Source organism: Salvelinus fontinalis, chromosome 19 (assembly GCF_029448725.1).
Source record: "Salvelinus fontinalis isolate EN_2023a chromosome 19, ASM2944872v1, whole genome shotgun sequence".
In the NCBI taxonomy this organism is placed as follows: domain Eukaryota; kingdom Metazoa; phylum Chordata; class Actinopteri; order Salmoniformes; family Salmonidae; genus Salvelinus; species Salvelinus fontinalis.
The window spans coordinates 24,017,324-24,126,893 of record NC_074683.1 but is presented as its reverse complement, the minus strand read 5'-3'; the positions used below and the strand labels follow the sequence as shown (position 1 = coordinate 24,126,893).

General features: G+C 42.3%; 4 protein-coding genes and 1 pseudogene across 4 annotated transcripts; 3 read left to right on the top strand and 2 right to left on the bottom strand.

Moving 5' to 3' along the window:
* The first annotated feature begins 11,464 nt into the window (after positions 1–11,464).
* Positions 11,465–14,079, top strand: LOC129816528 (GDP-Man:Man(3)GlcNAc(2)-PP-Dol alpha-1,2-mannosyltransferase-like; annotated as a pseudogene).
* Positions 14,080–14,131: 52 nt separating this feature from the next.
* LOC129816527 (serine/threonine-protein kinase Nek5-like) lies at positions 14,132–26,682 on the bottom strand. The gene is made up of 21 exons (XM_055871098.1): positions 26,577–26,682; positions 26,011–26,149; positions 25,774–25,870; positions 25,578–25,675; positions 25,172–25,255; positions 24,984–25,054; positions 24,699–24,785; positions 23,591–23,645; positions 23,299–23,499; positions 22,624–22,717; positions 18,108–18,232; positions 17,697–17,947; positions 17,500–17,578; positions 17,239–17,355; positions 17,066–17,146; positions 16,762–16,869; positions 16,479–16,643; positions 16,061–16,259; positions 15,347–15,475; positions 14,994–15,126; positions 14,132–14,891 (listed from the first exon to the last, which is right to left on the bottom strand). The coding sequence occupies exons 2-21, from the start codon at positions 26,137–26,139 to the stop codon at positions 14,645–14,647; spliced, it is 2,550 nt and encodes an 849-aa protein (XP_055727073.1). The 5' UTR covers positions 26,140–26,149; positions 26,577–26,682; the 3' UTR covers positions 14,132–14,644.
* Positions 26,683–30,495: 3,813 nt separating this feature from the next.
* On the bottom strand, positions 30,496–63,914 carry LOC129816525 (integral membrane protein 2B-like). Its single transcript, XM_055871096.1, has 6 exons — positions 63,613–63,914; positions 32,960–33,091; positions 32,512–32,724; positions 32,274–32,384; positions 31,895–32,045; positions 30,496–31,445 (listed from the first exon to the last, which is right to left on the bottom strand). The coding sequence occupies exons 1-6, from the start codon at positions 63,691–63,693 to the stop codon at positions 31,357–31,359; spliced, it is 777 nt and encodes a 258-aa protein (XP_055727071.1). The 5' UTR covers positions 63,694–63,914; the 3' UTR covers positions 30,496–31,356.
* Positions 63,915–64,028: 114 nt separating this feature from the next.
* Positions 64,029–67,625, top strand: LOC129816526 (mediator of RNA polymerase II transcription subunit 4-like). The gene is made up of 7 exons (XM_055871097.1): positions 64,029–64,133; positions 64,511–64,577; positions 64,820–64,990; positions 65,132–65,189; positions 65,297–65,383; positions 65,623–65,754; positions 65,917–67,625. Exons 1-7 carry the CDS (start codon positions 64,063–64,065, stop codon positions 66,087–66,089), a joined length of 759 nt encoding a protein of 252 aa, XP_055727072.1. The 5' UTR covers positions 64,029–64,062; the 3' UTR covers positions 66,090–67,625.
* A 166-nt stretch (positions 67,626–67,791) lies between these two features.
* LOC129816524 (succinate--CoA ligase [ADP-forming] subunit beta, mitochondrial-like) lies at positions 67,792–89,279 on the top strand. The gene is made up of 11 exons (XM_055871095.1): positions 67,792–67,929; positions 70,743–70,929; positions 74,639–74,738; positions 74,823–74,985; positions 75,749–75,877; positions 77,337–77,475; positions 82,293–82,454; positions 82,562–82,704; positions 83,610–83,730; positions 87,481–87,569; positions 88,219–89,279. Exons 1-11 carry the CDS (start codon positions 67,846–67,848, stop codon positions 88,291–88,293), a joined length of 1,392 nt encoding a protein of 463 aa, XP_055727070.1. The 5' UTR covers positions 67,792–67,845; the 3' UTR covers positions 88,294–89,279.
* Positions 89,280–109,570: the final 20,291 nt, after the last annotated feature.

Below are 109,570 nucleotides of genomic sequence, written 5' to 3'. Positions count from 1 at the left end.
TTTCCTGTCTCTCTGTGCCAGTTTGTCTTGTATGTTTTCCAAGTCAACCAGCGGTTTTCTCATTCTCCTGCTTTTTGCTATTCTCCTTTTTCTAGTCCTCCCGGTTTTGACCCTTCCCTGTTTTTGGACTCTGTACCCGCCTGCCTGACCTTTCTGCCTGCCTTGACCATGAGCCTGTCTGCCACTCTGTACCTCCTGGACTCTGATCTGGTTTTGACCTTTTGCCTGTCCACGACCATTCTCTTGTCTACTCCTTTTGGATTAATAAACATTGTAAGACTCCAACCATCTGCCTCCTGTGTCTGCATCTGGGTCTCGCCTTGTGTCATGATACTTACATCTGCAAGCATGTAAGTCTGAACATCAGACAGGATGGAATTGTCTCCCTCAATTTGTGCAATGGCTACTGCTATAGGTTTCAGGAATTTCAGGCTGCTTACCACTCTCTCCCAAAATACATCATCCAGGAGGATCCTCTTGGATCCCCTCAGGAGACTGAAAAGATTTGGCATGGGCCCCCAGATCCTCAAAAGGTTCTACAGCTGCACCATCGAGAGCATCCTGAACCGGTTGCATCACCGCCTGGTATGGCAACTGCTCGGCATATGATTGTAAGGTGCTACAGAGGGTAGTGCGAACGGCCAAGTACATCACTGGGGCCAACCTTCCTGCCATCCAGGACCTATATAATAGGCAGTGTCAGAGGAAAGGCCATAAAATTGTCAGAGACTCCAGTCACCCAAGTTATAGACTGTTTTCTCTGCTACCGCATGGCAAGCGGTACCAGAGCGCCAAGTCTTGGACCAAAAGGCTCCTCAACAGCTTCTACCCCCAAGCCATTAGACTGCTGAAAAATTCTGAAAAATCACTACCGGACAATTTACATTGACTCCCCCCACCTACATGTACAGATTACCTCAACAAGCCTGTACCCCTGCACACTGACCCGGTACCGGTGTCCCCTGTATATAGCCTCGTTATTGTTATTCTTATTGTGTTACTTTTTATTATAGCCTACTTGGTAAATATTTTCTTCTTGAACTGCACTGTTGGTTAAGGGCTTGTAAGTATTTCATGGTAAAGTCTACACTTGTTGTATTCGGCGCATGTGGCAAAAAAAAGTTTGATTTGATGGGGCTGTCCATATCGGCAGACTGTGATATGGCCATTTCTTGGAGAGACTCCTTCCCCTCCAGGAGACTGTCAAACATGATGACAACACCAGCCCAACAGGTGTTGCTGGGCAAGTTCAATGTGGTGCTCTTATTCTTCTCACTTTGCTTGGTGAGGTAGATTGCTGCTATACCTTGATGACTCTTCACATACCTAACCATTTCCTTGGCTCTCTTGTAGAGTGTATCCATTGTTTTCAGTGCCATGATGTCCTTGAGGAGCAGATTCAATGCATGAGCAGCACAGCCAATTGGTGTGATGTGAGGGTAGGACTCCTCCACTTTAGACCAAGCAGCCTTCATGTTCGCAGCATTGTCTGTCAGCAGTGCAAATACCTTCTGTTGTCCAAGGTTATTGATATCTGCCTTCAGCTCATCTGAAATATAGAGACCAGTGTGTCTGTTGTCCCTCGTGTCTGTGCTCTTGTAGAATACTGGTTGAGGGGTGGAGATGATGTAGTTAATTATTCCTTGGCCAAGAACATACAACCACCCATCAGAGATGATTGCAATACAGTCTGCTTTCTCTATGATTTGCTTAACCTTCACTTGAGCTCTGTTGAACTTCGCATCTAGACAATGAGTAGATAATGCATGTCTGGTTGGAGGGATGTATGCTGGGGGAAGAACATTCAGAAATCTCTTCCAATACACATTGCCTGTGAGCATCAGAGGTGAACCAGTTGCATACATACCTTGAGCAAGACATTCATCAGCATTTCTCTGACTACATTCCTCCATTGAGTCAAAAAACTTCTGATTCCAGGAGGACCATGAGCTGTTGCTATTGTTGCTATCGATAAGGTGTCTGATTCATCATTTTCACCTCGAATAGAAATAGAGGGACTTTTGTCAGAGGTTGCTTGCTGTGAGTCCTGAGGGAACTTTAGGCACTTGGCCAAGATGATTCTGCATCTTTGTTGCATTCTTCACATATGATTTGTCACAGTATTTGCAAATGTACACAGCTTTTCCTTCTACATTAGCTGCAGTGAAATGTTTCCACACATCAGATAGTGCCCGTGGCATTTTCCTGTAAAGATGAGAAAAAAATGAGTAAAAGAAACCCAAATACAATTCCATGTACAGATAAATAGATTAAAGTTAGATTAAACAACTCCTTTGTAAGATACATGTTTTAAAATGAAACATGTATGGAAACTGTCACAGTGTCTGTTTCATTTTTGAGTGTGCTCCCTTAGGTTGTTGCTGGAGGGCACCCTTACTTTGTTTCTAGTGTCCAGGTTACCCTGATTGTTATTATTCGTTTCACCTGTGGTTGATTGCCCCCTCGGTTCACCTGTTGCCTGGCTATTTATGTTCTTCTGTGGGCAGGGATCTTTGCTTAGGTCTCATGTTTAAATTAGTGTGCTCTTGCTTTGTTTTTTCTGTGAGGACCTTAGTAAATATTCTGGATTTACCCTTACTTCTGCCTGCTGTGTCTCTCTGCGCCTGGGTCTGAGTTCGTACTAGCATTATTGTCACAGTAGACCTAAGCCACAATGGATCCAGCAGAGATTTGTCCGTCATCCGAGGGACACTGAGCTCCACCATTTACGGTCAGCTCTCACCCACCATGGAACTGTGATTGGTCGTCATGAGGCGCGGCTGAAGACATTGTCGGAGGATTTAAGAACTCTTGTGTCCGCTCTGCAGACAGGACAGACGGGAGCAACGGCTACTACACCTGTGATGGTTCCTAACCCTCCACTCCCTACCAGCTCATCGTCTTCCTCCCCTCGGGAGCCTCATCTCTCGGCACCGGAGTGACTGGCCCTCTGGAAAAGTTCTGGAATGGAGTCCTGTTCCCCCGACTGGGGATGACAAGCCTGATCTTTACTGCGTACCTCGGGATTACTGGGATCTGGGTCAGGTCTTCAGCAAACAAAGGGCCAGCGAACTACCTTCTCACAGGTCCTACAATTGTGCCATTGACCTCCTGCCCTGCACCATTCCTCTGAGAGGAGAGATGTATTCTCTCTCAGGTCCAGAGACTGCAGCCATGAAAAGCTTTTCTCAATAGGGGGGGCGCCATTTCGACTTTGTAAAAAAACGTTCCCAAATTAAACTGCCTCGTACTCAATTCTTGCTCGTACAATATGCATATTATTATTACTATTGGATAGAAAACACTCTAGTTTCTAAAACAGTTTATATCAGTATATTGCGATTTTCGGTATTTTATTTGTGCTGCGTTATGATGAGTTGGACACGTCTTCGCCACATGGCTAATGTTTGCTGCTAATTCCAAAGTTGAAGACGACAATCTACAACCGAGCAACGATTATTCTGGACAAAGGACAACTTGCACAAGATTCTGATGGAAGCTCATCAAATAGTAAGAACTATTTATGATGTTAATTCGTTGTTCTGTTGAAAAATGTTAAACTATTATTCCGCCATTAATTTCGGTGAGTCTCGCTTTAACGCACGCTGTATGTTGTAGTAACGTTAATTTAAAAAATCTAACACCGCGGTTGCATTAGGAACTAATGTATCTTTCATTTGCTGTCCAACCTGTATTTTTTAGTCAAGTTTATGATTAGTTATTGATTAGATTAGCTCCCAAGATTTCTCCCGACATTTTGTTTGCATTTTGGCTACTATTCATATTGTATAACCACGATTTGTGCCGCTAAATGTGCACATTTTCGAACAAACCATATATGTATTGTATAATTTGATGTTATAGGACTGTCATCTGAAGAAGTTTGAGAAGGTTAGTGAATAATTTTATATATTTTGCTGGTTTATTCGTTATCGCTACTTTTGGCTTGAATCAATGCTGTTGTGTGGTTGGCTATTGTAGTAAGCTAATATAATGCTATATTGTGTTTTCGCTGTAAAACACTTAAAAAATCTGAAATATTGGCTGGATTCACAAGATCTTTGTCTTTCATTTGCTGTACACTGTGTATTTTTCATAAATGTTTTATGATGAGTATTTAGGTAATTCACGTTGGTCTCTGTAGTTATTCTAGCTCATTTGGTGAGATTTTGTGATGGTGGCTGCAATGTAAAACTATGATTTATTCCTGAAATATGCACATTTTTCGAACAAAGCATATGCTATACAATAAATATGTTATCAGACTGTCATCTGATGACGTTGTTTCTTGGTTAGTGACTATTTATATCTTTATTTGGTCGAATTTGTGATAGCTACCTATGCAGTAAAAATATGTTGGGAAAAAAAAGTTGAGACTTTTGCTATGGTGGTTAGCTAATAGAAATACGTATTGTGTCTTCCCTGTAAAACATTTTAAAAATCAGAAAGGATGGCTGGATTCACAAGATGTGTATCTTTTATCTGGTGTCTTGGACTTGTGATTTCATGATATTTAGATGCTAGCATTTACTTGTGGCGCTATGCTAGGCTATGCTAGTCAGCTTTTTTACTGATGAGGGTGCTCCCGGATCCGGGATGAGTACCAAGTAAAAGTTAAGGAGGCGCTGGCGGCTGATTTTTATTCAGCTATCCACTTCACCTGCAGGAGCGGGTTTTTTCTTTGTTGGGAAGAAGGATGGGGGATTACGTCCCTGTATCGATTACTGGGGTTTAAATAACATTACCATCAAGAACCGTTACCCTCTTCCTCTTATGTTGTCAGCTTTTGAGAGACTCCAGGGAGCTACGGCTTTCTCAAAATTGTACGCATTCCGTAAATCCAATCTGGTGAGCATCAGACAGGGAGATGAGTGGAAGACAGCGTTCAACACCCCTAATGGACATTATTAGTACCGGATCATGCCGTTTGGACTTACGTACTAATGCTTCCGCCATTTTCCAGGCCCTGGTTAATGATGTGCTGCGCGACTTCTTCGTGTTTGTGTACCTGGATGACATCCTCATCTACTCCAGGTCCATGGTTGAACATGTCCAACATGTTCACCAGGTCCTTCAAAGACTCCTCTCTCATCACTTGTTCATGAAGGCCGAGAAGTGAGTTTCACGTTCTTCAAATATCCTTCCTAGGATACATCGTGTCTCAAGGCTGTGTAAGGATGGACTCCCAAAAGGTAGAAGCGGTGGTCAACTGGCTGCAGCCAAACACAGTCAAGCAAGTCCAGTGTTTTTGGGGTTTTGCTAATTTCTCCCAGAGATTTGTGAGTGACTTTTTAGTTCTGTGGCTGCGCAATGGTTCCATCATCCCCAGGTCGCTCATCCTCGCGCCGGTGTCCTGAGGTATAGAGACTGTAGTGAGGGAGGTGCATGGTAGGGAGGCAGTTCCAGACAGCTGTCAAGCTAACAGACTTTTTGCCCCTATTGGGGCATGGTCCAAGGTACTTCAGTGGGCTCACTCGTCGTGTCTCATCTCTCATCAGGGAGGGCGGCGAATGCTAGAGGTTGAGGAGGAGGTTTTGGTGGACCTCGGCGGAGGCGGACACTGTATCCTTCACTATCTATTCTTTAATATCTATTGCATCTTTGCCACTCTGTCACTACTCATCCATATATTTTATACTTATGTATTCTTATCCCATTCCTTTACTAGATTGTGTGTATTTAGGTTTTGTTGTGGAATTGTTATATATTACCTGTTAGATACTGCTGCACTGTCGGATCTAGAAGCATAAGCATTTTGCTACTCTCGCAATAACATCTGCTAACCATGTGTATGTGACCAATAAAATCTGATTGGATTATATTGTAATGACCTGACTAGATCATAAAGGAACAATTGTCCAGACAGAAGATTGAGTTTACGAATTTATGGTTTATTAACCCAACATCACACAGGCTACTGTTTGGCCGTAGCCCACGCCAAATAAATGAAGGATACCCTATAAAACAACCATGACCTTCTCTTGTGAAGGCCAGACGTAAGAGCGAGAACAATGGCTAATCCTGGTCTTAACTTCCAATGCTCCATCCCCCTGCCCAACCCCCCTTCACGCTACTCCGCCAACCACCAGGATGCCCGGCATCAGAACATTCCAGGCATTCCCGTGATTGGCAGACAGCAGGTTGATTGGCGTGTCGGACCTGCGAACACTGGGTACTGGTAAGTACAACACAACCAACTAATAGCCTAACACCTAACACAGCTGTCTGTGCGGCATATACAATCGTATGTTCATTGAAAACAATGGCATCCGGTTTGCCTTCTACCGACGCCGTCTAACGCTTACCACATAAACGCAGCATTAGGCTTGCCAGTTTTGCTCCCTCAGTTGATTAATTAGCTACTTAAAACAGATTACAGGCCGTTTAACCAGTAAATGAAGCTTAGGTTATATTGGGCAGACACACTTGATGCTGATGGGACTGGATAGGTAGCCTATAAAGACTTTGGTGATGGCTCTAACTTACCTAGCTAGCTAACTCTAGGACTTGTATAGTATTCCCATCATACTGCTACCATTGGCTCCCATTTACAGCTTCATGAAATATTTGTAGATTGGTTTGTCAGGCATTTATGCTACTCTAAATGTCTACAGTTAACTTAGCTACTTTACTTTTTGCCAGGAATTAAAAATGTTCAACGTGGAGTCGCTATGCCATCAGAACATGCAAGGCTTCTTCGGTGGCCTTTTCCCCCTAAAAAGATTCCCCCCATTGTGAAACCACTTCCTCCACCTATATTTTCAGGTAAGTTAAGTACCTTACCCTCATTGAGCATGTCTCATTGCATTTGATAACTGCAGAAATGAACTGCGGGAAGCATACAATTCGTATCCTTCTTAATCTAGGCCTATGTTTGCAACTGTTAAAAGTGTCATGGAATCTTGTGAACTCATTTGTATTTTTTTCTCTCCAAGTACAATCATAGACTCATTGCCATCAACAGAGAGAAAGGCTCTGAAGAACAGTGCCACAGAGGGGATGGAGTCGAGCTGCCATGTGCTTCCTCTTTGGGACTATGACCCTGCAGCCTTCAGAGTGGCCCCCACTCCCCTGACCTCAGTCCAAATGATGCTGATGCCTAAAATAATCGAGGGCTTCTCCTGTTAACCCCCATGTGTAACGGATGTGAAATGGCTAGCTAGTTAGCGGTGGTGCGCGCTAATAGCGTTTCAATCGGTTACGTCACTCGCTTTGAGACCTTGAAGTAGTGGTTCCCCTTGCTCTGCAAGGGCCGCGGCTTTTGTGGAGGGATGGGTAACGATGCTTCGTGGGTGTCAGTTGTTGATGTGTGCAGAGGGTCCCTGGTTCGAGCCCGGGTATGGGCGAGGGGACGGACGTAAAGTTATACTGTTACATTGATGCTGTTGACCCGGATCACTGGTTGCTGCGGAAAAGGAGGAGGTCAAAAGGGGGGTGAGTGTAACGGATGTGAAATGGCTAGCTAGTTAGCGGTGGTGCGCGCTAATAGCTTTTCAATCGGTTACGTCACTCGCTTTGAGACCTTGAAGTAGTGGTTCCCCTTGCTCTGCAAGGGCCGCGGCTTTTGTGGAGCGATGGGTAACGATGCTTCGTGGGTGACTGTTGTTGATGTGTGCAGAGGGTCCCTGGTTCGCGCCCGGGTCGGGGCGAGGGGACGGACTAAAGTTATACTGTTACACATGCACCCTCCCTAAAATCCCCCTCCACAACCGCCTCAAGACAGACCCCAGATACATCCCTTCTCCCCCTACCTTTAGCTTCAATGATTTCCTGCGGGACCCTAATGGCGGCAGTGGGCACCAGTTGCTGGAGGGCCTGAAGAAAGTGGCCCTGTCTCACTGCAACTACAGGAAGTTGGTTGGGTTCTTCCTAATGTAACTGCACCAAGGGCAGCGGGCTGAAGTGTCCAAGTCCACTGAGAAAGTGCTAGAGGCAAAGACCAGAATCCCACAGATGCAGATCATATGTGAAACACACTGTATATAATATGTTAAAAGATGACCTGCCATTGTAGTAGGCTAGAGTCCAGATTGTATTATTAAGTGAGTACTGTATGACAAGGCTGCTTGTTTTTGTAAGTTACAGTGGTGTACTGTTTCTTCATGCGTATTGTGTGTGTCTTAGTATTTGTTGTGTTATCTGATTAAAACTGACAGCATTGATCCGTATGGAGGTGCAGGCTCAGATGTGTCGGTGGAGCTGTCAGGGAGACGAGACCTGCAGGTCTGAGCAGAGGTCTGTGGAGATCTGGGTACCACCAGGGGAAAGACAATATGTTCAGAAGCAGGAAAACGTATACCCCCAGGCAAGAACATGTTTGCCTTCTCACTTACTATACCATAACCAACACTACATAAACAACCCTCTTAAAACACACTTTTTTAGTGGTGCCTTTCCTTATGGTGCTTTTTAGTTTTTCATGTTTGTTGTATTGTAAATATTTCCGTTTTTATTTTCCTGTGTAGCACATTACATTGCATTCCTTGTCTGAAAGGTGCTGTATAAATAAAGCTTGATTTGATGAGATGTTTGTACCAAGCCAAGCTCAGAATTTCTTGTAGAAAATGAATCCACTTTTCATTTGAGCAGGAATGGAGGTAATCCTGAACTCTGAAGCCCAAGCACTTCCGGGACTTTCGGCAGACCCACTCCCTTTTCAGGCACTCTGGAGAGGCCATCAGCCCATCTGAGCTGGCCATACTCGACTGTCTGAAAGAGGGGGGCAAGGCATTCACCCTGAATGTGCTGTGTGTTGTTGACTGTATGTTTTTGTGGGTGTGTGTCCTTTGGCAATTATTTATATATTATTATTTATACCTTATGCCTTTGTTGCCTTTGAGGCTTTGCAGCATAGATGAGAGAGTGACAGAAACACAAACATCCTTTGTTCGACCGACCTAACATTAAAAGGAAATAAAACGACTATCACTCAAATATAGCATAACAGGAAATAGAAGAGGAATATGTGAGCTAGAGCTTCTCTTTCTCTCTGAACCTTGACGGAGGGATTCACAGTGTGTTTCTCGGGCCCACATCATCGCCCTGCTTCCTGATCTAGCTCCTCTGGACCAGAACCTGCTGTATCTTAACCTGTCCTTTAATGACCTCACTATCTTCCCAGTGGAAGTGAGATGCCTTGTGAACTGAGACAAACCACAAGCATGTCATACCGAATTACGGGGGCTTATTTTAGAGCCTATTTATCTGAAAAGGGTCTTCTGAAAGCATGTCGCAAAATGGTACTGCAATTCCATGGCAAGACAACTTCCATGTCTCTGGGAAGTATGTATATAGCCAAATATGTATTTCCCCCACTCTCTTTAAACAGGTGTATGAGTTCACACAGTTGGAGGTGCTGAAGATGAGAGACTGCCCCATAGAGGAGATTTATACCGGCATCCACAGACTCACCAGGCTCAAGACCTTTATCATGTCCTTCTGCAAGAACACCTCCCTGCCATCTAAGTAAGAGCCACAATGGGGCGCTACAGTGTTGGGAACCTGTTATACACAGTGTTATAAACCTAACCTGCTGTCAGAAGTCTGTCAGTGTCCCAGATCTGAGTCCTGTGCTGTTTGTCCTACCTACAGACTATACCGGCTGCCCTCTCTGCAGTTTATAGATGTCTCCTACAACCTTCTCTCATCCCTAACCAATGGCATCAGAAAACTCAGGTACAGTCCAGCGAAGGCAGTAAGGTTGCAAAGACCATAATATAGAGCTTTTCCCAAGATATTACATTGTGTGGGGGTAACTCACCCATTTCAACACCTTTGTATAGTACCCACCTTGTGTTATTATTGTACCAGAACACCTCTGGCTGCAGGACTCTGGAGCACCTGAATGTGTAGGGGGAACCAGTTGCCTGGTCTGCCCTGTGGTTCCCTGCGCCTCTCCCTCACACAGCTCAGGATGTCCAACAACTACATGCACCCCTACTTCTGGAAGAGCTGCACCCGGAACTCCCTCCAAGAGCCGCAACACTCGGCCACTATGGCCCTTTCTCTCACAGACCCCTGCCTGCGCTATGCCAGCTTGCCCACTGAGGCACAGCTAGCCCTCAGCAGGTACACACAGCCCTGGTCAGATACAACTGATCAAGTACATTATAATAGCTAAAGGCCATGCTTTAAAGAGGTTAAAGGGGTGACTTGTGTCGTAGTGTGTGTGTGCGTGTGTGTGTGTGTTGCCAGGGTGAGTGTATGTGACTGCTGTAGGGGTTCTATGTACAGACCTGGACTCAAGGTGATCTGGCCGTGCTACAACATATTTGGACTACACAGGGTGCCCTTCATCTTATTTGCCTGCACCCCATCCTGCTACTGGAACTTCAAGAACTAGACCAAGAGTCTCTCGAGTCTTCTGTATGGAGAAAAGACACAACTCACAATAGTGAACAACTAACATGACTATGAAGGAACCAATACTGAGGCTACTGTATCTTGGCCTGAATAGCCAAAGACCTCTATCACTCATCTAAGTCATCAGCACTAATCTTGTGCTAAATTTGAACATTCTCAGTACTGGTGTCATTCTCTTTATGTAGCCTTGAGTAGTTGTCTGAGTAGTTGTCTGAATAACATGTATCTTGCACAGCAAGTGTATGTGAACAGTCACACTATTATGGCACTTTTAATGTCTTTAAAATGTCCATTGACCTCAAATTAAAAACAAAGTCTCTAAATTCTAGTTTAGTATTTTTAAAATTGATTTCTTCTGAATACTAGTTAGTTGTGTTCAACTGCATATTTTCAGTGGTGTAAAGTACTTAAATAACAATACTTGAAAATACTACTTTAGTAGTTTTCTGTACTTTACTTTACTATTTATATTTTTGACATCTTTTACTTCACTACATTCCTAAAGAAAATTATATACTTTTTACTCCATAGATTTTCCTTGACACCCAAAAGCCCTTGTTACATTTTGAATGCTTAGCGGGACTGGAAAATGGTCCAATTCACACACTCAAGAGAACATCCCTGTTCATCCTCTTATCTGGCGGACTCACTAAACACAAATGCTTCATTTGTAAATTATGTCTTGAGTGTTGGAGTGTGCCCCATGCTATCCGTGAATAAAAAAACAAGAAAATTGTGCCATCTGGTTTCCTTAATATAAGGAATTTGATTTACACTTGTACTTTTACTTTTGATACTTAGGTATATTTTAGCAATTACATTTACTTTGATACTAAGTATATTTAAAACCAAATACTTTTAGACTTTTACTCAAGTAGTATATTATTGGGTGACTTTCACTTTTACTTTAGTAATTTTCTAATAATAAGGTATCTTTACTTTTACTCAAGAATGACAATTGGGTACTTTTTCCACCAATGCATATTTTAGCCATCAAACAGCGTGTAGCTTTGATTCTGACATCCTATGTAAACGACTAAATATGGACCAATCACATACACGCACCTCAAAAGACAGCGCTACAAATACTTCCGGTGTCAAAGTTTGTGTTGTCAAGATGGCTGGCCATGATCATCATCTGTCTCTGTGCTCATGCGACTTCATCAGGTAATAATCATTAAATAAATTATGTTGCTTTGTTTCGAACACCTGTTGTAGTAAATGCAGATCGTAGTTATCTTAACCTTACAGTTATTGCCAACAGAAACTGGCTATATGAAGAAAGAACAAGTGACAATCATAGCTAGCTAGTAGCCATATCTATGACTAAGAAAATACATTTTAAAATCGGAGTTCATTGTATCGACATAACATTGTTAAATTCATAGTTAGTTAGCTACTGAGAACCAGTCAGTCAGCCACCATGGTGTTCTCGCTAGTAGTATATTTCTTCCTGTCTTTTAACAGATTAGTATGGGCCATGGTGCTGCCATGCGTGTGTCTGAACTTGGTGCTGACGCTGCTTGTTTCTACTGGCCATGGGTTTCCGAATGTGGCTGCAGAGGAGTCGGAAAACACGCCTGGCTCAGGACAGCTCCCCAACGGTGGCCTTTTTCCACCCCTACTGCAATGCAGAAGGGGGCGGGGAGCGTGTGCCCTCAGAACACTTCAGGATAGGCAGGTTTACACTGTCTGGGCCTATTTTTAGATTTCAATGCATTCATAGTGCTCATAAGCTTCATAACCTGTGTTTTCCATTACTTCATCTCCTGATATGTTGAGTTGTCTCTTCTGTGTCTTCCCTCCTGTAGATACCCAAACATCTCTGTTGTGTACACCGGTGACCAAGGTGTCACGGGGCAATAGATTCTGGAGGGTGTCACGACAATGATTCAACATCAGGCTGTCTCGTCCAGTGACTTTCATATTCCTGAAGAACCGTCTCTTGCTTGAGGCTAGCTCCTACCCCCACTTCACCCTGCTGGGAACACAATGTGCCTGGGCTGGGAAGCCCTCACATCCTTTATACCAGACCTATTATTTGGACTTCATGGGCTATGCCTTCACTCTGCCTATCTTCCGCTACCTGGGAGGATGCAGGGTGGGCAGCTATGTGCACTTCCCCACCGTCAGTACTCACAATAACCTGCCATGGGACTGCGGTTGAAAATTAGCCGGCTGGCTAAAACCGGCACTTTTACTGAAACGTTGATTAATGTGCACTGTCCCTGTAAAAAAAAAAGATACAAAAAAAAAAAAAAAAACTCAACATGCTTTCTGTGGTGAGTGGAACCCCAGGTCAGTACTGTTTATTTTAATTACATAAAGCATATTGATATTGTGATACTGAAGATAATGTGCTCTTTAATAGTGTGTCTTTGTTATAGGCCTGGTTATCAAATTGATTTTCCTCTGCAGTATTTGTAATCGTCCACTCCCTTCTACAATCCCTACAGGTTCAACAATGCAGACTACATCTCTACTAACCCTGTACTTAGTACGGTTAAGGTGATGTACTACTGTGCCTTCGCTCTGATCTACGGCCTAGCTGGCTCCTGCAGCGATGTCGTCATGATCAACTCAACCTGGACACTGGGCCACATCCCGGCTCTGTGGCGCATCTCCAGCCGCACCGGCATGGTCTACCTGCCCTGTGACGTCCGTTTCTTCATTGACATGCCATTGGAGGATGAGGTGAAAGGGGAGGTTATCAGAGACAGGAAGTGCCATTCGATAGTGTCCGTGGGTCAGTTCTGTCCAGAAAAAGACTACCGGCTACAGATAAGGCCATTTCAGAAGCTTCTGGAGAGGAAAGGGGCGGGCGGGAGTCTCAGACTGGTGTTGATTGGTTGCTGCCATAACCAGGAGGATGAGGATAGTGTTGATGCTAAGGGGTTGTGCCAGGAGCTGTGTGTGACTGACAGGGTGGAGTTTAAACTCAACGCTTCCTTTGAGGAGCTAAAGAGGGAGCTGATGGATGGCACCATTGGCGTGCACACTATGTGGAACGAGCATTTTGGCTTAGGTATTAATCTTATCTCTACCATCTTATCTTTTAGACAAGTATTGTAAATGCCAAACTCGTGATCCCTGTCCCTATTCTGCCTCTCTTCTGTCTCAGGTGTCGTAGAATATATGGCTGCAGGGACTCCTGGTTCACAAGTCCGGCTACCCCAAGCTGGACATCGTGGTTCCCTACGAGGGTGGATAGACTGGCTTCCTGGCCGACAGCGAGGACAGCTACGCCACTGCCATGGAGACCATCCTGACCCTGTCGTTGGCGGCACGATTAAGATCCGGCGGAACTCCCGGCGGTCTGTACGTGGTTTCTCAAACCATGAGTTTGACTCTAGCTTCCTGTCTTCCATGGAACCTCTGATGGGAACACAGCAGCGAAGAAGGAAGACCAATCACTCCCACCTCAGACTGAAGCCCCTCCCCTCTGCAGCACTCACAGGCCTGATTGGCCGAGAATGTTGTCTCGCTGATGGTCTATCGGAGCTTTGCTGGCTTTATTAATATGAATAAATAAGAATGCTTATCTTACCTGCTCTGTCTTGATAGTTACAGTGATGTGGTGGACATTCTATTTATACATTTACACTCAAAAAGCATTTGATCCTGAATAGAGGTTTCTGTACTGGTTTCACCTGCGAAGAATGATTAAATATCATTGTGCTATTTTATTCCCCCCCCCCCCCGCCTTCTCTGTACGGGACCATGGCTCAGAAAGTTACTGATTTAATGTGCACAAAATGTACAAACAATGTTTTCTTTTGGAAAAGTACATGTATTGTTCATGTCTGAATAAAAAAATTCAACCTTGTTGTACTTTATTTGGATTTAGTCTTTAGAAGTTGCTCCATGTAACAACAATACTGAAACATTTTCAACACCCAAATACTTGTAACCTGTGGCAAGAATAGGTAGCGCCAAACTTTCACCTGCAGTTTAGAAAAATGTAAGACAGGTCTACTAGGTTCAAGTTTGGGCCAAGTGATACCTATTCTTGCCACAGGTTTGCAGTGAAGGCTGCAGCGGCGCAAAACCATGTATTTGATACAATCTACTCAAGCCACTACCATGAGGCTGTCCTCCCCAATTAAGGTGCCACCAACCTCCTGTGATGTCTATAGCCAAGAAAAAAATATGCACGTTTTGTTGCTGAAAATTTATAAAGACAGCTTACTCAAACTTGCTGTTTTTGTAGAAAGGAATCCATTAACAAGGTCCTTGTCATCGTTTCACTTAAATCTAAATAATATGAAAACTAATTTTCTGGCTATTGCTTCTTATTAGCCTCACAGTCCTCGTCTGAAACCTGGGTATCCCTTGGTTGCTCTGCCAAAGTCTCACACCCTGCAGCTTGAGTCTGAGAGAGTTTACCCTCTATGAAGGTATCACATGGTGTATTTGCTGGAGATCTACAGTTTCCTGACTGTAACTCTATTTCCCCCACTACTCCATTATAAAAAGGTTCATCATTGACTCTGCCACCTCTCAGCTCATCTTCAGACTCCTCAAAGTTCCTGAGGAAGGAGAGATTGTAAAATGTAGGAAGAATGAAATGTCATAAAGGTTGTCCTAGTAACACAAGCACATTGTCAGCATCAGACCAGTGTCACACTCACGTGTCGTCATCATCCGACCTGGGCTCTAGACGCTCCTCGTCCATCTCCACATCTGAGTCTTTATTCTCCTCCGCTTTTTCCTTTGTTTCAGCTTCCTCCTGCTCCTTGGCGCGGTCTTTCTCAGTCAATGGTTCTAAGAGGAAAGGAGAAAGGTGTCTAATTGCTGTGCTCTTGTATTTGAGAATCCTAGACCTGGGGAGAATCTCAATTGCATACTCCTCGCATCCTCTCCTTCTCAAAACCCAAAGCCAGAGGTCCTGTCCATGTGACTTTCGAGAGGACGCGATGAGTATACAATCGAGATTCTCCCTATCAATCTAAAACCCTGGGGTCAATTCTAAGAGGAGTCTGACCTGGCATTACGGAGTCCAGGGTGGAGGTTAGCTCAGCCTGGCCCAAAGCATGGAGCAGGGTGTTGGGGGGACCCTCACCCCACTGTCTCCTCTCCCCTATTGCCTTCCCCTCGAGATCTGCAGCGTCACCTGGGGGAAGGAAGAGAGTACAGTACTGACCCTGCTGAACACTGACACCAAGAGTAATTGTTTTTTTAAAACTCCTGCGTCCTCTCTTGAGGAGAGGCGGCAAGGAGAGGGAAAGTGGACAAAAATGCACTTGTATGAAGTTAGACTCTGCTTCTCCAATCACGTCATCAGGCAAATTCCATATACAGGGTGAAATTCCAAAATAAATGTGTACATTCGTAAAACTATTTAAGTTAGTTGTTCAAGACATTTTATAGATTAAAGGATAAGTAGCGTATAGTTTTTAAATGTTTAAGTTTTCCTCCTGCAAGAAAACAACAGCTGATTTAAAGGGGGTGTGGCGGATTAAAAAACACATCCGCACTTGCCGCTGGGAGGATACTCTTGTGGATCCTTTGGCGAAGTAGGTAATTGAGGAGGGTAGCGTACTAATCGGTTCGCCTACTAACGAATTGACACTCTCCTTGACCACTTATTGGTTTCTGGGACACGAAGGAGAGAGGACAGAGGAGGTATTGGTCCTGGCCGCTTCAAAACGCGAGGAGTATGCAATTCAGATTCTTCCATTGTGTCCTTTCCACTCACCCAGTTCAGGCACAGCCATGGTGGTACACACTGATGACACGTCCATCTCAGCCAGGGCATCCAGTAGGGTCTGTGGTGCTGCCTGGCGCCACCCCTTCCTCACCTCAGACCTGGGGGTGCCTTCATCCTGCCCTGCCCCCAATCCTGCCCCAGACCAATCCCTGTGCCTCAGGTCCTCCCCTGCCTGGAAGCTCAGGGTCTGGTTCAGTGGGTCACAGACACACACACCGGGTAAACACAGACACACAGACAGACACAGACACACACACACCGGGTAAACGGTGAGATGCTTGAGAGCCCCACCATTGTCCTAAGTGAAGTCACACACCACGTTGAAATGAACATACTCACTCAGGCAACATGGTAACATGTCATCTTTTACCTCTTTCTCGTCTTCCTTTTTGTCCTCTATTCTCACCTCATCCCTCTTCTCCTCTTTTTCTTTGTCTTCATCCTCTTGAATCCTTTCGTCATTTAACTTGATCTCAAACATGATAGCTTTCTTGTCTTTGTGCTTCTTCTGTAGCTCTCTCCTCTCCAGTCTGTTCTCCTGCCTGATCTGTCTCAGGGCTCCTTCAATGTCCTAAATGTTGCAGATAGAAATTTAAGATACAGGCCTGAAATTATTATTTATTGTGAGAGACTTCTGTTTAACACAATCCATTTCTATGTGAATGTTCGCAATAAGCCCCTGGTCTTACCTGGTCAGGTTGGGGTCTGTCTCTGTCCTGGTCTCCACTATGTGTTGGTGGCTCTATGTGTCTGGGCTTCTCTACCAGGTATGTGCCTGGTTTCACTTGTGGCTGAGGCTGAAAAGATATGTCTGTTCTGTTAATATCAATGTCATTATATAGACTTCAATTCTGGGAAAATCTGTGTTTGGTACAGTGAGAATGGTATTAGAAAGGTGCAGTGGTGTTATGCAGATAGCACGTGGTTGTGATAAAGAATGGTAGGGCATAAGGAATGACAGAGAAACCTTTGTCAATATGTTGTTGTGTTTACCTCAGCATCAGCTCTCATTCTGATATCTCTCATCTCATTATAATATTGCTGTCTGATGTGCTGCAACTTCCGTAGATACTCCTATACATATAGACATGAACATGAATGTTTGACAAATAAACAATAAATCACGTATTCACTTTTCTGCACCTTCTCCTGCCGTTCCGTCTTACCTGCTGCCCATCCTGCCTCCTGTCGTGAGGTGTGGGTGGATGTGCAGGTCGCCCTGCCCCCTGGTCCTGCTCAGGCTGTCTGTAATGCTCAGTGTCTGCTGTGGAGGGCCGCAGGCCCTGGGGGTGAAAAAGGGAAGGGCCAGGGTTCATATTTACAGATATTACAGTTACAATACATCAGCAGCATATCCAGTTTTTCTAGTATTTAACAGAAGCCAGTAAACAGCTGTCTGTTTCAGCATAATACAGCCTGAGACCCACCAGCTGTTTCTCTGCCCTCAGCTTGTACTGGTTGGCCTCCTGTCTCCTCTGGCGGTATTCATCATGAGCAGCAGCCACCCTGAAGGCCGAACACACACAAATTAACAAACGCCTGCAAACCCTGTATCTCGCAAGGACCAGGTTTGAAGAACACTTCATTATTCTATAATTATGGTTATGCTTGACTGAACACTCACAATTGATAAGGTTCTGGGTGATTCTCTCTGTCATCATAGCGCTCCACAGGTCTCTCCTGAACCACCGGAGGATGACAGGAGGGAAGAGGAGGACGAGGAGGTAGAGGAGAGTATCTCCTCTGGATGGCGTCCAGCTGGGCATAGTGGTGGTCGTAAGGGTTGACTTCAGCCTGACCGTCCCACCTGGGGTTCTGTTGACCGTATTGTCTGGCCACTGGAACCCTAATCTGTGCTGCTCGTAGATGAAACGGCTGATGAACAAAACATAAACCCAAAAGATAAGATGGAACAAGATAAAATGGAATTTCAGTGGTACAGTTCTAGGAACATGCTTTCATGTTGTAGCTGTTATACAATAGTAAGCTACTGTAGGAGTAACTGATATAGTTGGTCGTTAGACAGGTGAGTTACTTTGTGCTGTGGCATGACTCTGGTAGGGGGTTTCCAATCTGGTTTGGGGGGCGGTTTCTTCACCGAGGGCCCAGGCTTCGACCGAGGAGGAGGCCTCTCTGAGACTCTGGCTTTGGGGATTATTTCTGGACCCAACAGAGGATGAATTAAAAAGGAGATACATACAGTATGCAGCTAACAGATAGGAGTTAAATCATTGTGATGAAATATCACAAGCTACAGGACTGTTTTGCTATCACAGACTGGAATGTGTTCCGGGATTCCCCCGATGTCATTGAGTACACCACATCAGTCACTGGCTTCATCAATAAGTGCATCGATGACGTCGTCCCCACAGTGACCGTACGTACATCCGTACATACATACCCCAACCAGAAGCCATGGATTACAGGCAATATCCGAACTGAGCTAAAGGGTAGAGCTGCCGCTTTCAAGGAGCGGGACTCTAACCCGGAAGCCTATAAGAAATCCTGCTATGCCCTCTGACGACCCATTAAGCAGGCAAAGCATCAATACAGGACTAAGATTGAATCGTACTACACTGGCTCCGATTCTCGTCGGATGTGGTAGGGCTTGCTAAACCATTACAGACTACAAAGAGAAGCACAGCTGCGGGCTTCCCAGTGACACGATCCTACCAGAAGAGTTAAATTACTTTTATGCTCGCTTCAAGGCAAGTAACACCGTGTGATCACTCTCTCTGTAGCCAATGTGAGGAAGACCTTTAAACAGGTCAACATCATCCACAAGGCCGCAGGGCCAGACAGATTACCAGGATGTGTACTCCCAGCATGCGCTGACTAACTGGCAAGTGCCTTCACTAACATTTTCAACCTGTCCCTGACTGAGTCTGTAATACCAACATGTTTCAAGCAGACCACCATAGTCCCTGTGCTCAAGACCACTAAGGCAACCTGCCTAAATGAATACCGACAGGTAGCACTCAAGTCTGTAGCCATGAAGTGCTTTAAAAGGCTGGTCATGGCTAACATCAACACCATTATCCCAGAAACCCTAGACCCACTCCAATTTGCATACCGCCCCAACAGATCCACAGATGATGCAATCCGTATTGCACTCAACACTGCCCTTCCCCACCTGAACAAAAGCAACACCTATGTGAGATAGCTATTCATTGACTACAGATCAGCGTTCAACACCATAGTGCCCTCAAAGCTCATCACTAAGCTAAGGACCCTGGGACTAAACATCTCCCTCTGCAACTGGATCCTAGACTTCCTGACGGGCCGCCCCCAGGTGGTAAGGGTAGGTAACAACACATCCACCACACTGATACTCAACACGGGGGCCCCTCAGGGGTGCATGGTCAGTCCCCTCCTGTACTCCCTGTTCACTTGTGACTGCATGGCCAGGCATGACTCCAACACCATCATCAAGTTTGCCGATGACACAACAGTGGTAGGCCTGATCACCGACAATGATGAAACAGCCTATAGGGAGGAGGTCAGAGACCTGGCCGTGTGGTGCCAGGACAACAACATCTCCCTCAACGTAATCAAGACAAAGGAGATGATTGTGGACTACAGGAAAAGGAGGACAAAGCACGCTCCCATTCTCATCGACAAGGCTGTATTGGAGCAGGATGAGAGATTCAAGTTCCTTGGTGTCCACATCACCAACAAACTATCATGGTCCAAACACACTAAAACAGTCATGAAGAGGGCACGACAAAACCTATTTCCCCTCAGCAGACTGAGAAGATTCGGCATGGGTCCTCAGTTTCTCAAAAGTTTCTACAGCTGCACCATCGAGAGCATCCTGACTGGTTGCATCACTGCCTGGTATGACAACTGCTCGGCCTCCGACCGCAAAGCACTACAGAGGGAAGTACATACGGCCCAGTACATCTCTGGTGCCAAGCTTCCTGACATCCAGGACCTCTATACCAGGCGGTGTCTGAGGAAGGCCCATAAAAATGGTCAAAGACTCCAACCACCCTCCAACCACCCGTCATAGACTGTTCTCTCTGCTACCGCACGGCAAGTGGTACCGGAGCGCCAAATCTAGATCAAAAAGGCTTCTAAACAGCTTCTACCCCCAAGCCATAAGACTCCTGAACAGCTAATCAAAGGGCTACCCAAACCCCTTTTTTTACGCTGCTGCTACTCTCTGGTTATTATCTATGCATATTCACTTTACCTACATGTACATATTACCTCAATTACCTCGACCATCCGGTGCCCCCGCACATTAACTCTGTACCGGTATCCCCTGTATATACAGTTGAAGTCGGAAGTTTACATACACCTTAGCCAAATACATTTAAACTCAGTTTTTCACAATTCCTGACATTTAATCCTAGTAAAGATTCCCTGTCTTAGATCAGTTAGGATCACCACTTTATTTTAAGAATGTGAAATGCCAGAATAATAGTAGAGAAAATGATTTATTTCAGCTTTTATTTCTTTCATCACATTCCCAGTTGGTCAGAAGTTTACATACACTCAATAGTATTTGGTAGCATTGCCTTTAAATTGTTTAACTTGGGTCAAACATTTTGGGTAGCCTTCCACAAACTTAGCACAATAAGTTATGTGAATTTTGGCCCATTCCTCCTGACAGAGCTGGTGTAACTGAGTCAGGTTTGTAGGCCTCCTTGCTTGCACACACTTTTTCAGTTCAGGGCTTTGTGATGGCCACTCCAATACCTTGACTTTGTTGTACTTAAGCCATTTTGCCACAACTTTGGAAGTATCCTTGGGGTCATTGTCCATTTGGAAGACCCATTTGCGACCAAGCTTTAACTTCCTGACTGAGGTCTTGAGATGTTGCTTCAAAATATCCACATAATTGTCCTCCCTCATGCCGCCATCTATTTTGTGAAGTGCACCAGTCCCTCCTGCAGCAAAGCACCCCCACAAAATGATGCTGCCACCCTCGTGCTTCATGGTTGGGATGGTGTTTTTCGGCTTTCAAGCCTCCCCCTTTTTCCTCCAAACATAACGATGGTCATTATGGCCAAACAGTACTATTTTTGTTTCATCAGACCAAAAAAGTACAATCTTTGTACCCATGTGCAGTTGCAAACCGTAGTCTGGCTTTTTTTATGGCGGTTTTGGAGCAGGGGCTTCTTCCATGCTGAGTGGTCTTTCAGGTTATGTTGATATAGGACTTGTTTTACTGTGGATATCGATAATTTTGTACCTGTTTTCTCCAGCATCTTCACAAGGTCCTTTCCTGTTGTTCTGGGATTGATTTGCACTTTTCGCACCAAAGTGCGTTCATCTCTAGGAGACAGAACGCGTCTTCTTCCTAAGCGGTATGACGGTTGCGTGGTCCCATGGTGTTTATACTTGCGTACTATTGTTTGTACAGATGAGCATGGTACCTTCAGGCATTTGGAGAAAGAAATTCTGAGGTCTTGGCTGATTTCTTTTGATTTTCCCATGATGTCAAGCAAAGAGGCACTGAGTTTGAAGGTAGGCCTTGAAATACATCCACAGGTAGACCTCCAATTGACTCAAATGATGTCAATTAGCCTATCAGAAGCTTCTAAAGCCATGACATAATTTTCTGGAATTTTCCAAGCTGTTTAAAGGCACAGTCAACTTAGTGTATGTAAACTTCTGATTCACTGGAATTGTGATACAGTGAATTATATGTGAAATAATCTGTCTGTAAACAATTGTTGTAAAAATGACTTGTGTCGTGCACAAAGTAGATGTCCTAACCGACTTGCCAAAATTATATTTTGTTAACAAGAAATGTGTGGGGTGGTTGAAAAACATAGTTTTAATGACTCCAACCTAAGTGTATGTAAACTTCCGACTTCAACTGTAGGCTCGCTATTATTATTTTACTGCTTCTGTTTGATTACTTGTTACTTTTGTTTTTTATTTTCTATTTTTTACTTAACACTTACTTTCTTAAAATCTTCTTAAAGCATTGTTGGTTAAGGGCTATTCAGTAAGCATTTCACTGTAAGGTGTTGTATTCGGCGCATGTGACAAATAAAATTTGATTTGATTTGACATCATTGTGATGTTGAGTTGGCATACCCAGACAAGCCAATGTTGCTATAAGGGTACCATAACAATACAGGTGCCAGAATTGACGTCAGCACTGGCATGCTTCCTAATAGAATGACAACATCTATTGCCATTCACCAGATGATTGTACTCTGAGAATGAGAGACACGGCTGACGTCAGTTACATTTCACGCCCAGGAATCTTTGAACTGTGCTCACAGTTCAGTTCTGTGCAACTGGTTTTGAGGCCAAGAGTTTTAGTGAATGTATTCTGATGACGATGAACAGATATTGGAGAGAATGCTATGACCCTAACCACCAGGTGGTGTAACTGACAACATTTCATCACAGCTACTGTGAAGCCAAGCCTATGAGCCAAGCCTATTTAAGTAGGAAACTTTGTTGTTGGGTAATGTGTGGCTGAAACCATTCTGAGAAAAGCTAATGATTATGTTAAGGGTATGTTTGGACTCAGACAGAAATACAGCAATACAATCTTTTCGCTTATGTCCCTTAAGCGTGTGTACCGGTGATCTGTACTGGTGCGGCCCGCACTCTAGGCAGTGGGCCTGCAGCTCTCTTTCTGTGCAGCACTGTGTGGCTGAATTCCTCCTCAATGACCTAGAAACACCCAGAACAGAGTAAGGAAACAGCACAGGACATCCTGAAGTTAACACAATAATACAATAACACACACACACTGTACATGTTTGTTTTACTATCCTTGTGGGGACCAAACAATTGATTCCCATTCAAAATCCTATTTTCCCTAGTCCTTAACCTAACCTTAACCCCAAACCCTTAACTCCTAACCCTAATTGTAACCTTAACCATAAACCTAACCCCTAAGGCTAAAATATGTTTTCTTGAGGGGACTGGCATAATGTTCCTTGTTTTATTATCCTTGTGAGGACTTCTGGTCCCCACAAGGATAGTAAAACCAAAAACATACACACACAAACATGCAAGCTAATAATATCTGTTCTTGACAAGAAGTCACAAGACTTCTACAAAGTGTGAGTAGTTAGGACACTTGGGTTGTGCAAGTTTTGTTTAACCGTTTCAACCCAAAAAGATTTCAATGTTAATTTCTATAAACAGAAAGTCACCCCTTTGTTTATAATTATCTAAGCCTAAGGGGGAACGTATAGAAAGGTTACCGGCCGAGCCTCCAGTCCCTTTCTTGGTACCCTAGTAGTTACCTGGGGGTCCAGGTGTTTGCTGATGTGTTTCTCCAGGAAAGGCCGTTTGAGGACAGAGTTGACGGAGGGCCGGTCTCGCGGGCTGACCTTGAACAGCTGAGTGACCAGCAGGCGCAGGTCGTAGGAGTAGCGGGTGGAGACTGGGTTATAGCGCCCCCTACAGATCTTCACTACCAGCTGCCTCAGGCTGTTGCCCTCAAACTGCAGGTGGAGAGAAATACTATTGAGATAGTGTGGCTTTGAATTGCATGTGCATATGTGTGTGCATTCGTGTGTTTGTAGCAGTGCTTACTGGATGTCTGAGGGTGCAGAGCTCATACAGGACACAGCCCAGAGACCATATATCCCTGAGGAACAGAGAGAACCAGTCAAAGATTGTTGTTGAATATAAGAGCAATCATTATAAAATGCACAAGGATACTTTGCAACTGTGGTAATGGTGTATGGCAGTTACTGATATATATGATGAGCTAATAGAGGGGAAATGACACATAAATGACAGTGAAACTCAGGGAGCGCCCTCTCTATCCCAGCTAGTGTCAAAACAGCCCAGTTCTAGAAAGCAGAACAATAGCTGCCTAGACAAAGTGTGTATGTGTATGTGCGCCTATTAATGGAGGGAGGACACCCATTTCAGACTAGCCAGAATGAGAGTATGATGGAAAATATTGTGGCGTTGTTGCAGCCACATGGCTGATTGATCAGGCAGCTAGCTAATGCTCTACAGTCCTGTCTGCTTGCTTCACTGTTTACACAAACACACAAGTTCCAACACGAAATACGTTATGTCACACAATGTTTTGATTGTTGAGATGGAGCAAGGTGTTTGCAACACAACAGTTATGTTCATATACTGAATAAATGTGTTAACTTCTCCCCACAGTCAGTCAGTGTCTCATCAGGTAACATATCACCATATTAGACACCGCCGACATATGTTATTGGTAGAAAGTAACACAGGGTCTATTTTTGGGTTGTCTAAACTCATAACAGCATAACAGGAAATCTTGTGGGTGTGCTAGGTAGAGTTACAGTAGCTCATTTCACCAAAACACAACACTGACATTTTGGCTTTTACTTTTGCAGGCCAAGACACTGGATGAATCAACGTTGTTTCCACATCATTTCAACCCAAAAAAGCTATGTGATGACAAACTAACTGGATTTCATATTTTTTTCACCCAATTTTTTACCTAAATCCAACAGCATGGTGATTTTTTGTTGTTGATTTCATGTTGAATTCATGTTAGTTGACAACTCCAACAAATGTAAATCAAAACTAGACGTTGAACTGACGTCTGTGTCCAGTGGGAGGCTGTGTGTGAATAAGAGAGAAAGACATCGATAGATAGAGTGAGAGAGAGAGTATTAAAAAGAAGGGAGGATAATATGGTACATACGTTTTGTTATTGTACGGTCTGTTGTCACAGATCTCAGGAGACAGGTAATATGGCGTCCCAACACAGGTCCTGGCAAGCTCCATGGTACTAGCCAATCACATTCATCAGAACATAAATATACATGAGTGGTAATACACAATGTAACAGTATGGTTGGGGCAATGTGGAATGTTAATAACATGGTTGGAACATGTCCTAGCTCTCTGTAATCAGCAGCTGTTATGGAGAAAATACCAGTAGTCTCTTTCCTGGCTGTGAGTCTTCTGCCACTATCATAGAAACTCACTTGTTTAACATTCTTGCAATGCCAAAGTCTCCCAGCTTGGCTTTCATCCCCTTCTTGGTAAGGAATATATTCTAAAGGAAAGCAATACAAAAACAAAACAATGATCAGAGTAGATCAAGTTGTTATAAGTGGTACCTGTGCTTTGATATCTATGTGGCTTTTGTCTGACTATGACAGCTGTTTAATACCTGTGCTTTGATGTCTCTGTGCAAAACCTTCCTGTCATGGATGTGCTTCAGTCCCAAACAGATCTGTACAAACCAATCCACTATCTGAGTGGGAACAAAATAGTTTACATGAGTCTTTCCTTGAACCCTGTGTGTGTGTGTGTGTGTGTGTGTGTGTGTGTGTGTGTGTGTGTGTGTGTGTGTGTGTGTGTGTGTGTGTGTGTGTGTGTGTGTGTGTGTGTGTCTCAGTGGAGTACAGCTCATAATAATGTCTGAAATGGTGCTAATGGAATGGCATCCAACACATGGAAACCATGTGTTTGATGTATTTGATACAATTCCACTCATTCCGCTCCAGCCATTATCATGAGCCAGTCCTCCCCAATTAAGGTGCCACCAACCTCCTGTGGTGTGTGTGTGTCTGTACCTGCTCCTCAGTAAACATAACCCCTCTTTGCATACTGATCTTCTTCATCAGATCTCCTCCATCACAGTACTCCATCACTATGTAAAGTTTAGTGCTCTCTGTTTCAGACAGGATAAACTGATCAACATCACACACAAGCAAGCACAAACGCATGTATGCACACACACACACACAGACATATTGACTGAATACAAACCCTGAAATGATTTGAAAAAGGTGACGATATTTGGATGCTTCATCTTTGCAAGCAGAAATACTTCCTTTTTGGATGCTTCCTTTTCCATAGGTGACATCTATGAATGACATTGCAACAAAAAAGGGGATGGAAATTCTCATAACAAATGTCTTGCCTACTGGTTAAAACAATGCAGTCGGTTGTGTAGAGGCTTGGTTATGATTTGATGAGCATCACAGATAAGTCTATGGTTGGTACCTTTCTGAGGTTGATCTCTTTGACCACGCACTGGCTCTCACCACCCCAGTCTCTGTCCCTGTTCAGGGCCAAGAAGGCCTTCCCAAATGCCCCCTCTCCAATTTGATGGACCACCTCATACTGGTTCATAACACCACACCTGAGGAAACAGTGGGAGAAACTTAGGGGTTTTGAAAACACACAGCTATCGTCACACATTTACAAATCATCCTTGTGTGTTCTCAGAAAATGAGACCTCTAAGTGCATGAACTTGTATAATGCAATTTCACACACACGAGAATGGTTTGGATTTCATATGCTTAATTCACCACGACACATTTATTTATAGCAAGACGTGATGGCGGGTGATAGCACTATTCCTTGTCATTGGTTGGGGATAGGATGGATCAGATGATACCCACAAAATCAGCTGCCAAAACGCCAGGGCAGCACGAGCCCGTTACCATGGCGATAGATACACAGAGCCGATGTGCTAGCTTGTCTGCTAGCTAGTTTACCAACCTTCTTTGGTGTAATATTGGGCTTTACTTTACATTAAAAACAAACAAACAAAAGTGGTACTTACCAAGACGACACGTTCCCTTTCAAATGTACATTTGTGGGAACACTATGTGGTGATGTGTGTTTTTCAACAGAGTTAAATCTAACCGGAAAAGTATGTTGACACTGATGGCAGGATGCACAAAAAAGCAAAGTACTCTGGGACTTGTAGGCAATGTCTTCAATGCAATTGTCTACCTGGAGCCAAATACGGGGAGTGTCATATTTCAAGGGCTAATTATTAGAGAGAGAGATTTTATGGCAATGTTTGTTACACTTCTTTCAATGGAATATTCTGGCAATGCTGAATCAAATGTTTAGCACTGAGCAAAATAACCAACACCGAAAGCACACTTCATTGAGATGGATTAGGTAACAGGAGCCATCTAAACTAGTGGTGTCAAGAGCCTGAAATGTATCATACATATATCCTCAGTCCATTCAGTTATTATTACACTTTTAATGAGGGACAAATGTGTTCCAATGAAATGGTCGACACCACATTATAAATATCAATACATACCATGATGACATGGTTATGCATCAATGATTGATGGAATGTATATTAATAATGCAATTCTATCTTTAATTTATCTTTGACTGGTAATCTGATATGGGTTTGTGGCAAGTGCAAAGACAAGTCACTTTTTAAAACTTGGTATGGCAGCTGAATTTTTTGGCTTATTCAAGGCCCATGGATCATATGGCTGTTACAAGATTAGCCTATTTCACACCCAAAGTTGAAATGCAAGGGAGTGTGTTTGTGCTCCAGACCAGTCAGTGGATAAGGTGCAGCTGGACCAACTAATGCCAATGTAAGTTATACCCTATAGCCCAGGCCTGCCAGCAGAAACACAGGACACCAGCTAGCCATAAGGCCTCTACTGTATGTGGGATCAGTGACTCTTTACGAGGCATCAGACTCATACCACTCCATGTAATCCCCTGCATTACCAGCATCTCTGTGGTCTGTCAACAGAGCTGAGCTCTCCCACAGGGTCAGTGGATGGCCAGCCCTCTGTGTGCAAATACGCTTCACAGATTCCTCCTCTAACTGGGAGCAATGTTCCCACGATGCAAACATGGAAACACGTACAGCCCGAAATACACACATGCACATCACTTTAGATTCTAACCTGTACTGTATCTTTTCTTAACAAAAATGAAGTCATACTGATATGTCTCTTAGATATTTTGAACTTCAATCTATTTGATGCGATCCTTATGAATACATATGAATACACAAGCCACAAGACTTGACCAGGCTTCCTGTCCCTAACCTGTGTCAGTGCAGTGACCCACATATATAAGAGCTATTCAATCATTCATCCTTTCTGGTGTGAAGTGACAGCAACCATTCAAGAACATCAGGCAACAGAATTCAAAGAGCATATCCCATGATTCAGTGACTCAGCACAGGCCTCATAAATTTATGACAGGAAGTCTTCCTACTCTGGGCTGACAGCCTTATTGATCGCTGGCATCTCCCTCCTCACAGAGGGAACTAGCTTACGACAGGAGTCTAACGACTGCTATATCGGTCTCTTCTTGTCGCCTGTCCACGTGTTCCCCTGCCATCTGTGTGTGTGTGTGTGTTTAGAACAGGGTGACAGAGAAAGCAGGATGTTCTTGAGATGGGAGTGTAAGTCACAGAATTTTGATAATTCTGAGAAATTAAAAAAGATTGTCCCAACATGGACTAACTAAAATTAGAGAAAGTAAGGATTGGTTATTCAAAACAATATCAAAAAGGTGCTCACAAAAGCATATGTACTCTACATGCTGTAGAAAAATCCATAGGACCCTCATCACCTTGAGTACGTCGGTGTGAAGGTGAACACGCAGAACCCATCTGGCATCTCTCCCATGACACCCTTCTGCAAGGTCCAACTCATTAGGATCTTAATCAGAGATATTTCCACTATGATCATATAACAGGGCTTATAGTTATAATACACGTCAATTGATAGCTATCAGAGATGAGACATACTGCTATGGGAGCAAACGTAAGCAAATGCAACCACACAAAATAAACAGCATACAGTGAACAGGATCCAATGACAACAGAGGCGAAGCCAGCATGACTACATTCAAACAAGTGGCAAATGTGTTCACATGAATAGGGCTTACATAAGGACAGGAATGGATGAGGTTGCCAAATGTAAAATAATGAACATGTGTATTAAAAGGAAAGCATCTATACTTTTACAGTGCATTCGGAAAGTATTCAGTCGTCTTGATTTTTCAACAGTGTTATGTTACAGCCTTATTCTAAAATGGATTAAATAGTTTTTTTTCTCCCCCTCATCAATCTACACACAACACCCCATAACAACAAAGCAAAAACAGGTTTTTAGAAATGTTTGCAAATTTATACAAAAATATTGAAACTGAAATAATACATTTACATTAGTATTCAGACCCTTTGTTGAAGCACCTTTGGCAGCGATTACAGCATCAAATCTTCTAGGTTATGAAGCTACAAGCTTGGCACACCTGTATTTGGGGAGTTTCTCCCATTCTTCTTTGCAGATCCTCTCAAGCTCTGTCAGGTTGGATGGGGAGCATCGCTTTACAGCTATTTTCAGGTCTCTCCAGAGATGTTCGATCGGGTTCAAGTCTGGCCTCTGGCTGGGCCACTCAAGGACATTCAGAAGTTTGTCCTGAAGCCACTCCTGCGTTGTCTTGGCTGGGATGGTGCCAGGTTTCCTCCAGACGTGACGCTTGGCATTCAGGCCAAAGAGTTCAATCTTGGTTTCATCAGACCAGATAATCCTGTTTCTTATGGTCAGAGTCCTTTAGGTGCCTTTTGGCAAACTCCAAGCGGGCTGTCACATGCCTTTTATTGAGTGGCTTCCGTCTACCATTCTACCACAGAGGCCTGATTGGTGGAGTGCTGCAGAGATGGTTTAGATGCGCTATTGTAAAGTGGCTGTTCCACTGGATGTCATAAGGTGAATGCACCAATTTGTAAGTCGCTCTGGATAAGAGCGTCTGCTAAATGACTTAAATGTAAATGTAATGGTTGTCCTTCTGGAAGGTTCTCCCATCACCACAGAGGAACTCTGGAGCTCTGTCAGAGTGACCATCAGGTTCTTGGTCAAACTTGGTTCTCCCCCGATTGCTCGGTTTGGTCGGGTGGCCAGCTCTAGGAAGTCTTCGTGGTTCCAATCTTCTTCCACTCAAGAATGATGGAGGCCAATGTGTTCTTGGGGACTGTCAATGCTGCTTAATTGTTTTGGTACCCTTCCTACAATCCTGTCTCGGAGCTCTACGGACAATTCCTTCGACCTCCTGGCTTGGTTTTTGCTCTGACATGCACTGTCAAATGTGGAACCATGTGTAGACAGGTGTGTGCTTTCCAAATGATGTCTAATAAATAGAATTTACCACAGGTGGACTCCAATTAAGTTGTAGAAATATCAAGGAGGATCAATGGAAACAGAATGCACCTGAGCTCAATTTCAAGTCTCATAGACAGTGGTGGAAAAAGTATCCAATTGTCATAAAAGTGAAGATACCTTAATAGAAAATGACTCAAGTAAAAGTCATCCAGTAAAATTCTACTTGAGTAAGTCTAAAAGTATTTGGTTTAAAATATACATACGCCACTCGGGGGTGGGGGGGTGCTCCCGAGTGGTGCAAGGCACTGCATCTCAGTGCTAGAGGCATCACTACAGACCCTGGTTCAATTCCAGGCTGTATCACAACCGGCCGTGATTGGGAGTCCCATAGGACGGCGCACAATTGGCCCAGCGTCGTCCGGGTTAGGGTTTGGCCAGGGTAGGCCGTCATTGTAAATAAGAATTTGTGCTTAACGGACTTGCCTAGTTAAATAAAGGTTAAATTAAAAACTCCATGTAATCCCCTGTATGACCAGCATCTATGTGTAGTCTGTCAGAGTAAAATGTGGCATTAAGGAACACACTGGCCACACTACAATATCCGTATTACTGGTTTAAGATTTATTGTGGTGTTGGTCATATCTTTACAGAGGTTATATACAAATTAGTACGAGTGATAAAAAAAAAAAAAAAAAGTACATTTGGAGAAAGAAACATTCACTAAAAACAATTGTGAAAAAAAGATAGCGTGTATGTTTTACTTTGCTGTATAAGAATGAATGCATTCCTGATTAGAATTATTTTGATAATTGTCTTGGTTTTGATTTATTCTTAAAGCTAGATGAAAGAAAACATGTATCCACACTCGTATCTTATGTTTTACAGTTAAGAAATCATATTTGCAGTATATTAAGTTACAGCAGACAATTAAAATATAAAATCTAGAAAACTCCTTGGAATAGTCCCTTCTAAAACCAGTTTCAGTGGTACAAAAGTATCAATTTGCCATGCCTTTGAACATTTTCATTTCTGTACTAAAAAATACAATTAGATTCTGTTTCATTAAGTCTATACCATACATGTTCTGCATCAATTCAACCCTTAAATCACAATTTTAGATTATTCAAGTAATCTAAACATTTGACAAGCTAGCAGTCCCGCCCTCGAAAAGATCCTCCCTAAAACAGAACCCTACGGTCTTTTGTTGAAGAATAGCATCCGTGCATAATAATAAAAAAAATACACGCTGCTACCCTTTTTTACATGTTTTAAGCAGAGACGAATTGCCCCTTTTCACATTACAATTCTCACGCACACAAAACTACCTGAAGTAAAATAACAAATGGAAACATTTAAAACAGAAAAAACTACAATTACAAATCTCCAACTGTGCTCCCAGTAAAATAAAGCGAGGTTGTATAGAGACGATGTGCCACTTTTCCCACGGCCACAACGACATCACTAGGGCTCACAGATCAAGGTCTCCACCACAAACTTGTTCTCAAAGTGACGGATCTTGTGGCAGTTGAGAGCTTCGCGCTTCTGCATACCTGTAATGTGGGGGATGGAGAGAATAAAATGCTGATCTACACCTGATAAAAACCCTTATGAGCTGCCACAATATGGTGGTTGGTTGTTCATACAGGCTCATACAAGACTTGGGAAAACATCATTTTGGAAAGGTATGAATCAGATATGTCGCAATGCCCATGTGGTAGTTTTGTAAGACGTGTGTGTGTGTGCGCTTGTGCGAACGCATGCACATCTGTGTGAGAGGTGTGTTAGGTATATGAGGTCTAACTGTGTGCTTAGAGACCAGTCAGTCAATATCTCATGCAAAAGATGGCTGACTGTAGAAGCCATTTTCTTTTGGGCATGTTAGCATAATTCTTCACTTGTCCAAACAACTATGTAGCGCGTGTGTGTGATCTGTGATGTATATGCATGCGTGTTGTATATGTGCATGTGTGTGTATTTATACGGGTCTGTGTGTACTGACCCAGGATTTTGTCTCTGCGCTCCAGCTTGTAGGTGTCTTTGCCCTGGCAGAGGTTGTTAATGAAGTATCCCAGTTGTTCCACATCCTCCAGGCGCTCAGTCACCACCATCTCCTCATGGACCAGGTAGGACTGGGGCAGGTAGGTACCAGCCTGGGGGAGGGGGGAGAAAGAGGGGTACAACATTGAATAACATATCCTATCAGAATGAGCTAGAGCTACTGGGTGGTTAATTTCAAAACATTTATTAAAACCACCAAAACGGTCTTATTTCATTTTAAAAATAGTATAGAATTACATTGGGTGTCCAGACAAGTGGGTAAGAAATCGAATGTATTATTATCATTATTGGAACATAATTCATAAAGCAGTTCCTGTTACCTTGATGTTGACCAACAGCTCCAGGAAGTCCTTGGGAGGCATAACGATGGAGGTGTTGAGGGGGATGACATAGCATTTGTTCAGGAATAGGTCCAGGTAGGCAGTCAGTCTCTATGGAAGGGAGCCAACAGAACAAACTCAATCAGAGAACATCCTCATGGAACTGTGGTTATCCCTACATAAACATCACAGGGGTTAGCAATAAACAGCAGGGTTGAAGTTGATTCAATTTCCTTACCCTTTGGAAGTCGTGGACGATGTCGGCGGGGTCACTGTCGTCAAACTCAGGCACGGGTACATTGATGAGAGCCACCTCCTGGTCCTCCAGTACACGGATGTTCTCCTGGATCATTTTGAATCTAGAGGGCAGGTCCACCTCCACATCCTCCTCCTCCAGGATCATCATGTCTTCTTCACGGTACTTCACCCCGCACACAAACACCTGGCCCTCCTGGTGGACGGGAGGACACACAGCACTTGGTGGAAAACGTTTATATTTATACTTTTTACTGCATGGAGCTCTACCTTTCCAGCATCATGTCTCTTGTCAATTACACATTTGAACTATAATGTTGTATACAAATACAATAAGTTCTTAAAAGTGTCAATTCGATTAGAATCAAGCCAGCTACAGTGTATTCAGTAAGCCATAGATCGACGCTGGGGTCTGAGTAATCCAGTCTCACCTCCAGGATGTAGTACCTGTACAGGTAGGCCCCTCCCACCACCACGCCAGACAGCATGAGGGCCAGGCCCAGGCACATGCACCAGCACCAGGCCTTGGACTGCTGGCGCACCGGTAGAGCCACCTCTGGATCCTGGAGAAACACAGAGAGAAGAGGGAGGATGTGAGAAAGATATTGTTTTGAAATGTGACAAAGAATGCATTTTAATTCTTCATTGTCAAGTGCACAGTTCACCAGATGTTTCCAAGTCATTCAATCCTCATCTCTATCTTTACTCGTCGCCTCATTCACTTGAAACACTTCTCACCTTCTCTACACTCTACTTTCCCTGCCCTTTCTCTCCAATCACCATGCATTTCTCTAACTTTCCTTGTCCCTCTCACCCCCCACTTCCCTCACTTGCTTCCAGGCAGTGTAGGAGGGATGGGCACAGGCAGCCAAACTAGTTATGAGAGTTTTGGCAACACTCCTGTTTCAAAACAACAAAAAGGAGGTAGGGCTCAATGTTGATTAAGGGAGCAGCACATTGGGAGAAGGGGGGGAGCTGAGTCCAAACAAAGGCTGTGTTTGAGTAAGGGATGAAGAGGGCTCCAGAATCCACCCGAGGCACAGAACAGAGTGAGTCATTATGCAAATCAGAGAAACAAATAAGCACCATGAGGGAGAGAGAGGAGAAAGAGAGAGCAGAAGAAGAACATAGAAAGAAAAGAGGGTGGGGAGTAGACCATTTATATTCCCAATAGCTTGACGTGAATGATGTCATATGATTAGTCAATTTGTAATATCACAGCCTGCTTGATCCTTGGACCTTGGTGTAATAAAGCTTGTCTTATGATCCTTTTGAATTAATAAATTCAGTCTGAAGTTCATTCCTTTGATTGTTATTAGGGAATTTGAGACGGGTCAAATATCTAGTGTAGTGTTGTCATAAGACCAGAATTTTGACTTCGATACCAATACCAGGTTTAGTATCACGATACTCAATACAAAAACAATAATACTACAAAAAAAAGTCACAGAATGGCACTTAATCCAGACAAACTCAGCTACTGCGCTGTTCAATAGTTGGGAATCTTTTGAGTTCAATATCACAACATTAGACATTTTTTATATCAACATTTTTCAGACATCCATGTTTGAGGTCGACCGATTAATCGACTTAATAATGTTTGAGGTCGACCGATATTTTTTTTTCACTAGGCAAGTAAGTTAAGAACACATTCTTATTTTCAATGACGGCCTAGGAACGGTGGGTTAACTGCCTTGTTCAGGGGCAGAACGACAGATTTTTACCTTGTCAGCTCAGGGCTTCAATCCTGCAACCTTACGGTTAACTAGTCCAACGCTCTGAGGAGCCTGCCTGTTACGCAAATGCAGTAAGAAGCCAAGGTAAGTTTAATGCTAGCTAGCAACTTATCTTATAAAAAACAATCAACCAATCATAATCACTAGTTATAACTACACATGGTTGATGATATTACTAGTTTATCTAGCGTGTCCTGCGTTACATATAATCAATGCGGTGCGCATTCGCGAAAAAGGACTGACGTTGCTCCAACATGTACCTAACCATAATCATCAATGCCTTTCTTAAAATCACTACACAGAATATTTTTTTTAAATCTTCATATTTAGCTAAAAGAAATCCAGGTTAGCAGCCAATATTAACCAGGTGAAATTGTGTCACTTCTCTTGCATTCATTGCACGCAGAGTCAGGGTATATGCAACAGTTTGGGCCGCCTGGCTCATTGCGAACTAATTTGACTAATTTTACGTAATTATGACATAACATTGAAGGTTGTGCAATGTAACAGGAATATTTAGACTCATGGATGCCACCCGTTAGATAAAAATACGGAACGGTTCCGTATTTCACTGAAAGAATAAACGTTTTGTTTTCGAGATGATAGTTTCCGGATTCGACCATATTAATGACCTAAGGCTCGTATTTCTGTGTTATGTTATAATTAATTCTATGATTTGATAGAGCAGTCTGACTGAGCTATAGTAGGCACCAGCAGGCTCGTAAGCATTCATTCAAACAGCACTTTCGTGCATTTTGCCAGCAGCTCTTCGCAATGCTTCAAGCGCTGTTTATAACTTCCAGCCTATCAACTCCCGAGATTAGACTGGTGTAACCGATGTGAAATGGCTAGCTAGTTAGCGGGGTGCGCGCTAATAGCGTTTCAAACGTTGCTCTGCATGGGTAACGCTGCTTCGAAGGTGGCTGTTGTCGATGTGTTCCTGGTTCGAGCCCAGGTAGCGGCGAGGAGAGGGATTGAAGCTATACTGTTACACTGGCAATACTAAAGTGCCTATAAGAACATCCTATAGTCAAAGGTATATGAAATACAAATCGTAGAGAGAGAAATAGTCCTATAATAACTACAACCTAAAACTTCTTACCTGGGAATATTGAAGACTCATGTTAAAAAGGAACCACCAGCTTTCATATGTTCTGAGCAAGGAACTTAAACGTTAGCTTTTTTATACATGGGACATATTGCACTTTTACTTTCTTCTCCAACACTTTGTTTTTGCATTATTTAAACCAAATTGAACATGTTTCATTATTTATTTGAGGCTAAAATTGATTTTATTGATGTATTATATTAAGTAAAAATAAGTGTTCAGTCAGTATTGTTGTAATTGTCATTATTACAAAAAAAATGAGAATAATAATTATTTAAAAAAAGATTTATAAAAAATAAATGTAAAATAAATAAATGCCGGCCGATGAATCGGTATCGGCTTTTTTGGTCCTCCAATAATCGGTATCGGCGTTGAAAAATCATAATCGGTCGACCTCTAATCCATGTATGCATTGATGAAAAAAACAATACAATCAATTTGATATTTGTTTTTACCAATCTAACTACAGAACGGTAATCATTTATTCGAATGGTAAATCTCTATTGACAAACCGGGTAAATAAAGAAGTAGCCAAGGCCTATTTACAATACAGTTCAATAGGAATGTGTGCATACAGTGAGTTATTGATCTTTTTTTGGCTGATTTTACAGGGCTACAGATAAGAATCTGTTTCCATTCCATTTGGGACTTATTTTATTGTACTGATCAACAACATTTGCATAGAAGTAGCTTATTTGATCAAAGTAATTAAAAAAAAATTGTATTCGTTTAATCACAATACAAAATGATCATCAACAACTTACATCAAACATGTCTAACAAAACAAAACAGGTATAAACAAGAAAATACTAAAGACATACAATAAAAACACACCCACACACAAAAAAAAAGAAACATCCCTTTTTCAGTTTCCCATTCTTGTTCAATGAACCATAAACAATTAATGAACATGCACCTGTGGAACGATTGTTAAGACACTAACAGCTTAAAGACGGTAGGCAATTAAGGTCACAGTTATGAAAATTTAGGACACTAAAGGAGGCCTTTTTACTGACTCTGAAAAACACCAAAAGAAAGATGCCCAGGGTCCCTGCTCATCTGCGTGAACGTGCCTTAGGCATGCTGCAAGGAGGCACGATAACTGCAGATGTGGCCAGGGCAATAAATTGCAATGTCCGAACTGTGAGACGCCTAAGACAGCGCTACAGGGAGAAAGTACGGACAGCTGATCGTCCTCGCAGTGGCAGACCACGTGTAACACGTACAGGATGGCAACAACAACTGCCCGAGTTACACCAGGAACGCACAATCCCTCCACCAGTGCTCAGACTGTCCGCAATAGGCTGCGAGAGGCTGGACTGAGGGCTTGTAGGCCTGTTGTCTGGTGAGGACCTGCCTTACATCACCGGCAACAACGTCACCTATGGGCACAAACCCACCGTCGCTGGACCAGACAGGACTGTCAAAAAGTACTCTTCACTGACGAGTCGCGGTTTTGCCTCACCAGCGGTGATGGTCAGATTCGCTTTTATCGTCGAAGGAATGAGTGTTACACCGAGGCCTGTACTCTGGAGCAGGATCGATTTGGAGGTGGAGGGTCCTTCATGGTCTGGGGCGGTGTGTCAGAGCATCATCGGACTGAACTTGTTGTCATTGCAGGCAATCTCAACGCTGCGTGTTACATGGAAGACATCCTCCTCCCTCATGTGGTACCCTTCCTGCAGGCTCATCCTGGCATGACCCTCCAACATGACAATGCCACCAGCCATGCTGCTTGTTCTGTGCGTGGTTTCCTGCAAGACAGGAATGTCCGTGTTCTGCCATGGCCAGCGAAGAGCCCGGATCTCAATCCCATTGAGCATGTCTGGGACCTGTTGGATCGGAGGGTGAGGGCTAGGGCCATTCCCCCCAGAACAGTCTGGGAACTTGCAGGTGCCTTGGTGGAAGAGTGGGTAGCATCTCACAGCAAGAACTGGCAAATCTGGTGTAGTCCATGAGGAGGAGATGCTCTGCAGTACTTAATGCAGCTGGTGGCCACACCAGATACTTACTGTTACTTTTGATTTTGACCCCCCCTTTGTTGAACTTGTTCAGTTTATGTCTCAGTTGTTGAGTCTTATGTTCATACAAATATTTACACGTTAAATTTGCTGAAAATAAGCGCAGTTGACAGTGAGGACATTTATTTTTTTGCTGAGTTCACAAAAAAAAGTTGGGGTCACTTACAAATGTCCTTGTTTTTGAAAGCAAAAATAACATCAAATTGATCAGAAATACAGTGTAAACATTGTTAATTGTTTAAATGACTATGTAGCTGGAAATGGCAGATTTTTAAAGGAGTATCTACATAGGCACATTATCAGTAACCATCACTCCTGTGTTCCAATGGCACGTTGTGGCACGTTGTGCTGATTTAAAGAAGCAATAAAAAAAAAAGTTATTCTTTAGAATAGTTGAGTATCTGGAGCAACAGCATGTGTGGGTTCGATTACAGGCTCAAAATGGCCAGAAACAAAGGACTTTCTTATGAAACTGAGAAAAGAAAGCTATTCAATGCGAGAAATTGCCAAGAAACTGAAGATCTCATACAATGCTGTGTACTACTCCATTCACAGAAGAGCGCAAACTGGCCCTCACCAGAATAGAAAGAGTGGGAGACCCCGGTGTAAACGGAGCAAGAGGACAAGTACATTAGAGTGTTTAGTTTGAGAAACAGACACCTCACAAGTTCTCAACTGGCAGCTTCATTAAATAGTACCCGCAAAACACCAGTCTCAACGTCAACAGTGAAGAGGCAACTCCGGGATGCTGGCCTTCTAGGCAGAGTTGCAAAGAAAAAGCAATCTCAGACTGGCCAATAAAAATAAAAGATTAAGATGGGCAAAAGAACACTGGACTGAGGAACTCTGCTTAGAAGGCCAGCGTCCCGGAGTTGCCTCTTCACTGTTGACGTTGATAATGTCTTAAGATTATTAAATTCAATCAAAAATAATAGTAATTTTGGTATAGAATTCTGGAATTTGTTTGTGTATAAATGATTTGGTAACAAGAATCATTGCAAAAATAACATTATATCCTTTATGTCAAAAACATTGGTAGTGTTCAAAAAGGTAAATAAGTATTCTGCGAGGTTTTCCCAAAAATCTAGGTGAGTCAGATCACCTTTTTTCGCAGAAAAATGCAGATATCATCAATAGTCACAAATTTGGACAACATAGAATTACATAATCTGTAAAATGTTAAAGTGCACTTCCTTAAATTTGTTTGGTATACAATATTCGTAAGGCATCAACCAAGCGTTTTGCAGACAATGTCAGGAATAAGCATGTTCCAGAAAGATTTTCCTCTAGGCGTAAGTTGGATCCGTGAATGGAACATTTTTCTTATGTATTTATTACAACAAGATTTTTCAAGTAAGCCCATGCCTTCCAAACTGAGTTCTAGATAAGCTCTGTGATCATCACCAAAGCTAAGATGAGTTTTCATTAGTGTAGTTAGACCACTGGGAATGGATTTGATCACAGAAATAAACTCTCCGAAAGGTATTGAAACTCAATGTAATAAATTGTTCATACGCACAAATATTACCCGTTGTCAAAAACATCAAGAACAAAGTCAATATTCCTCTCATGCCAGCTAGGGTAGTACAAGTACTTATTCCTAACAGTTATGTCTGAATTATTCCACAAAATTGTTTAGGAAACATATTTCCCAGGACATTAAAGCTTGTTGGTGAAACCTAGCCAATTTAGCAGGTAATCATTCAGGAGTATAATTACATTTCAGTAAAAATTGAAGACCTCCCAACTTAAACACCAAATTGATTCTGTATTGACCAAATATATTTTCAACCAATTGATCTTGAAAGTGATATTCATGTCAACAACATCAACACTTCCAGACCTCCAGCTCTTATTTGAGAGGACTGACTTTTTTAGTTTCTGACTACATCTGGAAAATTAAGTCTCAAGGGTTTTGTTGATCTCTTTACAGATAGAGGAATTTACAAATAAAGATAATGAGGGGTACACAAAGCGAGACAGTCACTCTGCCTTGGGCAGAAGCACTCTCCCAAGTATAGAAAAATCCCTTTGTAGCCAATTATTAAATATATTCTTGTTTCTTAATTTTAGGAAAGAAATTAATGTTGTCTGACTAAGTGGTTTTTTGACAGATTTATTCCAAAATATTTAACAGTCCTTTGCTTATTTGATCAAAGTGTGTGCCGTCTCTAACCAGTAATGATGTCATTCACGAGGCAAGGGGGGGTCCAGCTTTTGACAAAATAACGTCAGATTTGACTTTTCTTAGCAGGTTAGAACTTACACAACAGGTCAGGAGAATTAGGTTAAGGCTCAGCATTTTTTTATGCAAAAAAATAAAACATTGACAAATTCCACTTTTGATGTTAATTTTACAAAAGCTGGATCCCTTCTGGCCATGACCGGGCCACCCGGAGTCAGATCGCTGAGACAATAGGTCTCTTTCATGTCTGTCCAAAAGATTAAGTAAATTAATAAAGTTTGTGGCAATCAGCATATTTTGCATTATGGTATCAAACAAAGAACCAAGGTCGAATTGATGATCGCCTAAGCTGTAAGCTAGCAACGAAAGTTAGCCTACCAGTAACTTTTTGCCTTGTAAAAAGTGTTCTAGCATGTATGGACATTGTTCATTACTGTTCGCAAAACAGTTTCAACATGTCATGTCGCATTATTCAAGTGTGTTAACGTCGGTGCAGCATGAGTGGGGAGCTAACATGATGCAGCCCAGACTCCCAGTGCAGGCTAAGTGGAGCAGGCACGGGGCTTTCATGCTATAGGGGGGACATCGGCTACACTGAGTTGATCTGTAAGACACATTTGACAGAAGCAGCAAAAAGTGTTTTTTAAAAACTAGTACGGAACCGCTTTCATGTTCTAGTATTGAAAAAGTACAGAAGTTTCAGCATACCGTGCAACACTACTGTAGTCTGACCATTTCTCTCTCATATGTGCCTAACTATTTTGCTGTGTGACCTTGAATTTTTATTTTAGGAGCACCAGTTCGCCTTGAAAAATTAAATACCAAAAATATTTTCACATGTGCTCCTTGTAAAAAAGGTCAGCGTAGAGCCCTTATCTAAAAAGGGAGGACAGGCACCCACCTAAAGGCACTGCTGGCTATAAAGAACAGCAGAGTGCTCGGATCCACAGCCATAAACTTTGAGCTGATTGAGGTTGACAGAGGGAGTGAGTCAGGTGGACACACAAACAAAGGTGTTTATCAACCAGCTAACATGGGATTTCACAGACTTAATGTACTCTGCCCAGCAATAAGGTCTCCCTTCTTTAAACATGCCAAGGCATGTCCCCTCCACCAACTGCATATCACCTTGTGAAGGGGTTTTCTAGGCATTGGGTTGACCCCTGGTCTAGCTGAACAGGGTAATGGGAGAGGGTGGGTAATGGCATTGGCAGACAATCATTATCCACCACCAAAGTATTAACATTCTTCAGTAACACCCTGACGTCCATTTCAACAAGAGGAAGTTCTAGAGTTGGCCTCCAAAGAAACAAGTTTGCTGACTGAGAACATTGCTGAGCCAGCACATCAGTCGATGTAAAAGGTATGACTGAGTCATGTTTCTTGGTCAAAAGGAGCTCATTAAAAGAAAGAGCCCTTTTTCGCAACCAAACTTCAGCTGAAAAGCTACAGCGCAATGAGAAGAATCAAGTAACTCGCCCCTTCCCAAGAATTAAGTCAGCCTGACTCCAATCAATTTAATAACGTCAACAACTCTGGGAGCAGCAGAGTGGGGTTTCTAGAAGATCAAAAGCTGGCAAGAGACTGGAGAAGGAGACTAACATTCATCCCATTATTCACTATGTTTTAGACTCCTTGGCTGCAAGTGATGTAGCCTACAAGAGTTGCAATAAGGAAATATTTCCTTGGGCTTTCTGGGTGCGTTTACACCTAATCTCTTGCCCATGAGATAAATGCCAGAGCGGTTTTGCCTTTGTTGAGTGAATGCAGGGAGTTCCCAGGGATAGGCGTCGACTTACGGTAAGAGGAAATGGGGTAATACACTGAACAGAAATATAAACTCAACATTCAATATTTCACTGAGTTACAGTTCATAAGGAATATCAGTCAACTGAAATAAATTCATTAGGGCCTAATCTATGGATTTTACATGACTGGAAATACAGATATACATCTGTTGGTCATTGATTATTTTTTTAAAGGTACGTAGGGGAGTGGATAAGAAAACCAGCAAGTATCCATTTGCCTCATGCAGTGTGATATCTCCTTCACATAGAGTTGATCAGGCTGTTGATTGTAGCCTGTGGAATGTTGTCCCACTCTTCTTCAATGGCTGTGTGAAATGGCTGGAATGGATATTGGCGGAAACTGGAACAAACTCTTATACACGTCAATCCAGAGCATCCCAAACATGCTCAATGGGTGACTGGGACATTTTCTGCTTCTAAAAATTGTGTACAGATTCTTGCGACATGGGAACAATAATTACCATGCTGAAACGAGGCGATGGCGGCAGATGAATAGCATGACAATGGGCCTCAGTATCTCTTCACGGTAAAATGTGTTTGTTGTCCGTAGCAGATGCCTGCCCATACCATAACCCCACCAACGTTGTGAACAGAGTGCCCCATGACGTCAACAAACCGCTCGCCCAGACGACGTCATACACATCTGCCCGGTACAGTTGCAACCATGATTCATTTGTCAAGAGCACACTTCTCCAGCATGCCAGTGGCCAACGAAGGTTAGCGTTTGTCAACTGAAGTCGGTTACGACGCCGAACTTACTATCTGGTCAAGACCCTGGTGAGGACGATGAGCACGTAGATGAGCTTCTCTTAGACGGTTAAACAGTTTGTGCAGAAATTCTTCGATTGTGCAAACCCCCAGTTTCAGCGGGTGGCTCGTCTCAGACCATCCCGCAGGTGACGAAGCCAGACGGGGTGATCCTGGGCTGGCGTGGTTACACGTGGTCTGCGTTTGGGAGGCTGGTTGGACGTACTGCTAAATTCTCTAAAACGACATTGGTGGTGGCTTATGGTAGGGAAATTAACATTACATTCTCTGTTAACAGCTCTGGTGGACATTCCTGCAGTCAGCATGCCAATTGCACGCTCCCTCAAAACTTGAGACATTTGTGGCATTGGGTTGTGTGACAACTGCTCATTATAGTGTTATTTATTCTCCCCACCTGTGTAATGATCACGCTGTTTAATCAGCTTCTTAACATGCCACACCAGTCAGGTGGATGGACTATCTTGGCAAAGAAAAATGCTCACTAACAGGGATGTAAACAAATTTGTGCACAAAATGAGAGAAATATGATTTTTGTACATATGGAACATTTCTGGGATCTTTTATTTCTTCCAATGACAACAACTGATTCAAATGATGTGGTGGGCCTACATCTCACACCATCGCACCAAAACACACTCCGAGTGATCACATCTCTAGCTGGGGTAGATCACTGCTTACTTTCTGTACTTCTCAGAGATGGTTTTGTACCAGTCTGGTAGTGTAAGTATGTGCCCGAAACCATGAACGTGACCAACATGCCAACCGATGGGTTTCAGAACTTCTGAAACACCCCAGTGTCTTTGGTGTGTATACACTTGGTTTGGAGAGAGGCTTTACCAAAGTTTGCTCTCATACCATGACCCACATACTTTCGTTCTGTTCTACGGCCGGCTACAATTCACTTCTTCTCTGTGTTCGTCTGTTCTGACAATGTTTATTTCCCCATTTCCGTGAGAGAAGGGTTAGAACATACACACATCCAGAGGCTTGAAGCTGGTACGGGATATCCAAGTAGATATTCATCAGGGGGACAGAAAAAAAGACCTAATGGTCTTGATAAAGACCAAGTGTTGATAAAGTTACAATTCAATTATTTTACACTCCAGCATTTGCTTGAAAATACTTGACGTGCTTTACTGTATGCAGCTTAATCTTTTCCTAATGCCTATACTTTGTTCATGTTTACTCTCCCCACTCTGCTCAGACAGAGATTGGCTTCCGCTCTACTGCTCTGCCAAGCCCCCTCAGGCCACAGGCTCTTCATCTGGGCTGCAGTCACATCAGTCACGCTAGGGTGATGATCAATGCTCTCTCTGTGTGTCCAAACCATCCATATCAAGGAAACCAATACACACTAACACTTGTGCTTCCTCTCAGATAAATGCTTCGTTCCTTATATGGTACGAGACACCACGAGCTATGTGTTTGAGCTTCAAAGTGTTGCTGGGTCTTCACCCCTTTGGAGGAAGCCACAACAGACAAAGATGTATGCTTTACCTTTGAATAATCTCATGATGGTGGTCTCACATGGTATAGAGGGAACCATATGCTACGTGGGTTGGGAGGGTGTATTTATGAGTTTCAAAATATTGTTTTGGCCTCTCCTTTATCCCTATGGCCTTGAGGATGAACTCAGCTGCTCACACTTCCTATTGTAAGAAAACTAAATGGGTTGCATTAGAGAGAGTTCTTCTATCCATTGGTGGTCTTCGTCGTCTAGCCTCTCCCTCTGTTCCGACCAAGATCCATCTGTCCCTCAGGTGTGTTCCTGCAAGTTTACACTTGCTCCCCAACCTGCTGCTGCCACGAATGACACAGCAGGTGTGGCCAAGTTCAGTATGCAAACTACCTGGCCTAGACTAGGCCTATATCTAATTCAGTGGTACTGACACACTGGTCTTCATGATCAAGTTGTACTGTATTACAGTGGCATTTACATTCTCATAAATGACAGTGACAGATAAGTATAATTTGTTTAACTTCTGAATTTCTATTCCTGTTCTATTGTTATAGTATGCCTCTTTCCCCAGCAAGGAGAGAAAATACTTCCCTTTCTACTTTCGCATTGACTGAACATCTTCATTCTAAAGTTCAGAAATGTAACAATACCCTGAAATGAGGTAGTTTCAGTAGCTTGGAGTGATGTAGTCTATCACTGTGCCAGAAGAAGAGCTACAGTTTCAGTAACTCAAGGATTCTCTGTGAAACCTCATCCTTCATTCTGAAAGAGATAATCAGCGTGGAGGTAGAGGCAACCATGTTGTTTAGTCTGTTGGGCACTGTGCAGACTGTCTGGGGCTGAGGTGAGCTTGTTCTGTCAGATTTCGTTAATTCAATGCGTTTTGCTCTGTCTGGGGCTGAGGTGAGCTTGTTCTGGGGTTTAGGGTCCGAGGTCGGGGGGGGTAAATGGAGTGACAGAAGCTGTGTTCGAATACCCATACTAACATACTGTATACTACATACTCAATGAGTATATACACTACATACTATTATTTAATTTTAGTATACTGTAAACGAACAGTATCCTTCAGTTGAGCGTACTAGCACGTCGCCTGTCTACCGGAAGTTGATGTTGTTGCTAAGCAACCTCTTGCTAGCATATCAAATGACTATCTAGACATTTTACGATTTTGGGTGTGTTCGTAAATTCAATCTGGAGTGCCAGAGTGCACTCTGGGACTTCTTAAAATACACAGCGTTGTCAGATTGTCCTTTCGTTAATTCAATGCGTTTTGCTCTTGGAGTGTTCAAAGCGCGCACTGGACGCTCTGGCCGAGGTCGAGTAGGGTTGACCGAGCATTCAACGGCAGTCAAGCACCCAAGCTAATTGGCTTACGTTGGCTAGCTACTTCCAGACAAATGAGAGAACACCTCACTGTGACCATTTTAATCGTCCTAGCAGAGCTGGTTAGGCTGTTTTCATGTCATCAAGAGCGCTGGTGACTATAACTGTGCTGCAACAATTTAATTACACTTTTTTTGCCGACATTTACTGGCCATATTCTACGGGTGTTGAGCGTTCATAAATTCAGCAGTTATTCTGCGCTCTGGCACTCTTGAAATGCACAACGACTATACCACTTAGCTAAGAATGATGTAAATAATCAAGTCAATAAACGTTGGGTAGTTAGTTAGTTAATATACTGCCTGGCAAGTTTAATGTATTAGTAGCCAACTAACATTAGGTAACTAGCTAACATACCGGTACATACTGCTGTAATGCTATGCGGTTTGTATGGATAGCGCGGCAAAAAAAATTGTCAGCCAACGTAACGTATCTGAAAAGTCATGACATTATTACATTGCTCAACATTTTATTAACATTTGTCATAATTAGTTAAAGCAAAGAATTTGTATCCGTTTCGTCGGACTTCGGCTGCATATTTTCCGCCATTTTCTTATAATCTGAAAACGTGAAGCCATGCCCATTTTCTGATGAATTGCATTGTGGGCCCTAAAAGCACAGAAATTGTGTACACTCATTGTATACTTCATATTTTGGTGAATTTAGTACGACATCCAGGAACTTTTGGCTTAATAACTATATCCATACTATGATCAATAAGCAAACTATATACTAAATGCACGTGCTTGCCTTTGAGGCTGGTTGGCTAATATCTCCCAGTTTTAGTGATCGACACCCTGTAGGGGGCACTAGGCTAAAGCTCCCTGGCTGAGTCTATCAGAGCGATTAGGGTGTAATCACCCCTGGGATCCACATGCCTCACAGGCGCATAGAACACACAGGCGGGTAGAACACACAGGCGGGTAGAACACACAGGCGGGTAGAACACACAGGCTCGTAGAACACACAGGCGCGTAGAACACACAGGCGCGTAGAACACACAGGCGCGTAGAACACACAGGCGCGTAGAACACACAGGCGCGTAGAACACACAGGCTCAGATAGCAACATAAGCAGCATGAGCATGCAGTGCCAGTGTGAGAGTCCTGTGTACCAGACTACCCCTCTGCTCTCCCTCCCATCTACTTCAATTTGCACCCCTCTCCCCATCTGACTCTTCTACAAGGCACCAACTGTCTGCTGATAGATCAAATGGTTGTTTTTGGCCTGGGCTCTTGACCAGACAATTCAGAACCACATCACACTTGATTCTGCTGAGGAGCTATGGCTCCATATGTCCACATGAGAGAAGGAAATCTGTGGGGTGCAACGACCCAATTTAAGCCTTTGACGATAAGCCTTCACCATGGTCATACCATCGTGCATCCACTCGAATTAACCAAAATCACGATACAATAAATTGACACACATGCACAACAACTAGGCCACACGGCAGGTAGCCTCGTGGTTAGAGCATTGGACTAGTAACCGAAAGGTTGCAAGATCGAATCCCTGAGCTGACAAGGTTAAAATATGTCGTTCTGCCCCTGAACAAGGTAGTTAACCCACTGTTCCTAGGCCGTTAAATACAGGTAAAATTGTTTTTTTTAAAACAGTACACAGACAAGCAAGCACATGTAAATAAACATGCACAGGCAACTAAATCCTTGTCTCCTCCCATCTCCACCCCAACATGCCTAGAATAGCTCCTCAGTAATGCGGAGTGAACTTATTGCCAGCAGGTCTTATTTAAGATAGGCTCAAACAGCAAAGTGGTTAGCATGGCTAATGAAGAAAAGAGTTCAGAGCCAAGCCAGCTCTACTGTCCGATATGCCTTTACTCTAAAAGCATCCCTTGCATAAGCCAGAACACAAGGCCTAGTCTGTGCACTGCTGAATATGATTTGATCTTAATTTGTATTAATTTCCATACAAACCATCTCTCTCCCATCTAGACAGACATTGATACAACACAAAACTTCCATTAACATAGCCTACCGTACATTTGCATGCCCCATCCTTTATTTACATGCTACAGTTTACATTGATGTACCGACACACTGCCACAGCAGTCTAATAACAACTAGCTTAGTAGCTGATACAGCGTTTCCCCTAGGTTTTTTAAGCAGCAGTGGAAAAGGTAGCTGTCCCTATAGACATCCAGACATTGCGCTAACAGTAGTTAGAAACTTCCTTCAAACTGCATGCAGTTCATTGGACTATGGGTAAGTAGAAAAATGGCTTAATTGACAACATCTTGCACTATCCCTTTAAAAAGCGCATCTCGGCAGAAATAGAAAATATATTTAAAAAAATCTATCATATTTTTTTGGAGCCATGGCAACAATTTGGGCCACCGCTGCTAAGTGAATATAGAGGAAACACTGGCTGACACGTTCAGCTGACAGGAAAAGACTGAGGTGCTAACTCGATATCAGATCGCCTTCTGTGTTCAAACAAGCCGAACAGATAGACATCCCCCCTTGAAAGTTGCCTAGTAGAGGTCATGCATACACCATGGGGATCTGCCATCAACTGATCTGCCATCAGTCTCCTTCTAGACCTGCTGATGTGCGTTCGCTGTTTGTTTAGAAAGTGGCTAGTACAGGGCCCTATAAAAATCTTATTTTTTCACAAATAATTTTTTCTCCATTTAGTTTTAAGTTTTCTGTTTAAGGTTATTGCTCTACAAAACACATTTAATAGAATATCGAATTGTGTTGTTTTTCTAAGACCACAGCAATGCCAGAAACAGCAGGAGACAACTTTTGAGGTCTGGGAAAAATCTAAGACATTTTGAATTTTGGGTGTAGTTCACCAGCCAGAAACCTTTATTTGGTTAGCGGTGTTTCTGTAGCACTAATGTGATTGCAGTGTTTGCAAAACAAATGGCCACTGGATTTATGCAAATAATCATGAAATCATTCTGCCAGGTAGGCTACTTTGTAGTTAATATTAATGTTTTTGGGAAAGCCTCTCCATTTACCAGAAGGCGGTCGTCATTACATTAGCATCATCACTAACAGCTACACAAAGTGATAGACAAATGCGCACACAGACAGGGGCATTCCTGTGCCGCTGCTCTTTAGAAAGCTGAAGGAATATACAAATCATTGATGTATTTTGTTCATGTCATATGATAAATCTCAGGAAAATTAAGGACTTTTCTACTAAGTTCAATGAAGTTAGTTGATGTCCTAAGTTTAATACATGTTTTATATTGTTGAATTCCGTTTCAATGTCTTGATTCCGTGTCCGTCTGCAACGCAGATTTTATAGTGCCCTATAATATTACCATATTCTAGGGTGCCTCTGTGTTGTTAGGCAGTGTCTGTATAATTATGAAGTTGGGCTATATTTACATAATATTAGTGAACTGTTAAGTGGTTGCAAAGCAGCACTCTTGCTTGCGCTTGGCAGAACCCCTGATACACACAAGGCATGTGCAGCTGCCCTGTCTCCTGCCCGCTGCCAATCACTCTGCGCCCGTTAATCAGGCAGTGTGAACAAGAGCCGAACCCTCCCACTGTCCATCTCTCACGCCATCTGATGAGCTACTGCCACTGACCTTCACATTCCCTGAGACTGCTTTCCCAGCCAGGGAAGCATAATCCTGCCTACTGGGAAGTGGTTGGTTATTTAGAAACAAAACCACAACTATGGGGCAAAACAGACAGGGTTGGCTTAGACCAGGAGTCTCCAACCCTGTTCCTGGAGATCTACCCTCCTGTAGGTTTCCGCTCCAACCCCAGTTGTAACTAACCTGATTCAGCTTATCAACCAGCTAATTATTAGAATCAGGTGTGCTAGATTAGGGTTGGAGTGAAAACCTACAGGATGGTAGCTCTCCAGGAACAGGGTTGGAGAGCCCTGGCTTAGACTGTGAACATGTAAAATATATTTTTGTCATATTAGCATAGCATGACATCAGTCAAAACAAGACATGGTATCAATAAGATACAAAGAGCAGAAACCAGCCACCTATGATTCCTCACATGGCAGCTTCTTGTCATTGTTAGTAGCTGTCTGACCATTCAGAATCATAATGCACACAGGCCTTCCGGCCACCGATGCGTGCACATCCTTTTCGTGCCATTGTCAGCCAACCCATCTACGAAGCCAAAGAAGTGTTGGCTATTTGGAATGGAGCCTATGCCTAAATGCCTCAAGGAACAATGCATGCTGCCTATTGGGACAAAGAGAAGGCTACTCTGGTCCTCTTGCTTTGCCTCGAAACTTGAAACTTATGTAAACGTTTGGCCAGCACGAAAACGCTGACTTCCCAAAGAAAACAAGATAACGGTTAACAAAAGAATTACCCCAAAAGGATCAAAGGAGCAAACATACTGTAATGATGGGTCTTCTTCATCTTGGTTACTCAAGTGAATAAAGTCTAAAGATGTTAATATAAACTAATTATAGCATGTGGAACCACTAGGCAAAGCTACAGAAATCCCCTTGCAGAGGTGAAAAATGCATTTGTTAAAGGCCACTTCAAACCAGGGAGGAAGAACATAAATGTGATTATACAGACAGACAGAAGGACTATAAGGTCAGAGGCTAAGAATGTGTGGGAAGGTGAAAATCAAAAGCCTATCTCTGTACAGTTTGTGGTCAAGATAGAGAGGTCCAATTACACATTTCTGGTGGAAAACCACAGAAGACCCTGGGTCTCGACCCCGCCCTGTGCAACTGGGTCCTGGACTTCCTGACGGGCCACCCCCAGGTGGTGAGGGTAGGTAACAACATCTCCACCCCGCTGATCTTCAACACTGGGGCCCCACAGAGGTGCGTTCTCAGCCCTCTCCTGTACACCCTGTTCACCCATGACTGCGTGGCCATGCACGCCTCAAACTCAATCATCAGGTTTGCAGATGACACTACAGTGGAAGGCTTGATTACCAACAACGACGAGACGGCCTACAGGGAGGAGGTAAGGGCCCTCGGAGTGTGGCGTCAGGAAAATAACCTCACACTCAACGTCAACAAAACAAAGGAGATGATCGTGGACTTCAGGAAACAGCAGAGGGAGCAGCCCCCTATTCACATCGACGGGACAGTAGTGGAGAGGGTGGAAAGTTTTAAGTTCCTCGGTGTACACATCACGGACAAACTGAAACGGTCCACCCACACACACGGTCCACCCACACAGACAGCGTGGTGAAGAAGGTGCAGCAGCGCCTCTTCTACCTCTGGAGGCTGAAGAAATTCAGCTTGTCACCAAAAACATTCAAACGTTTACAGAGGCACTATCGAGAGCATCCTGTCGGGCTGTATCATCGCCTGGTACGGCAACTGCTCCGCCCATAACCGTAAGACTCTCCATAGGGTAGTGAGGTCTGCACAACGCATCACCGGGGGAAAACTACCTGCCCTCCAGGACACCTACACCACCCGATGTCACAGGAAGGCCAAAAAGATCATCAAGGACAACAACCACCCGAGCCACTGCCTGTTCACCCTACTATCATCCAGAAGGCGAGGTCAGTACAGGTGCATCAAAGCGGGGACCGAGAGACTGAAAAACAGCTTCTATCTCAAGGCCATCGGACTATTAAACAGCCATCACTAACATTGAGTGGCTGCTGCCAACTTACTGACTCAACTCCAGCCACTTTAACCTCTAGGGTATGTGGGACGGTAGCGTCTCACCTCGTCAACAGCCAGTAAAACTGCAGGGCGCCAAATTCAAAACAACAGAAATCCCATAATTAAAATTCCTCAAACATACAAGTATTTGACACCATTTTAAAGATACACTTGTTGTAAATCCAGCCACAGTGTTCGATTTCAAAAAGACTTTACGACGAAAGCACACCAAACGATTATGTTAGGTCAGAGCCAAGTCACAGAAAAACACAGCCATTTTTCCAGTCAAAGAGAGGAGTCACAAAAGGCAGAAAGAGATAAATTTAATCATTAACTGTAGTAGCCTGGTATATTTATGTTTACCAATAGATGGCAGTATTGACTCAAGACGGGGGTTTGCTTCCCGCTATCCGTAGCTATTTCCTATGTCTGCCTATTTAACTATGATTAAGAAAGCTTCAGGTAGTTTAAGCCAGGTGCATAAGATAATGTAAATCTAAGTTACAATTAAATACTAAACCGTATGTAAGTCTCATGAGTCGTAGTTCTAATAAGCCTTTAAGGATACTACATTAACCTTTGATGATCTTCATCAGATGACACTCATAGGACGTCATGTTACACAATACATGTATGTTTTGTTCGGTAAAGTTCATATTTATATCCAAAAATCTGAGTTTACATTGGCGCATTATGTTCAGTAGTTCCAAAACATCCGGTGATTTTGCAGAGAGCCACATCAATTTACAGAAATACTCATAATAAACATTGCTAAAAGATACAACTGTTATCCATGGAATTTTAGATCCACTTCTCCTTAATGCAACCGCTGTGTCAGATTTCAAAAAAACTTTACAAAAAAAGCAAACCATGCAATAATCTGAGTACAGCGCTCAGAGACCAACAAAACCCAAAGAGATATCCGCCATGTTGTGTAGTCAACAGAAGTCAGAAAGTGGCAGTGCTGGCAACACTAGCTGCAGTAACCCATGGGGAGGGGGTCACACTCGGACATTCAGAGAGGGGGTATATTATTGTGGCCCTGGTGGCACGAAATCAAAGTCGGACTGGATGGAGATGCTTGGGAACATGGTCATGACGGATGACCGTATTGTGGGTGTTTCAGGAAGAAGGTGTACATTTGACCTCCATCATCTAGGATGTGACAATGGTAAATAAATCTCTACATTTATGCTCATTTTTGCGCGGTCTTGCAGGCCTTCTCATGCAGCTGCAACTGCAAGTACATTTGTAATTCATGACCTATCTTGAGTTGGGCTCTGGGATGGTGCAATTGTTGAGAAAGTGAGGTTATGGTTGTGTGGGGGTAAGGGCTGAATGTGTGTGGGTGTATGTGTGTATCCCACAACTGTTGCGAAGGAAGAAGTAAAAGATGTTAGGGACAATAGAGGATGATCCACAGCAATTTTAATAAAAATCGAGGTGAGGGCGATGAAAATGCATTTGGCAATGGATCTACTTCAATTCGGTAAATGGCACTGTGTGCTCTTTTCAAAGGATGGATCCCAGTCGGTCCAGGGCTATGGGATACAGGGGGTCGAGGGTGGTCTGCCGGGCATTGGGATGACAACCCAACTCGAGATGAGGGCTTTTAGCGGGTGGAATAGTAGGGACCAATTGGAGGTTTACTTAGTAGAAATGCAAATATCATGGTACAACTATCTAGACACTCAATCATTATGTTACTTTTTAATAGGACGTTTACAAACATATATTTTGATAAAAATAATTGAAAGGTGTGTCTCATTATGGTAAGTGGTGAAATAAGTATAGCCAGTTACAATTGTAATGGCTTAGCAGATAATAAGAAAAGACGATCAGTATTTACCTGGCTAAAAGAGAAGGATTATAATATCTATTGTTTACAGGAAACCCATTCAACAGTTTTAAATGAAGTTTTGTGGAAAAAGAACTGGGGGGGGGGGGGATATATTTCTCCCATGGGCAAAGAAATTCAAAAGGGGTGATGGTTTTAATTAACAATAATTTTGATACAAATGTGCAACTTGTCCAAACAGATCCTCAAGGTAGATGGATTATTTTAAATATGTTATTGGACAATAAACAGATATGGCTTATTAACCTATACGGTCCGAATAATGATGATCCAAACTTCTTTGACTATATATAAGAATGTATCAACTCTACAAGCAACACTAGACTATTATTATAGTGGGAGATTTTAATACGGTCTTAAATACCTCTATGGACCGGAAAGGAAATCACACTACAAACTATCACCCTCAGGCACTTAAGGAAATCAGGAATGTCATGGATATATTGGAATTAGTGGATATATGGAGACTTAAATAGCCTGACCTAGTGAGATATACATGGCGGAGGCTTAATCAAGCTAGTCGCCTTGAATACTTTCTTATATCATTCTCTCTGGCACCAAAAGTTAAAAAGTGTTTTTGATAGAGGACAGAATGCGGTCGGACCATCACATAATTGGCATATATATTACTCTTACAGAATTTCCACGTGGGCGAGGATATTGGAAATTTAATCAAAGCCTACTAGATGATAAATTGTTTAGAACTAGGACAGAAGAATTTATAACTGACTTTGTCAGACATAACATAGGTACAGCAGATCCCCGTATTGTATGGGACACTTTTAAGTGTGCCTTTAGAGGCCATGCAATTCAGTACTCATCTATAAAACAAAAGCAATTTCGATCAAAAGAGTCCATATTAACAAAGGAAATTGAAGGACTAACAGTACAGTTAGATAACAATAAAAACGGTACCATAGAGGCACAGAATAAGTTAGAGGAAAAACAAAAAGAAATGGAGGAACTTATTCAAGAATATATATTCAAGAATATGTAATATATTATAAAAATAAAACGAACTGGATGGAATATGGGGAAAAATGCACCAAATTCTTTTTCAATCTTCAATATAGAAATGCTACCAAAAAAAACATATTAAAACTTGTTACAAATGATGGAGTCACGCATGATTCACCAAATTATATTTTGAAAGAGGAAGTAAAGTACGTTAAGAATATGTTTTCTTTTCAGGCTCCTCCATCTCCACTAACTGAAACTAATTGTATGGATTTTTTTCCTAATAATAATGTAAAATTAACATCTGTACAGAAAGACTCATGTGAAGGCCTAATTACAGAGGAGGACTACTTGATGCAATTGGGGCCTTTAAGGATGGGAAAACTCCAGGGCTGGATGGCATACCAGTGGAAGTATACAAACATTTTTTTGATATACTCAAAGGACCATTATTAGCTTGTTTTAACCACTCCTATATAAATGATAGATTATCAGACACGCAACAAGAAGGTGTGATATCATAATTACTGAAACAGGACCCAAGTGGTATATATAAAGATCCAGTCCATTTAAAACATTGGAGACCTCTTACACTTCAGTGTTGTGATGCAAAAATCCTAGCAAAATGCTTGGCGCATATAATAAAAAAAGTATTGTCAGATATTATTCATCCTAATCAGACAGGTTTTTTACATGGACGATACATTGGAGATAATATAAGGCAAGTACTGGAAACAATAGAATACTATGAAATATCGGGGACACCAGGTCTGGTTTTCATAGCTGATTTTGAAAAGGCTTTTGATAAAGTATGACTGGAGTTTATATATAAATGCCTAGAATATTTCAATTTTGGGGAATCTCTTATAAAATGGGTTAAAATTATGTATAGTAACCCTAGGTGTAAAATAGTAAATAATGGCTACATCTCAGAAAGTTTTAAACTATCTAGAGGAGTAAAACAAGGTTGTCCACTATCGGCATATCTATTTATTATTGCCATCGAAATGTTAGCTGTTAAAATTAGATCAAACATTAATATTAAGGGATTAGAAATCCAGGGCCTACAAACTAAGGTGTCATTGTACGCTGATGATTCATGTTTTCTTTTAAAACCACAACTAGAGTCTCTCCACGGCCTCTTAAAGGATCTAGATACATTTGCTATCCTCTCTGGATTAAAACCAAATTATGATAAATGTACCATATTACGTATTGGATCATTAAAAAATACACATTTTACATTGCCATGTAGTTTACCAATTAAATGGTCTGACGGAGATGTGGACATACTCGGTATACAAATCCCAAAAGAAAGAAATGATCTCACTCCAATAAATTTTTATAGAAAGTTAGCAAAAATAGATAAGATCTTGCTACGATGGAAAGGAAAATACCTGTCTATTTGTGGGAAAATCACCCTGATTAACTCTTTAATCATATCACAGTTTACCTATTTGCTTATGGTTTTGCCTACACCTAGTGACCTGCTTTTTAAATGATATGAACAAAAAATATTCTATTTTATTTGGAACGGCAAGCCAGATAAAATTAAAAGGGCCTATTTATATAACGAATATGAATTCGGAGGGCAGAAATTATTAAATATTAAAGCATTAGACCTCTCACTAAAGGCATCAGTCATACAAAAGTTATACTTAAATCCAAACTGGTTCTCTAGTAAATTGGTACGAATGTCTCATCCTATGTTCAAGAAGGGCCCTTTTCCCTTTATTCAGATTACACCTGCTCACTTTCGGTTGCTTGAAAAGGAAATAATCTCCAAAATATCTTTATTTTTTAAACAAGCCTTAGAAAGTTGGTTGCAATTTCAGTTTAATCCACCTGAAAGGACGGAACAAATAGTACAACAAATATTGTGGTTAAATTCAAATAGTAATTGATAAAAAAAACTATTTATTGAAGAAATGTTTAAAAAAGGTATTATTTTTGTGAATGATATCATGAATAGGACTGGTGGAGTTATGTCACACATGCAGCTAACACAGACATATGGAAATGTCTGCTCTACCCAAAATTACAACCAATTAAATGCAGCATTACCACAAAAATGGAAGAGGCAAGTAGAAGGGGAAAAAAGTAAGGAACTTGTATGTCAGCCCTATATTAAAGAACATAAATGGTTAAAGAAAAGTGTGATAAATAAAAACACATACCAATTTAATTTAAAGACCAAAAAAATTGGGGGAATCGGTGGTAGGGTTTGCGGGGAATAATAATAAAGATATATTCTTTAAAAAAGTATGTATGTCTATATAGGTATGTGTATGTATATATGTGTATATGTATGCATATGTGTATGATATATATATTTACCCCCAAAAATATGGGGGATTGGAAATGATGCAGACAATTACATTGATGGAAGCAACATTCTTTCCGCAATATTAAGCTGATCCACCCCTAAAAAAAACAAACAAAGAAAACAGGTCAGAAATAGCATTATAAATATTCACTTACCGTTGATGATCTTCATCAGAACGCACTCCCAGGAATCCCAGTTCCACAATAAATGTTTGTTTCGTTCGATGAAGTCCATCATTTATGTCCAAATACCTCCTTTTTGTTCGCGCGTTTAGCCCAGTAATCAAAATTCATGACGCGCGATCACTAGGTGCAGACGAAAAGTTCGTTACAGTCCGTAGAAACATGTCAAAAGATGTATAGAATCAATCTTTAGGATGTTTTTAACATAAATATTCAATAATGTTCCAACCGGAGAATTCATTTGTCTTCAGAAATGCAATGGAACGCAAGCTAACTCTCTCACATCAACGCCCATGGTCAGCTCGTGGCTCTCTGGCAGACCTCTGACTCATTCCCCTCTCATTCGCCCCAACTTCACAGTAGAAGCATCAAACAAGGTTCTAAAGACTGTTGACATCTAGTGGAAGCCGTAGGAAGTGCAATATGACCCCATTTCCACTGTATCTTGAATAAGCAAAGAGTTGAAACACTACAAACCTACAAAAAAACACCACAAAAAAGATTTCCCACTTCCTGGTTGGATTCTTTTCTCCAGTTTATGCCTGCCATATGAGTTCTGTTATACTCACAGACATCATTCAAACAGTTTTAGAAACTTCAGACTGTTTTCTATCCAAATCGACTAATAATATGCATATCCTAGCATCTGGGTCTGAGTAGCAGGCAGTTTACTCTGGGCACGCTTTTCATCCGGACGTGACAATACCGCCCCCTACCCAAGAGAGGTTAAGATGGAAAAATTGATGTAATAAATGTATCACTAGCCACTTTATATAATGTTTACATACCCTACATTACTCATCTCATATGTATATACTGTACTCTATACCATCTACTGCATCTTGCCTATGCCGTTCGGCCATCACTCAATCATATATTCTTATGCACATATTCTTATTCATTCCTTTACACTTGTGTGTATAAGGTAGTTGTTGTGAAATTGTTAGGTTAGATTACTTGTTAGATATTACTGCATGGTAGGAACTGGAAGCACAAGCATATCGCTACACTCGCATTAACATCTGCTAACCATGTGTATGTGACATACAACATTTTATATGAAATAGGTTTAGGACCTATTTAACCGGTCAAGAGTTTGTCACCCTTGGTGAACATAACGCAGAGAAAATACATATCACATGTGGCGTTCCATGAGGTTTGGTTGATGGGTCCGGAAGAGTTCAGTTCATATATATATATACACACAGTTAAAGTCAGAAGTTTACATACGCTTAGGTTGAAGTCTTTAAAACTCGCTTTTCAACCACTCCACAAATTTCTTGTTAACAAAGTATAGTTTTGGCAAGTCGGTTAGGACATCTACTTTGTGCATGACACTAGAGGTCGACCGAATAAATCGTAATGACCGATGAATTAGGGCCGCTTTCAAGTTTTCATAACAATCGGTAATCGGCATTTTTGGACACCAATTATGGCCTGCGTGGCAGGCTGACAACCTGTTATGCGAGCGCAGCAAGGAGCCAAGGTAAGGTGCTAGCTAGCATTAAACTTATCTTATAAAAAACAATCAATCTTAACATAATCACTAGTTAACTACACATGGTTGATGATATTACTAGTTTATCTAGCTTGTCCTGCGTTGCATATAATCAATGCGGTGCCTGTTAATTTATCATTGAATCACAGCCTACTTCGCCAAACGGGTGATTTAACAAGTGCATTCGCGAAAAAAGCACTGTCGTTGCACCAATGTGTACCTAACCTAACCATAAACATCAATGCCTTTCTTAAAATCAATACACAAGTTTATATTTTTTTAAACCTGCATATTTAGTTAATATTGCCTGCTAACATGAATTTATTTTAACTAGGGAAATTGTGTCACTTCTCTTGCGTTCTGTGCAAGCAGAGTCAGGGTATATGCATCAATTTGGGCCGCCTGGCTCGTTGCGAACTGTGTGAAGACGATTTCTTCCTAACAAAGACCGTAATTAATTTGCCAATGTTGTACATAATTATGACATAACATTGAAGGTTGTGCAATGTAACAGCAATATTTAGACTTAGGATGCCACCCGTTAGATAAAATATGTAACGGTTCCGCATTTCACTGAAAGAATAAACGTTTTGTTTTCGAAATGATAGTTTCCGGATTTGACCAGATTAATGACCTAAGGCTCATGTTTGTGTGTTATTATATTATAATTAAGTCTACGATTTGATAGAGCAGTCTGACTGAGCGGTGAAAGGCAGCAGCAGGCTCGTAAGCATTCATTCAAACATCACTTTCCTGCATTTGCCAGCAGCTCTTCGCTGTGCTTCAAGCATTGTGCTGTTTATAACTTCAAGCCTATCAACTCCCGAGATTAAGCTGGCAATACTAAAGTACCTATTCTTATATCCAATAGTCAAAGCTATATGAAATACAAATGGTATAGAAAGAAATAGTCCTATAATACTACAACCTAAAACTTCTTACCTGGGAATATTGAAGACTCATGTTAAAAGGAACAAACCAATGGTGCGTGTGTGTGTGTGTGTGTGTGTGGGTAAGTAAAGAAATAAAACAGTAAAAAGACATTTGAAAAAAAGAATAGCAAGGCTATATACAGACACCTCATAGTCAGGCTGATTGAGGTAGTATGTACATGTAGGTATCGTTAAAGTGACTATGCATATATGATGAACAGAGAGTAGCAGAAGCGTAAAAAGAGGGGTTGGCGGGTGGTGGGACACAATGCAGATAGCCCGGTTAGCCAATGTGCGGGAGCACTGGTTGGTCGGGCCAATTTAGGTAGTATGTACATGAATGTATAGTTAAAGTGACTATGCATAAGATAAAACAGAGTAGAAGCAGCGTAAAAGAGGACAACCAGCTTTCATATGTTCTGAGCAAGGAACTTAAACGTTAGCTTTTTTACATGGCACATACTGCACTTTTACTTTCTCCAATACTTTGTTTTTGCATTATTTAAACCAAATTGAACATGTTTCATTATTTATTTGAGACTAAATTGATTTTATATGATGTATTATGTTAAGTTAAAATAAGTGTTCATTCAGTATTGTTGTAAGTGTCATTATTACAAATATATATATATATATATATATATATATGTTTTATTAATTAAAAATTCAAAAATAAATAGAACATTTAGACAATTAAATCTGTATCGGCTATTTCTGGTCCTCCAAAAATGTTTGATTGGAGGACCAATAATTGGTATCGGTGTTGAAAAATCATAATCGGTCGACCTCTACATGACAAGTAATCGGCGGTAGGTAGCCTAGTGGTTAGAGCGTTGGACTAGTAACCGAAAGGTTGCAAGTTCGAATCCCCGAGCTGACAAGGTAAAAATCTGTCGTTCTGCCCCTGAACAAGGCAGTTAACCCACTGTTCCTACTCCGTCATTGAAAAATAAGAATTTGTTCTTAACAGACTTGCCTGGTTAAATATATATATCCAATTTGTAAGTCGCTCTGGATAAGAGCGTCTGCTAAATGACTTAAATGTAAATGTAATTTTTCCAACGATTGTTTACAGACAAATTATTTCACTACATCACAATTCCAGTGGGTCAGAAGTTTACATACACTAAGTTGAATGTGCCTTTAAAAAGCTTGGAAAATTCTAGAAAATTATGTCATGGCTTTAGAAGCTTCTGATAGACTAATTGACATCATTTGAGTCAATTGGAGGTGTACCTGTGGATGTATTTCAAGGCCTACCTTCAAACTCAGTGCCTCTTTCCTTGACATCATGGGAAAATCAAAAGAAATCAGCCAAGACCCCAGAAAAAAAATGTGGACCTCCACAAGTCTGGTTCAACCTTGGGAGCAATTTCCAAACACCTGAAGGTACCACGTTCATCCGTATAAACAATAGTACGCAAGTATAAACACCATGGGACCACGCAGCCTTCATACCACTCAGGAAGAAGACGCGTTGTGTCTCCTAAAGATGAACATACTTGAGCGAAAAGTGCAAATCAATCCCAGAACAACAGCAAAGGACCTTGTTTCCGGCAGCATCTTCACAGGTACAAAAGTATCTATATCCACAGTAAAACGAGTCCTATATCGACATAACCTGAAATGCCGCTCAGCAAGGAAGAAGCCACTGCTTCAAAACTGCCATTAAAAAGACTACGGTTTGCAACTGCACATGGGGACAAAGATTGTACTTTTGGAGAAATGTCCTCTGGTCTGAAGAAACAAAAATAGAACTGTTTGGCCATAATGACCATTGTTATGTTTGGAGGAAAAGGGGGAGGCTTGCAAACCGAAGAACCCCATCCCAACCGTGAAGCATGGGGGTGGCAGCATCATGTTGTGGGGGTGCTTTGCTGCAGGAGAGACTGGAGGAAAATTATGTGGATATATTGAAGCAACATTTCAAGACATCAGTCAGGAAGTTAAAGCTTGGTCACAAATGGGTCTTCCAAATGGACAATGACCCCAAACATACGTCCAAAGTTGTGGCAAAATGGCTTAAGTACAACAAAGTCAAGGTATTGGAGTGGCCATCACAAAGCCCTGAGCTCAATCCCATAGAAAATTTGTGGGCAGAACTGAAAAAGCGTGTGCGAGCAAGGAAACCTACAAACCTGACTCAGTTACACCGGCTGTCAGGAGGAATGGGACAAAATTCATCCAACTTATTTTGGGAAGCTTGTGGAAGGCTACCCGAAACATTCAAATCAAATCAAAATTGTATTGGTCACATACACATGGTTAGCAGATGTTAATGTGAGTGTAGCGCAATGCTTGTGCTTCTAGTTCCGACCACACAGTAATATCTAACAATTACACAACAACTACCTTATACACGCAAGTGTAAAGGAATGAATATCAATGTGTACATATAAATATATGGATGAGCGATGGCTGAACGGCATAGGCAAGCGGGGTGAACAGGCAGTGGCTCGGGTGGTTGTCGTCATTGATGATCTTTTTGGCCTTCCTGTGACGTCAGGTGGTGTAGGTGTCATGGAGGGCAGGTAGTTTTCCCCCGGTGATGTGTAGACCTCACTACCCTCTGGAGAGCCTTGCGGTTGTGGGTGGAGCAGTTGCCGTACCAGGCGGTGATATAGCCCGACAGGATGTTCTCGATTGTGCATCTGTAAAAGTTTGTGAATGGTTTTTGGTGACAAGCCAAATTTCTTCAGCCTCCTGAGGTTGAAGAGGCGCCGTTGCGCCTTCTTTACCACGCTGTCTGTGTGGGTGGACCATTTCAGTTTGTCCGTGATGTGTACGCCGAGGAACTTAAAACTTTCCACCTTCTTCACTAATGTCCCGTCGATGTGGATAGGGGGGTGCTCCCTCTGCTGTTTCCTGAAGTCCACGATCATCTCTTTTGTTTTGTTGACATTGAGTGTGAGGTTATTTTCCTGACACCACACTCCGTTTGACCCAAGTTAAATAATTTAAAGGCAATGCTACCAAATACTAATTGAGTGTATGTAAACTTCTGACCCACTGGGAACGTGATGAAAGAAATAAAAGATGAAATAAATCATTCTCTACTATTATTCTGACATTTCACATTCCTAAAATAAAGCGGTGATCCTAACTGACCTAAGACAGGGAATCTTTACTAGGATTAAATGTCAGGAATTGTGAAAAACTGAGCTTAAATGTATTTGGCTAAGGTGTATGTAAACTTCCGACTTCAACTGTGTGTGATATATATATATATATATATAACCCCTTGACAGCATTATCAGAAAGCACAGCAAGATACACAACTTTACATTTGTGTCACCAGAGGATTTTAGCTCCACAAATAAATGATTAGACTATATTAGTTATTAAAATACTTTGATGACTCAACTTCCTCCAGCTAAATCCAGTACTTATTGTCGGAGCCAAAGCACAGAGAGAATCTAGCCACACATTTGAATTCACAGGCAATAAAGATAAAACACCAGGTAAAAAACCTAGGTGCTATTTTAAAATCTGAACTAAATCAGGAATGTGACCAAAATAGGTTTTTAACCACCTGAGGAACATTGCCACGGTGCAGCCGTTTCTCTCTCAGGCTGATACAGAGAGACGTATTCATGCTTTTATTACAAGCAGGCTGGACTACTGTATTGCTCTCCTGTCTGGGCTACCCAAGCATGCCATTGGTCAACTGCAAAACATACAGAATGCTGCAGCACACGTAATGACCAAGATGGACAGCACACATTACACCAGTTTTAAGGTCTCTGCACTGGCTGCCTGTGAGATTTAGAATAGATTTTAAGATTCTTCTATTGGTTTTTAAAATCAACCCACAATTGTGCACCAAAATACATGTCAGGCATGCTTTAATGGTATCTACCCAGTAGGTCCCTCAGTTATTATGCCCCCAGCCTCTGGAATAGCCTGCCAGATAACCTTAAGATGCCAAAAGATGCTATCCTGTAAGGCATATTGTCTGAAATGTGCTGTATAAATAAAAGCTTGATTTGACCAATGCATGGTAGTTCCATTATCCATATTGACTGTATGTAACCCTGTATTGTTTTGTGATAAATGTAATACAATGCTGGGCTTGTTGGGAGAACCAAGACACATTTCCCCAAGGGGAAACAGTCTAGGCTGTGAGAATCTTAATGGGTGGAAGGATAGAAGACAGAACTGTGTACTGAAAAATGTATTGAATGGTATGAGTCAGCGAGGGGAGACAGATGGAGTTATTTGCAATGCAGACTCGCCTGCCACTTCACATCATCTTCTCAGAGGCAACCTGCCCAATTGGCATGGCTTTGATGATAAGTGAGCAGACATATGAGTGCTGTCTCACGCTCCTACTCTTCCTATCAGTTGTGAGCATGTGCATTGTGTCATGTAGGCGTCTGTACTGCATATTTCATATACCATATTTATTTATATATTTTTGAGATGTTGTTAATGTGCAAGAGAAATTTCTCACCTGGGGACAAAGTTTCTTATTTTAGATTATTTCTAAATACCTGGCATCATACCGTTCTTAGAAATGAATGTTGTGTCTGTCCATTTCTTGGTCCAACCAACACTGACAAACAGAATGATGACAATTCAGTGTTGATAACCCTTATCATAACGCTACTGCTGTTCTTGGAATGAGAAAGAACAGTTGAGGGTGTATCAATGTAAGCAGCAGGGACTGAACACTGAAACAAGCGCTGGCTTCAAGTGACAAACAAGTTCCAGCTGATCTCCAAAACTCAAAACATTAATTGACATTCAGCCTGCCATTTGCAATGAAGGGGAAAGAAAGCAATAACTGGCAGCCCCTGTAGGCTATAATTTAACGTTAGATAATGGTGGTCAGTGAATTGTTGAGAGCTGATTAAGCAAGTCTCAACACTAACAACATTAATTTAGACATTTGGCCAAATATTACTTTCAATTAGTTCAAATGTATCTAATGTCGGTAATTAGATAGCTATATATAACGTATTGGCTAATCTCGGATCTGGCTAGGGGATTGACGTCTTCATTTTGCCATCTGTGTCTGTTCAACTGTGACAATGTTTTCTAACGTTAGATAACTAACGTTAAGTTAACGTAATAATTTTTTTGTTTTGTTTTTATTACACCTTTATTTAACCAGGTAGCGTTAGGCCAGTTGAGAACACGTTCTCATTTACAACTGCGACCTGGCCAAGATAAAGCAAAGCAGTGTGACACAAACACAGAGTTACACATAAACAAACGTACAGTCAATAACACAATCCTTGATGGCTATTCGCAGTTGTAATTACTCACCTTGTCCTCTGGAATTAGGGTTTCGCTGTCCTTTTTCATGTCTTTCTGCCCGAGGGCCGAATTAAACGATACCTTCACCATCGTGAAATTTGCACTGGTTGATTTCAAAATAACAGAGTGTGAGTGTGTTTAGCACGTCGAAGTTGTTTGGAATCTTGCTGCTGTAGCTAGCTCCTACGACCGCGCAGATAAACACACACAGCTCGTGCTGCCCGACTCAACCAAATATTCACCTCAACTCAACAGCTGAGCGCTGAGCACCTAACTTCCAGAGAATACAATTTTTTTCTGTATAGATGTGGCTCCGCCTCTTTCTATTTTTTGCCTCAGTGAATTCGCCAACAGAAGGCCTTTTCACTCCTTTCCAACAGACGTCGCTAGCAAGCTTTATTTCCACACAACAAAATATCAGCTCCATTTCCTGTTCTGCGCAGTGGCGTGGAAACAGTGATGGCGGTGACTGATAAATCTACGAAAGAGCGGTTATTATCGGTACTGGACGATTTAGAAGTGTTATCCAGGTACGAATTTATTATTTTCTCTCCCGAATAATTGTTTCCTGAACAGCCATTCAAATGACCTAGTTTGTAGTTTATTTAACAATGCCTACGTTTCGTGTTCTGAGTGTAATGTTACTGCTAGGCCAGTGGTTCCCAACCAGGGGTACTGGGACCCCTGGGGGTAATTGGCCTATCCACAGGGGGTACTTGAGAAGACTCATGAGATCATAGGGTTACTGGTCAAATGCACATGAGGGGGTATATTAGGTGTACTCCAGGCAGAGCAAAATTCAGTTGGTGGTACAGTAACCGAAAAATGTTGTGAACCACTGTTGTATAGGCTATAACGTCAGCCATGGATTGTGTATATATAAAACCCAATGTTACTCGTATTTCAGGGAATTGATAGAGATGCTTGCACTGTCAAGGAGCCAAAAACTCCCCCAAGGAGGCGAGGACACCCAGGTAACAGGCACCTGATTCAACCTAAAACTATATTTAGATGTAGCAACAATATCTGCAATCCAAGCTATTCAAAGAATTATAAGATGTGCACCATACCTGAACATACCACTCAGATTTAGTTTGCATTTTGTGAAATAGGTTTTTGAGACTGCTTTTCTCCACACAACTTTGTGTCAATAGTAGTCTATCTTACAATGTGCAGTCGGTCAGAAGTCTGAATGCATGTGTTTTGCTGTGGGCAGATCCTGGAGCTGCTGGTGAAGCGAGACAGAGAGTTCCAGGAGCTGATGAGGGTGGCACAGGAGCAGGGCAAGGTGCACCAAGAGATGCACGTCCTGGAGAAGGATGTGGAGAAGAGAGACTGCGACATCCAGCAGCTCCAGAAACAGCTGAAGGAGGCTGAACATATACTGGTGAGAATAGTGGAGCTGGAGAATGATAAGAAATCCTAAAGAGACTACAATGTGTCTCCTTTACTAAATTGGAACCCAACAGCACATTGTTTATGGCTTTGATTCAACCTAACCTTTTTTGCCCAAACCTCTCTCTTCTAGGCGACTGCTGTATACCAAGCAAAGGAGAAGCTAAAATCTATTCATAAGGCCAGAAAAGGTGAGCCTGATTTTCACAGCATTCGTATGAGTAGCTGGAGAGCTTTCTGATACATAAATACCACCAGAGATTATAAATGTGAAACTAAAATAACTTTTGTCTTTCAGGGAGCATTTCCTCAGAAGAGATCATCAAATATGCCCACAGGATTAGTGCCAGCAATGCAGTGTGTGCCCCTCTCAACTGGGTACCAGGTTTGTCTTCTTTCTGCCCTTTTTTATTTTGTTTTGAAGTCTTAGATACCATTTCCCCCCCAATCACTACCTCCCCCAGATCCTCCTTCCCTTGCATGTTCCTTCTCTCCAGACTGGAATTTCCTCTCGGTAGTGATAGTGGCTGAGGTTCAAATAATCCCTATCACAGCAGTGACTAGCATTCACAATACTACAGTAATTACTCTTCAATCGACTTGATGACATATTCCTTATAACAGGTGATCCACGTAGACCTTACCCGACTGACCTGGAGATGCGCAGTGGAATGTTGGGTCACATGAGCAATCTGCCAACTAATGGCGTGAACGGACACCTCCCTGGAGATGCACTGGCTGCTGGGAGATTGCCGGGTATGCTTTTGTTGTATGTGTGGTTCCTTTCTTCTACAAATTGAGTCAAATGTTTTTTTCTTCTCCTATGGTCTGTGTGTTTGATATGATTCTGTGGACTATACAGTATAATACTAACCCTATCACGCAGCTCAAATACTCTTTCCTTCCTCTCCCCCTCAGATGTGCTTACACCCCAGTACCCCTGGCAATCGTCCGACGTCTCAGTTGGTATGCTCCCCCCGCACCATGGCAACGACTTTGGGCTGGAGCCCCCCGGCCACAACAAAGAGAACGAGGACGACGTGGAAGCCATGTCTACAGACTCATCCAGCAGCAGCAGCGACTCGGACTGACTGGCTGAGTGTGTGTCTGTCCATCAGCCCGCCCACCTGTGTGTATATATCTGAATCATCAGCTGACTGTGTGTTGGGAATTGGACACTCCCAGTACCTCGTAGAGCCAGCAATCCATCACACCCATAACCTATACGAAAAGCTAGAGTTTGATCACTCTGACCCTCTCTTTTCCCAGCTTGTTGATAAAACATTTGTACTAAATTATCTGTCATCCCCAATGTAATACACTATATATACTTTTGAATGTGGGCACCCCTTCAAATTAGTGGATTTGGCTATTTCAGCCACACCCGTTGCTGACAGGTGTATAAAATCGAGCACACAGCCATGCAATCTCCATGGACAAACTTTGTCAGTAGAAGGGCCTTACTAAAGAGCTGCCCCTGTCAACAGTGCTGTTCTCTGGAGTGATGAATCTTGCTTTGCCATCTGGCAGGCCGACAGACTAATCTGGATTTGGCGGAGGTCAGGAGAACGCTACCTGCCCGACTGCATAGTGCCAACTAAAGTTTGGTGGAGGAGGAATAATGGTCTGAGGCTGTTTTTCATGGTTCGGGCTAGGCTTCTTAGTTCCAGTGAAGGGAAATCTTAACGCTACAAGATACAATGACATTCTAGACGATTCTGTGCTTCCAACCTTGTGGCAACAGTTTGGGGAAGGCCCTTTCCTGTTTCAGCATGACAATGCCCCCATGTACAAAGCGAGGTCCATAAAGAAATGGTTTGTCGAGATCAGCGTGGAAGAACTTGACTGGTCTGTACAGAGCCCTAATCTCAACCTCATTGAACACATTTGGGATGAATTGGAATGCCGACTACGAGCCAGGCCTAATCGCCCAAAATCAGTGCCGACCTCACTAATGCTCTTGTGGCTAAATGGAAGCAAGTCCCCGCAGCAATGTTCCAACATCTAGTAGAAAGCCTTTCAAGAAGAGTGGAGGCTGTTATAGCAAATGGACCTCATGGACCAACTCCATATTAATGCCCATGATTTTGGAATGAGATGTTTGATGAGCAGGTGTCAACATACTTTTGGTCATGTAGTGTATTAGTGTCTGTAAAGTCCACAGTATGGTTATGCTGATTCAGTTCAGGGAAATGTCTGGTACTACGTAACTGATAGTGATAATACTGTTGTTTTCCTTTCATTGTCTATCTGGCTCCCCATCATTTGTTTATTTAGTTTTTTTTTTAGACTGACACTGGGGAATAGTGTTGAAAAGTACATGTACCCTTGAAGGGAGTATAACTGTATTTGTTTTGTTTTGAAAGAATGTGTTGCAGATTGGAACCCAAGTGCTCCTTAACGTCTCTGCTATTGGTTAAAACGTCTCTCCAGGAGTGGATTTTGAATTTGTTCAGCTTGCCCGAGTTCACACTTGCCGGCCAAGGTTCATCAAGCACACCGTATATTCTTTATATAGAAAGTCATTTTTGTTTTGTTTGACTGATGAGTGTTTGCTCCATGTGTAAATAGGTCTGTATATACAGTAGGTTTTTCCAAACCGGGTAAATAAATACCAATTTTGAAAACGTTTGTGTTGCTCATCTTAGAGAATACAATTTGAAAGGCCACCATGACCTCGTTTTAAGTGTGCATTATATAATGTCCAGTTGACCGTATGTATTTATAGCCTTGTCTTCAAATTGTGAAGACCATTGAATGTGAGTCACGCCTATGCAAGGGGCGCTCGGGCGCATGCGTAGTGACATAACAAACCAAGCGCCTAATTCGTCAGCTTGAGAAGGGAACATGGCGGCGTCCCTGATTTACGGCCGATTGTCGGCTAGCCTGAGAAATTCTGGGGCAAGATCGACGCTTAACACTGCATCCAAAGTAAGTCCACCTTGATAAAAAATATTATGAAATCCGGCTGCCTGTACCTGTGATTATTTTTCTGCTGCACCATCTTCGAAGTCCCCGAGAAATGGGGTGAAATTTGACATTCGCTTATCTCCTTTGAGGTAACTAGGAAACTGGCTATGTTGGAAAGACGAATGTATCAGTACATACAGCTTATGGTGGTTCAGGGATTTGTTTGTTAGCAATAGCTTTTCGCTCACATACAGTACAAGTTGTTTAGACAGTGACCTCCAACACAGCTGCTATAGACTAGAGACGACAGGACGGGGGGTGCCAGGAGCGTCATGCCTATCGGGGGTACAGGGGCAGGTGCCCCCTCATATACACTGCTCAAAAAAATTAAGGGAACACTTAAACAACACAATGTAACTCCAAGTCAATCATACTTCTGTGAAATCAAACTGTCCACTTAGGAAGCAACACTGATTGACAATAAATGTCACATGCTGTTGTGCAAATGGAATAGACAAAGGTGGAAATTATAGGCAATTAGCAAGACACCCCCAAAAAAGGAGTGATTCTGCAGGTGGTGACCACAGACCACTTCTCAGTTCCTATGCTTCCTGGCTGATGTTTTGGTCACTTTTGAATGCTGGCGGTGCTCTCACTCTAGTGGTACCATGAGACGGAGTCTACAACCCACACAAGTGGCTCAGGTAGTGCAGCTCATCCAGGATGGCACATCAATGCGAGCTGTGGCAAAAAGGTTTGCTGTGTCTGTCAGCGTAGTGTCCAGAGCATGGAGGCGCTACCAGGAGACAGGCCAGTACATCAGGAGACGTGGAGGAGGCCGTAGGAGGGCAACAACCCAGCAGCAGGACCGCTACCTCCGCCTTTGTGCAAGGAGGTGCACTGCCAACGCCCTGCAAAATGACCTCCAGCAGGCCACAAATGTGCATGTGTCTGCTCAAACGGTCAGAAACAGACTCCATGAGGGTGGTATGAGGGCCCAACGTCCACAGGTGGGGGTTGTGCTTACAGCCCAACACCGTGCAGGACGTTTGGCATTTGCCAAAGAACACCAAGGGCAAATTCGCCACTGGCGCCCTGTGCTCTTCACAGATGAAAGCAGGTTCACACTGAGCACATGTGACAGACGTGACAGAGTCTGGAGACGCCGTGGAGAACGTTCTGCTGCCTGCAACATCCTCCAGCATGACCGGTTTGGCGATGGGTCAGTCATGGTGTGGGGTGGCATTTCTTTGTGGGGCCGCACAGCCCTCCATGTGCTCGCCAGAGGTAGCCTGACTGCCATTAGGTACCGAGATGAGATCCTCAGACCCCTTGTGAGACCATATGCTGACACATGCACATTTGTCGCCTGCTGGAGGTCATTTTGCAGGGCTCTGGCTGTGCTCCTTCTTGCACAAAGGCGGAGGTAGTGGTCGTGCTGCTGGGTTGTTGCCCTCCTACGGCCTCCTCCACGTCTCCTGATGTACTGGCCTGTCTCCTGGTAGCGCCTCCATGCTCTGGACACTACCCTGACAGACACAGCAAACCTTTTTGCCACAGCTCGCATTGATGTGCCATCCTGGATGAACTGCACTACCTGAGCCACTTGTGTGGGTTGTAGACTCCGTCTCATGCTACCACTAGAGTGAGAGCACCGCCAGCATTCAAAAGTGACCAAAACATCAGCCAGGAAGCATAGGAACTGAGAAGTGGTCTGTGGTCACCACCTGCAGAATCACTCCTTTTTTGGGGGTGTCTTGCTAATTGCCTATAATTTCCACCTTTTGTCTATTCCATTTGCACAACAGCATGTGAAATTTATTGTCAATCAGTGTTGCTTCCTAAGTGGACAGTTTGATTTCACAGAAGTGTGATTGACTTGGAGTTACATTGTGTTGTTTAAGTGTTCCCTTTATTTTTTTGAGCAGTGTATGTCCTGTATAATAACACAATTAACAACTTTTCCCCCCATTTTATAATACTACTATCCACTTAGCAATTTTATGAAGTTGGCTTTAGCTAGCCCAACCTCATAACTAGCTACCAAGAAGCCATTTAAAGCTATCAGTGAAGTTAGTGGCTAGCTTGACCATCTTAGCTGGCATACCTGCTGACAAGGTTGGTAGACTTTAGAAAGGCAAACAATAACTAATTGTACCGAATAAGACTCACATTACTTTCAATCTTTTACCCAGATTTTAGCAGAGATTCAGAGAATCATATTTAGTTTCTTTAAAAAAAAAATACCACCATTTGGGAGTATACAGGCAGCTCAAGAGGAATGCTTAGATATATGATTATGACTAGATTGCAGGTAAAAGCTGTTTCACGTGTTTAGAAAAAAATCTTAAATTCTCCAGCCCCCAAAGCATCCTCACATACTTTTTGCTTCCTTTGATTTTTTGGATGCTTGATGCCCCTGGGGGGAGAAGGGAGGATATGCACCATCCAGGCTGTTTGTTCATGCTCACTTGCACTGACAACGCTGACATTTTTAGAACCAAGTTGGACTTTTCAGATTTGAAAAAAAATGGGTTTGATGATGACATAATGATTAATTTGATGCCCAAATGATATGTTTAATGTGTTCCTCTTTCATATCTGCAAACTTACAGTATTGCACACATCTACTCCACATTTTTTGTTGTGTATGTGTCCTCTTAGTCTTTTGTATGGGTGTGACTATTTATTATTATTCAGTGTCCTTTCACAGAGCGCTATGTACTCCCCCTGACATATGAGTAGGTACTGTTATGTTACTGCATCATGTAACCCCCCCCCCCCTCCCCCCACAGCTTTTTCTCTCTATCCCCCTCTGCCTCCCCTCTCTCCAGGTGCTGGGCGGTTCCTCCGGCCTTCTTGGGGCTCAGCAGCAGCCACCCCACCTTCAGCAGCAGCAGAAGAACCTCTCCCTGCATGAGTACATGAGCATCGGCCTGCTCAAAGAGGCTGGCGTCTGTGTGCCCGTGGGCAAGGTTGCCAGCTCACCCGATGAAGCCTACTCTGTTGCCAAGGAGATTGGTAAGCCATGCCTTAATAGGATGTGGGCAAATTAGAGTAGGCTAACTTAGGGGTGTGTGCATAGTCCCCTCCCGTACTCCCTGTTCACCCACGACTGCGTGGCCAAACCCGACTCCAACACCATCAAGTTTGCTGCCGACACAACGGTGGTAGGCCTGATCACCAACAACGATGAGACAGCCTATAGGGAAGAGGTCAGAGACCTGGCAGTGTGGTGCCAGGACAACAACCTCTTCCTCAACGTGACCAAGACAAAATAGATTATTGTGGACTACAGGAAAAGCAGGGGCGAAAGCATCCATTTACATTGACAGGGATGTAGTGGGGCGGGTCGAGAGTTTCATGTTCCTTGGTGTCCACATCGCCAACAAACTATCGTGGTCCAAACGCACCAAGACAGTTGTGAAGAGGGCACGACAACGCCTTTTCTCCCTCAGGAGACTGAAAAGATTTGGCATGGGTCCCCAGATCCTCAAAAAGTTCTACATCTGCACCATCGAGAGCATCCTGACCGGTTGCATCACCGCTTGGTATGGCAACTGCTTGGCATCCAAGCGTAAGGTGCTACAGAGGGTAATGCGTACAGGCCAGTACATCACTGGACCACAGTCACCCAAGTCATAGACTGCTCTCTTCTACCGCACGGCAAGTGGTACTGGAGTGCCAAGTCTAGGTTCAAAAGGTTCCTTAACAGCTTCTATCCTCAAGTAATAAGACTGCTGAACAATTAATCAAATGGTCACCTATTTGCATTTTTTGTTTTTACACTGCTGCTACTGTAACGGATGTGAAATGGCTAGCTAGTTAGCGGGTACAGTTACGTCACTTGCTCTGAAACCTACAAGTAGTGTTGCCCCTTGCTCTGCAAGGGCCGTGGCTTTTGTGGAGCGATGGGTAACAACGCTTCGTGGGTGACTGTTGATGTGTGCAGAAGGTCCCTGGTTCGCGCCCGGGTCGGGGCGAGGGGACGCCGTAAAGTTATACTGTTACACTACTTGCTGTTTATTATCTATGCATAGTCACTTTACCCCTACCTACATGTACAAATTACCTTGACTAACCTGTACCCACGCACATTGACTCGGTACCGGAACCCCCTTTATATAGCCTCATTATTGTGATTTTATTGTGATACTTTTTAAAATGTTTAGTTTATTTAGTAAATATTTCAACTGCATTTTTTCATTAATGGCTTGTAAGTAAGCATTTCATGGTAAGGTGTACACCTGTTGTATTCGGCGCATGTGACAAATACAATTTGATTTTGATGTCAGACCAGGTATTAGTGGGTGAGTAGTGCATTCTACATACAATAGGCCTATTTAATGTTGTTTAACTGAGCAATAGTGCTGAGCGATTAACCAACATGTCTGATCTTTGTTATTAAACAACTACAATGACCATAATCCATTGGGTACCTACTCGTCCGGTCTGTGTTTTTCTTTTACGCCTGCTATGTTAGGTTATTGTAGGGCAGAGAGAGAGAGAGATGAGATGGAAGAAGGCGCGATAGAAAACAGTTTCTTCGCGAGATGCGGTATCTCTACCTGAAAATACATGATCTAAGTGATTGGTAGTTGGTATTCAGCAGTCATAAAAGTATTCCTTATTTACTTCGAAGAACTACTAAAATAGAGATTTTGTCAGACCGTGTAGGCAGCCTCTCTATAGATATGAGATGATGACTTGGAATTAAATAATAAAGTCATCAAATAAAACAAATGTAATAGAACACAATTAAAATGTATTTTTTTGTAATGTTAAGTGATAAGCAGTATTGGGCAGTCAGTACTATCATCTGATTTTTATTGTTTTATTCTGGGTTACAGCATTCAACCCACATCATGCATAGTGCATTTCATGTAAAAAAAAAATACATATCTAGTTTTTTTTTCTTCATAATCCAAACTGACCTCAAAAGCACTAATCACTCACCACTACTGAGTAAGGTATGTTGTCAGAGTGGACTGTAGGCCTATACTGTAATCTAGGGATATCTCTATCATCGTAGTGCTATAGTCAGAGGTCAGAGAGAACCTCTGGATGTTTATAATATCTTATAAGAATTCAAAAGGCACAGAGACAGTGCCGTTTTAGGGCTTAGTAGCTTAAATTACTAACCATAGCCAGCATTAGTTGACTATCTTATCCAGAACTTTGGTACTTCTCATCCTAATAGCTTGTTCTCCATTTATATCTTCTTTGTAAACGGTGAGCCAACATGGTTTCAACATTTTATTGAGTTAAGTTTTATTAGTCGTATGTACGGGATACAGATGGTATACATTGTCCAACAAATTGTTTATTATTATTTTTTAAATACCTTTAATTTAACTAGGCAAGTCAGTTAAGAACAAATTCTTATTTACAATGATGGCCTACATTGGCCAAACACAGATGACGCTGGGCCAATTGTGGCCGCCCTATGGGACTCCCAATCACGGCTGGTTGTGATACAGCCTGGAATTGAACCAGGGTGTCTGTAGTGACGTCTCAGGCACTGAGATGCAGTGCCTTAGACCGCTGCACCACTCGGGAGCCCCAAATGCTTACTTGCAGGTTCCTTCTTGACAATGCAACAACAATAAGAAATAATAAAAGTTAAGAATACGAACATAGTCTCATGTTATGTTAAAATACTTAGCTGGCCTGTCCCTTTAGGGGCTGGGGGGTTACCATTGTTATGGGGCATTCTGGTGTGTTTGTGTGTGTGTGACAGCTCATCTGCATTTGCGAATGCTCGAATCAGCAAAAGTGATTTGAATCAAATCTGAGTTAACAAATCGAATTTGAATCTATTCATATCTTTGAAGTCAGCCCTAGTGTACTTTTTTGTTACTTTGAAAATGCCATGTATACACATTCACCCTCATTTCTCTGGACTAATCTGATAGTGCTGCACACAGAATCTGTAACCTACATCTGACATGGTGTGACCCTTGGCCTTGTTTAGGGTGTTTTTAATAGCATCTGAGGCGGCAGTAGAGACTACAGTCTAAACATAGCACTGAACCCAAGGCTATCAGTTAACACTGTTCTGCAGCCTGCTGTGCTCAGCTGGACACACAGTATCCTGTTTACACCTATCAGTGCTTCCTTTTCCTCAGGGGCCAGTGTCATGGAACTACTCTACTCTTGGACTAGCCTTTTTGATAAATGGCATTGCTCTGGACTAGGGATAATCTTTTAATTCGATTCAGACTAGTGTTTAGATTATTATATGTTAATGAAATCAAAATGTCCTTCCAGGCTTTACATAGAGGTTTTAGGCATGTCATTTCTAGGTAGCCTACTCTGTAACTAACTGTAATAGTGTGTTGTCTAACTTTGTTAATATGTTACTATACTAGATCAATCAAGTTAAATCATCTCTGCCCTACTGAATTCCTCTGTGGTAATGAGTAGGACCTAACATGATGTAGAACAATGTATCCATTCACTGTGTAGCTTACTCGATGCTAACACATAGTTTTCTGCTTGTGGATACAGATTAACTTGACAATGTCCAGAAGTAGCCTAGTCATTTAGGGCCATGAGTGCATGCCTTTGCTAGAAAGGTTGTTAGGCAGTGTTTGCACTGTCAATGTTTTGTGTAGTTTGTACGTCTGCATTATTATCGGTCTGTGGGTGTAAATGGCAGTGGAGTGTTGGGCTAGTCTGTAACTGCTATGGTCTCTTTCTCCCTCGTGTGTGTGGGTGGGTGTCTCAGGCACCAAGGATCTAGTGGTGAAGGCTCAAGTGTTGGCTGGAGGCCGAGGCAAAGGCACCTTCGAGGGAGGTCTGAAGGGAGGAGTGAAGATTGTCTACTCGTGAGTGTCCGAGAGAACTCCTCTCAAACTGCACCCATTTCTACTCTGTGTCAATTCTTTTGTCTCTCTTCCCCTCTCCTACAGTCCAGAGGAGGCCCGGGACATCTCCTCTCAGATGATTGGCCGTAAGCTGTACACCAAGCAGACAGGCGAGCAGGGCCGTATCTGTAACCAGGTTTTCATCTGTGAGCGCAGGTACCCCCGCAGGGAGTACTACTTCGCCATCACAATGGAGAGATCCTTTCAGGTGAGGTCATTCCCGCCCCTTCACGCCTCTCAGGTGACAACAGCTGACAAATCACGCTCAGCCATTCTGGGTCAGGCCGTCAGATTTGACATATTGGGCAGCTGTTATTTTTTATTTTGAATGTGATTGTGTTGTGTTGGACGGTCCCACTAGATGGCGTAGTGGTAAAGGACATGGCCGTGGACATGTTGAAATACTTGTGCTCCATGGGACTTGCTTGTCCAGCTGCTGTTACAGTTCTGTTTTCTAAATAGGATAATCAGACACCAGTTGTCATTGAGAATTTAAAGACTGATGGATCAATTCAGTCGTTTGTTACATTTATTTATGATAGCCCAGGTACTATTAGGTTAACTATATAATATCTGTATTGACCCTTTTTGCACAACACTTTTGACTCATCACCTCTGCTGCTGCTTTCTATTATCTATCCAGTCACTTTAGCCCTACCTTTATGTAGATATCTACCTCAATTACCTTGTACCCCTGCAGTACCACTGTAATGGTATATATAGCCAAGTTATTGTTACTCATTGTGTATTTATTCCTTGTGTTATTATTATTATTTTTTTCTCTGCATTGTTGGGAAGTAAGCATTTTACTGTTAATCTACCCCTGTTGTTTACGAAGCATGTGACAAATACAATTTGATTTGCTGTGAGACCTATGTTCCATTAATTTGCTCTTTTTTAGTTTGATTGCCACTCAATGAATGTGTAAAATGATTGGTACTCATAATCTCTCGGCCCCTCCCTCTGAACAGGGCCCCGTGTTGATTGGCAGCTCTCAGGGGGGCGTGAACATCGAGGATGTGGCAGCGGAAAATCCCGACGCCATTGTGAAGGAGCCAATCGACATCATGGAGGGAATCAAGATGGAACAAGCTGTTTCGGTACAGTTGATCGGGTTGTAAAAATACCTCTTGATTTGTCTTTCAGTCTCTTAGATCCCAGGAAACACTACATACTCTGGTAAATAAACAATACTCCACCTGATTTTAAAGCTAGCTATTTTGGTCCATATTTAAACAAAGGACTTGCAGTAACGGGCTTCAGAACCTTATTCATTAGGCATGTCCCCCCCACGCAGGTAACATCTTTAAATGTCAGGTTTTGACTTTAAAATGCTCACTCAACATGGCATCTTATACACTACATGTGTCTTAGAGTGCCTGCAATGTTACCATGACCTGCCAACGTCTCTCACATTCACTATAAATCACATTTATTTATATAGCCCATCTTACATCAGCTGATATATCAAAGTGCTGTACAGAAACCCAGCCTAAAACCTCAAACAGCAAGCAATGCAGGTGTAGAAGCACGGTGGCTAGGAAAAACTACCTAGAAAGGCCGAAACCTAAAAACCTAAATATTACATGCATTAATAGCAACAGCATAATTGTAAGACAGGCTATGAGGGGTGGCCAGTCCTCTTCTGGCTGTGCCGGGTGGAGATTATAACAGAACATGGCCAAGATGTTCAAATGTTCATAAATGACCAGCATGGTCAAATAATAATAATCACAGTAGTTGTCGAGGGTGCAACAAGTCAGCACCTCAGGAGTAAATGTCAGTTGGCTTTTCATAGCCGATCATTGAGAGTATCTCTACCGCTCCTGCTGTCTCTAGACAGTTGAAAACAGCAGGTCTGGAACAGGTAGCACGTCCGGTGAACAGGTCAGTGTTCCATAGCTGCTGGCAGAACAGTTGAAACAGCAGCACGGCCAGGTGGACTGGGGACAGCAAGGAGTCATCATTCCAGGTAGTCCTGAGGCATGGTCCTAGGGCTCAGGTTCTCCAAGAAAGAGAGAATTAGAGAGAGCATACTTAAATTCATACAGGACACCGGATAAGACAGGAGAAATACTCCAGATATAACAGACTGACCCTAGCCCCCCGACACAAACTACTGCAGCATAAATACTGGAGGCTGAGACAGTAGGGGTCAGGAGACACTGTGGCCCCATCAGATGATACCCCCGGACGGGGCCAAACAGGCAGGATATAACCCCACCCACTTTGCCTAAGCACAGCCCCCACACCACTAGAGGGATATCTTCAATCACCAACTTACCATCCTGAGACAAGGCCGAGTATAGCCCACAAAGATCTCCCCCACGGCACAACCCAAGGGGGGCGCCAACCCAGACTATACCCCTCATTGTCATTCGTTCCTCCTCACCTTCAATTGAATTCAAGTGTTTTACAAGCTGGTAATAGATTTGTAAATGTTGCTAAAGTAGAAATAAATGACAAACGATGTAGATTTGAAGAACTGATATTGATACATTTCTTTCTTTTGCTCCCTCGCTCTTTTCTCGCTCTTCTCTCTGTCTTCGCTCTCTCCAGATTGCCACAAAGATGGGCTTCCCTGCTGCTCTGATTGACGACGCAGCTGCTAACATCATCAAGCTCTACAACGTCTTCATGAAGTTTGATGCCTCCATGCTGGAGATCAACCCCATGGTGGAGGACGCCTCTGGCCAGGGTACACATACACTTGCTTTTTGTTCCTAGTGATGTTGTTAGTCACGCCAGTGGTAAGAGCTGGGTGAGAGTGTGTTGCTTGGTTGGAGGCTTCTCCCATTGATCTATGACTCACTGTCAATCATTCTCATTAACGCACTCCCAGTGAAAAACCTTAGTGTGAATCACTTCACTTTTAACTGATGGGCCAATTAGGCAGCTAAACCCCATTGTACTGAAGGAAGGATGGTGTTATTGCACAACCAACCGTCTTCAACATCATAGCCATACATATTAGAGTATGGTGGCTGGGTCAAATAAGAGCTTTATGTTAAATATGTTAGCTTTGAAATGTAAAAGGCATTCCAGTGCTCATATGTACTTCGAATGACCTTGTGGTTATGGGCTGACTTGACCAACCCCAAACATACCAGGAGAGTTGATTGACAGTAGGAATGGCCAGTGCTGACCCTACTACATTAGCAACATCTGTAGAGGTCTCTATCTTATCTGTCACTAACCCAGATCTGTCCTTGACATGTACTGTACAGCCAACCAAGGTTACACAGTAAAGCTATGTCACAGAACTATACTCAACAAAAATATAAACGCAGCATGTAAAGTGTTGATTTCATGAGCGGTAATAAAAGATCCCAGAAATTTTTCATACACGTAAAAAGATTATTTCTTTCAAAATTTGTGCACACATTTGTTCAGTGTGTTATTAACAATTTATCCTTTGCCAAGATAGTCCATCCACCTGACAGGTGTGACATATCAAGAAGCTGATTGAACAGCATGATCATTACAAGGGCTGTCACCGACAAAAAAAAATTCTTTTCACCAATCGATTGGTTGAAACATTAAAAGGTGTATTTTTCCATATATAGACAAATCCTATGTGTTTTAATCAAATCAACTTTTTGCACTGAGCTTGTCTGATGCTTTAAGCACACTGTTTGATTAAATAATTAAGAGACACAAATGACTAGAGGGAGTCCGACCACAATTGATTTGATTGTGCCGGGCCTGGTTCAGACTTGCTGTGTAAAAAAAGACAACAAAAAAAAAGACAGCAAGTGACTGTGTGACTAGCACCCGTTGTCTGTTTCTCCTTGCTGCAGCGACCACCACAGAACATCAGCAGTGTATCGCACTGTCTGTGTTGTTGAAGCTGCAACATAATTATAGCCATTTCTGACTGAAAAGTTATGTTACTGTAATCCCTAATTTGTTAAGGAAAAACATTTCCTATTCCCTCAACCATTGCTCTCTTTATGTGAAACATGACAAATAGGGCGTGACCTAATAGCATATCATAATCACATCAATAAATAGGTTATAACAAACTCTGAACACCATAAAACGTGACAGAAAAATGGATGCAGAGGACGTGACAAATAAAGAAAATGGGGAATGTTTACTGGTTTCTCAGGGGGTAAAGGGGAAGTCAGATATGTGGAATTAATGTGATCGTTGTAGAAAATACTGTAGATCAGGAAAAAGGAACTAAGGGGCAAACGATGCGTGCATATTATGTGTGCCAAACAATTGCTGTTAGAATAGAATATCATTTTTCTGACAGTTTGGAACAATGTAAACTATTATATGCGTACCAGAGTCTGTAATTTTTTTTATTTTTATATAGCCTTTATTACAGCAAAGTCTAAACATGAATGGAACGGTTTAGGCCTATTTATTGTTTACGCTAATTATTCAATGGTCACTTGTTATTTTATTTGAAAACTAAAATGCTTAATTGCATTTAAAGTCATGAATGGCTCGTATGCTGTGTGATGACATGAACGAATAAATGATTGATTGATACAGTAGCCTATAAATATTGAAATATAGGCCTAAGTAAGGTACAGTATTAAGGCTAAACAGGATGTACAAGGCTGCTATACTAAGCCTACTAATGATAATGACATGAATGATTATAATTATAATGATGATCATAATAATGAGATCACTGAAAATGGAGTAATAATAATCATTTCTGACCATTTGGAAAAGTGTAAATAACAATAAATAAATAATACCAGAGACTGGTCTAATGACAAAAAGTATAAAGCCTTTAATTACAGCATAGCAAAGATTAAAAACAGCCGGATTTGTGAAATTGCTTTATCCAACATTTTGCAGTTGCGTGAGGCTTGGTGCAGAAGGAATCAGTAGGCTATTAAACAAACACTCAAACAGGCAACAGAAGCAGGATCTGTCTTCTTCCTGTAAATATAGCGTTTAAAAGTTTGGGGTCACTTAGAAATGTCCTTGTTTTTGAAAGAAAAGCACAATTTTGTCCCTTTTTTAAAGTAACATCAAATTGATCAGAAATACAGTGTAGACATTGTTAATGTTGTAAATTACTATTGTAGCTGGAAACAACTTTTTTTTTTAAAGCAATCTACATAGGCGCACAGAGGCCCATTATCAGCAACCATTATTCCTGTGTTCCAATGGCACATTGTGTTAGTTAATCCAAGTTTATCATTTTAAAAGGCTAATTGATCATTAGAAAACCCTTTTGCATTATGTTAGCACAGCTGAAAACTGTTCTGATTTAAAGAAGCATTAAAATGTGCCTTCTTTAGGCTAGTTGAGTATCTGGAGCATCAGCATTTATGGGTTCGATTACAGGTTCAAAATGGCCAGAAATAAAGAACTTTCTTCTGACACCCGTCAGTCTATTCTTATTCTTCGAAATGACAGCTATTTCATGCGAGAAATTGCAAGAAACTGAAGATCTCGTACAATGCTGTGTACTACTCCTTTCACAGAACAGTGCAAACTGGCTCTAACCAGAATAGAAAGAGTGAGGGGCCCCGGTGTACAACTGAGCAAGAGGACAAGTACATTAGAGTGTCTAGTTTGAGAAACAGTCTCAACATCAACAGTGAAGAGGCGACTCTGGGATGCTGGCCTTGTAGGCAGAGTTGCAAAGAAAAAGCCAAAGAAGCTGCCAGTTCAGGACTTGTGAGGTGTCTGTTTCTCACACTAGACACTAATGTGTCTAGTTTGTGTCTAGTGTCTAGACTGACGAGTTTCAGAAGAAACTTCTTTCTTTCTGGCCATTTTGATCCTGTAATCGAATCCACAAATGCTGATGCTCCAGTCTAAACAAGGCCCGTTTTATTGCTTCTTTAATCAGAACAACAGTTTTCAGCTGTGCTAACATAATTGTAAACGTTTTTTTTTAAATCATCAATTAGGCTTTTAAAATGATAAACTTGGATTATCTAACACAACGTGCCATTGGAACACAGGAATGATGGTTGCTGATAATGGTCCTCTGTACGCCTACGTAGATATTCCATAAATCAGCTGTTTCCAGCTACATTTACATTTAAGTCATTTAGCAGACGCTCTTATCCAGAGCGACTTACAAATTGGAAAGTTCATACATATTCATCCTGGTCCCACCATGGGAATTGAACCCTGGTCCCCCCGTGGGAATTGAACCCACAACCCTGGCGTTGCAAGCGCCATGCTCTACCAACTGAGCCACACGGGACCAATGTTACAATAGTTACAATATAGCTACAATAGTCATTTACAACATTAACAATGTCTACACTGTATTTCTGATCAATTTTATGTTATTTTAATGAATGCAAAATTAGCTTTTCTTTAAAAAACAATGACATTTCTAAGTGACCCCAAAATTGTGAACGGTAGTGTCTAGTACACCATGATTTGGATTTATTTATTTTGCTACTGCGCGACTAAAGAAATGTCAGTTGACAAACAGCCTATCGACCAAACATTTGTCCAGTCGACTAAATGGGGTCAACCCTAATCATTACACAGGTCCACCCTGTGCTGGGGAAAATGAAAGGCCACTCTAAAATGTGTTTTGTCACACAGCACAATACCACAGATGTCTCATGTTTTGAGGGAGCATGTAATTGGCATGCTGACTGCAGGAATGTCCAACAGAGCTGTTGCCAGAGAATTTAATGTTAATTTCTCTACCATAAGCCGCCTCTAACGTTTTAGAGAATTTCTCGGTTGTGTGGATGAGCAGTTTGCTGATGTCAATGTTGTGAACAGAGTGCCCCGTGGTGGTGGGATTATGGAATGGGCAGGCATAAGCTACTGAAGACAAACTCAATTGCATTTTTATCGATGGCAATTTGAATGCACAATGATACCGTGACGAACTCCTGAGGCTAATTGTCGTGCCATTTATCTGCAGCCATCACCTCTATGTTTCAACATGATAATGCATGGCCCCATGTCGCAAGGATCTGTACACAATTCCTGGAAACTGAAAATGCCCCAGTTCTTCCATGGCCTGCATACTCACCAGACATGTCACCCATTGAGCATGTTTGGGATGCTCTGGATTGACGTGTACAGCAGCGTGTTCCAGTTCCAATATCAAGCCACTTTGCACAGCCATTGAATAAGAGTGGGACAACATTCCACAGGTCACAATCAACAGCCTGATCATCTATCTGCGAAGGAGACGCATGAGGCAAATGGATACTTACTGATTTTCTGAATCACACCCCTACTTTTCTTTTTAACATTTTCTATTCCCAGTCATGTGAAATCCATAGATTGGGGCCCAATATTTTTTTTTCAATTGACTGATTTCCTTATGAACTGTAACTCAGTAAAATCTTTGAAATTGTTGATTGTTGCGTTTTTATTTTTTGTTCAGTATAGATAATCTGTTGGACAGGCATTGGAAAATGTCCCCTCCAAGTACAAACGGACATCTGTATCTGGCTTTGTTGTAATGAAGTTACAGGGTCATTGGGTTTTTGTCACCAAATGATGATGTCAGCCATCTTGGGCTCAGCCTCTGTCTCCTGTGTGTCCCTCTGACAGTGATGTGCATGGACGCCAAGATCAACTTTGACTCGAACGCAGCGTATCGCCAGAAGAAGGTGTTTGACATGCAGGACTGGACCCAGGAGGATGCCAGGGACCGACAGGCAGCCAAGGCTGACCTCAACTACATTGGCCTGGACGGATCCATCGGGTGTCTGGGTGAGCGCCACAACACACCCGACACTGCTACCTAGCTTTATAGTAGCAGTATTGATAAAAATATATATTTTTTGTATATTCACTCTATATTCTCTGTGTATGTGTAGTGAACGGGGCTGGTCTTGCCATGGCCACCATGGACATCATCAAGCTGCATGGTGGCACGCCCGCCAACTTCCTGGACGTGGGGGGCGGAGCTACAGCCCACCAGGTGATGGAGGCCTTTAAACTCATCACCTCTGACAGGAAGGTAAGGACTGGGAATGGGGGACACTTATCACTGTAACACTTAGCATCTCTGGTTGTCATTGAAGAAGCATTAATCTGCAGTAGGCACTCACTTCTCACTGTGGAACCAATAGGCACAGATATGTCACGTGTTCCACAGTCCTTCACCCTGACCTCTATCCCCAACTGGAACGGGACGGCTGGGTATCTAGAGCAGTAGTAGCCTGCAGTTGATACTATTGATGTTTTAATGGAGTTAGGGGGTAGGGATTCATTAGGAATTCCTGATGTTTGGACCTTCAGGAAGTTTATGGTTGTATGAAGTAACCTTTCAGTACACGCATCCCCTAGTTAGTAAGTGTATCTTTTGACAGACATGTCTGGAGTTACCTGAAGATATCAGTAGGATAGCTCACTCTGAGGGTGGGGTTTACTACTGGTGGAACCTATTGGGTGACATTTATCTGTGGGATTTTGAATGGGGGAGGACTTTAGAGGGAGTACAGGGAGGGTTCTAAACTGCTGTGTGACATACAGTTAGTCATTCATTCATTGATGGGTGAATAGGTTTTTGATAGATGGTTATAAGCTCTCATGGGAGATTAGTGGCTAATTTCCCATCACTGTCGATGTGTTGACACCTGCTTAGTGTGGTCCTAGTGGTGTCTGTGGTTTATTATGTAGCCTCAGTAATGGTGTGGTATTTATACGTTTTCATTTAAACCGCTACAGTTTTATAATACACATTACATTTACAGTGTGATCTTGATCTTGTTGATGTTATATGATTTTTTTTAAACGTTTGGTTGTTATTGTTCCTGTATGAATTTGTGATCAAGCTTTTGTGATTGCTTGGTTTTTGGTCTTCTATGGTCAATATCTTCGGTTATGCTTTCATGGTCAACTTCTTTGGTTTGTGGTCTTCAGGTGCAGGCCATCCTTGTGAACATCTTTGGTGGCATCATGAGGTGTGACATCATCGCTCAGGGCATCATCATGGCTGTTACAGACCTGGACCTGAAGATCCCCATTGTGGTGCGGTTACAAGGTGAGACTGACCTCCCTTATACCGTCAAGCATGAGGTAGCTAGCACAATAGCAGCTTGGCATGACCACCCTGTGGCAATTACAGTGAAAACTATTTTAGCTTTGTTATATAGGCTACTGCACTGCCATTTTGGCGAACATACGGGGCTGGGAGAGAGGTGGGGGCGACAGTGGAGCGTGGCCTTTTTAAAGGTCAATGAGCAAGCAGCCTGTCAGGATTAGGCTCTTCTAGTACTTCCCCACACACGCTAGTGATGGGGGATTTATACAGTTGCATATCGGGATGTTATTTTTTACGATATACTATCGCAATATTATTTTTCCTTCATAGCTTGTTCTTCATCTTTTTTTAAGTAAGGTACCAATTTGTTTTCAGCACTTATTTCCATGACTGATAAATTTGTTTTCTCATGGCTCACTTGTCTTTCTGCAGCAGACATGGTGAGCAATATGTTTGGAACATCGAATCGCAATAAAATCACAGTATCGAATCGCAATAAATATAGAATTGTGAGAATTGCAATGCATATCGTATCGGACCTAAGTATCACATAATACCGGCACTATGGGACCCTGTAGCTCCCAGCCTCTCCCGTCTGGACATGTTTTGAAACACACAGGGACAAATAGAATGTGTAAAGTTATACAGAACTCAATCACTCATAAAAAAAATTGTACTAAAATGATTTCCTTCATAAACGGTTTAGTAATGTATAATGAACTTTCACAAATTAGACTTCTAATTTATTTAGTCTGCTATTTTGAATGCTTTTGTAATCATGATGCAGGGCTATTATTCCAATTGTCTAGCCCAGGTATTCCCAGGGCTACTCGCAATGCCGTCGGGGGTACGCCAAATAAAAAATGTGATTCACATTTTTTTTTAAATATTAAAAAAAATATTTTCACATTTTCCAACAGTTCAACAGCGTGTTCATTTATATTTTTTAACTGGGCTATACATTTGGTTGAGGTTTTTTTCTTGCCTGAGTAGCCTCGTTTCACTGCCAAAAATAAAATTTAACCATCTACTGTTCAGGGAAATAACAACACAATGTCAAATACAGGTAGCCTTGTCAACTAATTAACATCCAATCACATTAACCGTTACTCTCTCGCAGGAATTCCACTAACGGTTCGTCTGTAGCCAAACTTAGCTGCTGCTCATGTTAGTATCTGTACTGATGGCGCAAAAGCCATGATAGGGAGACATAGTGGAGTGGTAACGCACACGCAAGCAGTTGCTCCCAACGCCACTTGGGTACACTGCAGCATCCACGGGAGGCTCTTACTGCCAAGGGAATGCCTGACAGCTTGAAAGATGTTTTGGTCACTACAGTGATAATGGTTAACTTTGTTAACCTGTTAAGGCTAGGGGGTGCTGTTGTCACTATTTATGGAAATCGTGTAATTTTTGAAACGGCTTCCTACAAAATTCTTGATCGTACAATATGCATATTATTATTATTATTGGATAGAAAACAGTCTATAGTTTCTATAGCCGTTGAAATTTTGTCTCTGAGTGGAACAGAACTCATTCTACAGCAATTTCCCTGACATGGAGTCAGATTTCACACATTTTGGCCCCTGTTCTGGAGTCAGTTTTAAGGCCACTGTTATTGCTATGAGTATACGGACACTGCTTACGTCTTCCCCTGGATGCCTTTACGTGATGACACTTTGAATGGTATCGATTGCCCAATCACAGCCCCTATAAAACAAAAACACGTGTAGGTAGGAACTCTTTTCTAGGTGCGTAAGGCGCGCGGAGGACACCGACCTACTGTTTTTCCAAGCATTAGTGTAGCCAGTTATATTTCTCAGGTCATGTTTCTACTCGTTATAGGAGTTAAAAACATCATAAGGTAGTTAATTTAAAGCGTTTTATAGCAATTTATATCCGTCTAATGCGATTTTGGGACATTTATTTCTGAGACACTGTGAATCTCTGGGCACCGTTCCAGTTCATGCCGAACGCAATGTGCATTTCTACATGACCCAAGAAAGGATTCTTTGACCAAGATTCTGATGGAAGAACAGCTCAAAGTAGGAACAATTTATTATGATAAATCGTGTTTCTGTCAAAATGTTAATGGCTTAGGACGCCATCTTTTTTGACGTAGCTTCGCTTGGCGCAAACTGTATTCAAAAGTAAGGATAATTTAAAAAATGTAAATCCGCGATTGTATTAAGAATTAAATTGTCTATCAATCGCTGTCCACCCTATATTTTTTAGTCACGTTTATGAGTATTTATGTATACGACTAGATCACTGTCTAATGTGGCGCAGGACATTTTCTGACCAGCTGGGCTACTTTTCTCATTGTCTAACCATGATTTTGGTGGCTAAATATGCACATTTTCGAACAAACTATATGTATGTTGTAATGTGATGTTACAGGAGTTTCATCTGAAGAATTCTGAGAAGGTTAGTGAAAAAATTAATATATTTTGGCGATGTTTACGTTATCGCTCTCTTTGGCTAGAATCAATGCTGGTGTAATGTTTGCACATGTGCTATGCTAATATAACGATTTATTGTGTTTTCGCTGTAAGACACTTAGAAAATCTGAAATATTGTCTGTATTCACAGGATCTGTGTCTTTCGATTAGTGTATGCTGTGTATTTTTACGAAATGTTTGATGATTAGTAGTTAGGTAAACACGTTGCTCATTGTATTTATTCTAGTCCATTTGTGACGGTGGGTGCAATTGTAAACTATGACATCTACCTGAAATATGCACATTTTTCTAACAAAACCTATCCTATACCATAAATATGTTATCAGACTGTCATCGGATGAGCTTTTTTCTTGGTTAGTGGCTATCAATATCTTAGTTTAGCCGAATTGGTGATAGCTACTGGTGTTGGTGGACAAAGAAAAGATGGTGGATTATGCTAATGTGTTTTTAGCTAATAGATTTACATCTTTACATATTGTGTCTTCCCTGTAAAACATTTTAAAAATCGGACATGTTGGCTGGATTCACAAGATCTGTGTCTTTCATTAGCTGTATTGGACTTTAATGTGTGAAAGTTAAATATTTAAAAAAAAAAAAAAAAATTGAATTTCGCGGCTCTGCCTTTTCAGTGGGGGTGGGGGGGGGGTGCCGCTAGCGGCACCCCGGGGCTAGACAGGTTAAAGCAAGGCCGCTGAACTCTCGTGTATTATTTGTGCTATGCAATGATATGGGCAGCGACCATGTAACTCTTTTACAACATAGAGAAGTGCGCTGGTTATGAAGGGGCAAAGTATTGACACGTTTTTTTTAAATTGAGAGACAAGCTTAATTTTCACTTATCTGACCACTTGCATGATGACGAGTTTCTCATACGACTGGCCTATCTGGGTGATGTTTTTTCTCGCCTGACTGATCCGAAATAAAGGATTACAGGGACTCTGCAACTATATTCAATGTGTAGGACAAAATTGAGGCTATGATTAAGAAGCTGGAGCTCTTCTCTGTCTGCATTAACAAGGACAACACACAGGACTTTCCATCATTGGATGATTTTTTGTGTGCAAATGAACTCAAGCTTACAGAGAATGTCAAATGTGATATAGAGAAGCACTCGAGGGAGTTGGGTCCACAATTATGCAGGTACGGATGACACAAATAACTGGATTCGTTATCCCTTTCCATTCCCAGCCTCCCTCCAGTCTACTTACTGATATCTGAGCTATATAAAAGAGAACCAAAGAGCTTTCTAAAAGATCAGCATTCCTTCAGCCTCGTTCTGTTGTTTCAGGATCCAGAGTGGACGATGCCAAAGCTTTGATTGCCGCTAGCCCACTGAAGCTCCTGGCCTGTGACGATCTGGACGAGGCCGCTAGAATGGTACACCCACACCTCTCTACCTCTACCCCTCTAAGCACCCGGTCTGGTTTATGTAGGGTGGTGTGTGTGTGGTACAGTAGGTCTATGTGAAGTGTGTGAATGTGAAAAGGAATGTCAGGAACTGTTTGAGGTTCCAGAGCAATGAGGTGTGTGTGTGAGACGAGGGTCACCAGCAGGGTTGTGTGTGTGTGCGTGGGGTGTGTGTCAATTGACACCGTCAGGGTATAGTGACAGTTTAAACCCAGCTCTTTGCCATCCTGACTGGTTGAAGTGACACTGCCTGAGTTTTATGGCTTTGATTTCTGGCAGAGCTAGCAGCAGTGAGTCAGAGCAGAGGCCCCCCTTCTCTCATCTCGCCCCTCCATCTATCTTTCCCTCTACCACTAGTCTGGCTTTGCTCTCACTGACTCCCACTATCTCTCCTCTCCACTCGCTCTCCTTTGTTTTTGGAGTGTTCTACTCCCCAGAGAGACGAGCATCAGTTAGCCAGCACAATGGCAGCTTGGCATGACCACCCTGTGGCAGTTACAGCCCCCCGCAATTAAAACTATTCACTTTTAGTGTTTTTGTCTGTTTTTTAATGAGATCACTCATATAGTTCCCTGCTGCTGTGCTTGTGTTTAAAGTATTCTCTGTTTCCTCTTTGCAGGTTGTGAAGCTTTCTGAAATTGTGTCGCTGGCTCAGGAGGCTCATGTGGACATCTCTTTCCAGCTGCCACTCTAAGCCATGCCCCTTGACTCTACAACCCCATCTGAACCCTGACACCCCACCCCTTGAACAGCAAGAAGAGCCTCTCATTACTGAGCAAATACACCAATACAACACAGCCCACCAACTTCTGTTAGTTCTGTTTCCCTCTCTCTCTCTGTGGCAAGGCTCCAAAATGCACACACACATACAGGTAACTGCCAAAGTAAAGGAAACTAAGTAAATGAGGGATACAAAGTTGCCTGACTACCCAGACTCCTTGTCCTGCAGGAGTGCCTTATATTGAGTGGTCTGAGAATGGGAGATTGGGTAAGAATGGGGGGGGTTTAAGGGGAGATGCCCATTGTAATGACAGCTGCTAGGTAGTGACACTGGACTAATACTTGGCAAACACTTCAGCTAAGAAAAGAGTTGATGGAATGTAAATCGCTTTTAGGAGTACCTCTTATGTCAATCATTTCATCTCCATGCAATTTGAAATGCATAGCTGAATAGTGGATGTTTCTGAGTCTGGCGAGAGAGACTGACTAATACCTGGATAAAAGCATCGGAGTACTCTCCATTACTCCTGAACTAGTAAGAGTTATTTGTGAGTGTTTAGTGTGTGTGATATCTAAACTACTGCTTATCTTGTTGACTGCATGTTTGCGTATTTGTCTCTTCCATCCCTTCTATAGGACAGTCTCATATATAATAGTCTGCCACCATGTCACAGGAACAACCTTTCTCACTCTGTTCCGGTACATATGACAACAAAAATGGGGGTGGGCCGTGTCCACTCAACTGTTAAAAAATTGTACTGTAGTTAAGTCTTATCTCTATTTCTCCGTTCCTCTGTATCTGTTACTCCCCAGCCCTTAGAACACAGAAACACTCTTATTGTGAGTTGTAAGACATTTATTATATCTTGTAAATATCGAGACGGCTGTTCTCTTCTATAAAATATTTATGCTTCTCTTGGGGAGTAAAACAAATCAAATGAATAAATAGGGAACACCCAATTTGCTTCTTGTTTTAGTTTTGCAGCACTTGTACTTGCAATGTGAAAGTTGTTTACTTCTCCTTATGGCTAGTTAGGTTGTGTTTGGCATTAGTCATGTCAACAAAAACAACGGAGGAATTGCTAAAGTGCAAATGTGTATAATGATCAGGCTCATGTGACTCCAAATTAGCTTATACTGTTGATATTAGCATAGTAGTGTTAGATTCTTACAACATTTTCTACATGCCAGACTCTGTATTGCAGTTGCATAACATATGTATAATAATTTTAGCCTCTATTCAAATTTCTGTTCTAACCAATAGAATACAACTTTATTTTCCATCTCTAGAGCAAATGTGTGGATGCATACTGGGTTAAAACTGAATTGTGCACTGACAGAGCAGGGCTTACCTCCTGTTGCAAGCACCGTCTCTGGAGACGCACTTCAAGGATAAATTAGATTTGAAGATTGTTGAAACTAGGGACCACAACACATCATACCATAATGTGGAGTCAATAATACTGCCTTAATATTAGAGGTTCGCTTGAGTGGCTCTGCTTCTCTTTCTTTCAAACATTTTATTTTCCATACAGACAAAACCAACAATTTAAAATAATAATAAAGCGATTTCCATGTCTTCAAGAATAAAATGAGATTGAATAGGCAACAAAAAATATGTCTTTTTGAAAAATAGTTTTTCCATGATAAACAGTGGCAAGAAAAAGTATGTGAATTATCTGGATTTCTGTATAAATTTGACCTAAAATTTGATCAGATCATCTAAGTCACTACAATAGACAATCTCGGTGTGTTAGTAACACACAAATTATTCAATTTTTCTTGTCTATATTGAATACATCATTAAACATTCACAGTGTAGGTATGAAAAAGTATGTGAACCCCTAGGCTAATGACTTCTCCAAAAGCTAATTGGAGTCAACTAACCTGGAGTCGAATCAATGAGATGAGATTGGAGATTTTGGTTAGAGATGCCCTGCCCCATTAAAAAAAAAACACTCACAAAATGTGAGTTTGCTATTCACAAGAATCATTGCCTGATGTGAACTATGCCTCGAACAAATGAGATCTCTGAAGACCTAAGATTAAGAATTGTTGCCTTGCATAAAGCTGGAAAGGGTTTCAAAAGTATCCCTAAAAGTCAGTCCACGGTAAGACAAATTGTCTATAAATGGAGAAATTTCAACACTTGCTACTCTCCCTAGTAGTGGCCGGCCTGCAAAGATGACTGCAAGAGCACATCGAGAATGCTCAATGAGGTTAAGAAGAATCCTAGAGTCTCAGCTAAAGACTTACAGAAATCTCTGGAAGATGCTAACATCTCTGTTGACGAGTCTACAATACGTAAAACACTAAACAAGAATGGTATTCATGGGAGGACCCCATGGAAGAAGCAACTACTGTCCAGAAAAAACATTGAGTCACCTCTGAAGTTCGCAGAAGAGCACCTGGATGTTCCACAGCACTACTGGCAAAATATTCTGTGGAAGGAACACACAACACTGTGTGGAGGGAAAAAAGGCACAGCACACCAACATCAAAACCTCATCCCAACTGTAATGTATGGTGGAGGGAGCATCATGGTTTGCCTCAGGGCCTGGACAGCTTGCTATCATCGACGGACAAAGGAATTCCCAAGTTTATCAAAAAAATTTGCAGGAGAATGTAAGCCTATCTGTCTGCCAAAAGACAAGTAAATCAACAACAGAATGGCTTGAACAGAAGAAAATGTGCCTTCTGGAGTGGCCCAGTCAGTCCTGAAAACATAGCAACCCCCCGAATCAGATTTAGACATTTCAACTCTGAGGGGTAGTTGTTTCTTAATGAGTATAGCCACACCTCTACTTTCAGTTGAATACGAAGAAGAGTACACTTGACCGATCCAATCTTTCTTCAACTTTTCATGCTTATGCTTCTCTGATCTGAAAGAAAAAAACTCATCAAACAGATGTCCACACTCTTTACTGATTCATTTATATATATATAATTTTTTTTTTAAATAAGAAATTTACCCCCAATTTCTAGTTGTTACTGTCTTGTCTCATTGCTACAACTCCCGCACGGACTCGGGAGAGGCATGCGTCCTCCGAAACACAACCCAACCAAGCCGCACTGCTTCTTAACACAGCGCGCAGCCAACCCGGAAGCCAGCCGCACCAGTGTGTCGGACGAAACACCGTACACCTGCGTCCGGCCAGCGCGATGAGACAAGGATATCCCTGCAGGCCAAACCCTCCCTAACCCGGATGACGCAAGGCCAATTGTGCACTGCCGGCTGCGACAGAGCCAGGGCTCGAACCCAGAGTCTCTGGTAACACAGCTAGCACTGCCTTAGACCACTGCGCCACCCGGAAGGCCCTGATTCACTTATATTTTCCTTTTGGAGCTCGAAATGATTTGATGTTTTCAGCTGAATCATGGCAACATTATCCCAAATAAAGTTGTGGAGACAGGGCACTGATTGTACCCGCGTAGAGAGGGGGTGTCTGATTTGATTGATGTGCGTCTGGGACCATCAAAGGGCAGGAGCTAATGGCTGTGGCCCAGTGGGATATCACTGTGTGGGTGGAATCAGTTATACTGTACTGTAATAAGGTCTTGTTGGCCACAAGGTAATGGGGGTTTGATTGCTCGAGAGGGTATTTTGTATCACTTTAAAGGTTGAGGAGGAAGATCAGGCCTTAAAGAGCTGTGTAGGGTTGGTTTGATATTCTTTACTGACTGCTTCAAAGACACACTGTGATCAATTCTAGCAGTTGAGTTGATTACAGTGATCATTATGAAGACTGGACTTTGCCTGGACCCTGATATATATATATATATATATATATGTCCTTTATAAACCTGTTAAAATTCCGGATTAGAATATTTGAAGAAAGGAGGCAAGAACAAGGCAAGACTTCTGGTGATGTTCCCATATTTTAAAGGTAGGGCATGTCTCATGGCTTCGGGCATGTCTCTCATGGCTTCGTACATGTGGGCTGCCAGTATAAACAGACGTTGATGTAAAATAAAAGAGGTGTCTAATTTCCATGTGAAGGTGATTGAACACAACGCACATGAATGTAAACAAATGCATTGGGTCCCATTTTATCATGTAAAATGTCCTTCATACCTGATGATGCTCGTGTATTCTGTTCAAGGAGAAGTTGCATGTTCGAACATAAATGTATTTATCACATACACTAGCTCCCCCCACATTGCAGTACGTTCATCAATAATCATTAATGAAAACATACAAAAACACACACACATATAGAATCACTCTTTCTTTGTTTCATAACATTCGGTCTCTGTTGGGCTCATCAATAGCATCACAAAACTTTGATAATCTTTAATGGGAATATCATTATTCGACAGCAAACATTTCTCTTGCAATGCACATATGTCAGCTTGAGATAAAACAGATTTTGGAATTGTTTAAAAGTTTACAGTAAAACTCAAACAATGTGGGCCATCCTGGATTGAATTAGGTTTAGATATTGTAAAGCAGTTATAGAACACGACCATATCTTTATATCTATCTGCCTTACCTTATCCAGTTAGCTGACATCACCCTCCTAACAAACTTTAATACATTGAACTTCCTGTGTCTGGTGGTGTACCAAGAACAGACCAAGACTATGTACACATTTAACGCAGACAAATATATCCCAGACACTTTTATTAAACTGACTGAACCAGCTACTCAGCAAAGAAAAGAACCATTAGGTTGATAATGAAGGGTATTATCCCTGCTTGTCTGCTGGTGCCTTCAACTTAACTAAATAAACCCAGACACCTTGGAACATTAGGTCCTAAGCGGGTTGTTCTTATCTGAGGGCGTGGAGAAGCAGTGTTACGTCTGTCTTTTCTTCTATTAGGATAAACTCCTACCGGCTACGCCATTACCAGCTGGGTTGAGGTAGAGGAGCTCTTTCCCTGTCTCCTGGTGTCCGCGGCTAATCCTAATCATGCTTGGTCACCAGCCTTCTGTTCTGTTCCTTGGCACACCATGCTCTGTACGGAGGATTATGGAGATGTGCCCTAGTTAGCAGGTTGAGCTCGATGTGAGATGGCATTTAGACTGCTTTCCCAGAGGGCCTTTGGTATGCCAGGGTGCAAAGAGCGGTCAAATCCTTCATGTGGGTTACTCATACCCGTCAGTCAAACCTCATTTAATGTACGTACATAGTGTACTAACTGTGCAGCTTAGTGGCTGGGAGGGAGAGAGGATGTCCCCTGTCTTGTTCTAGTTCTTTTCTCTCCTCTTCACCTCTTCTCCTCTCACACATCACTCTCTTTTTCACTTTCCCATTCAATCTCTCCTTCCTCCATTATCTGTCCCTCTGTGTGTCTGTCTCCCCCTCTCCAGTGCTATATGACAGGAGCCTATTCATCTCTATGGGTAAACTCTGCTCGGGATGAGTGATTGGGCAGAGCATTTCCTCCTGTTCGCCTATTCATGCATGATAAAGGGCATCAATTTGACCCTTTCTGTCAAGAATGGGTGGGCGGGCGGGTGGGCAGCAGAGGAGGCTAGTAGGAGGACGGGCTCATTGTCATGGTTGGAATGACTTGGTGGTGGTATAGTAAAAGTTAATGCGCAGGAAAGCGTACTGCATAAGGGAAATACCAAAACACCTTGATAGGGGTGGCAGCAGATGATCAATTTGTCCAGATACTCTAGTGGCCGCTCTAACAATGAAAATAAATGTCTTAAAAAATGGAAGGCAGTCGTAGGAGGCAAGATCAGGTGGGACTATTCTAGCAAATGAGAGGGCTATACGTGTGTGAAAAACAGGCACAACTCCGATATGTGTTTTTTCTCAACGTTGCTTGGATGTCACTTGTCCTACTTACAGTGCCTTCAGAAAGTATTCACACCCCTTGACTTTTTCCAAATGTTGTGTTACAGCCTGAATTGAAATGAATAAAATTAAGATTTTATGTCACTGGCCTACACACAATACCCACAATGTCATGTTTTTTTTACGCTGAAACGTACTCAACCCCTTTGTTATGGCAAGCCTAAATAAGTTCAGGAGTAAATGACTACCTCATCTCTGTACCCCACACATACAATTATCTGTAAGGTCCCTCAGTTGAGCAGTGAATTTCAAACACAGATTCAACCACAAGACCAGGGAGGTTTTCCAATACCTTACAAAGAAGGGCACCTATTGGTAGATGTGTACAAAAAAGCAGATATTGAATATCCTTTGGAACATGGTGCAGTTATTAATTACACTTTGGATGGTGTATCAATACACCCAGTAACTACAAAGATACAGGCATCCTTGCTAACTCAGTTGCCGGATAGGTTGGAAACTGCTCAGGGATTTCACCATAAGGCCAGGGGTGACTTTAAAACAGTTACAGAGTGATAGGAGAAAACTGAGGATGAATCAACAATATTGTAGTTACTCCACAATACTAAAGAAGAAAAAAGAAGGAATCCTGTACAGAATAAATGTTTCCTCAAAATATACATCCTGTTAGCAGTAAAGCACTAAACTTGAACTGCAATGTCGCAAATGTGACAGAGAAATTAACTTTATGTCCTGAATACAAAGCATTTTGTTTGGGGCAAATCCAACACAACACACCACTGAGTACCACCCTTCATATTTTCAAGTATGGTGGTGGCTTCATCATGTTATGTTATGCTTGTCATTGGCAGTGACTAGGGAGTTCAGAGCTATGCACATGCAAAATCCTAGAGGAAAACCTGGTTCAGTGTCACGCCCTGATCTGTTTCACCTGTCCTTGTGCTTGTCTCCACCCCCTCCAGGTGTCGCCCATTCTCCCCACTTATCCTCTGGGTATTTATACCGGTGTTTTCTGTCTGTCTGTGCCAGTTTGTCAAGCTTACCAGTGTTTGTCCTGTCAGCGCCTGTCTTTTACCAGCCTCTCTTTTTCTTGTCCTCCTGGTTTTTGACCCTTACCTGTCCTGACCCTGTACCTGCTCGTCTGACCACTCTGCCTGTCCCTGAGCCTGCCTGCCATCCTGTACCTTTGCTCTTACTCTGGATTATTGACCCCTGCCTGCCTTGACCTGTTGTTTGCCTGCCCCTGTTATTACAATAAACATTGTTACCTCACACAGTCTGCACTTGCGTCTTACCTTGATACCTGAGTCTGCTTTCCAACAGACACTGGGAGACAAATAACCTAAGGCCAGCAGGACAATAACCAAAACTCAAGGCCAAACATACACTGGAGTTGCTTACCAAGATGACATAGAATGTTCCTGCGTGGCCTAGCTACAGTTTACTTAAAATGGCTTGAAAATATGTTGTAAGACTTGGACATCGCTGTCCTAATGATCGATAACCAATTTGACAGAGCTTGAATTTAAAAAAAAAGAATAATGTACAAATATTGTACAATCCAGATGTGCAATGCTCTTAGAGACTTACCCAGATAGACTCACAGCTCTAAATGCTGCCAAAGGTGATTCTAATATGTATTGACTCAGGGGTGTGAATCTTATTGTAAATTAGATATTTCTGTATTTAATTTTCAAGAAATTAGCAAAAAAAAACAACAAAAAAAACATGTTTTCTGAAGGCACTGTACATTAATACACTCACTCAACCTAAGCATTATGAAACTTCTATGCTATCAAATAAACCACACGTAGCAAATAAGCCATTACATTTTTTGTTAAACCAAATTCGACACTCGCTGACCTCCATACAAAAACTCCACGCTTGGTGAGTGAATTTTTTCAAATAAATACGGCACCTGCTGGAGAAGACATTTTGGGCCCAGTTATCCTTCGCTTCACCTCTTCCTCTCTGGGGAGGTGCATGCAAGGGTATGAGGTAATATGGATAGGATGGAAGAAATAATATAGTAAAACCAGCAAAAGAGCGAATGTAGACCAGGGACAAATGCACTACCCTCCCATGTGCCCATTTCAAAAAACACACATCCTCCCCAAAGCAAAATAAAAGTTAGATAACCAGCCCCCACCCCAGTAAATTTCAAACTATCTCTATTAAGAATCCTAAGTGGATGTTTCAATTCTTTAATGCAATGTAAATTGTACAGCAAAGTATAGGAATGTGTCTGTTACATAATAGCAAGTGTTTTCTTGAGATAAAACATTAAGAACACCTTCCTAATATTGAGTTGCACCCCCTTTTACCATCAGAACAGCCTTAATTAGTCAGGGGATGGTCTCTACAAGGTGTCAAAAGTGTTCCACAGGGATGCTAGCCCATGTTGACTCCAATGCGTCACATATTTGTGTCAAGTTGGCTGGATTTTTGTTTCATTAATTTAACCTTTATTTAATTAGGCAAGTCAGTTAAGAACAAATTATTATTTAAAATGATTGCCTGCACTGGCCAAACCCGGACCAATTGTGCGCTGCCCTATGGGACTCCCAATCACGGCCGGTTGTGATACAGTTTGGATTCAAACAAGGGTGTCTGTAGTGATGCCTCTAGCACTGAGATGCCGTGCCTTAGACCGCTGCGCCACTTGGGAGCCTTTGGGTGGTGGACTATTCATGATACACACAGGAAACTGTTGAGCGTGAAAAACCCAGCAGAGTTGCAGTTCTTGCACACTCAAACCGGTGCACCTGTCACCTACTACCATACCCCGTTCAAAGGCACTTTTTTTTATTTTGTCTTGCCCATTCCTCTGAATTGCACACACACATCCTTCTTTAACCTGTCTCCTCCCCTTCATCTACACTTATTGAAGTGGATTCAATAAAAGATCATAGCTGTCACCTGTATTCACCTGGTCAGTCTATGTCATGAAAAGATCAGGTGTTCTTAATATTTTTTACACTCAGTCAATGTTCCCTCAAAAATGTTTCGGCACTGACTAAATTTCAGGTCTGCTGAGCGTAAACTTGAAAGTAGGGAAAATTCTGTGCAACTTCCAGCACGTGTTTACTGTGAACACTTAGGCTGTACACACTTTAAGTTACAGTTTTAACAGTGACCAAGTAAGGCTACTGTAGCTATTTGATCATAATGTAGGCCTACCAGAGTAGCCTTCCATCAAAAACAATGTTGAAAATATATCCCATGACATTTTAACATGGAAATAGCTCTTCTATCATTCAACCTGCAGTAGCAGCCAATGTGTAGTGTTCAATGTATGCCTAGATTCCATGAGACTTTTGAAAAAACATGCAGGGCTTGACATTAACCTGTTTATCCACGTCTTTTAGACAAGGAGGTGACTGAAAATGTTGTTGTGTTGTTTGATGCAAGAAACTGCTTTACAAAATGTAATGCATCCTTATTCCCATACCATTATTTCAGAGAATCAGACAAATTATTCTACCCTCTGCATATTGGTTACTTAGCTTATTCAAGCCTGTCTCAAAATACAGCACTGCCCCTTTAAGACAAAAATAGATCTTTCCCTGACTAGCTTAGATGTCTAGAAATGTACAAGTTTTGTGCTCTTGTAGGAAGCAATCACTCCCCTAATGCTGACTACAAATGATCTATAACTGGGCTAATAACTCACTAGCTAGCAAAGGACATGAACAAAATGTACACACATGGCTACATGCAGCTCTTGCTTTGATCTCATAACAAGCACAACTACTCACAACAGCTCATGCTGTTAACACAGTCCAGTTCAAAGGAAATGGCACAGATCCATATATGGCAATGTTCTATTTGCATTTTAGCCTACTGCAGCTCTGATTGTTTATACCTCATGTCTGTGTGGAGTATTTGCTGAGTCTTGGGTGTCAATGCAATAGAGTCCTACTCTGATGCATTCTTTCTACAACAACATCTCTTGCATAGTTTGTTTTGTTTCGGTATGTTGTATTGAAAATGGCTAATATTGCATTGATTAGATCACAATTGTCACAGTAAAGGGAAACGTTGATTGCGCTAACAGAGAAAACTCTAGAACAGGGATCACCAACCTTTTCTGGGTCAAAATGCAAGCCTTTGCTTGAATTGCCCTGCCAATGCATTGATGTTTATGCCATTTTTTTAAAAATTATATACATTTTTTTGAGATTGGCTATATGATCACACAGGTAATAGATCTGTTGTTGTATTACTTGTGAGGCACAGCTGAGTGAGGATACATTTAAATAATTAGCTTTTTATTTGTATTTGACTGATGGTCAGTCTCAAAGGAGGAAAGAGTAGCAAACTGAGGTTCCGCCTCTCAACTTCCCTCTGCTCTCCCTTTCCTCCACTGACACTGACCAGCTGATGGCAAAACTCGAGTCGCACCGCATTTTCTGCCTCATGCACAAATTCATGTTGTTACTCCTATGAACAGAGAAAGAGAACAGAGAAATATTCTTCGACATTAAAAAAGACCCAAGCCGCTAATAACAACAACAACACAAGCCTATAGATAGACTTTCCTACTCATTCATTACTGCTGCACTGCTTGTTGTAGCGCTGAATGGAAATAGGAAGAATGCGCATTTTATGGCTTATAAAAGTGTTGAATACAAAGTGTTGACAGTGTTGAGTAAGAACTTAAACATGAACTCACTCATAAAAACAACAGCTCTTTGCTGTATTCGTTGAAAGTCTCTCTAGTCGTGGTTTTAAACGTTGTGAAATCTCATATCAGTTTTGCTGTAGCTTTCTTTTATGACTGCTATATGACTGCCGACATAGTAATCTGAGCTATCTAATTGGCCAGCGGTAGGCCTATAGTGCACTTGATTTGCTCTCTGGGCCTGCCGGGAAGGCACAGTTTGTACCTTCAGATACATGAAATGGTTAAAAAGGGCAACAGTTGCCTACCCGGCAGTTGAATCGGGTGAGCCTACACCAACAGCCCAAGACGAATTAAAAAATAGGAACACAAGGCTTTATTGTTGGGGTTTTTACAGAAATGTTTGGCGATCGACTAGGAATGGTGACCACTGCTCTTAAAAGTTGAATGAAGTTCAATCTTGTGCTTCTCTCGGTAGGCTAATATTTCTGCAGCAGTCCCAGGAAGCTGTGTGGCAATCTCGGGGCTACTACACATGCCGGCTTAGGCTCGCAGTTTAGAGGGAACATTTGACTCAGTGTATGTGTACGCTGTAAACAATTCTAGTCTCTTGTGAAAAGGACTGTTGTTTTATATTTTCTATATATCCTTCTATATATCCTTGTATCCTTCTATATATCCTTGGAAGAGAGCCATTCTCTGGAGAAAGTCTATGAGATGATGACTCACTCTGTAGAGTCTATGAGATGATGACAAACTGGAGAAAGTCTATGAGATGATGACTCATTCTGGAGATAATCTATGAGATGATGACTCACTCTGGAGAGAGTCTATGAGATGAGGACTCACTCTGGAGAGAGTCTATGAGATGAGGACTCATTCTGGAGATAATCTATGAGATGATGACTCACTCTGGAGAGAGTCTATGAGATGAGGACTCACTCTGGAGAGAGTCTATGAGATGATGACTCACTCTGGAGAGAGTCTATGAGATGATGACTCACTCTGGAGAGAGTCTATGAGATGATGACTCATTCTGGAGATAATCTATGAGATGATGACTCACTCTGGAGAGAGTCTATGAGAGGATGACAAACTGGAGAAAGTCTATGAGATGATGACTCACTCTGGAGAGAGTCTATGAGATGATGACTCATTCTGGAGATAATCTATGAGATGATGAATCACTCTGGAGATAATCTATGAGATGATGACTCACTCTGTAGAGAGTCTATGAGATGAGGACTCATTCTGGAGATAATCTATGAGATGATGACTCACTCTGGAGAGAGTCTATGAGATGAGGACTCATTCTGGAGATAATCTATGAGATGATGACTCACTCTGGAGAGAGTCTATGAGATGATAACTCACTCTGGAGAGAGTCTATGAGATGATGACTCACTCTGGAGAGACTCTATGAGAGGATGACTCACTCTGGAGAGAGTCTATGAGATGATGACTCACTCTGGAGAAAGTCTATGAGATGATGACTCACTCTGGAGAAAGTCTATGAGATGATGACTCACTCTGGAGAGAGTCTATGAGATGATGACTCACTCTGGAGAGAGTCTATGAGATGATGACTCACTCTGGAGAGAGTCTATGAGATAATGACTCACTCTGGAGAGAGTCATTTTTCTCTCCTCCACAATGAAACAGCAGTAAATGGAGCTTCTTGCTCTCTGGGTTTATAAATAGGGATATGTGAAATTGCCAGTAGATAGAGCTGTCACACTACCACGTCATACACGCATGCACGCACACACTCCACCAGTGGAGGCCCACCCATGGTTCTTCCCCTCTTGTTCCAAGTCAAAACATCAACATTTTCAAGGACTGGCGGAGGTCATTTTGGAGCACACACACACCAACTTATGATACCTGGCGAGGCTCTTCCTTTATAATGCATTTGTTCTTCTCCATGTTGTAATTTGTGTGAGACATCTTGTTACCTTGGTGCTCCTGGGGAGAGGATTACTTGAATCACATAACAGCAGGATATTTCTGTGAATGTGTTTTTGTCCACAGGTGGGTTTTTGCCTATCTCTTTCTCTCTTTCTTGAACCCCTACAGTATGCAGACATGCATGTAGAAGTGAAGCCACACACACACACACACACACACACACACACACACACACACACACACACACACACACACACACACACACACACACACACACACACACACACACACACACACACACACACACACACACACACACACACACACACACACACACACACACACACAAGAAACAATGTGAGAGACAATTTCTGGAGTAAATGTCAAACAGTCTATTCTCAGCTTGTGAAAAGGTTGCAGTCCTGACTATAGTGGTGCAGAAGTCAGGTTGTGTAAAAGAGATGGCTTCTAAAATGGAAATGTTACTTCAGCTAACGGTTTCTGTCTGATAACTGGGTGATCAATTGTCTGAAGCTTTTTAAAGTAAGTGTTTGGAATATACAGGTAACTGCTAAACCCCGCCCTGTGCAATTGGGTTCTGGACTTTCTGACAGGCCGCCCCCAGGTGGTGAATGCAGGAAACAACATCTCCACGTTGCTGATCCTCAACACCGGGGCTCCACAATGATACGTGCTCAGCCCCCTCCTGTACTCCCTGTTCACCTTCGACTGCGTGGCCGTGCACGCCTTCAACTCAATCATCAAGTTTGCAGACGAAACAACAGTAGTGGGCTTGATTAACAACAACGGCGAGACAGCCTGTAGGGAGGAGGTGAGGGCACTCGGAGTGTGGTGTCAGGAAAACAACCTCTCACTCAACATCAACAAAACAAAGGAGATGATCGTGGACTTCAGGAAACAGCAGAGGGAGCACCCCCCTATCCACATCGAAGCGACAGCAGTGGAGAAGGTGGAAAGTTTTAAGTTCCTCGGCGTACACATCACAGACAAACTGAAATGGTCCACTAACACAGACAGTTTGATTGAAGAAATTTGGTTTGTTACCCAAAACCCTGACAAACTTTTACAGATACTTTTACAGTATCACAGCCTGGTACGGCAACTGCACCGCACTCAAACACAAGGCTCCCCAGAGGGTGGTGCGGTCTGCACAACGCATCATCGGGGGCAAACTACCTGCCCTCCATGACACCTACGGCACCCGATGTCACAGGAAGGCCAAAAAGATCATCAATGACATCAACCACCCGAGCCACTGCCTGTTCTGCTTGCTATCATCCAGAAGGCGAGGTCAGTACAGGTTCATCAAAGTTGGGACCGAGAGACTGAAAAACAGCTTCTATCTCAAGGCCATCAGACTGTTAAACAGCAATCACTAACTCAGAGAGGCTGCTGCCTACATTGAGACCCAATCACTGGCCACTTTAATAAATGGATTACTAGTCAGTTTATACAATGCACTCTAAATAATGGCACTTTAATAATGTTTCATATCTTACATTACTCATATCACATGTATATGCTGTATTGTATACCATCTATTGCACCTTGCCTATGTCGCTCGGCCATCGCTCATCCATATATTTGTACAGTTGGAGTCGGAAGTTTACATACACCTTAGCCAAATACATTTAAACTCAGTTTATCACAATTTAATTTAATCCTCGTAAAAAAATCCCTGCCTTAGGTCAGTTAGAATCCATCTTATTTTAAGAATGTGAAATGTCAGAATAATAGTAGAGAGAATGATTTTTTTCAGCTTTTATTTCTTTCATCACATTCCCAGTGGGTCAGAAGTATACATACACTCAATTAGTATTTGGTAGCATTGCTTTTAAATTGTTTAACTTGGGTCAAATTTTTAGGGTAGCCTTCCACAAGCTTCCCACAATAAGTTGGGTGAATTTTGGCCCATTCCTCCTAAAAGAGCTGGTGTAACTGAGTCAGGATTGTAGGCCTCCTTGCTCGCACACACTTTTTCAGTTCTGCCCACAAATGTTCTATGGGATTGAAGTCAGGGCTTTGTGATGGCCACTCCAATACCTTATCTTTGTTGTCCTTAAGCTATTTTGCCACAACATTGGAAGTATGCTTGGGGTCATTGTCCATTTGGAAGACCCATTTGCGACCAAGCTTTAACTCCCTGACTGATGTCTTGAGATGTTGCTTCAATATATCCACATAATTTTACTTCCTCATGATGCTATCTATTTTGTGAAGTGCACCAGTCCCTCCTGCAGCAAAGCACCCCCACAACATGATGCTGCCACCCCCATGCTTCACGGTTGGGATGGTGTTCTTCGGCTTGCAAGCCTCCCCCTTTTTCCTCCAAACATAATGATGGTCATTATGGCCAAACAGTTCTATTTTTGTTTCATCAGACCAGAGGACATTTCTCCAAAAAGTATGATCTTTGTCCCCATGTGCAGTTGCAAACCGTAGTCTGTCTTTTCAATGGCAGTTTTGAAGCAGTGGCTTCTTCCTTGCTGAGCGGCCTTTCATGTTATGTCGATATGGGACTAGTTTTACTGTGGATATAGATACTTTTGTACCTGCTTCCTGCAGCATCTTCACAAGTTCCTTTGCTGTTCTTCTGGGATTGATTTGTACTTTTCGCACCAAAGTACGTTCATCTCTAGGAGACAGAACGCGTCTCCTTCCTGAGCTCTATGACGGCTGCATGGTCCCATGGTGTTTATACTTGCGTACTATTGTTTTTACAGATGAACGTGTTACCTTCAGGCATTTGGAAATTGCTCCCAAGAATGAACCAGACTTGTGGAGGTCTAGAATTGTTTTCTGAGGTCTTGGCTGATTTCTTTAGATTTTCCCATGATGTGAAGCAAAAAGGCACAGTTTGAAGGTAGGCCTTGAAATACATCCACAGGTGCACCTCCAATTGACTCAAATTGTGTTAATTAGCCTATCAGAAGCTTCTAAAGCCATCACATCATTTTATGGAATTTTCCAAGCTGTTTAAGGCAAAGTCAATTTAGTGTATATAAACTTCTGACCCACTGGAATTGTAATACACTGAATTATAAGCGAAATAATCTGTCTGTAAACAATGGTTGGAAAAATTACTTGTGTCATGCACAAAGTAGATGTCCTAACCGACTTGCCAAAACTATAGTTTGTTAACAAGAAATGTGTGGAGTGGTTGAAAAACAAGTTTTAATGACTCCAACCTAAGTGTAAGAAAACTTCCGACTTCAATGGTACATATTCTCATTCACCCCTTTAGATTTGTGTGTATTAGGTAGTTGTTGGGGAATTGTTAGATTACATGTTAGATATTACTGCACTGTCAGAACTAGAAGTACAAGCATTTAGCTACACTCGCATTAACATCTGCTAACAATGTGTATGTGACAAATACAAATTGATTTGATTTGAAATAAAGGAAACACTTGAGTAAATAAGGGATACAAAGTCAATTGAAAGCAGGTGCTTCCACACATGTTTCCTGTGCTTCCACACAGTGTGGTTCCTGAGTTAATTAAGCAAGTAACATCCCATCATGCTTAGGGTCATGCCCAGTTGTCAATTATTTTGGCTTCCTTGGCAAGAATATATCTCAGTGACTGAAAGAGGGGTCTCAAAGGAGCTTAAATTGTGTGTGTGTGTGTCTCTCTCTCACCAGAGCTTAACCCAATTGAACACTTTTGGGAGATTCTGGAGTGGAGCCTGAGATAGCTTTTTCCATCAACAAAACACCAAATTATGGAATTTCTTGTAGAAGAATGGTGTCGCATCCCTCCAATAGAGTTCCAGGTGCGTTGAAGCTGTTCTAGTGGTTCGTGGTGGCCCAATGCCCTATTAAAACATGAAATTATGTTTGAAGAGCAACCATCAAAAGCTCTCTTATAGCTTTACTTTACTCAGAGCAAGAATGCCACTACTGTATCAAGAGAGAACACTGACAACACTTGAGAGAACAAAGATTAAACATAGGTAGTGTTTAAGGCCTGTTGTTTTTTATGGTTTGCAAATTCTGTATGATTATGGTTTTATAATAAATGTTCTTGTCTTTTTTCCTCATTAAGTCATTAGGCAATGGCATCAACTTTGTTCCAGCCTTGTCTCTGGGCAGCTCTGCTACAGGTAAGCAGGGGTCCTTTCTTTGTATTTAAAATTCCTCCATTTTAGGAACTCTAAATACACCGCCTTGCAAAAATTTCAGACCGCTTGGATTTCTTCACATGTTACAATGTGGTATTAAAATGCATTTAATTGTCTTTTTTTGTCAATGATTTACACAAAATACTCTAATGTGAAAATGGAAGAAAATTATATAGCAATCAAATGTATTTATAAATCCCTTTTTCTATCAGCTGATGTCACAGTGCTATATAGAAACTCAGCCTAAAAACAGCAAGCAATACAGATGTAGAAGCACGGTGTCTGGGATAAACTTCCTAGAAAGGCCAGAACCAAGGAAGAAACCTAGAGAGGAGCCAGGCTCTGAGGGGTGGCCAGTAATCTTCTGGCTGTGCTGGGTGGCGATTATAACAGTACATAGCCAAGATGTTCAAACGTTCATAGATGACCAGCAGGGTCAAATAATAATAATCACAGTGGTTGTAGAGGGTGCAACAGGTCAGTACCTCAGGAATAAATGTCAGTTGGCTTTCATAGCCGAGCATTCAGAGTTTGAGACAGCAGGTGCGGTAGAGAAAGGGAGTCGAAAACAGCAGGCCGGGACAAGGTAGCACATCCGGTGAACAAGTCAGGGTTCCATAGCCGCAGGCAGAACAGTTGAAACTGGAGCAGCAGCATGACCAGGTGGACTGGGGACAGCAAGGAGTCATCAGGCCAGGTAGTCCCCTCCTCCGAGGTGAGAGAGCATTAGAGGGAGCATACTTAAATTCACACAGGACACCGGATAAGACAGGAGAAATACTCCAGATATAACAGACTGACCCTAGCCCCCCGACACACAAACTATTGCAGCATAAATACTGGAGGCTGAGACAGGAGGGGTCGGCGACACTGTTGCCTGGCCGACGATACCCCAGGACAGGGCTAAAAAGGCAGGATATAATCCCACCTACTTTGCCAAAGCACACCCCCCACGCCACTAGAGGGATATCTTCAACCACCAACTTACTACCTTGAGACAAGGCTGAGTATAGCCCACAAAGATCTACACGGCACAAACCTGAAGTGGGCGCCAACCCAGACAGGAAGATCACGTCACTGACTCAACCCACTAAAGTGACGCACCCCTCCTAGGGACGGCATGGAAGAGCACCAGTAAGTTAGTGACTCAGCCCCCTTAATAGGGTTAGAGGCAGAGAATCCCAGTGGAGAGAGGAGGACCGGCCAGTCAGAGACAACAAGAACGGATCTTTGCTCCAGTGCTTTTCTGTTCACTTTTGCCCCCCTGGGCCAGACTACACTCAATCATGGGACCTACTGAAGAGATGCGTCTTCAATAAAGACTTAAAGGTCGAGACCAAGTCTACGTCTTTCACAGGGATAGGCAGACCTTTCCATAAAAATGGAGCTCTATAGGAGAAATCCCTGCCTCCAGCTGTTTGCTTAGAAATTCTAGGGACGACAAGGAGGCCTGTGTCTTGTGACTGTAGCGTACGTGTAGGTATGAAAGGCAGAACCAAATCGGAGAGATAGGTAGGAGCAAGCCCATGTAATGCTTTGTAGGTTAGCAGTACAACCTTAATCATCCCTAGCCTTATCAGGAAGCCAGTGTAGAGAGGCTAGCACTGGAGTAATATGATCACATTTTGGGGTTCTAATTAAGTGCTAAACACGGCTGCTAGAATATAACTGAAGTTTATTTAGTGCTTTATCCGGGTACCCGGAAAGTAGAGCATTGCAGTGGACTAATCTAGAAGTAACAAAAGCATGGATTAGTTTTTCTGCATAATCTTTGGACAAAGTTTCAGATTTTTGTGATGTTAATGAGATGGAAAAAAGTTGTCCTTGAAATATTCTTGATATGTTCGTCAAAAGAGAGATCAGGGTGCAGAGTAACGCCGAGGTCCTTCAGTTTTATTTGAGACGACTTTACAACCATCAAGATAAATTGTCAGATCCAACAGCAGATATCTTTGTTTCTTGAGTTGAAAAGAGATCATTTGCCGCCATCCACTTATGTCTGAAACACAGGCTTCCAGAGTAGGCAATTTTGGGGCTTCACTATGTTTCATTTAAATGAACAGCTGTGTGTCCTCCGCATAGCAGTGAAAGTTGACATTGTGTTTCCGAATGACATCACCAAGAGGTATAATATATAGTGAAAACAATAGAGGTCCTAAAACAGAACCTTGAGCAATGCCGAAACGTACAATTGATTTGTCAGAGGACAAACCATCCACAGAGACAAATTATATCTATCTCTTCAAAAGAATGTGGTGATCGATGGTGTCAAAAGCAGGTCTAGGAGCACGTGAACAGATACAGAGCCTTGGTCTGACGCCATTAAGAGGTCATTTACCACCTTCATGAGTGCAGTCTCAGCGCTATGATGTGGTCTAAAACCAGACTGAAGCATTTCACATACATTATTTGTCTTCAGGAAGGAAGTGAGTTGCTGCGCAACAGATTTTTCTAAAATTTGAGAGGAGTGGGAGAATTGAAATAGGCCGATAGATTTTTACACTTTTCTGGTCAAGTTTTGGCTTTTTCAAGAAACGCTTTATTACTGTCACTTTTAGTGAGTTTGGTACACATCCGGTGAATAGGGAGCCATGTATTATGTTGAACATATGAGGGCCAAGCACAGGAAGTAGCTCTTTCAGTAGTTTACTTGGAAAGGGTCCAGAATGCAGCTTGACTGTTTCGAGTCATTGACTATTTTCATGAATGTGTCAAGAGATACAGGATTAAAAAACTTGAGTGTTTCCATTGATCCTAGGTCGTGGCAGTTCTGTGCAGACTCAGGACATCTGAGCTTTGGAGAAATATGCAGATTCAAAGTGGAGTCCGTAATTTGCTTTATAATGATCATGATCACCACCCGGCCAGGTCTCTGACTTCCTCCCTATAGGCTGTCTCGTCGTTATCGGTGATCAGGCCTACCACTGTTGTCATCTGCCAACTTAATGATGGTGTTGGAGTCATGCCTGGCCATGCAGTCGTGGGTGAACAGGGAGTACAGGACGGGACTGAGCACGCACCCCTAGGGAGCTCCAGTGTTGAGGATCAGTGTGGCAGATGTTCTTATTCTCCCCAATTAGGTTGGAAAAATAGGACGATCGAGCAGCAGTGAGGGCTCTTTGATATTGCACGGTACTGTCTTTCCAAGCTAGACTTCCTGTTTGGTGGAGCTCCATTTCCAATCCAATTTTCTTGAAGCTTGCTTCAGGGCTCGTATTTTCTCTATACCAGGAATCAAATTTCTTGTGACAAATGTTTTTTGTTTTTAGGGGTGCGACTGCATCTAGGGTATTACGCAAGGTTAAATTAAGATCCTCAGTTAGGTGGAGGGAGTCTGGAAGGGCATCTAGGAATCTTTGGGTTGTCCGAGAATTTATAGAAAAGCTTTTGGTGATCCTTTGTTGGGGTCTGAGCAGATAATTTGTTGCGATTGCAAACATAATAAAATGTGGGTCCGATAGTCCAGGAGTATGAGGAAAAACATTTAGAACCACAATATTTATTCTGCGGGACAAAACTAGATTCAGGGTATGACTGTGGCAATGAGTAATGAGCAATGTGGTCCCGTGTGGTTCAGTTGGTAGAGCATGGCGCTTGCAACGCCAGGGTTGTGGGTTCAATTCCCACGGGGGGACCAGGGTTCAATTCCCACGGGGGACCAGGATGAATATGTATGAACTTTCCAATTTGTAAGTCGCTCTGGATAAGAGCGTCTGCTAAATTACTTAAATGTAAATGAGTAGGTCTGGAGACATGTTGGACAAAACCCATTGAGTAGATGATGGCTCCGAAAGCCTTTTGGAGTGGGTCTGTGGACTTTTCATGTGAATATTAAAGTCAACAATAATAGTATAAGATAAAAATTATAATATTATCTGCCATGACTACAAGGTCCGATAGGAATTCGGGAAACTCCATGAGGAACGCTGTATATGGCCCAGGAGGCCTGTAAACAGTAGCTATAAAAAGTGATTGAGTAGGCTGCATAGATTTCATGACTAGAAGCTCAAAATAGTTTTTTTTGGGGGGTGGGGGGGGGGGGGGGTCAATTTAAATTTGCTCTCGTAAATGTTAGCAACACTTCTGCCTTTGCAGGATGAGCAGGGCATATGGTCCCTAGTGTAACCATGAGGAGAGGCCTCATTTAACACATTAAATTCATCAGGCTTGAGCCATGTTTCAGTAAGGCCAATCGCATAAAATTGTTCAGTGATGATCATTGATTAGTTAATTGACTATGACTGCCTTGGAAGTGAGGGATCTAATTGTAAGTAACCTTATTTTGAGATGTGAGAGATCACAATCTCTTTCCATAATGACAGGAATGGAGGAGGTCTTTATGCCAGTGAGATTGCTAAGGCGAACACCGCCATGTTTTGTTTTCCTCAACCTAGATCGAGGTGTAGACACTGTCTCAATGGGGATAGCTGAGCTGGCTACACTGACTACGCTAGTCCAATGCAAATAGTCCGGGTAGCACATTTTGATTAGCTGTTCAGCAGTCTTATGGCTTGGGGGTAGAAGCTGTTAACTTCTTAGGGCTAGGGGGCAGTGTTCGGATGAATGACATGCCCAAAATAAACTGCCTGTTACTCAGGCCCAGAAGCTAGGATATGCATATAATAGGTAGCATTGGATAGAAAACACCCTGAAGTATCTAAAATGGTTAAAATAATGTCTGTGAGTATAACTTCTTATGGATGCAGGGGCAGTATTGAGTAGCTTGGATGAAAAGGTGCCCATAGTAAACTGCCTGCTCCTCAGTCCCAGTTGCTAATATATGCATATTATTATTAGTATTGGAT

Excerpts from the sequence above, each read along its gene's own strand:
- LOC129816527 (XM_055871098.1), bottom strand. The coding sequence starts at position 26,139 with ATGAACCAGTATGAGGTGGTCCATCAAATTGGAGAGGGGGCATTTGGG. Across the intron at positions 23,646-24,698 it reads AGACCGTACAATAACAAAAC|GGATATATGGTCTCTGGGCT; the intron begins GTATGTACCATA and ends TCTGTTCCTCAG. Across the intron at positions 18,233-22,623 it reads CGCACCAGTACAGATCACCG|AAATAATCCCCAAAGCCAGA; the intron begins GTACACACGCTT and ends TGTTGGGTCCAG.
- LOC129816525 (XM_055871096.1), bottom strand. The coding sequence starts at position 63,693 with ATGGTGAAGGTATCGTTTAATTCGGCCCTCGGGCAGAAAGACATGAAA. Across the intron at positions 32,046-32,273 it reads AGCTGTTGGTCAACATCAAG|GCTGGTACCTACCTGCCCCA; the intron begins GTAACAGGAACT and ends CCCCTCCCCCAG. Across the intron at positions 31,446-31,894 it reads GCGCAGAGACAAAATCCTGG|GTATGCAGAAGCGCGAAGCT; the intron begins GTCAGTACACAC and ends CCCACATTACAG.
- LOC129816526 (XM_055871097.1), top strand. The coding sequence starts at position 64,063 with ATGGCGGTGACTGATAAATCTACGAAAGAGCGGTTATTATCGGTACTG. Across the intron at positions 64,578-64,819 it reads AAGGAGGCGAGGACACCCAG|ATCCTGGAGCTGCTGGTGAA; the intron begins GTAACAGGCACC and ends TGCTGTGGGCAG. Across the intron at positions 64,991-65,131 it reads AGGAGGCTGAACATATACTG|GCGACTGCTGTATACCAAGC; the intron begins GTGAGAATAGTG and ends TCTCTCTTCTAG.
- LOC129816524 (XM_055871095.1), top strand. The coding sequence starts at position 67,846 with ATGGCGGCGTCCCTGATTTACGGCCGATTGTCGGCTAGCCTGAGAAAT. Across the intron at positions 75,878-77,336 it reads AGATGGAACAAGCTGTTTCG|ATTGCCACAAAGATGGGCTT; the intron begins GTACAGTTGATC and ends CGCTCTCTCCAG. Across the intron at positions 77,476-82,292 it reads GGAGGACGCCTCTGGCCAGG|TGATGTGCATGGACGCCAAG; the intron begins GTACACATACAC and ends TCCCTCTGACAG.